The following is a 144,179-nucleotide window of genomic DNA, read 5'->3' on the forward strand; positions in this document are numbered from 1 at the left end:
CTATAAAAATTTAGAAAGCAGACTGACAGGCAGTGTCTCACTATTTGATTTATATTTCTGAATTCTGTTCCATTTTCTCAGTGATGGTCAATTATTAGTACATAGATGCACTATTTAGATTTTTTTTTTTCAGTATTTTAAAGGGAACAAGCCAAGCCAAGACCTGGAGCACAAGAAAAGCTAAAATGATGGTGTTGAAGATAGAAAAAGCCTTTTCCACAATGAAAAAACTTTATGCACATTTCATGTACATTAAATTATATTACATTAAGGATGTCTCCACAAGTATTAACCAAGAAACATAAGCCAAATTTATGCTTGACAAACTTGAGTTTTCACAATTCCTTTTGACAATGAATAATTTTCCAAATCTAACTGTCGAGATTCCAAGTAACTGGAGACAGAACCTTTTTGTACTCCACGTAGATTATAAACCATTGGAATTGGTTGAGAAATGTAAATGTTACTGTGCTTTTTTTATCCAGAAAAACCACAGCTCTCTTGTTTACTTGGGGCAGTCTTGCCCGGATTAATATGGCAGACACACTGACGTATCATTGACGCATATGGCTAAGACAGCGCTCTCTTTTTTCCCTTCTTTTAAAAATTAAAGGTTCCTTATTAAGGTTCCTTGCCCTTCTGGACCACCATACAAATTGCTGTGTGCATTGTCCAATTTAATGCTGCTATTTTGAGACATCTGTTGGCAGTAATTCACTAACAAATGACACATGAAGTAAATAAGCACATTACCTTTCTGACTGTTTGCATGAAGTTACATCACAGCTGAAAGTAACAATAAATGTGACTAAATCACAGACAGGGGATGGGAATGCTAGCTAGTAAATACTAGTTCAATATTTTTGAATGAAATGAGTGCACTCAAAAAAAAATTATTTTCACCCTTCATAGATATAGCACATATGTTCACTTTATTGAAATAAATCTATATTGCAGATACACACATTTGTATTTAAAAAAGCAACACTCTGACTGAGACATTCCTTTGTTGACAACCACATTCCTTTGTTGACAGTTGATTTTTTTTCAGGATAATGCTGAAATTGTTAGAGATCCAACTAGATACTAAGCAAATTATATAACTAAGATATCCTTGGATATGTGGGCCAACTAAACAGTCGTAGAATCTGCTGCTGAAGAGTTGTGCACTAGTCACCGAATTCAATGGGTGATGGCAGGTTATTAGGTGATTAGCCGGTAAGCACACGCTTGCAGAAAAAAAAAAAAAAAAAAATCAACTGTCAACAAAGGAATGTGGCTGTCAACGAAGGAATGTCTCAGTCAGAGTGTTGCTTTTTTAAATACAAATGTGTGTATCTACAATATAGATTTATTTCAATAAAGTGAACATATGTGCCATATCTATGAAGGGCGAAAATAATTTTTTTTGAGTGCACTCATTTCATTCAAAAATATTGAACTAGTATTTATGTAATTGGCTAGCTAGTTAGCTATCACTGCAACATCTTAACATAGCTTTAAAATGCTGTGTTAAATGTAGTAATTCGAAGACAAGTATGCATTGTGTGGCATTGTGATCTAAGAAATATCCTTGCAAAGAAAATAATGTGAAGAAAATGTCAACCTAGTGTCAGGGCATAACATGGTGCAATGCAACTACATGTGTTTTCCACATGGGATCACATATTACTCACATAATTACATGTGAAATGTATGTGATTTTTCTGTAATGGAATTTAGACCCTGAAGTAAAAGTTTGAGACCAACATTTCTGTTGAAAAAGAAACGCTTTAACCATACATGAATGGCTAGTGTTGCCATTCATGCGTATTTTATGATAGATGTTTATATCAACTGTGTAGTTCCAGTTTGCTGTCCCTTTCCTCTATAGCCTCCTTTCAATTCAAACAAACAAGTTTGAATATGTAAAGCTAAAGACTTTACTTTCTGATGTGCCTACAAGACACCTCTTCAAGGTACCTCTACAAGGAAGAAATCTATGGGGTATAAGAAAAATAATAAAAATGTTTGCCAATTTTCATTTTCCCTGTGCTATTTCAAAGGTTATATAGTAAAAGTTTATATGTGCACGAACCAGTCCTCTAGGAGACATAAATGTAGCCCTCTAGTCTCTACACAGACAAAACCATGTCCCCGCCCTAAGATAACTAAATACACATTTGCCTGACACAGACATATGTTCCTATTTATAGAGCTGGTGTGGTACAACTTGGTATAACAGTTGTCTACTTCCTTTCCTAGCAGTTCAAGTGGGAGAGTTTGAAGGAGAAAGGCAACAGAAACAAGGTCAGGAAAAAGTGACATTTTCGTCTATCTTCCTAATATTTTTGGCATTTATCCACTCTTTTTGGAACTCTTCTATGGCATGTATGAGGAACTTCTGCAGTCTTCTCATTTTAAGGGGAACTACATTGACAAGACCTTGAAATTGGCAGATGAAACTTTTTTTTTTAATACCAATGGTAATTTACTGAGCATAAATATGGTGAACATCATGAATACTATCAATACATAGTCAAAGGTACTGAATATATTTTCTTTTTTAAAAGTGACATATATGACAATTTTACATATATTAAAATATAACTGTGAAGTTATTTGTAAGACCTTTTGGTAAAATTATTCATTTTTAGAGGCAAACGCAACTAAAAATCTGATCCCACACACAGTGTGGCAGGAAAGCACTGAAGGAGATTGGTAATTAAAGGGCATCTAAAAAAAGAGCTGGGCAGAGGGCGAGGTTGTGGAGTCATATGTGGAGGCAGAGTAACTCTGAGTCTACAAGAAGAGCTGTTTAAATCCATACAGACTGCACCAGGAGGATCTGCTCATGGATCCCTATGGAGGCCACTACCTGAACCGAGAGGCAGTGCTGTCTGTGCTGGGTATGGCTCGCATGTGCCAGCTGATATTGGGCTGCACCACCATGGCTTTGGTGACTCACAGCGCAGGCTACAGTGCCACCTATGGCACCTTCTGCATGTTTGTGTGGTGCTTCTGTTTCGCCATGACATTGATGATCTTCGTGCTTGATGTGGTTCGCCTGCATGGCTGCGTGCCCATCTCCTGGGACAATTTCACTGTGGCCTTTGCCATGCTCGCCACATTAATGTACATTACAGCTTCCGTTGTGTACCCTGTGTACTTCCTCAGCAGTGACTGCCCGGCTGAAGGCTGTGAAGTGCGCAACTACCGCATTGCTGTTACTGTGTGCTCCAGCATCTGTTCTCTTGCCTATGGTGCCGAGGTCCTCCTCACACGGGCCAAGCCAGGCCATGTGGTGGGCTACATGGCCACCATGTCAGGCCTGCTCAAGGTAGTTCAGGCCTTCATTGCTTGTATCATCTTTGGTGCTCTGGCAAACGACAGTGAGTACCATCGCCACATTCCCACGCAGTACTGTGTAGTGGTCTACAGTCTGTGCTTTGCCATCACAGTGGTGGTGGTGGTCCTGACTGTCTCAGGGAGGACGGTAATTTTGAGGCTGCCCTTTGACCGCTTTGTGATTACATACACCTTCCTGGCAGTCCTGCTGTACATGAGTGCTGCTGTGGTGTGGCCTGTCTTCAGTTTTGATAAAAAGTATGGCTCTCCTGGACGACCAGATGATTGTCCCCAGGGAAAATGCCCATGGGATAGCAAGCTGGTGGTGGCAGTATTCACCTTTGCCAACATGGTGCTCTACTTCATTGATCTACTGTACTCTCAGAGGATCCGATTTGTCTCACAGTCAGCAGCCTAAAATAGCATCTCTGCTTCTACTTGCTATGAAATAATGCATCTATTGGTGCTTATACAAATATAGCCACTAACAGTGAGTCATTTCATGTCTCTGAATTTTACACAAGAGATTTTATATATATATATAAGTTTTACTACATCCACTATCTGCACTTAAGTGTATCTCTATCTATCTATCTATCTATCTATCTATCTATCGATAATAAGCATATTTTATTTGAAATGTTTTCATGTACAAAATAATGATAATATTAACTCTGATGCACCCTCTTATGAGCGCAGTGACTGGTTATCCTGTTTGAATGAAGTGAACTCTATGACTCTCCTCTGATAGCTTCATTTTCATGTATGCCTTTCAGTTTTACTTGACTGATTTACATGACTGATTTAAGCCACAATCTTGGATTTATAAAGCCATGATTTGTTTTTTTTTAAATAAAATTCTATATCATATCCATTGTTGATCTCTGAAGCATCTGATTTTACCCTTTTGTTTATAAGCAAAGCATATTCAAGCCTGTTTTTCAAGCATGTAACCTGGTACTGGATGTAAGAGTTTGTTGTTGAATTCCCAAACTCCTTCCTCTCTACCAGGGCTTCCACTTTTTATATCTGTTATAACTGACTGTACATGAAATCTATTAAATGTACCTATTGTACTGCTAGTTAACAGTGTTTAAATGTGGAATAAAACAAAGTGATATGTTACCCATAAAGATGGTGTAATTTTATTTAAATTTCCCAAAATTCTTTTGTGGGTTTCACTAATTTAAATGAGTAAAGGTTTGGCAGGTTTAAGTAAACACATGCTTCATTAATAAATATATTAATAGATACATTATGCAGATAAATATATATGTAGATAAAGTATGTTTTATTAACAGATACAGTTCCAAAATTATTGTTGACCATTTCCAGCCTGAAAAAAAAAAAGTCTAAAAATAGGGTTAATAATATTTGGTTTATATATTTATACTAGATAAAGTTGAATATTTTCATATTTTCAAGTGCAATTCTGTTATTTTTCCAGCAGTATGTGAGAGTGTGTGTGTGTGATATAAATATATATATATATATATATATATATATATATATATATATATATATATATATATATATATATATATATATATATATATATATATATATATTATATCACACACACACACATACACATACACACACACAACACCAATCACACACACACCAATGGGTCACAGCCGCCAAAACAGCTGTGACCCATCGAGGCATGGACTCCAGAAGACATCAGAAAGTGTGCTGTGGTATTTGGCACCAAGATGTTTGCACGAAGCAGCAGCAAGTCCTGTAATTTGTGAGGCGAGGATGCAGCCCCATATGCAGCCCCATACGCAGCAATCTGCAATGCACTGTGTTCTGACACCTTTCTATCACAGACAGCATTAACTTTTTCAGCAATTTGTGCCACAGTAGCTCTTCTGTGGGTTCGGACCAGATGGGCTAGCCTTCGCTCCCCACGTGCATCAATGAGCCTTGGCGCCCATGACCCTGTCCCCGGTTCACTGGTTGTCCTTCCTTGGACCAAAGTTGTAAAGAGTGCTTATTAAGACTTCCTGTCAGCTCAAGCCACTCTGGTCATTCTCCTCTGATCTCTCTCAACAAGCCTGCCACTGCACAGCAGGCTCACGTCTCCGTGCTCAAACGCTAGTTAAAATAAACATCTACTGTGTTTTATACAAGTAAGACCTAGGTCTAAAACGATTAATAAAGGTGTTGGTGAATTAATTTCACAGGGGTTGAGTAGAGACAAAAAAATAAAATCATGATCATTTTCCTGATCTGTACATTTAAACTGAGAAGTGGGACATGCTCTTGCATTTTGGGTGGATCAAGACAAAAAGGATCGCAATGATGGTGCAAAATGTTATTTAATCATGCAATCTGCAATCTACCGTTAACCAATCTTGTAATATTAACAAGGTTTTCACAAAATACCTTTATTACAATTACACTGAAAATGATTATAATAACATTACAAAAAAAAAAAAAAAAAAAAAAACAGATACCTTTGTTTCTAAATATGGAGGAAAAGTAATAATGACTTTGCCTTATTTGAACATTATTATAAGTACAATTACTGTGCAAAATGTTATGTTATTTGACATGCATTGTATGTTATCTTAGCCCCCCATGAAAAAGCATTTGCATTGCCATAAAATTGTCAATGGACATCAGTGGGCAGCTTAAACTCCTTGAAGCAGTAGAAGGAAATGTCTCCATGGTCCACCACTGCAAATGTCACAGACACATCTCCACTTTGGAAGGACAGCTGCTTCAAGACATGCAAGTTTGGCACTGGACCATCAAAACTATGCAAAGAAGACGCAAAGGCTCAAGTCACTGTTGCAGAGTGAAACCTCAAACAACTCATTTTACAAGTCAAGAACAAAGGTTGCATAGTGCAAATGTCATGCACAGACACTAAACACGTTACATATGGTCAACTCCAGAATTATTGGTACATTACAGGTATAAATCAGTGACTGAGTGAACAACATGGCACCATTTACTCCCATTGGGCCTCATTTATATTTTTATGTAAATCAAAAAATTTTATGTTAATGTTTGCATAAGCCAAACTGAACTTTTTTGTAAAAAGATTCACAAAAGTTTTGGAAATGCTGATTTTCTTCATGGCATGTGCACAGTACAGCGGTTTTGCATTTGATGTTGTACACAAAACTCCATTAAAGGCAAAGCTCACGGCACTAAAATAACAAATAAACAGCAAAAAAGAGACTTTCTCAGAAATAAAAGTTAAAGCCATTTAGAGCCATCTATGCAAATAAAATATACATCATTTAACAGTGTAACAGTGTCTGAAAAGGTTAAAATCAAGAAAGAAGTTATGGAAAAGGTGAATTAGATGTAAATTAAGTGAGGTGAAAAGAAAATGGTGTGAAATGGAGGAGGTAAAAAAGATCTACACAATAGCAGGAAGCTGCTATTTTTAAATTATTTTAAGTGTCTCAGACAACATGCTGGATCTGAAGTTTTGCACAGCATTTGAAAAAGATGCCATTACAACTGGAAATTATTTATAAGCCAGCTTTCATCCTCTGAAAAAATATACCAGTCTTTAAATACCCTTTCTGTCATAAGTGTGACGAGTACAAAGTCTTCTGTCAGCAGAGGCATTTGTTTCTGGCTTACAGCTATGCGGACCAGCCTGTTCTCTCTTTATACAGCGGCATTTCTTTTGTCATAATTGAAAGACTAGTTTTATTTATCTTAATTTATGGGTTTGTGTTGGCTTGCTTACTTTATTTTTCATATTCTTTAATTAATACCAGTAATACCAAATGACTGGGTTTCACAAAATTTTCTGGGGGGTTTTTGTAGTCACTGACTTAGTGAACTAGCATGACGATGTGTTTTTGATAGAGACTACAAAGCACTTCTGTAAGTTGCTCTGGATAGGGGCATCTGCTAAATGCCGTAAGTGTAATAAAAATAAGCTAGACCTATTTAAACTTGACAGTGTAATACATATTTAAAAGTACAGTAATTCATGCAAATTATATGATTTGAAGTAAATCAGTCGAGGTTTACAATAGTTAGTTGTCTTAGGTGTAAATTTACACACACTCAGGGGTATGAGTAGGATATGAATGTTTTTCCGAAATGATGGTATTTTCATGAATACGAAATTTCTTGTGTAAATGCTCATACGAACAATTTCAGGGATAAATCCAATTGCACTGAGCGGCCACTGAGCGGCCACTGAGCGGTTTGAAGCCTTTTTTTGGCCCATCCGTTTGCGCAGTAGGTCAAAACTAGGGGCAGAGTCTATACATTAGAGACCTCGGAGCCAGAGCATGCACAGTCTATATGGCTGGTTGGACAGTGGGTCCACCTTCCGCCCACAGATATTGGTTGTGATATTGGCTTGAAACTATTAGTGGGCACATTGAGGGCTATTACTGGAAGTGCAACTTAAGATGTCGCATCAGACACCATCTCAAAGTGCAGCATTATGTACAGCATTATTTATTAATTAATACAGTCAGGTCCATAAATATTTGGCCACTGATAAAGTTAGTGTTATTTCACCTATCACAGAATTTTGGAGTTGAAATTAAATAATGAATATGAGCTCCAATTGCAGACCTTCAGCTTCAGCTGAAGGTTTTTACACAATATGGCCAAAAGTTTGTCAACACCTGGCAATCAGGCCCATATGTGAGCCTTCCACAAACTGTTGCCATAAAGTATACAATTGTACACAATTGTATAGTACACAATTGTATAGGATGTATTTGAATGCTATAACATTTCAGTTTCACTTTATAGGAACTAGGGGGCCTAACTAGTTTTTTATTACCAAAATTTACATGTTGGGTAGGGCAATGGGCAAATCCCCACAGCCATGTTCTAAAATCTAGAGGAAAGCCTTCCCAGAAGAGTGGAAGTTATTACAGTGCCTATAAAAAGTATTCACCCCCTTGGATGTTTTACCCTTTTACTGATTTTATGAGCCTTCCACAAACTGTTGCCATAAAGTATACAATTGTACACAATTGTATAGTACACAATTGTATAGGATGTATTTGAATGCTATAACATTTCAGTTTCACTTTATAGGAACTAGGGGGCCTAACTAGTTTTTTATTACCAAAATTTACATGCTGGGTAGGGCAATGGGCAAATCCCCACAGCCATGTTCTAAAATCTAGAGGAAAGCCTTCCCAGAAGAGTGGAAGTTATTACAGTGCCTATAAAAAGTATTCACCCCCTTGGATGTTTTACCCTTTTACTGATTTTATATATCAATCATGGTCAATATAATTTGGCTTTTTTGACAAAAAAAAATTACAGAAAAAACTCTTTAATATCAAAGTGAAAACAAGTTTCTACAAAGTAATGTCAATTAAATAAAAATATGTGATGTGAAATAAGTGATTGCATAAATATTCACCCCCTTCAAGTCAGTATTTAGTAGATGTACCTTTGGCTGCAATCACAGCACTGAGTCTGTGTGGATAGGTCTCAATCAGACTTGCACATCTGGACATCAATAAAAGGGTAAAATCAATAAAAGGGTAAAACATCCAAGGGGCTGAATACTTTTTATACTTTTTTTTTGTAATTTTTTTTTTTTTTGGCAAAAAAGCCAAATTACATTGACCATGATTGATTTATAAAATCAATAAAAGGGTAAAACATCCAAGGGGCTGAATACTTTTTATAGGCACAGCAAAGGGAGGACTTAATCTGGAAAGGAATATTCAAAGAGCACATATGGGTGTGATGGTCAGGTATCCACAAACTTTTGGCCATATAGTTTACATACAACTCGAGTGAACAGTGTAGGAATTACAGCACAAGAGGTCCCCGCTTTTAAATCACCAAAAATAATTGGACAAACTAACACTCAAATTAAATTTTCATGTTAATCCTTGCAGCCAATGACTGCCTAAAGACTGGAACCCACAGACATCACTAGACGCTGTTTTTTGTCCCTTGTGATGCTCTGCCAGGCCTTTACTGCAGCTGTCTTCAGTTCCTGATTGTTCTTGAGCATTTTGCCTTCAGCAAGGGAAATGCATGCTCAGTCGTATTCAGGTAAGATGACTGACTTGACCATTGAAGAACATTGAATTTTTTGCCTTAAAAAAGTCTTGGGTTGCTTTCAAAGTATGCTTAGGGTCATTGTCCATCTTCACTATGAATCAGCTTCCAATGGGTTTTTGAAGCATTTGCCTGAATCTGAGCATATAATATAGCCCGAGACACTTCAGAATTCATCCTACTACTTTTGTTAGCAGTAACATCATTAATAAATACAAGGGAACCAGTTCTACTGGCAACCATACATACCCACGCCTTAAGATGAGGTGGTATGATTTGGATCATGAGCAGATCCTTCCCTTCTCCATACTCATCTCTTCCTATCATTCTTGTATAAGCTAATCTTTGTCTCTCTCAATTCAATTAAATTTTATTAGTATAGCACTTTTAACAATGGATATTGTCACAAAGCAGCTTTACAGAAATAAATACATTCAGGATATACATTTTAAATGTATGAATTTATCCCTAATGAGCAAGCCAGAGGCAACGATGGCAAAGAAAAAACTCCCTGAGACAATATGAGGAAGAAACCTTGAGACAACTGTCCATAGGATGTTATTCCAGGCTTTTTTGATGACTTTGGCCAATTCTATTCTGGTCTTCATTGTTTTGAGGCTTACCAAAAGGTTTATATCTTGTGGTAAACTCTCTGTATTTACTCTGGTGAAGTCTTCTCTTGACTGACTGCCTAAAGACTGGACCTTGACACAGATATACCTACCTTCTGAAGGGCGTGCTTGATCTGGCCAAATATTGTGAAGGTTTTTGTTTTTTTTCTAAACTAGGCATGGAAATTCTTGTGTCATTCTCCAAAGTTGTTTTCCATGGTCGTCCAGGCCTTTTGGTGTTCCTTAGCTCGCCAGTCCATTCTTTTCTTTTAAGAATGTACCAAAAATATTTGATTTGGCCACACCTAATGCCCGTGAAGCAAGCCATAATGAGTCTGAAAAATCAAAACAAATGCATCAGATAACACATAAAAATGTGTTATCTGATGCATTTGTTTTGATTTTTCAGACTCATTATGGCTTGCTTCACGGGCACTGACAGCTCTTTTGACTTCATATTGAGAGTTAACAGCAACAGATTCAAAATGAAAAATGCCAAACTTGAAATAAACTCTAGACCTTTTATCTGAAGGAATAACACACACCTGGCTACAGAATTAGCTGAGCAGCCAATTGTCCTATTATTTTCGGTCCCTTAAAAAGGGGGCCCACCGTTTACCCAATTTGGTTGTAAATATGCTCAAATTATAGCTGAAAGTCTGCACTTTGAGGTCATATTCATTATTTAATTCACTCCATTCCAATATACTGTGGTAGACATCTAAAATAACAACTCTGTCAATGACCAAATTTTTATGGACCTGACTGTATGTAAAATGATAAATTGTTGTTGTATAATCTGCTCAAGTATATTGATTATACCATTGTCACAGCCCTGAGTCATGACTGACTGAGCTACTATTTGCTTGCTAGTTGACATTGGCTAATCCATCACGTTTATCAAAGCAATGTTAGTATAAGTTGTTAACGTAATGTGCCAACTGAAAAAAGCAGTCACAATTTGAACTCAAAACAACATACTTTTTGAGGTAAAAAAAAAATCGCTCTCCATGATTTTCAGATAGCTGTGACACCTGCAGCAAGTTACCCATCTCAATAGAGAAGTGGACTCTTATGCTCTGTTCCTTCTATTACTGGAATACATTTAAAAAGGAGAGACTGGCTAATCATACCAAGTTACTTCAAGTGTTAGCTAAGGTCAAACAGTCAATTGGTATGAAATTGCTATGAAATTTGCCTGCCTTGGTTTATGCCATTAAATCCACCTGATACCCCGATGGAATAAAACCAAGTCAAGAACACTCTCGAAGAGGTAGGCATATCGTTGCCCAAGTCTACAAGATGCAAAACACTGGTAACACTCAAGAACAAAAAGGCCAGATTAGAATTTGCTTAAAAAAAATAAATAAATAAATAAAAACCTTGGGGAAAAAAAGCCTGACCTGTTCTGATGCAAGATTAACTTGTACCAAAATGATGGGAAGAGAAGAGAATGGAGAAAGAAAGGAAGGGTTCATGATCCAAAGCATACCACATTGTCTGTAAAATATGGAGGCAGTATTATGGCATGGTCATGTATGGCTGCCAGTGGAACTGAGTCACTGGTGTTTATTGATGATGTGACTTCCGATAGAAGTAGCAGGATGAATTCTGAAGTGTCTAGAGCTATACTTTCTGCTCAGATTCAGTCAAATTCTGCAAAACTGATAGGACAGCGCTTCACAGTACAGATGGATAATGACCCAAAACATATCATGAAAACAACCCAAGAGTTTGGAAATAGAATGTTCTTAAATGGCCTATCACTGGTACCTCAACCCAATTGAGCATGGTTTTCACTTACTGAAGGCAGAAAGACCCACAAACAAGCAGCAACTGAAGGCAGCTGCAGTAAAGGCCTGGCAAAGCATCTCAAGAAAGGAAACTCAGCATTTGGTGATGGACCTGACTGTACATCATATATACAGCATAGTGAAATTCTTTTCTTCACATATCCTAGCTTGTTAGAAAGTTGTGGTCAGAGCACAGGGTCAGCCATAGTACAGTGCCCCTGGGGCAGAGAGAGTTAAGGGCCTTGCTCAAGGGCCCAACAATGGTAGCTTGGCAGCCTTAACCACCACTGCCCTCTCTTGTTCAGCTCGGCTGAACAATAGACAGATAGATTAGAACTGATTCAATGCAATTTCTTATGGCATATTGCACACAAAAGGGCGCTCGCTGAGATGCAGGGAGAGTTTTTGTATAAAAACATGAACATTGCTGATGTTACTCTTCGGTTATCTGGTGGATAACACAGTAAGTGCATCAAGCCACTCTTATTCCAATTTTTAACTCATTCATTCAAAAACTGGGACCGATTAACTGGAGCTAGAGTTCTATAAATACACCCCGGCTATTTAAAGGCCTATTCACTTGGAACCCTTCCTTTGAAATTTACCAGAAACAAAGCTTTCAAGCTCTAGGCTACCTATAACACTTTTATATCATTTTCACCAAAATATCTACTCATTTACAACATTTAATACCATTTCTAATATGTATTACTATGATTCATGCTTTGCTGATTTGTGTGCTCAATATATGTTATTTTACTGAACCAATTTTGTGTTTGCTGTCTCTCAGATCTAAACTGAAGCCAAGCTACTATTCCAGAACTCTGAACCTTCAGATCATTTTTATAAATTTTTAATTAATACTTCAGTTATAATAATTGATTTATGGTCATTGATATAAAAAAAAAATAAAAATAAAACTTCATAATGTAATTATCGTTAATCATTTTACTAATGACTAAAGCTCGGAATATTAATATGCAAAGACCTTTATGAGACTGATTTGCATAGAGAAATAGTATTTATTTTATACATCTTTGCTTATGTCAGTGATGAATACCAATTCTGGAGTTGAATGTACAATTAATAGAACAGAGGTATTCAAACTGGGGAAAGAATTGCAGGTTGTGAAGATTCAGTTGGAAAATACCAAAATATAAATATCTAAATCACTGTATCAGACCTTCCAAACTTTGCACATTTTGCATAGGCATTTTAACATTGGAGTATTGGAATGCAAAAATACACCCAAAGAGCAGTCTTCTTTTTCCATTAAAACTGCAGATGAGCCAATCAACCTACGAATCTGGATTGACTGACAGTTGTGTAGGTGTTTTGAACTCTGATATTAAGTGACACCCCTTGAAATCGCTTGCTTTCTGTTAAGGTAAATGGAGAACCTTTTGAGTTCATTAATGTGAAATAAAATGTATAAATTTGTTTGATGTAACATTATACTAATTTAATGTTAGTTAACATATAAACTATATTTATTAGGGATGCCACCAAAAAATATCAGGAAAAATTGGTACAAATTGTGCTTTCAGTTTTTTAAGATAAAAAAAAAAAAAAGACTGAAAAAAAGGAATACTTAAGATCTCAAAAAACTGGGAAGTGGGCCACATGGTAAAAAGGTCTGAACACCTGTGCAACAGAATATTTTTGATAATATTGTGTCTGTGTTTACCTGCAAACACACAAGCGGGTATAGGGCTTTCCTGGGTAACTCTTCTTAAACTCAGTGTCAGGCTGGTAAACGTTAAAATTGATCCTCCACTGGTCTGAGCCGGGTAACCTAAGGGGGAAGAGGCTAAAGTGATATACCAAATAGTGCAGTTCCAACACCCGAGGCAAAACAGCACACCACTGTCTGGCTTCACGTACGAGTTTTCTATAGTAAAATACAACTGAATTAGACAAAAACATAATATAAGTAAATGATTATCGTCATGTACCTGGAGTTAGCTACAAGCAAATCATAAGACTGAATAATGTTGACTTGCTCCAGCAGCTCACCTACACAAAGAAGAATTGAGAAGAAAAACAATGCAGGAAAAACATGTTCATTAAAAACCAGAAATGGCCAGAAATGGTCAATGCTCAGATATCCATTGCATCGTAGTTTACCTGTGATATGATGCAAAGTAATATTGCTTGCCAGCATTTCTTCTCTACAGTGGAATCCCCAAATTGACATAACTTATTAATAAGCTATCTACAGCTAACTTATTAGCTTACTATAACTTATTAATAAGCTACTTCATATATGCACAGGCTATAGGTTCTGTAAATACAATTCTGCATGAACACCTATATATGAAATAAAGCTGGTTAGAAACCAGTGAATTCTCTCTCTGTCTCACGTTTTTAATTTCTGACTGCCTGCTCTCACCTGCAAGATACAAAAGACCCCATGCCCACAACTTTTTTTGTTGGATCCAGTGGGATTTCCAATGCACGCTAATCCCTACCATATTCATGTGCTATTTGACTATTTTGATATGAATCTGTCAAATTACTGCATATACTTATGAGATAATATAAAGCTGTAGAGATGATATAAAAAGTTTTATTAAAACTATAGCTACAGAGTCCTCCTCATACAGTGGTCCTGTAATCTAAGTATACATTTTGGTCTGATCTGATTGGGGCTTTAATATTACTGTCATTTCAACTCAAACACTCACGATGTGAACTACACTTTCCGGGCTGAGAAAGAGGCATAACCTCCTGTTCCCTGAGGTATATGAGACGTTTGTTGTGCTGCTGGCTTCTCCTTTTCTTCACCAGATCTAAATACTCGACCCAGTTCCTGCACCGACGCACACCTTGGTCATCATTAATGTTGCATCTTTGTCGGTGTTGCTCCCTCTGCTGCTTTTGCTTGGACCGATATTCCTCCTTCAAATTTATATTTCTGTGCCAGTGAGCCATGTGGCACTCAGGTACTTGCAGAGCACCAGGTAGCAAGCTGGGATTGGGAGGGGGCAGGCAAGCACAGTTGCCACTAAGTGAACCCAGGTCTGGGAAAAAGATGCAGCTGAAGTCCCAGGACCGTACTGAAGTCTGGAATGAATCAGGCTGGGGTTGGCTTGATATATTTGTCCACCAGGTCCTCCCTGGAGCTCTGTCTAATTCTGGATCAGACTTTAATATCTCATCCTGAAAGGCTTGTTGTGTTTGTAGTTGGCCTGGATCTTCCATGCTGCTGTATGGGACACTGGTCTTAATTTCACCTTCATGCTGTCCTGCAGATTCCTCTGGAGATGCAGTACTTTTCTTATTACATGGTCTAAACAAGAGCAGAATCAGAATGTGTGAAGAGATATACAAGTGGAACCTAAGAGTACCACAACCAAATAAAAAGCTTATTTTGAAATTAACCTCAAGCACCTGAACCAGCCCATTTCATACTTCATACCCATATGATTTGGACAATCCTATTCAACTGATAACTGCATTAAGTCTGTGACCCAGATCGTGGGTACCTTTCAGATTAATTTAAGGCTTTTTGACTTTCAGTGTTATCCACAGTAAATGAAATACATGCTCAGTGGAGTTCAAGTCAGATGATTGATTTGTCAATAAAATTCTTGTCTTCCACTGGCAAAACTGTGTAAGATTTTAGGTAGACAAAACTATAAGCACAACTTCCCAAAAGCTCTTAAAATATCAAGCAAACCAGATGGTGGATAAGAGAATGCGTGACCAAGGACATTACAGAGCAGACTTTGGCAAAAGGGTTTCTACCTAAAACTGGGACTCTGGCTCCATTTCCTCTTCGGCTGCCTGCTTGGTCTGTTGGTGGTTAGGTGCAGATTCAGTTGTTGTTTACATAAAGATGGCAATCTATTACAAAGGAAAGACACTTTTAGGAAACTGACAGACAGACATCACATGTCTGGATGGAAAAATATATATGTATAGTTACATACAGATATATGTAGAGTTACCTAGTATCAAATCGGTTTACTACATATCCCAGTCTCTTTAAATGACCAAACACCTATTGAGTGGAAAAGAGCCATGGTTCAGAAAAGAAATGCAAGTCTTTTGTAAGTATTGGTACAATAAATTCATCTTTTATTTTTTTTCTATGGAATATAGTCACTTTCTGGAAAAATGGAGGAACTACTCATTGGAGGGTAGTGGTCACCCCAGATAGGCATAGCAATTGTTTTCCCCAGTTTTGGACTACAGACTATAGTGAGCTATAGACTGGACTGTTTTCCTGGACTACAGAGGACTAGGGTAGTGGTCACCCCAGACAAGCATTGCTTTTTTTTTTTTTTTTTTTTTTTTTTTGGTCTATACAACTGGGCATAGATGTCTAGTAAGTAACTAAGTAGTTTATTTATAAAGTACATTTACAACAACCAAAGTTGAAAAGTGCTGTGCATAGGTAAGATAATATAAAACCTGGTTATGAGCCTAAAACTTATGCATAAGAAATGCACTGAACATAATGAAAATACAAAAGACACTGAACATAAATAATGATAAAAGGAGAAATATATTAAGAAATATATCAATATAAAAAGCCACTATGAAAAGTATGTTTTTAGTCTTGATTTAAATACCATAATAGAAGGTGCATATCTTATGTCCAGTGGGAAGCTGTTCTACAACCTCAGAGTGGCCACTGCAGAGGCACAACCTTCAGCTGAGATCATGGAAGAGCAAATAATAACTGATTTGAAGATATGAGAGAGCTGAGAACTGAGTGAGCTGTATTTTGCATTGTAAGTGATTGACAAAAGCCTTGCTGATCCCTAGATACAGAGAATTACAATGGTCTAAATAAGATGAGAAAAGCATGTATAGCTTTTTCTAAGTCTTGAAAAGACAGGAATGGCTTGATTTGAGAAATCATTCTAAGGTTGATAAAAACTACTTACAACAGAGTTGATTTGCTAATCAAATCTGAGGTCGAATAAGATTCGAGATTCTTCACCGATGGTCTAACATATTGTGCCAGTACTCCAAAATTATTTGACTGAATGTTTATAGCTTTGGATGGGCTAAAGAGAATGAGTTCTGATTTGCTCTCATTTAGTTGAAGAAAATAAGCCATTGTTAGCCATTGAGGTCTTAATATCCTCAATGCACTTGCTGAGACGATGAGGCCAACCATATTCAATGAGGATATCGTGGCATAATGTCAAACGTGGCACTGAGGTCTAACAAAAATAGGAAAGCATAATTACCAGAATAGACAGCAAATATTAAGTCATTGGTGACCTTAAATAAGGCAGTCTCTGTGCTTTGGACAGCTTTAAAACCAGATTGGAAAGTTTCAAAAATATAATTTCTCTTCAAATGTAACCATATTTGGAAGAGAACTACTTTTTCCAGAACCTCGGGTTAAGACTGTGTTTTGAAGAGGGGCTGCACTACCACATATTTGAAAGTGGTAGGCACAGTGCGATTCATTAAGCAGATGTTTTCGATGGATAAAACACTTGGGCCTGTAATCACAAATGTCTCTTTTAGGAGGGATAATAAGAAGGGGTAATATCCTGAGGAGTCATAGTGGGCTTCATTTGGGAAATAATATCTTAAAATAGAAAGGGAAATAGGATGGAACTGGTTAGAACTGTAAAGCACTCTGGGTCAGCTGAGAGGCCATTAGGAGTAGTAAAATGCAGCGTGATGTTCTCAATTTTACCTATAAAATAGTATTGAGTTAATTGTATTAAATAAAGCATTATGGCTATTTTGGCAATAATATCTGAGAAATAAATTTCTCTGGTCATTTTCATAGCTTTCTGGAAGCAAGATTTTTAAAATTTCATAAGATATTTGGAGTTTGTCTTTGTTCCATTTTACGCTCTGCTTTCCTGCACTCTTGCCCAAGCATCCGTGCACTGTCATTCATCCATGGCTGGGACTTGAACCTAGCTTATCTGGTTTTAAAGGGAGCAATGTAGTCAAGAATAGTGGAACAAGATGAATGAATAATAGTGACTAAACCTTTTGCACTCAACTGATGTGGTGCAGCTACAATAGGCCTCGCTTGAGGACTCTTTAGACATGCATAAGAAAAATGAGGAACAGTGAGGGAATTGAAAGACTTACAGCAATATGCAGGAATTTTAAGACCGATCATTTTACATTAAATGTGACCGGCCTATAATCAGAAAAGCATGCAACTTCAATCTGAATATTTTCAATAGAAAGTCCAAATAACAGAATGCAATCAAGAGTATGACACAGCTGCTGAGTAGGTTCTAGTAGACTAAAATAGAGAAGATGACTTACCGACCATAATTTCAGTGGGACAAGAGATCCCCCAGAACCAATAGTCTATCAGAAGTAGGTATAATTACAGATAGAAAATCTGAAAACTCATTAAGAAAATTATTGCTTGCTTTAGGAAGTCTGTACCAAAGAGCACAAAAGAGAAGGTAAACGAAAGCTAGTTTTAATAACTATGTCTTGAAACTACAGCACATTTCAGAGAATAGATTCTATATTACCTAAGAGTAAGTAATAGTAAGAAGCTAATTAAAAAAAATGATTTTATAAGAATCATAAAACTAAAATTAAATATAGTCAAAACAACCAAGCAAGGAGGGTGTGAGGGGAAGCTCCAAAATATTTCTGGCACAAACGTAAAGGTTCCTTCTCAAGTATTTAAAAGGTCAGACTAAAAGTGTGTAACCTTGGAGTTAATAACATTTATGATGCTTCTAAAAACATCTGTGTATGCATGTTTCATAGTTTGATTATGAATAATGGTTTATGGAACATGTTTTGGAACATCATCTTCATCTTAAATTGCACCCTACTGATCTTCTTATGCTCAGGCAGAACAACATAATACTCTTCCACTCTCTCTGGATTGGATTTGACAAAGTATGCATACACTGAAACTGTGGAGCTTTTTATTTACTCTTTATTTGTATCAACCAACTGATTATTCTTATATAGTCTGTGCCCTTGATAGAGTCAGTGATTCACATCAAACATTTTTCACCTTGTCACAGCTATAAAGGCTGTGTGCATCAAAAACAGAGTGTTTCATTTACCATGCCATATCAGAAGCACAGAGAAAAAAGAAAAATAAATACAGCACCGCTCTTCCTCAGGCCTGTCTTTCATCTCCTCAATTCCCTAATAACCCCAGTGTGTCACATGCATTTTCAAAAAGATTACTCTGGGAAGACTGGAGAGAACTCAAAACTCCCAGGTGGTTGAATTAACTTCACTTGGCTGTCTGTACACTTTAAACCTACCCTGGAGAAGAAAAATTTTCTATTTTCACCTGATTTCATACTAATTCGTACTAATTCCCACACTTCTCTCTCACTGGATGAGCACATCTTGCAAATGCTATAAATGTAAATGTAAACAGGAAACACTATAAAAATTTCTGAAAGATTTATACAACTACAAATTATTACAGGCAAATTAGAATTTATAAATTTATTTATATCTACTTCATCCACACTGTATGGCCAAAAGTTTGTGGACACCTGACCATTACACCCATATGTGCTTGTTGAACATCCATTTCCACATATTTCCCCAGATTGAGGAATAATTCCAACAACAATAATTACATATTTTCTAACAGTTTGAGGAAGGCCCACATATGAGTGTGATGGTCAGGTGTCCACATACTTTGGTATGTTATATCCATATTTGCTAAAAATCAGGAAAGATTTGGCTGACCATAACCAAATATTTAATGCAACATGTTCATGCAGTCTGAGGAGGGTGTAGAGAGCCACTGCTCACTTATTAGGTTCAGGCAATCCTGAATCTTCCTTCTTTATGTGGGCAAAAACTTTCTTTTCAATTAATTTTCTTAATGCAAGGAGCTGTTGAAAAGTATAACCTACATGCTAAATAGTGTTTGGACCACAATTACTACTGTTCACTGCAATATTTTATTTCTTAATTCTTATTATTATGAATAGCCTCTGACCACTGACTCTATATTTATTTTCTCCATATGGCCTTCAATAACAAACACAATCTAAACAAACACAGTGATTTCAGAGCGTTATAACCTTCAGTGGCACCTTTTCTTTAAGCATCCAAAATGCTGCCTCTTCTTCGACAGACCTTTATTGAGTCTACAAATTAGTTTTGACTACTGATTTTAAGGCAAATTCTAAAGCCAAAAGGATAACAAAACACAACTCTCTTATGTGTGGTCTACCAATGCCAATAGAAGAATCCAAGTTTTGACTAGATGAAACACCAAATGTGAATTCCTACCAACCTGGTACTGAAGTAAAGTCACAGTTTCATCAGAAAGGAAACTTTCATAACCCTCCTGGATGGAGAGAGGTAGATCCCGGTAGAATACTTGCACATTGCCCTGTTATGTTTAATAAGTGATCAACATTCCATAACATGACATAAAAAGCATGAACTTACATCTGAGGAATTCTAAAGGACAGAATTGCATAAAGTGCTCAAAAATTATCTTAATGGCCAAAAATGTAGCAAGGTTGGAGGTCAGTTATAATCTAATCTGAAATTCCAGCTTGTCCTATCTGGCTTGTAGTTATTAGCAACATAATGAGTATGTGCTTACACTTTCCATGAGGTAAAGAGCCTCCTCTGGAAACAAGCACTGCTTTCCTTGATCAGAAAATCCCATTGTCTGCCAAAATTTTCCCTGCAACAGAACATTATAGTTTATAGATGCTGTCATTGCCATGCAGAAAAATAACTTGGCCTTAGCAGTTTTCCCCAATCATGTTAAATTAGTTTGTATTTTTCTAGCAACAAATGTGAAGAGTGAGTTACAAGATGCTGTCTCAATTAACAGAACAAAAGCATGAATTAACAGTTAACAAAATTAATTCTTCTTTGGTGGAACTCACTGCTGGAGACTGCAGCTTCACTAGCTTTTCCTCAGGGATCCAATCTGCATTCACAAGGTTCCCGCTACACATGAGGGAAAAGAATAAATCAACCAGGAATAAATGAGACAAATATCACAATTTTATATTTGGCTGTGCATTTGTGGAATAACAACACTGAGTATCAGTAATGCAGCTGGACCTAAACTGATTTAAACTCAGTTGTGAAATTGAGTCTATTGGTTTCTATCACCATGATCAAATTAAGTCAATTGGTTTTTGTCATTCCTCTACACAACCTGTACACATTGGAATAAAATTTCACTTCCCCAGGAACATGGTGCAACATATAATAAAGTAGCACTACACATAAGACTAAATACAGTAAAGTGCAAATACACAACATTGTTAAATGAGTGCAAACAATAAAATAAATACACAGCACAATAAATACAGAGGACTGTGTATGTCAACTAGACAGGACAACAGAACAGTGCTGAATGGAAAAACTAGTGCAACAATTATCTGTAAGCTGTTCACTGTGATCGCAGCAGTGGACTGTAGTAGCAGCAATGATCAGAGTCATAATTCCAAGTGTCCAATAGCAGCAGTTATAAAGTGTAGGTTTCAATAAGTCCAGGTGAGTGTTGGGTGAGTGTGTCAGCAGAGTGTCAAGTATTCTGATGGCCTCAGAGAAGAAGCTGTTGGAGTCTGGTGTTGGCAGTATGGATGCTCCAGTACCTTCTGCCAGAGGGTGAAAAGTCCATGAGAAGCGTGGGAGGGGTCGTTCATAATGGTGGCTTTGCAGATGCATGTTGAATGAGGCATCGATGGTGGGTAGAGAGAGACCCCAATGATTTTCTCAGCTGTCCTCACAATTAGCTGTAGGGCCTTGCAGTCCGAAACTGTGCAGTTCCCATGGTCCGAAGGCACTCTATTGTCTCTCTGTAGAAGATGATGAGGATGGGAGGGGGAGAGGTTAGCTCTCTGCAACCTCAGTAGGAAGTGGAGATGCTGCTGAGCCTTCTTGGCTAGACAGGTTGTGTTGAGAGCCCAGGAGAGGTCCTCAGAGATGTGCACCCCAAGAAACTTGGAACTGTGGACTCTCTCCATAGTTGTTCCATTGATGTGCAGTGGCAAGAGGCCCATTCGGGTCCTCCTGAAGTAAACATTCATCTCTTTTGACTTATTGACATCACGAGATAGATTGTTGTCTCAATACCACTCTGTGAGCTGTTCCACCTCCTCCCTGTATGCTGACTCATCATTTTTGCTGATGACACCCACAACTGTAGTATCATCAGTAAACTTGCTGTGATTGGAGCTGTACTTTGCAGCGCAGTTGTGATTCAGCAGCGTAAACAGTAGTGGACTGCCCTGGTGTGTGCCAGGGTTCAGTATGGTGGTGCTGGAGGTGGTGTTGCTGATCCTGACAGACTGAGGTCCAGGATCCATTTGCAAAGGGAGGTGGACAAACCCATCAGGCTCAGCTCTTCTATTAGCTGCTGTGGGATGATTGTGTTGAATACTGAACTGAAGTCTATGAACAGCATCCTCACATAATTGTCCTTTTTTGTGCAGGTGAATGGCAGCAGATATGGAGTCCTCTGATGAGTGGTTGGGATGGTAGGCACACTGGAATGGGTCCAGTGTGTTGGGAAGACTGTTCTTTATGTGTCTTATGACTAGCTACTCAAAGCTCTTCATGTTGATGGGTGTGAGTGCAACGGGCTGGAAGTCATTGATGCAGGTCACAGACACTTTCTTTGGCACAGTGATGGTGGTCATCTTGAAGCACACAGGGACAACTGCTTGGCTCAGGGAGATTTTGACTATGTCTGTTAGGACATCTGTAAACTGGTCAGCACCTTCCCTGAGCCCCGGCCAGGTATGTTGTCGGGACCAACAGCTTTCTGTGGGTTAACTCTGGACAGAGCTTTCCTGATGTCCGCTGCAGACAGGGAACTTGTTCAGGGGAATTTATGGTGGTCTTCCCTGTTGGCATGTTGCTCTGTGTATCAAACTGTGCATAGAATTATGCAGTTGTATCCACAAAAGTACAACAGACCTTAAATTCCACCTTACATTTGGCTCAATTGTTAAACTCATACAATTTAAGGATTTCTATAAACATACATAGAATTGTTCTACATACTGAATAAAACCGAGTAAACAGTAATGTTGCTCTGAAGCCCCTAAATTAGTTCTGGTGCAACCAGCTGCCATCAGAAGTCAGATAATTATTTGAACAGTATCCACCTGTGTGGAATTAAAGTGTTATGCGACCTCAATATAAATACACCTAAAAATTTTAACATCCCATGAAGCACCATTAAATCTATTATTTAAAAATGGAAAATTATATATTGCACCAGGGCTGGGTAATATACACCGATTAGCCATAACATTATGACCACCTACCTAATATTGTGTTTGTCCCCCTTTTGCTGCCAAAACAGCCCTGACCCATCGAGGCATGGAATCCACTAGATCCCTGAACGTGTGCTGTGGTATCTGGCACAAAGACGTTAACAGCAGATCCTTTAAGTCCTGTAAGTTGCAAGGTGGGGCCTCCATGGATCAGACTTGATGGCCAGCACACCCCACAGATGTTCGATTGGATTGAGATCTGGGAAATTCTGAGGTCAACACCTGAACTCTTTGTCATATTCCTCGACCAATTCCTGAACAATTTTTACAGTGTGGCAGGGCGCATTATCCTGCCAAAAGAGGTCACTTCCATTAGGGAATACCGTTGCCATGAAGGGGTGTACCTGGTCTGCAACAATGTTTAGGTAGGTGGTATGTGTCAAAATAGCATCCACATGAATGCCAGGTCCCAAAGTTTCCCAGCAGAACATTGCCCATAGCATCACACTGCCTCCGCCAGCTTGCGTTCTTCCCATAGTGCATGCTGGTGCCATCTCTTCCCCAGGTAAATGATGCACACGCACCCGGCCTTCCACATGATGTAAAAGAAAATGTGATTTATCGGACCAGGCCACCTTCATCCATTGCTCCAAGGTCTGATGGTCACCTGTTCATTGTAGGCACTTTTGTCAGTGGACCGAGGTCAGCATGGGCACTCTGACAGGCCTGTGGCTACACAGCCCCATACGCAGCAAGCTGCGATGCAATATGCATTCTGACACCTTTCTATCATAGCCAGCTTTAACTTTTCAGCAATTTGTGCTGCAATAGCTCTTCTGTGGGATCAGACCAGAAAGACTAGCCTTCACTCCCCACACGCATCAGTGAGCCTCGGGCGCCCATGACCCTGTCGTTAGTTCACCGGTTGTCCTTCCTTGGACCACTTTTGGCAGGTACTAACCATTGCATACCAGGAACACCCCACAAGGCCTGCCATTTTAAAGATGCTCTGACCCAGTCATCTAGCCATCACAATTTGGCCGTTGTCAAAGTCTCTCGAATCCTTACGCTTGCCCATTTTTCCTGTTTCCAACACATCAACTTCAAGAACTGACTGGTCACTTGCCGCCAAATATATCTCAACCCTTGACAGGTGCTATTGTAACGAGATAATCAATATTATTCACTTCACCTGTCAGTGGTCATAAGGTTATGGCTTATCGGTGTATATAATAATTACCACAATATTTCATTTTTAAAATATTGTCCTAATTTATACTATTGATTAACTCAAAATTAAAGAAATTGTGAAACAATAGTTTTTTCACAAACTATTGTGAAAATGACTGCATCCTTAAATTAACTGATGCAAACATGGATGATGTTTGGTTGGTTTGCAAGAAAGGCAATACATTGGCCATTCAGGGGTATTTTAGTTTTAAACCAAACGAAAGAAGAGAACAAGTGGATCCAACCAAAGCTATTTGGAGGCTTTACCAAAAAAAAAAAAAAAAAAAAAATGCCTGAGACTTCCAAAGATCAAATCTCCATTCCCATATCCAAGTACACCATCCTAGAGTTAAACCTAGCTTTGCAGCCATGTTGAAGCGTCGATGTTGAAGTCAGGACAGAATGGACATGAAAAGACTGGACCTGTAAGTCCTGAGAAACGTGCACCATCTGCATGCAGAGGATGGACACAGCAACACGGATGCAGAAGGTCCGAATGTGTATGTGCAGTAAGTTCGTATACTAATGACATTACCATTAACACTACTAAGCGACATTAAAATCTCGTTGTGGTCTAAGCCAAGCAGGAAGTAAAATTTCACCGTGCCATTTGCCAGAACCTATGAATCAGTAACAAAGGCAATAATCTAAAAAGAAGAAGCAGCCTTTATTTGTCACATATACATTACAGCACAGTAAAATTCTTTTCTTCACATATCCCAGCTTGTTAGGAAGTTGGGGTCAGAGTGCAGGGTCAGCCATGATACGGCGTCCCTGGAGCAGAGAAAGTTAACGGCCTTGCTCAACAGTGGCAGCTTGGCGGTGCTACGGCTTGAACTGCCCTAAAAACAAGAACAGTTAAGTTGCTTTTATAATATATTTATCTCTTCCACAATATTTCCTGTAACAACGTGACATTCCGTCCACATAACAAAATATTTTTGCAAAATAATGTGATGCTTTTTCTCATAATAACATGATGTTTTTCTTCATAATACCATGATATTTTCCACATAATAATATGCTTTTCATGTAATAACATGATATTTTGCTTGAAATAACATGTAATAATGTGATATTGATGGGATTTTTAAAATTTCATAGGTGGAAGCACAGAGCTTCCATTCTAACTCACAAATTTAGAATTTGTTTTATATGCATGCTTTTATAAATGAGAACCAAGGTTGTAACACTACAGAATTTAGAATAGTCCAAGGGGGAGGGTGGGCTGGGTTTTTAAATTTAGATAGTAAAACAGCTAAACATAATACATCAGGAGTTTTCAATATTAGGTAAAAATCAGCTATGTAAACCATTCACACTTTGGCTAAAAATCATAATAAATGTAAAAGGTCACTAGAATACATCTCTATCTGAAGGGCTTATAGAACTGTCCCAGAATATCTGAAACATGCTGTCCCACTTTTTGACTGTTTTAAAACTGGACCATGTAAAGTAGCTGATTTTTTATTTATTTATTTATTTTTTTTTATTTTTATTTTTTTTAATGAAACACAAAACAAATTTAACCAAATTAATATTTGTTTTATTGTACATCATACACACCAATTATGAATACTGTTTTCTGATAGAATTATTCTTAAGACAATTCTTTGACAAACTTGTCATTCACAATCAGTGCATTCCAAAACTCTGAGGCCTTCTTGTTTCGTTGATCCTACAACCTCACTGTGAAATTGACCCAGAAACTGATCAAAAGGCAATTCTAAAATGTACACAAGAGGAATAAAAGAACAAGTAGATAGGAAGCACATGGAAGTACATGGAAGTCTTTTTTTTATTGAACCATGTGAATAGACTAAAAGATCAACAAATAATTTTGCTCTTTACTCCTCCTGTCCTTGTTAACATAGCTTGCTTCTTAGCACCGCCCTCTATGATTGGAAGTGCGAATGTGTGGAGCTGTAATTGAAGAACTAAACAGCACCTTTTAAGCCTTGTTTTTGGTCTGGGAACTTCCCTTTTGCATTTTGCCCCAGCCTCCTCTGTGATATTATATCCATGAAATCATGTGATTTTGATCACACTGCATCACTACTAAGAGTTATTAATAATGTCTAGTAGGGTGACCTCAGGTGGGACACTTAGTGATGAATTATACTGGCTATTGTATTATATGTACGTATGCACAACATGGCTGTCATGCACATCCAGTCATTTGGAGCATCGCTTGTTCACATCCTCAGAAATTAAGGCTACTGAAATTAATAGTACTGCATGGGTCAATACCAGTGAAAATAGTGGTGGCAGCATAGCACCATGTTACAGTGTCCGCAACTGACTCAGCAAAGTGTTTTTCAAATCGCATCCATATGTACTATTCGACACAGTTATTGAGTACTAACAATAACAAGTTTTCCTAATACGGTTAGTGTTTGAAATTTAAAAACATCTTATTACATTCAAAACTACAAAAGGTCTGTTTTATGTACCAGCCTTCTAGATTTCTAAATAAAAAACATTTGAAAGTAAGGTCAGAGTTTTCGATTTGAGATGCAGCTCAGGACTACAAAGTGACAGGGATGTTTTGGCTCTGATGGGCCATCTAGGTTATGTCATTTTTAATCTTCCAGATATAAAAAACACAAGAGTATGCATACAATGCCGCTTACATTGCTGCTGCTTCTGCGCACACACACATGCACTAAATACATACTGGCCGTTATGGGACACCTAAGCTTTATTTATATTTATAATAGCAATGTGTGGCAGGAGGGGCAAGGTTTTCCGAAGGTTGTAACAGGGACAAAGGTGAGGGTTAATTAATGAGTGGGTTTAAATGACTGCCCTCATGTTGGTATAAGGGCACCTAGTCACAAACTGCTTTCATCAGTCAACAGCAATTTCATTCCATAGCCTAAAAGAACAAGTCCTTTTTATTCCCTAACCCACATAGCTCAGAGGAGAGACGCTACAATGACATGTACTCTCTCATGTGTTCAGTTGTAGACCACAACAATGGCCTGTCTAAAGGGCGATGGTGTTGTCTGGATGTTACAGGTGGGAGACTGCTACACCAACTAGAAAAACTCTGCCAAATTGTGAAGGCATGTGCTGTGCAACACAACATGGCACAGCAGAATGGGCTCCCCCTCCTCATCTCCTCTGACTGACAAATTGATTAACCAATTCACATCTCTACATGTAAGACTGCATGTCTACATGTAAGATGTCATGCTTCGATTGTGAATAGCTGATTCAATAATTGATTCATATTTGCAGGTGATAACCAGGCTGGAGAAGAGACTGATTCAGCTGCATACATTTTCAAGAAGATTGAGATTTATAAAGCAGAACTGCATGCAGATGTGTACACAAGGTTTTACAGATCTGAATTTTTTGTTCACTCCATTTCCCAATGTTTGTGCACAAGCACAAAAAGTTTTATAAAGGAAGCCCCTGGTTTCTAACCTTTCTAGCCAGTGGGTGAGCTATGCTTTTTTAAAAAAAAAAAAAAAAGAAAAAAAGTGCACTTGGGTCTCGTCGTCTTCTTGCAGCTTTGCGAACTGTTACAATTTGCTATTGTAAATAAGTGCCCCATAAGTGGGACCCTGTGGTCACCCTACTAGACATTTTAAATGAAATGGATTACTGAAAACCTGTAGACATTTAGAACCTATGATAAAACATGACTGTTTGCAGGTTTTCTTGTGTTAAACACACAAACTATGAGTACTGTGTCACTCACACTCGCTCCACTCGTTCCTCTGTCACAAGCATCCAGTGCTCGTCAAGGGTCTTCTGCAGACATGCTATTTGCTGCACAGAGTCATTTGGTAAAAACTCTTTTTGTCCCCTCACAGGAATCTTATGATTTTGGCTCCGTCTTTGAAATAGTTCTGGTGAACTGTAAGGGAAAGCATGGGACAGTAAGTAATAAACAAACAAACAAATAAATAAATGGCTACAAAGACTTTGGGTATACTAACAAAAAAGAATTTATACTCCAACAAATCACAAATGTAACCCACCAATGTAAATAAAAAAAAAAATAAAAAATTCTGAGTTTGCAAGACCTAGTGTGTTTCAGATACAGTTTACATATATTTTGGTGATGGATATGACACATATTCCATGTAAAGACTATTTATTTCTGTTCTCATCAACGGCACTGACCCTAACTGCACGCTCAATTCAATTCCATTTTATTTGTATAGCACTTTTAACAATTGACATTGTCCCAAAGCAGCTTTACAGAAATATATAAATTTGTACATAAATTTTAAATTTATAAATCCCTAAATTCCCTAAAAAAATCCGTAAAAATAAATATCCCTAAATTTAAACAATTTTGCCTTCTGCAAGCTGTGCAGTAAAAGTTATATCAGACAAGTTATTGTGTGTGTATGTACAGATAAAGAGAGAGCAAGAGAGGGTGCTGGCTAGTATGCTATTGGCTTGTGCAATGCAGGAGAAGCTTGTTTTTTTAAAAGCAAACTTTTTTCTTCTTTTTTCCAAGGAGGGAGTGGGGTCTTGATTAAGATTAAATATAAGGACACCTTATGTACTACAAGCTGTATTTTATGACAAATAGCCAACTTTACTTTGCAGTCTGTTGAAATTATTGTTCAAATATGCAGACATATCAAACCGAGAACCTCATACTGAACAATAAGATACACTGTATTGTTTCAGTCTTAGACAAAACCATTGTAAATGGTCATCGCTACCTCATTGTTGATTACACATCAAATTACTAGTGACAATATTATTGGTTTTAATGTTTTTGTTAACATTGTTTCAGCCTCGTTTATGTTCATAAAACTCACAGAACAACATACAATTCTGGTTATTCTCTACTTACTGCTGGTGGCTGTTTCTATAATGTTTACATGGATTTTCTGATCTGAAAAATCAAAATTCTTCTCCTTTAAGAAGCCCTCACCTTAACTAACTAACATGGCAGTCTCACTCATTTGTGTTAATTAGAACTTACATGCACAGTGAATGAGAAGAACTCCAGCAGAAACGAAGTGGAATAAGGTGGTAAGCTAGCTGGTAAACATTTGGATAGGTGTTCTCAATAGTAAAAGCAGTAAAAGTAAAAGCACCCAAAAAGCATCCATCCCACAATGTCCTGCGGTTTGCTATCATGAACCCTAGCACCATCTTATGGGCCACTCCATTACTCTATTAGTGCAAGGGGCAAGGGAAGAGGCAACACTCAGGAGCAGAACCTTCCCATAAATCAATGTGATCTGCCCGAATTTCATTTGCGCACAAAACATGTAAGCCTGAGCAAATAATAAAATACTTTGAATGAATTACATAAGATTTGATTTCCTTTCAGGGTTTATTTAGCAAGCTACTCTGATTAACCAAATTTCAGAACAACTGGACTTTCGGTTTCTGAGAAACAGCTTTTTCAAATCAACTCTGTCCCCTTTCCAATGCTTCTGCTCCAAATCTTGCATATCACCTCAGAATCCTTTGCCACTTTGAACAGTGCTCCCCCAGTGGCCAATTTGAGTGAGATTGCATCTGATAGTGGTGTGTTAATTTTCAAAACTACCATTCAAGTTTTGTGACAATAGCTCAATGTTAACATGTCAAATGTCTGCTGAAATCTGATTGGCCGATGACAGCAACATTTTTTAAGTAATTAAAACCTTGTCCTCAGAACCTTGTCCTATACTGTATACACCTTTCAGGTTTCATCTGGATTTATGAAAACACATTTATGATTTAAAGAAAAAGAATTTTGAACATACAACTTGCAGTTCTCGAGATATAGGAGAAAACGTAAATGCTTGCGGCATAGCACCACCATCAGGCTGATGATGGTCCCTTTACTTTGCTCAGTAACAGTGGGAATTCTGCACTATTTGACAAAGTTTGGTGTTTCTACGACTTACAGTTTGGACTGCCCATCGTGTTTTAGCAAAGAATCAGAATAATTGTAAGAAAAAGAAAAATCATAATTCCAATAGGGTTACAAGCACTTCATGCTTGGACCCCTAATAAAACATCACATAAATCAGATAACGATATAGTGTTGCCTGTTGCACTAATAATAATAATAATAATAATAATAATAAGAAGAAGAAGAAGAAGAAGAAGAAGAAACTATACAGTGCCAGTAGGGTTCCTATGCAACTTCTGTGCTTGACCCCCTAATAAGTGTATGTATGGAGGTTGAATGAATGAATCTAAGGGTAGTTGATATAGCCTTCAAATAAGATATTCGGAATATTTTTTTGTTAAGGGTATTCTGAAAGAATATGGAAAAAAGCTTTATAGGGAATATGAAATTTTTTTTTTTTTTTATTCAATTAATGTAGTGCAGCCAACCATAACAAAATATGACTTCAATAATTTGCTTTTGTATGATGTGCAAGCTACAAAACGCTCCAGGTACACTATACAGCGAAAAGTATGTGGACACCTGACCAATCACACCCTAGATTCTAGACAATTGTGTGCTTCTAACTTTGTGGGAATAGTTTGGGGAAGGCCCACAAATTGGTGTTGAATGTCAGGTGTCCACATACTTTTGGCCATATAGTGTATGTATGTGCGAGTTCGCTTGGTTTGCTGGAGCATGAGCTGAACTGGTCAAGTTGGTTGGCTTTGTTTGTAGTTGTAATTTTTTTTCTTCAGCTTCCTTAAATAAAGTGATTAATAAATGTTTGAGATTTTTAATTATCGTACCGCTTTCTGATATCTTCCTTGTCTGATATGCATTAGTATTGGTACTTCATAAATTCCTACCGTCTATTAGCACTTATAAATTTGGCCTTTTTTTTCAGCGGAAAATGTTTTAAACAATAAAATTAACATTAAGAAAGCATCCTGATCATCCTGTACACTGGAATAATCTTCTGCCCTGCCAGAATCTCACAACAACATTATAAAGCCTGTTGTGTTTGCACCCTCAACAAAACTGAATGGCAGAAAATTTTTTGGTTCATTCACATACAATGGATATAAAATTCTACACTCCTCTGATAAAATAGCATGTTTTTGATGATGAAACCAAGATAAATCAGAACTTTTTCCACCCTCAATGTGAAATTACAACATTAAAATTATGTGAAAAACAATCAAACGTTTTTAGGGAAAAAAGGAAAAATAAAAAACTTACAGTAACACACCCCTAAACTAATACTTTGTTAAAGCACCTTTTGATTATATTACACCACTCAGTCTTTTTGGAGTCTTTCAGCGTGGCACATCTTGACTTGGCAATATTTTCCCACTCTTTCTTGCAAAAACATTCTAGATTAGAATTTAAATTGTAAGATTGTAAGGGCATCGCCTGTGCACAGCCTGCTTCAGGTCACTCCATAGATTTTTAGTTGGATTCAGATCTGGGCTCTGGCTAGGTCATTCAAAAAACATTGATCTTTTGGTTAAGCCATTCCTTTGTTGATTTGGATGTATGCTTTGTTTCACTGTCGTGCTGAAAGGTGAAATTCCTTTTCATCTTCAGCTTACCAGCAGACACCTGAAAGGTTTGCACTAAAATCGACTGGTATTTGTAGCTATTCATGATTCTCTCCACCTTGATAAAAGCCCCAGTTCTGGCTGAAGAAAAGCAGCCCTAAAGCATGATGCTTCAACCACCATGCTGCACCGTAGGTATGGTGTTCTTTTTGGTGATTTTTTTTTTTTTTTTTGCACCAAACATACCTTTTGGAATTGGTTTCATCAGACCAGAACACATTTTTCCACATGGTTTGTGGTCATTTAGTTGAGCTTGGATTTTTTTTGTGAGAAGGGGCTTCCGTCTAGCCACCCTACTCCATAGCCCAGACATGTGAGTGAATGTTGTCACATGCAGAGAGTAATCAGTACATGTCAGATATTCCTGCAGCTCCTTTAATGCTGCCGTACGTCTCTTGGCAGCCTCAATGGTAAGTTTTTGTCTTGTCCTTTTAAAGATTTTCGAGGGATGTCCTGTTCTTGGTAATATTTACTGTGGTGCTCCATTTTCTCTTTTTGTTGATGATGGCCTTTATGGTGTTCCATGGTACATCTAATGTTTCAGAAATTCTTTTATACCGCTCTCCAGATTGATACCATTCAACAAGTGAGATACCATGAATGCTTTGTAAGCTCTTTGTGGACCATGGCTTCAACAGTTGGAGGAAACCAAGAGGACGTGAAGAAAATCTTACAGAATCTTTTTTCACTTAAATTTTGAGAGTGGAAAAAGGTCTGACATGATTTATCTTGGTTTCATTTTTTCTACATCACAAAAACCTGCCATTTTAAAAGGGGTGTGCCACCTGCACCACCCATTTGAATACCGGCATGTTTTGGACAGTGGGAGGAAACTGGAAAACCTAGGGAACAGTTGCGCATACACGAGAACATGCACAGAAACTCCACAAAATGACTAACCCAAGCTCAGGATTAAACACCTAGAGCTGCAAGGTAGCAATGCTACCTGTTATGCCACTGCACCGCCCTTGCACATGTGGTACCAAGTCCAAATTCAACATTTGACATTTTGGAAAAAATAAGTAGGCAACATAGATAAAACTGTTAAGAGGGAGCTTTGTACGTGCCTGCAGCTTACTAGCTTTGGTGAAACAACCTCCATGAATAGATTTTAAAACCACTTTCACCCCTATTTCATTGTATATGCAGACTCAGTGTTTGCCGGTTTGAAAGAAACTACCCTTGTGATATTCTGCGGAATAGTAATAAACATTTCTCAATTGACACTGCTCACATTTTTAACCTGAAATATCAGCTAAAATCACAAATTTACTAATGTAAAAAAAATGTAAACACATGACAGTATGCAAGACCACATAAAGTGCAAATTAACAACAGCGTTAGATGAGTGCAGGACAAAAGATAAACAGAAAAATATGGGTAGAACAATAAATGCACAGAAAATTGGCTGTAAACTAAACTACTGAATAGTGTAGGAGCACAAAGTATTGCAGCAATATTGGCAGCAAGACGTGTTCCATAAACGTAGTGTCTGACGCAGCTTTGTAGAGTGCAGGTGTGCAATGTTTTGGAGTCATACTGGGTTAGGTATTTGACTAGCCAAGGTGAGAGTTGAGAGGCAACAGTGCATTGAGTAATCTGACTGCCTCAGGGAAGAAACTGAGGAATCTTCTGGTTCATCTCCTCACTGTATGCTGACTCGTTGTTACTGATGAAGTTCGCAACTGTAGTGTCATCAGCAAACTTGATGATGTGATTTGAGCTGTACTTTGTAGCACAGTGATGTTTCAGCAGGGTAAACAGCAGTGGACTGAGCACACAGCCCTGGGGAGTGCCGGTGTTCAGTGTGGTGGTAGTGGAGGTGGTGTTGCCGATCCTGATGGCCTGCAGTCTCCCTGTCAAAAAGTCCAGGATCCAGTTGCAAAGGGAGGTGGTCAAACCTAGCAGGCTCAGCTTTCTTGTGTCAAATGCTGTACTGAAGTCTATGAATAGCATCCTTACAAAATTGTCCTTTTTGTCCAGGTGAGTCAGAGAAAGGTGGATGTTAGCAGATATGGCATTCTCTTTTGAGTGGTTAGGACAGTAGGCGTACTTAGTAGACAGTAGCTGGATCCAGTATATTTGGAAGACTGCTCTTTATGCATTTCATGACTAGCTGCTCGACTAGTACAACAGGCTGGTAGTCATTCAGGCAGGACAAAGAAGATTTCTTTGGCACAGGGATGATAGTGGTCGCCGTCCCTGGTCGCACACAGGGACGACTGATTGGCTCAGGGAAATCTTGCTGTAAGTCTGTAAGGACAAGACGTCTATAAGCTGATCAGCACATTCCCTGAGTAGCCGGCCAGGTATGTTGTCAGGAGCAGCAGCATTGAGCTATCCTGTAGAAACTTATGTACCTAAACTATTAAAGTGCTATTATTGCCGAAGATTTGGACATCTAGCACAAGTCTGTAAAGAAAAAAAAAACAAAAAAACAGATGTACTATGTGTGGGTAAGAACAGGATTATGGAAACTGACGTAGCTGTAACTGTAGTTGTGGAGGAACCTAAAGTGTAGCTTATGGGGGTGTGAAGTGATTAGGTTGGATAAAGATCAGAATGGCAAACAAAACACCACATGCAGGTTTCCCACTCTTAAAAACTTCATTTTCCAGGTCACAGCTAGTGTGATCAACAGGCATCACATCCCTTACTAATATGTTCCACTCTGTAGAAGTTTGATTTAAAAGACATGCAGTCTATAGCTACAGCTTATCTATTAAATCAGCCTTTGGATGACGACAGATTGATTAAAGCCTAATATATTAAAAAACTAAGCATTAAGATCTTCAGTAAGATCTTAAGTTCACTTCATTAACAACCAACCTACAATTTACATGGACACTGAGAAAGTCATCATTTTAGATTTTTGTTCACAACATAAAAATTAGCAGCAAAAAGCATCTGGCACCTTCTTTACTTAAAATTGAACATAAAAAGGCTTAAAGTGACAAAAACAACAACATATCATCTGTGACCACAACTCACAATTGTTGCACTAAAAATGAATTTCAGCACAGTCTCTTAACACTCTCTTACAGATTTCCCAAAGCTTTTTCCAAGAGTTGCTAAATGTTCCTTTTACTCTGTAACACTTTTGCAATAAGCATTTAATTTGCAGTAATGTGAAGTCCTGTCATATAATTCCCCTTTAGCGAACACTGCACCTTCCATCCCGCAGTGCGGATTTCAGCACAAATGTGCCTCCTTGTCTTTTGTTTTGATTGATCCGGCTTTGGGGATGATGTAGTTACTCCACCTTCTGGCTTTGGGGATGATATCATCACTCTGCCTCCTGACTCTTGCAAGGCTGCCGTCCCTCCGCCTCCTGCCGTCCCTCGGCGTCCCTGTTCTACCTGCTGAATCCAGAGATTGGCTCTGCCTTGGCTCTGCCATGGCTGTTGCTGATCTCCCCACCACCGGGAATGTGGTTTCCCCCCTCTGGCCCTGCCAATGATGCTGCTCTGCCTCCCTATTCTGCTGAGGACATCATTCTTCCTGTGCAAAGCCTGCCTGGGGAACCCTGGCAGCTAATGGATGCTCTTTGACTATACTGTAGGATACTGTAAGATAATGCCACTTTTTGGAAGTTTCTCATGGTTGTTAAAGCATTCCTGCACTGCAGGCCACACTTCTATTGCTAGCTCAGCAATCAAGTCATCCACCCATTGGCCGCAGAACTTAAGGGGAAATGTTGCTGTTTTGGTAACCTCAATGAATCTATCACAATTGGCAGGTGAGTTATGGAATAACTGCCAAAGACTTCTTAGTACATTTATCTTCCATGCACAATATGAGCCAGAGCTTCCCAGGTTAACAATTCTTGGTGCATCGGGGTCAGCTTGGTTTTTGTCCTCTTAAAGCATCCTAAGAAACTTCCAATTCACCATGGGGCCATCCACTGATATCTGTAGGAACCTCTTAGGATCAAGGGGTGGCAGGATTTACCTAATGTTCTCAAAAAGCTTCTCTGCTTGAAAGTCCCATGATCTTACAATCAAAATATTGCACAGCTACCGTCCCCTCACATTCACTCCAGTGCCGCACAACATCCAACTCCTCTTTCTCTGTCATTTTATTTAAGCAGTCAAAGGACACTGCATAGCGCTGTACATTTCATGTCATTGATCAGCTGTTCTTTGAAATATAGAAACAAACCAAAATAGACAAGCAGATTTTGTTGCATCACATAAAAATGTTAGGCAATCTTACTGTCTGGGAGCATCTGACAGAATATCTGAAAAGATATCAGAGCTGGAGTTAGAATAGTGACATGACCATCTTTGATGACCTTGCAAATCTCTGCTTCTACACTGTAAAAAAAAAAATTGCAGTTTTACAGAATTTTTACTGTTAATTTTTACAGATTTTTCCTGTATTTTTGAAATACACAGAATATTATTAATTTTACAAAAATATACTGTGAATTTACATGTCTAAGGTAAAATACCACAGAAAGTGGTATTTTTTAACTGAATTAAAAAAACGGAAATTTTATGGTTAAAGAATTTTTTTTTCCCCCACACTAAAGGACTGTTAAAATACATTTTAAATGTACCAGAATTTCACAAATAGTTATTTTTTATTTAACAGATAAAATGTTAAATTCTAGTTGTATACTGGGAATACATTTTAAAATAAGATACAATTAGTGACAATTAACAATAAAAAAAAAATAATGGTTCTATCATTTTACATAGATTTGCTTCGTATTTGACAGGCATCTTGTATTATTATATGTAGATGTTTTCACAACAAAACGTTGAATAAATGTGGGTCTTATTAGTGTATAATGTCTAATCTAACATTCCTGGATGCTTAGGAATCTTGAAATGTATGCATTGCTTTCTATCTACATTAACCATAATCATTTAAATATGGATGAAATACAGTTTATGTAGGACATGGATGCATCAAAATAAACGCAATCTGAAAATCTGAACATTATTTAATATACTTTCTGTCAGGTGACATAGTTCCTATCACAGCAAAACCACCTATCAGAGCCACCTGACAGAGGTCAAAAACCGTGGATTATCAGGAGCTCTGTCCTAAACTCAGGTTTGAACAATAACGGTAGCGCTCGGGAGGAGGAGTTTTTGATGGAAAGCGCGGGCGATGGGAATAACTACATGGGACGCGGGAAAGAAGTAACGGGACATTACTTACATTAGTTTTCTAGTTATATACCGCTGTGACTTTTAAGTTTCTTCAGCCTGGCAAAGGCACTAAATCTTTTATTTCATGTTGTATTGTATATAGTAAGCAAGTGTTAGATAACTATAAGCTGTTTTTCCAATTCAGCTGCCTACAATTGATAGTGTTTAATATTCATATTTTCTTGGATATTTGCAGATTTTCTTAATTAACATGTACCAAGCACTGACCTAAACTTGTCTTTTTCTCTGCAGATAAGTTGTGTGAGTTGTTAAGGGGTAAGCTCAAATGGTGAGTCTTGTGCTATAGTTAAAGATGTTCAAAGATTACTCCTGTCATAGTTGTGGTGTTTCTGTGAAAACCCTAAAAGGTTATGTGCATCATCAAGAGCCACACAGAAATGAGGCACATTATCAGTTTGTATGTTGTATACCAGGTTGCAAGTCTCACTTCAGAAATTACAATACTTTTAAGTGTCATATTTTCCGCCATCATCGGCAGTCATCTTCTGTGTCACAGTGTGAACCGCTGCAGGCACCCTTTATGTGTGATCTTCCTAACTGTCAGAAACAGCTGATTGATCTTAAAGATCTTTTGTTTCACCAGAAATCTCATATTTCAAAAAGAGAGGAGATTCATTGCCCATTCAAAAACTGTGATAACACTTTTTCAGTGAAAACATCTTTTACATCCCACCTATCTAGGAAGCACAAACACACTACATCTCTGCATATCTCTAGTGCATACTATGCTTCAGTTCCTAGCGAGTCTCAGTCCTGTATTGGTGAAAGCCTGTCAGATGAAGCAGCAGTTGATGATGGACCTGAGGAGGATATATTGGACCCTGCACAAAAGAAAAGTTTATATATGAGAAATCTATGCATGTTTTACATGAAGCTGCAGGTGAAGCACCTTCTCCCTTCCTCCACAGTACAGTTAATTGTAGAAGAAATTAATAGTCTCATTGGAGTGTGCCAGCAGTACACAAAAAAATCAACTGAAATTATCTCTTCAAGCAAAAACTGAACTATCTGAGACAGATATTGAAGATATTTTGAAGAATTTAGATGAAATTCATGCATCCTGTAGCTCTACCCTTTCCACAGAGTACAAGAGAAACCATTATTTTGAGGAAAAATTTCCCTTTGCGCATCCACTGTCCATTTTTTGGGGGGTTGATGAAAACAGAAATGAGCAATATGCTCAGTATATTTCCATAAAAGATACATTAAAAGCTCTGCTGAATGATCCTGCTGTGTGGAAAGAATGTTGTATATATGGGAATGAGAGTACACATCCTATTTTAAACGATGTGTGTGATGGATCAGTATTCAAATCCAATCCTCTCTTTACAGAGCCAGGTGTCACCTTAAAGGTAATACTTTATCAAGATGCATTTGAGGTGGTTAATCCCCTTGGCTCTGCAAAGAAAAAAAACACAAAATGCTTGGGGTCTACTTCACTCTAGCAAGCTTTGATCCTTTTCATCAATCCACTGTTGACAACTTGCAGCTTTTGCTTTTGTGCAGAGAAGCTGGCCATGAGAAAGTGTTCTCTCCAGTGGTATCAGATCTTAAAGAACTGGAGACAAATGGACTGAATGCACATGGAAACATTGTGAAGGCAACAGTCTTTTGCATTTCAGGCGATAATTTGGGTTTGCATAATATTGGTGGGTTCACAGAAAACTTTAGTACATGTCACTATTTCTGCCACTATTGCCATATAACTAGAAGTGAGCTAGACAATTTGGAACACCAGGCTCCAATCCGCACAGTGCAAGACTACAAGGACACTGTTCAAGAGGTGCAAAGTGGTGATGCACGTGAAGCCAGAGGTTTGAAATTTAATGCTGTCTTTAATTCTCTGGCATTTTTTCATGTCTGCCAGCCAGGCCTCCCACCCTGTATTGGCCATGATTTGTTTGAGGGTGTAGTGGCATCTGACTTTGCCATTTACCTCAACTACTTTGTCAAGGTGAAGAAATTCTTCACATATTCACAACTAAATCGTAGGATCAGGCAGTTTAGTTACCAAGGATCTGACCATAATTCTACACCCTCAGAAGTTTCTGAAAAGGGTGTAAAACTAGGTGGCCAAGCAACAGAAAACTGGTGTCTGCTGAGGCTTCTACCTGTTATAAATCGGTGAAAAGATCACAGATACAGAGAACCAGGTATGGCAGCTGAGTGTCCAACTGAAAGAGGTAGTGGAATTGATTTGTGCCCCTAAAATATCAGTACCTCAGGTTGCTCAATGTTCAGATCTGTGACTATCTAGAGGGAAGGAAAGAGTTGTTTCCGACACACAAACTGAAACCAAAGCATCATTACCTCACTCATTACCCTGCATTGATACTGAAATTTGGCCCACTAATGCAGATATGGACAATGCGGTTCGAAAGCAAGCATTCATACTTCAAAAGATGTGTGTGAAGAACACAAAATTTCAAAAATGTATGTCAAACACTCGCCAGAATGAAGCATGTGTACTTCATTAATACACCTCATGATGTGTCATATTTGCCAGAGTTTGGTCTATATGAAGTGAAAGAGGCAAGGCTGAGCATGAAGTACAGAAAAGCAGAACTCAATATGGATTATTATCCATTAGCTGTGTACAAGCTTTTTGGAACAAGAGTCATTTCACTGAAACATAGCATTGTTGACACACAGTAAATGGAAAGAAAGTAAAGATCATTCCAGACTATACACCTCTGTCAGAATACTAGTACCCCTTTTTAACAAGACACACTAGGTTAAATACATAAGGAGCTATTGAGATTGTACAAAGATTCGACCTTTTGACTCCACCCCAACACAATCTCAAAAGTAAAGCTCAACACTGCATAAACTTGGTAAGTAAACTGCAGCAAATACACCAATGTATGAGCAATATCAGTGAGGGTTAGACTTCCCCAGAGATCTGGAAATATAACACTGGTTTATGATAATAAAATTTATAGCATTTACCTTAAAATTACCACTAATAGTCACTTACAGTTATACATAAAAACAATGATGTGAGAAACTAAACTGTCGGTCTCATCTCTCCTGTATAGTCATGGATCGAGGGAGTGCTCTTGCTTCTTTTATTAAATCAACTCTTCCAAAACTAACTGAACTTGAGCCTTTGCTTGAGGTTCTTCAGGAATTAGGAGTCCAGGAACTAGAGGACTTGAACTACATCCAAGAGAGTGACGACCTTCATGTCCTAAAGCCAGTGGAAGTGAGGAGACTTCTTTCACACTTCAAAACCACAAGTATGTGTTTAAAATTGTACATAATGGAACTTTATGTTCATATTAAGAACAAAAGCATAGTAAGACATGGTACGAAGCTATAGTAAGAAGCTATATGGTTTTGCTGTAGAAAAATATAATACATGACATAAGTCAAATATTGTGTGTCATTTATTAAGGCCAAAGAGATGTGTTAGACAGTCTTCCCAGAAACCAGCTGTCCTCAGATACAGCCTGTGACCGTCCTCAGACAAAACCATGACAAAATGTCCCTTTCTGGTGAGTACACCAGAATGCATCTACTTCAGTTTTTGCACTGATAATTAGTGTTAAGTTAATTTAATGGTAAATTAAATGGTCTCCAGGTTGGCCCGCAAATTAGAAATTATGAACATACACTAGCTGTTAACATGAACAAAATGTATGTCATCCCCCGCAACATCTTTGATCAATGAAAATTCACATCTGAATTTGCAGCCTAATTTTTTTTTTTTTTTTTTTTTTTTTCCTTCTGCAACCCTTCAGGTGGCTACAACTCTTCAAGTTCAAACTCGCCAATATGAACATCTAGTTTCAGTATGGATTTCACACCTTCTCAACTGTATAACGACAGCTGGCATTTCAGATTTGAAATTCCTTGGAAGAAGATGCCATCTGCCATCATCAGAAAGCTGGAAACAGGGAAGCGACCAACAAAAAGTGAGAGACTTCAAATAATTCGACTGATTGTGAAATTGTGAAATCTTAACAATATGCCCAACACCTGGGAAGAAACACATAAGTGAGATTGCAAGAAAGACGGTAAAGGCTTATCCTGTGGCATTCAGAGATGTCATTGAAGGTGAAATTGTAGGCAGTGAGTATGATTCAATCACAAAACAAACGATGAGCAGAGTGGATAACTTGAGGAGAGGAACCACTTCACTTTTCTTGAAAAGACAAGCTACTGGCACCAGTGAAGGGGAGGAGAAGACTAGACACCTATGGATGTATAAACTGGCATCCAGTGCAGCTACCACGTGATGAAACACCTGAATCTCAAAAAGATGCACAAGAACAGTTAAAGAAAATGTACAAAGAAAGATGCCATGACATCAAGGCATTGAGAATATGATGAGGGCCACCTTCTTCACTCAGAGAAAAGACATTATCAGTGGAATTGAGATGTCTGATTTGACAAAGGAATGGCCATATTTATTTGAGACAGTTGGCATGAGGACACATTTTAAAGAGCTTACAGGCCTGGACATTGATGACATAGCCATAGCAAATAAATGTGCCAGAGCTGTTTCATACCTCAAGTCTAGTGACAAGACAGGGAAGATGGAAACCATCTTCAGAGAAATGGAAATATCAAGCAAAAATATTGCAGATGTAAATGCTGCTGGGTTCCTTCAACTACTTCTCAAGCATTTCAATGAGGACGAAGATCAGATGTTTTATAAGGTGGATCAAACATCTCTGCCATCTGAAGTGAACTGTGCTGAACTTCCAAGTACGCCATGCATAGTTGTGTGTGGTACGTTTGAATTAGCATTCTGCCTAGTCAAAATGCAGTTTGCTGGATTATTCCAGCATTTTTAATGTTGCTGTGGTACAAATCTATGTTGGTGTTAACAACATTACTTGCATCTGCATACTTGGTAAAATCCATTTTAAACATTGCTCACTAAGCAAAGTTACTTGTTGGTAATTATCTAGCATGGTAATGTTAATTGTGCTACCTGTTGTATTTTTTTGGTTGTCACGTGAGGTTATTTGTTTGTTCATAGAAGTTGGTGAGAACCACACAGTTATTATTGAGGTCCTTATAAATAAATAAAAATATAGAATTGAAGGAGGGTATACTTTCTTTTTTCCATGACTGTATCTCAAAAAGTATGTCCTTTTAAGATATCCATAATTTTTGTAGCTATCTTAATAGGATATTTTATGGGTAGTAATTCAAATTCGAGATAACTCCACTTCTGTTTTGACCAGTCATCCTGTTCAAAACATCAATTTTTATTTTTAGCAATTTTATTTTGACAAGTCATTTATTTAAAAATGAAAAAATATAATTGGGATATCTTTAATGGAGATATCATGTTTCATACAGTCAAAATTAAATTGCAGCTACTGTATCTTTAATTGGAATGGCATAGCAAAGTGTACCAGTCAATATGCAGTTTTAAATATGTGTTTTGAATAGTCATAAAGGAATTACAGATACCTATAGCTAATATGATTCTGGTCAGGATAATAAATATAAAAAGGCCTTGCCATATGACCAAGAGTCTTTTTATATTTGAATAATTGTAATCATATAGCCGGAGCTTCATTCTGCAGGTTGGTAGTGGTCCATCTTACAATTGTCTAAAACATCAGATATTCTGATCTTATGGAAAGCTCTAACAAAAATCCTTTCATTCAACCATCCATAATTACATTTCAGATATCTTAAGATGCCTTTTGATGAGTCAAAATTACAATGTGACCAGTCAGAATAATATGAAACATCATATACGGTATATACAGTGTATACCTTTAAGGGTTCATTTTATGGAGGGGCTCACCGAAATTTGTCAGAGTTGAGATAAGGTGAATGGGAACCAAAAGGGGATCCTCTGCATGGAATTCCATGCACAGATATGAAAACTAGATCTCATTTTATGATGTCTTGGTCGTTGGTGCTTAGCTTATTCAAAAAACTGAAACTGCGAACAAATGTTCATCTCTAAAGCCTAAACGACTTTAGTTAGCTACCGGTCACAGAAGATGTAGAATTTGTTTCATAATTTTTGATGAAAACTCACGCCTCCTCAACACACTGTTTATTCAGTCATTTATTTTGCTAGAATATCTTTTTATTTATTTATTTATTTATTTTTTAAAACTAAACTATGATTGACAAGTACTGTACACTAACATGCTTATAATGGCATCCTCAGCCTACACAAAAGCAGTCCATTTGAAATGCCCTTACCCTGAAATCCCATTTGCTCTGAACATAGCCTTTTTACTGGTTGTTATCCATTTCTACAATGTACAGTTCGCTCTAAAGGTACAAGGTGGAAATAAGGGGTCTTTCAGATGGAGAGGAAAACTCGCATGCCCCCATTTATTTACAAGGTGATCTCATTCTTAAGAAACTGTCCCCTGCATGGGCACATGCATATCATTTTGATAATGCAATCTGCCCCACGTAATGACCAGTTGGCATTATCTATCTGATGTTTACTTCGATTTCAAAGATCAACTGAAACTCGGGAACAACTCTTGCAAGTTTAAGGAGCTACACTTTATAATATAAAGTGTTACTCACCAAGCACTTCGCAATTATCTAACCAGCCAATTGTGTGGCAGCAGTGCAATGCATAAAATCATGCCGATATAGGCCAACAGCTTTAGGCAATGTTCACATCAATTATAAGAATGGGGGAAAATGATTGCTGGTGCCAGACGAGCTGGTTTGATTACTGCTGATCTCCTGGGTTTTCCCCCCCACACACAACAGTCTCTAGAGTTTATTCAGAATTTGGTGCCAACAGCATGACTCCATGGACCAGACCTGCCTTGTGTTGACAGTCCAGGCTGGTAGAGGTGGTGTAATGGTGTGGAGATTGTTTTCTTGGCACACTTTGGGCTTGTTAATACCAATCAATCATTGCTTGAATGCCACACTCTATTTGCGTATTATTGATGACCATGTGCATCCCTTCATGGCCACAATTTACCCATCTTCTAATGGCTACTTCCAGCATGATAATGCACCATGTCACAAAGCAAGTCATCTCAAACTGGTTTCATGAATATGACAATGAGCTCAATGAACACCTTTGGGATGTTGCAGAATAGGAAATTTGCAGCATGAAAGCGCACCTGAAAAATCTGCAACGATTGTGTGATGTCAGCATGGACCAGAATCTCAAAGGAATTTTTCCAACATCACGTGGAATCCATGCCACAAAGAACTGAAGCTGTTTTGAGAGCAGAATGAGGCCCTACCCAGTATTAGCATAGTGTTTCTAATAAAGTATTCAGTGAGTGTATTGTCTATGTATACTTGAAATACCAAGATCAAAATACCTCAGCTTGAGGTACAGCAGAAAATAACAGCAATATGGTAAATCCACTTCAAATCACCAGATTTTAAAATATGTTCCAGACTGACCATCATTTGCTTCATACTTTCTGGAAATAATATCACTATTCCCAATAAATAGTATGCAAAATTTCAGGCTTGTAATACGTGCATACGATTCTGAGATATAGAGGCTTTAAAAACCGGCTGTGGCCCTGTAAAAACAAGTGCTACAGAAAAAGTTACAAAGTTCCAGAAGTCATTACTTTTGAACTATTCACACAAGATGCATGAAATTTTCAAGGATTGTTGTCTAACATAAGATGCCTTTAACATCTTTGGCCCTCTATCTCCACACTAAAGCACATCACATCTTTGAAATTTTATATCTATTACTCAGGTCATAGTTCTAGTTGTTTGTCTGAAAAACAACACTTTCTGAGGTGTCAAATGAAAAATCATTTCGTGCCTATATTTCAAATGCATATTGCCCATGTATGATGAGGTCTACCATAAAAAGTATTATACCACTTAAAAGAGCATGTTTTAATCAGCAAATTCACAAAATATGACTTGGTAGTTGGTACTATGAAGGCAAACTATATTAAGGTATCAGATATGCCATGTATTGCTACAATACTACTAACAATACTATACTGTTTTAAAGCATATATTATATATACAAAAGTCTGAGACCAAACTGAAAATTTTTATTTAAAGGTGGACATAAACAGGATATTTTAGAGTTTTGAAATATTAGAATTATTTAAAGAAAGCTAATGTTCAGTATCTTGAATATTTAATATTCAAGATTCTATACTATTTCTATGTCCCTATTTAAATGTACACAAATTTATGATGTTGACCATGTTATCTGCTTTGTACAAAAAGTCAGATTTTCCTCATGCCTAATCTCTTCTATTGAAGCGCAGGTTCATATGACATGCTGATGGAATTGAGCTAAAATGGATCATAAGGTTTTGCACAAACTTGTGGAGTTCATGCCAGCTCAAGATCAAGACAACAGGGCTCAGCAGTTTGTTTGTCTTTGCTGCAAACACCTGATGCTCCACTGGAGAAATGCTCACTTGTACTGAAAACTATCACAAATTGGATTATGTAAAAAATCTCAATAGGTATGCTTATTCATAATCAGTTGTACATGTAAAGTGTGTATTTTCACCAATTATTGGATTATATATATTGATTTTGCAGGACTTTCAGAATCGTAACTTTTAGCAATTTCAGATGACTTAATGAGCCGACACACATTCATTACAGGTCCAGTTGATTATGGATTTATAAACAGAATGTGTTAATAAAAGTAGAATCAGGAGTGATTGTTATCCTATTATATGCAAACAGACACTGCCAAAGAGGCCAAGAGTGGGAAAATGGATTTATGTGGATTAAAAAGCAGACTGGGATAAAATGTAAATAATATGTCAGCAATAAGCAGAAGGTATATGTATATGATTGAGGTAATAATGAGTATAGTTTTAAAGGCAGCAAAAAGGTAAGGGAAATAAAAAGGTAGTGCCTTGGTGGACAGAGGACACATGGTGCAATAAAGCAAAATCTAGGAAATCTTACATTAATTCCAATTTCACAAAATTACAAATTATGTTCTTCCACACAAGTACAAAATAGGGGATCTAGATTTATGTTTCTATAGCTAGACACTAATCTAATCTGTGAAATTGCATTATATGGAAGATAAGATATGGTATCGTCCATATAATGCCATTTCACAGATTAGTTGAAAATTTCACATTAGACTTGTAGTGTGTTGAGACTTGTGAGGACTTCATCATAGACCTGAAATCAAGTGGTCTCCATCATGTGTTTCTAACTAGACACATTTCTATAATCTAACTGTAACCAAATTTAACAGATTAGCTAAATGTTTGACATGTTCAAATGCACATAAATTGTATTTCTTTAACACAGGGATGAAGTGGCCAAATCAACGATTTGGTACATTCTTAAAAAGAAGGAATGTACTGGGGAGCTCAGCAACACCAAAAGGCCTGGAAGACCACAGAAGACATCTAAAGGGGATGATCACAGCATTTTTTCTTTGGCGAAGAAAAACCCCGCAAGTCAAGAACACTCTTGAGAAGGTAGGCATGTCATTGTCCAAGTCTACAGTCAAGAAGCACCTTCATGAATGTAAAGAAAGAGGGTTTACCCCCAGATGCAAACCTCTGATAACACTCAAGAACAGAAAGGCCAGATTAGACTCTGCTTAAAAATAAATAAATAAATAAATAAAATAAATAAAAAAAGAAAGAAAGAAATTCTAAAAAAGTCTGCCCATTTCTGGAACAAAATTCTTTGGGTTCCAGACTTTAGGCAGTCATTGACTGCAAAGGATTTGCATCCAAGTATTAAAAATAATCCTTATATTTATAATTATGTTAGTTTGTCCAATTACCTTTGAGCCTGTGAAAATGGACGGACAAGGTTAAAAAAATGGCCATAATTCCTAAATGGTTAATGCAATATTTTTTAAACCTCTCGAAATAAAGCTGAAAGTCTATACTTCAATCACATCTTGATTGCTTCATTTGAATTCCATTGTGGTGGTGTACAGAGGTAAAATTACGTAAATTATCACTATCCAAATACTTATGGACACGACCGTAATTGTCACCCCAGCTCTGGGCCCCAAGAAATGTAAAAACCATCAACATGAATGCAAGAAATGCTGCAAATACAGTTGCAAAGCACATGTCATTGTGAGTACACATACACAAAAATGAGACTAAACGACTTTGTTAGGTTAGGAAATTAAATGTTGATTTTATTTATTTTTTCACTCAGGCGCTGATCATTTTGTCTCATAATGATACTGAATCTTAAATGGGTAATACTTAAAAAGCAAGTATCATGGCTAAACTTTGACATAGCAGTCTAGCCTATCAGTCTTTGATAATCACTCAAGGTCTCTGGTCTACAGTACCCCAAATAAAACATAGGCTGCTTATTTTACTCAAAAACGAGTGGAATAATTTCATGTAAGTGAGGCCATTTAATAAAGGAATGTAAACCTTGTGCTAATGACTAAAAAACTGGTTGCTTAAAATGTGGAATACAATAACAGGTGATAAATATTTATTTCAAAATGCTTTATAAACAGGGGCCCGACTCTGACCGAAATTTTTTTTTACCGAAAACACCAAAGATGGAAATCTGCCAAGAACACAATAGTAAAAAACGAAATAAACTGACTTGCTAACAGTTACTGAGCCCACGTGCTTGTACATATTTGTATGAAATATGCATTTATCGCATTTGGCAAGGTTCAAGTGTGAGAAAAATACTCTAAATCGTTACAACAAAACAGTTATTTAGCCCGCTTACCTCAGTAATTCATTACTAAAATATATCTGAACAGGTTCCGGTTGAATATCGTTCGCAGCCATCTTCTCGAATTTGCGTCACCTACTATCCGTACTCAATAGGATACGAGATTATAATTAGTTTGTCCCAAATCGTAGTATATTGACAAGAGTACCCGGATGGTCTACTACTTCCGGTAGATTTTCGAAGTGTGGATCCGTGGACCCTTTTTCAGCTAATATTGCCCACAACTCCTTGCGCGAGGGAGGAGGAGTTTTTGTGACGCTTTGTTTCGCCGAATTCAACGACGCATTATAGAGAGGTGTAAATGAAATGTGGAAAAATAATCTAGAGAATGGTTAATTAAATGAAATAGTATAAATTATATAAGGAATAATGAATGAAGAAAAGCTGAAATGCAACGAGATTATTTACAGTAACAAACTGCGTAACTAGGCAACAACGTTCTCTTCCGTTACATGACGTGTTACTATGTCCCAGTACTTGCATACTCTTTTGCTACACACTCAAAAGTATGTACTTTTCTTCACAAAAAGAGTACATATTTTTAGTGCATAGTATAAGTAGGTGAATTGAGGCGCAATTCTTTCTCAAACCCCTGAGTCCTGGGTGCATCCCAATTCCGGTTCCGGTTGAATATCTTTCGCAGACATGTTCGCAAACTCTCTCAACCCCTGGGTCCTAGTGCCAAGTCTAAGTCCCGTTATAATTGTGAAGCGTTCCCACAGGAGGGCAGCATAATACCAGAATTTGCCTGTCGAGATGTGGAAATCGCAGATTCCCAGCCCCGGTCTTGGATTACCTCCCTGTCCCTCACATTTTAGTGTTTTCTCTGCTCAAACACACCGACCTCAACTCAGGAAGGGCTGTTTAGCTTATTAGTTGAATCAAGTGATCCAAGTGTTGGGAGAAGGGAAAATATGGAAGCAAAAAGTGATAAAACGATTTTAAATAAATAAATAAATAAATAAATAGGTCAATTAATACATAATAATGAAATATATTGCGTTGAAAACCACACATCTGTATTTACTTATTTCGAACAAGCCGATTATAACGTGGCACACCTTGCTAACTCGATAAGCCAGACATATTTCCGTCCATTTCGGTTCCACAAATTAGACTAAACTAAATCTAACTAAAATCTTAAATCCCACTGAGGTACTATGGCAGCATATGCTTTTAGACAAACTTGCTAGGTGTTAGATTTGAAGCTTAGTTTAGCTTGTTGAATTCTATTGGCCAAACCTTGTGCTTTCGTATTCCTGCTGGGCCGAAACAGTACTCCGAAACAATTGTTCCAGCATAGTGCACACTGAAGAAGGGGGTCAGTCATATTTAAGAGAAAATATAATGTATAGTTTACATAAACATATTAGTTTATAATCCAATGTGATTTCATTGCTAATAGTGAAATTAATTTATACAAATATCTAATCTACTAGTCTAGCATCTATATGGGTAAGGAACAAAACCTGAACAGAGAACAAATTATAAGATCAACAAGTGAATGAATGAATGAATGAATGAATAAACAAAACAAAACAAAACAAAACAAAACAAAAATTATAGTCTGGGCTATGTGTGGTGTGCGTGAGAGAGAGAGAGAGTTCATGAGCGCATCACTGTTTGGTCAACTCTTCCCTTTTTTATGGCAGGCATCGATGTACCATGCTGCTAGTGAAATGCAGTCTCTTTTTCTCCAAGCAGATACTGAAGTTGTGTGTCATTCTCCAGCTTTCTGAAGTCGAGACAAATAATTTCAAATTTGGGATAGAACTGTTTTCGATTTTGTTCATAGGACAGGTAGTTAAGAAGTTTAGCTCTGTCTCTACCACTCCTTGGCTACAGTACAAGCATAACCTGCTCTCTCTGGGCAGCTAGCTCTGCCTGTGCTTGCCTCTCTCTATAGCCAGGCCGTGGCTGCTGAGTCTGTACCTCGTCATATTCTTCCTGAGCTTGTTGTCTCTGATTGTGCTCAGGTATTCTGCTGTTGTACACCGATGAGCCATAACATTATGACCACTGACAGGTGAAGTGAATAATATTGATTATCTCGTTACAATAGCACCTGTCAAGGGTTGAGATATTCATATTCATCTTCTTCTTCTTCTTCTTCTTCTTCTGGATTTTAATGGCTGTTGGCAAATCAACTTAAAAGGTGCATTCCCGCCACCTACTGGAAAGGAGTGTGGCGCGCATGATGGTTGTGAAGGAAAGCGAGAAATAATAATAATAACAACAATAATAATAATAATAATAATAATAATAAATAATTAACTAGATTCTATTAATCAATCCTGTTTCTTTTAGATAAATGAATAATTCATAATAAATTACTGATTTCTTTGGCCCATCTTCTAACAGAACCTGGAGTGATAAAGTATTTATTCCCAAAGAGCTTAATGCTTGCATTAATCGTAATCTTGCTCTTTCATATGCCTCATATACTATGAGTATGTGTTCTGTTGTTTCTACTTGACCACACTTATCACAGTTTCCTGTTTCATGCTTCCCGATTCTATACAGAGATTGATTTAATGAACAATGCCCAATACGCATTCTGGAAATTAATACGTCCTCTTTCCTGTTCCCAAACTTTCTTCTTGCTAACCCAACTTTTTCTTGAACACAATATAAATGTCTACCTTTTATACCACTATCCCACTCCTTTTGCCATATCTTCTTTATTTCATTTGCAATTTTACCTTTTACTTCTGCTTTACTTAATGCTACTTTAACGTCGATGTGTAAATGTTTCAAAGCCTGTTTAGCTAGATGGTCTGCCTCTTCATTTCCTTTCACTCCTATGTGAGATGGCACCCACAAGAAATTTACTATTAGCCTATATTGTCTTATTCTAAATAAACATCACTTCATAAACCATATCTTGTCTTGTTAGAGATATACCACTTAACAAACTGGTAAGAGCTGAAAGGGAATCAGAACATACCACTGATTTTGTTGGTTGGATTTCTTCTAACCACTGAAGTGCTAAAAGTAAACTGCTGCAGCCGTTATTCCGGAGTCTGGATCCTTTGAACCGTCTGTATATATTTGTACTGCATTATAGTACTATTGATCAATGAATTGTTGCACTATTGAACTTTCTAACTTACTTGAATCCTTATTTTGCTTGTCTTCATGAAACTGTAGATCAACTGAAGACATAGGGAGTAGCCAAGGAGGTATTACTGACATAGCTACAGTAGGGGCAATATTGATGTTACCTAAACCCATATCCTGAGCCTCCTTATTGGCATTCCATCCGAAGCTTGTTATTTTTCTAAACTCATATTCCCAACAATCTTTCAATACTTTCTTAATTGGATGACAATCCAAATGTCCTTTTATATTAATCCAATACCTCATCTTTAATTTTAGCCTTCGGAGTTCTTGCAGCATTTCACCCATCTCTACTTGTATTGCTGTTATTGGAGATGATCTAAATGCTCCACAGCATATTCTCAGTGCTTGTGACTGAATTGCTTCAATTTTTAAGTTGTGTATTGGATGCAGAACTGTACACCATACTACCATAATCTATAGCTGCTCTTATCAGTGCACAATATATACTTTTAAGAGAATGACGGCAAGCTCCCCATTCAACTCCTGCCAGGCACCTCATCACATTTATTGCCTTTTTACATTTATCTTCTGACTTTTGGATATGGGTTCTAAAATTTAAATTTGAATCCATCCACATTCCCAAAAATTTGACTACTGATACTTGTTCTAATTTCTGTCCATACATTTTAGTATTTATCATCAGATTGACTCTTCTTTTTGAAAACAGATCACCTGAGTCTTTGCTACAGAGAAACGAAAACCCCACTCATTGGCCCAGGTTTCTACTCTATTCACTGCAGACTGTATACACTTTTCCACGTGCTCTACATTGCACCCCCTCTTCCACAGCACCCCGTCATCTGCATATAAAGATCTCCCTATATCCATTTCTATATGTTTGAAAATATCATTAATCATTAAATTAAACAGAATAAGACTACAAGCACTTCCTTGAGGTGTTCCATTCTCTACTGTATATATCTGAGACAGTGCTGAACCCACTCTCACTTATATGGTTCTTTTAAACAAAAAATTCATAATCCAGTTATACATTCTTCCTTTAATTCCCATTCCCTCTAATTTAATTAAAAGTCCCTCTTTCCACATCATGTCGTACGCTTTTTCTACAACAAAAAATACTCCTACTAACACCTCTTTATTTACTTGAGCCTTTCTTATTTCAGGTTCCAAACAGATTACCGAGTCCATTGTGCTGCGTCCTTTCCGGAAACCACTTTGATCAGGAGAAAAAAGTTTTTCTTTCTCTATTACATATGCCAATCTGCTCATAACCATAAGTTCCATCAGCTTGCACATATTAGACATTAACGCTATGGGTCTGTAATTAGTTAGTTGCGTATGATCCTTGCCTGGCTTTGCAATTGGCACTATGACCCCATGTTTACACTCAGCTGGTAACTTCCCTGACTGCCATACCTTATTGAAGAGACTCAGAATAACATTCAATGATGTTTCTGATAGATGTTTTACCATCTCATAACAGATATCATCTCTGCCCAGAGAAACCCCTACTAGCGCTTTCTTCAATTCATATAAGGTAAACTCATAACAACCTCTTTTCCCTACTTACCACCACCATTTCCTTTATACCTATCTCTACGAACTGTGATATAACCTTGTATTACAAAATTTAGCTGAGGTTTGAGCCATGTTTCTTGTACACAAATAATATCCAGGCTATTTTCATGACTTGAAATAAATTTCTTAAATTCTTGACCATTAGCAATTAAACCTCTTGCATTCCACTGCAAGATAATTATTACCATTATGAACCACCACATGATGTCTGACTGTTTACTGTCTGACTGTTTACTGTTTGCATCTTTAGCCTTTTGTTTATCATATCAACTGAAACACTCTCTAACTCCAAATACTTTACTGCAGCTTTGATAATGATTTTAATACTCTCAGTTCTGCTTTCACTTTAAGCAGAGCAATTCACCACTTCTCTATAAAAGCCACAAATGACACTTTGTAGATAATCATTTCATTCTTTTTCCCTTGTCCTTCCAGCGTTGTGTTTATTTGTGGCGCTATACTGCTAGTTTCCACTACCTTATGAGTTTCTTTTACTTTCTTCAAAGCCTCAGCATACGACATTCCTTCAGCCACTCTGACATACTGAACTTTCACTGCGTTTTTCCTCACTATACATCTTCCATATCCTGCACTGTGATCTCCTCCACAATTACAACACTTAGGGTTTACACCTTGCCCACATTTTCCATACTCATGTTCACCTCCACATCGTGCACATCTCTGTTTGAATCTGCACACTGCTGCTACATGACCGTATTTTTGGCATTTTATAACATCTTAGCGGTGGGGGAACATATGGTCTGACATTGCAACTCACAAATCCTAAATAAACTCTCTCAGGCAATCTATTCTCGTCAAAATTGATCACTACTGAGAGGCTGTCAGTCTTTTCATTATTCCTAATACACTTAAGCCTTGTGGCATCATTCACTGCTGCTCTAGTTATATTACTTTTAATATTCTCACCTGGGACATCAGTTGGAATCCCTGTTATGACACCCCTGATCCAATTCTTTCTTTCTGGAATTGAGCATTCAACTTTATATCCGATGAGAGTTTTAATTTCCAGTGCCCTTTTTTGTTGCCTACTATCTTTGCAAAACAGCATTAATTTGCCATCCCTCAGTGTTTTAATGCTTTCAATCGTCCCTATAGCTTCTTTAATTGTTTTTGTCAGTTTCAAAGGGTTAATGGCAGTAACGGAGTTTGTAACAAATTTCAGCAGTACCTTATATTCCTCTTTCCTCCTTCTTGCCTGTTGTTTTCCCTTTTCACTGTCTGATTCTGATACTTGTCCCCGACTTCTTTTCCAATTTCGTACTTTTTTCCATTCGTTACTAGCATTGCCGCCACTATCTGAATTAACCATCTCATCCTCCATTTCCGGATCACTTCCGGAATCTATGCCACTTCCTACCGTCAGCACTCCAGTCACAATCCAGCTGTCACCAACCGCTCCCTAGCAGGACCAGGGTTGAGATATATTAGGCAGCAAGTGACCAGTCGGTTCTTGAAGTTGATGTGTTGGAAACAGGAAAAATGGGCAAGCGTAAGGATTAGAGAGACTTTGACAATGGCCAAATTGTGGTGGCTAGATGACTGGGTCACAACATCGTTAAAATGGCAGGCCTTGTGGGGTGTTCCGGTATGCAGTGGTTAGTACCTACCAAAAGTGGTCCAAGGAAGGACAACCGGTAAACTAGCGACAGGGTCATGGGCGCCCGAGGCTCACTGATGCGCATGGGGAGTGAAGGCTAGTCCGTCTGGTCTGATCCCACAGAAGAGCTATTGTAGCACAAATTGCTGAAAAGTTAAAGCTGGCTATGATAGAAAGGTGTCAGAACGCACAGTGCATTGCAGCTTGCTGCGTATGGGGCTGTGTAGCCACAGACCTGTCAGAGTGCCCATGCTGACCTCTGTCCACTGCCAAAAGTGCCTACAGGTGAGCATCAGAACTGGACCACGGACCAATGGATGAAGGTGGCCTGGTCCGATAAATCACATTTTCTTTTACATCATGTGGAAGGCCGGGTGCGTGTGCATCATTTACCTGGGAAAGAGATGGCACTAGCAGGCACTATGGGAAGCACGCAAGCTGGCGGAGGCAGTGTGATGCTCTGGGCGATGTTCTTCTGGGAAACCTTGGGTCCTGGCATTCATGTGGATGCTATTTTGACACATACCTCCTACCTAAACATTGTTGCAGACCAGATACACCCCTTCATGGCATGGTATTCCCTAATGGAAGTGACCTCTTTCGGCAGGATAATGCGCCCTGCCACACTATAAAAATTGTTCAGGAATGGTTTGAGGAAAATGACAAAGAGTTCAAGGTGCTGACTTGGCCTCCAAATTCCCCAGATCTCAATCCAATCGAACATCTGTGGGGTGTGCTGGCCATCAAGTCCGATCCATGGAGGCCCCACCTCGCAACTTACAGGACTTAAAGGATCTGCTGTTAACGTCTTTGTGCCAGATACCACAGCACACCTTCAGGGATCTAGTGGAGTCTATGCCTCGATGGGTCAGGGCTGTTTTGGCAGCAAAAGGGGGACCAACACAATATTAGGCAGGTGGTCATAATGTTATGGCTGATCGGTGTATATTCTCTGTTTAGGGCCAAATAACATTGTAGTCTACTTTGTTGTTTCAGTCCAATAAGACAGATAGTTTTCTTTTTGTGCATTAATCATTTGGTTGGGCCAGATTCTGTGGATCAGGGTGTCAGTGTCCTGGGGCTCATTATTGTTAGTTGTGTTAGTTGTATTAGTCAGATTAGTTTGTTTGTGGAGCTTCAGGACCAGCTGAGTGAGGAGGCTTCTTTCAAAATTCATTTCATGGTGTTTCAGGGCTTTAAAATGATAATAGTCACTCAATTTTAGATGTTTCCAAAATTTGATGGCTCTTTTCTCAATGTGGATTAATAGAGGGTATTGTTATGGGGCTAGGCAATAAGATGTTCAAAAGTGTCGCACAGGCCCCGCTTGCCCGGGAGGACAATATATATGGTGTGAAAGGAGCCAAGTGCGGAGACGGATCAAAAGACTCCACCTAAAACGCAGCCGCCCAGAGGGACACGAACCGGAGAGGTTGTGAACCCCAAGCCGTAACGTTACCTGCGGAAAAACACAACTCAAAATTGGCCTTCCTTCTGGCCGAACTTAAAGGCACCAAATGAGACAAAAAACAATCTCTAACTTCAGATGGCTGAATCTTTATCTGGGAGTGAGGATTCTCAGTCTGTCCTCCTCTTTAGTTTTGTGCCTACTTCCTCTTTAATCCTGAGCTCCCTTTTCTTTCTTTCCCTCAATAATTTATCTCCCTTTCCTTTTCTTTCTAAACCTAAATATTTTATTTTATTTCTTTTCTTTTCTTTTTCTTTTCTTTTTTACATATCAAAATCACCGATCAGAGCGTGGCACTGCTCTGTTACCTGGCACAGATCGCACACGGAGTGAGGGAGAGGACCCCAAACTTCACTGCCATATAGTGCAATTGATTCTATAACTGTCTGGAATATTTTGAGCCAGATTCTAATTGGCATTTGATATTGGATAAACTTTTTAATGGCATAGAAAGCCCTTCTTGCTTTCTCTTTCAGTTCATTCACAGCCAAGTTGAGGTTTCCATTTGCACTGAATTTCAGCCCGAGGTATGTAGAGTTTGTGGCACGATCAATATTGGTCATACCAAGGATGAAATTATATCTCTTTCCCTGATATCTGGGTCTTTTGTGAAATATTACAGCTTTTTTTTTACTCAAGTTTATAGTCAGGGCCCAGGTCTGACAGAATGTGTGCAGGATGTCTAGGTTCTGCTGTGTTCTGTTGGAGACAGCAGGACCAGATCATCTGCATAGAGGAGGAACTTTATAGTGGAGTCCTATAGTGTGAGGCCAGGTGCTGCTGATTGTTCTAGTAGTTTTCCCAATTCATTAATGTATATATTGAAGAGAGTTGGTGATAGTGGGCAGCCCTGCCTTACAACTCGCCCTGGAGTGAAGAATTCAGTTTGTTTATTTCCAATTGTTTGATTACATTGTTTTAATGATGTTGTATGTTTTGCCCCATTCCAATTTCTGTAAGTTTAAACAGTAGACCTTAGTGCCAAATTGAAACAAAGCAAGCAAATATTTTGGTTTTGTTATGGTTGATGTATTTGTCAATCAGGATATGCAGTGTAAAGATATGTTCTGTAATTTGGTAAGAATCCAATCTGACTTTTGCTTAAGACTTTTGCTTAAGACATTGTGCTCGGTAAGGAAGTGTATCAGTCTTGTGTTGATGATGCTGCAAACAACTTCCCCAGTTTACTACTTACACAGATGCCTTTGTAATTGTTTGGATCTAATTTGTCTCCAATTTTGAATATGGGCATTATGAGTCCTTTATTCCAGGTGTCAGGGAAATAACCAACACTCAAAATGAAGTTGAACAGTTTTAGTAAGGCCAATTTGTGATCTGTATTCTTGAGCACTTCATTGAGGATGCCATCTGGTCCACTTGCTTTTCTGGTTTGCAGGGCCTGTATTTTATCAATCAGTTCTTTTTCTGTAATGGGGTGGTCTGATGGGTTTTGGTGTTTACCAATTGTATATTCCATATTGATCATTTTTTCATATATTTGGCTTTGTTCTGGGTTCATTTTTATTTTGCTGTAAAGTTGCTCAAAGTGATTTTTCCAGGTGTCTCCATTTTGTATGGTAGTTTGTTCATGTTGTTTTTTATTCAGAAAATTCCAATTTTCCCAGAAATGGTTATAATTTACAGATTCTTCAATAGTTTTAGCTGATTTTGGAAGTACTGTTCTCTCTTTTTTCTGAGTGTATTTTTGTGCTGTTTAAGTTCTTCACAATATTGATGGCGCAAATCTGTATTGTTTGGTTGTTGGTGTTTTTTATTTGATAATTGTCTTAATTTTTTCCTCATAGTTTTACAGTCTAAATCAAACCATTTTTCATTCTCTTGTTTGGCCTTATGTATTTTCTTAGAGGTTTTGAGGTTAGAATAGAATATAGAATAGAACAGAATATGCCTTTATTGTCATTGTCACAGGTACAACGAAATTTAAACCCTTTATGATAATGTTGATAATTTTACACCATCCTCATTGTGAGGATAAAAGCTGCATAGGAAGTTGTCTATAAGTGAACATACTTTTGGGTGACCAATTGCTGTCACATATTTTTCTGTGCTCTTTTGGGCCCATCTGTAGTTTTCTCTAATGTTATACAGCTTACTGGGCTGTGAATGCATACTAATATTTTGTGTCCTTTTGAGATACACAGTAATTTGGCTGTGATCTGATAGGGGTGTTAGTGGTTTGATTGTGAATGCTTTGAAAGAGAATGGATATCATGATAATCATGTAATCAACTGTTCATGATCATGTAATCAACTGTTGAGCAACCATGAAATGAACTACAGGTGTACCTTCCAAGAGAGTCTCCTCTCACCCTACCATTGACAAGATACAGACCAAGTCTTCAACAGAGCTCAATCAGAAGCTTCCCATTTTTATTTACATGGTCATCAGAGTTATTCCTTGGGATGTTTACTATATTTTGTGGGAAGCTTTGTCCAAAGATGTAGTTATTTCCATTATCTGTGGTGTAGTAAGGTAGGGGTCCTGTTCTAGCATTTAGATCCCCACAGATTAACACACTTCCTTGGGCCTTGAAGTGGTTAATTTGACTATGGAGAGTCTAAAAGATGTCTTCATTACAGTATGGAGATTCAGAGGGAGGAATATAAAGGGCACATAAGAAAATATCCTTTGTTGTTTGGCTAAGGTGTTTGTTGACTTTGAGCCAGATGTGAGATTCTTCTTTTTTAATTATTTGGATGTATTTATCAATTTCTAGATTGTGCCAGATTATGATGCCCCCTGAATCTCTCCCACATGTAATTCTTTCATGTTTTCTAGAGGATATAGATATTTCATGGTAACCTGAGGGACAAAGAGTGACTTCATCAGTTCTGCGCCATGTTTCTTGTAATATTCTAATGTCCATATCTGTTTTTTTTTTTTAATTCTAGGGTTTGGGTTTTATATCCAAAACTGGATGAATAGATACCTTGTATGTTCCACATTGTGATAGTTAATGATTTCATTTGGTCAAGAAGTTTAACAAATTTAACAATCTTAACAGTGCTCTAGAGTAATACAAACCCAGTTCTAATCGATGTATATATATGTAGGCTGATGGTGGTAGAGTGCAGGGTGTGGAGGTCCAGGCTGTGAGCGTTGGGGTCCAGGATGCAGGTGCAGGGGGCAGGATGCGGGTGGCGAAGCCCATGGCGGGGGCACGGGGACAGAGTGAGCTGGCAATACGGTGCAGGCCATTGGGTGGGGGCTGTAGTGTAAAGCTCAGCTGAGTATGGAGAGACGATGCGTTGTCGTGATGCTGGGAGAAAGTGCCTCCCTAGCTGAGGGGTGGTGGTTGCTCTGACACTCTTTGGGGGGCTGCCAGGGGTTCGGCCCAGGGCAACATCTTTAAGAGTTTTAGCAAACACATGGACACTGTCTTTATGGAGGTGGATGTGGTCATGGAGGTGGTGAAGATCTAGTGTGGGATGGCATGCCAGGTGAATGTTTGGCATTCCAGCACATCCACGTGAGATGTCTGTGTTCACTCTTTGTATGGTGGATGGAAGTCTTTTCTAGGTAGTATAGTGGAGATAACTATTTTTGAATTTGGGAAGGTTTGTGATTATGCCACTCGCTCTTGTTGTGCCCTCAGGTTATTTGTCCCCACATGGATGATGTGGCTGGGTTCACCCAGATTTTCCTTGCTCAGTTGTTGTAGGGCACTATCTGTTTTTGGGCACCAGAGTTTTAATGGTTTGTGATTAGGAAAGAGCTGTTTTTCATTGATGAACCTGCCATTTGAATCGATTAAGATGAAAACTTCTGCATTCTGGGGCACATTTTCTTGCTCTTGGGGGCACTCGGGGGCCTCTGTCTGTGTTGTAAATGGTGTAAAAACTCGTGTGTGATTAATGAAAGAAGAAGTCAGTGCAAACATGAAACAAATCACTGGGTTGAAGGAAACAATTGAGTTTATGGAGAAATTTACCTTAATCGATGCATGGAGGTAATCTCACCCATTACAAGAATCTTTAACATGGAGTACTGATTCATTGAGTGATTACTGGCTTACTTCTAATGATTTAGAAACTATTATCACTGATATAACACCATCCCCATTTTTGGACCACAAGGCTATCTCTATAAGTATTCCTTTTAAATCTTCAGCAAATTTAAACAGAAAATCTGCACACTGGAAACTGAATAATTCAATTCTTCAACATAATGAGATCGTCACCAGTATAGAAAAGCTGATCTTGTCCTACTGCAATAAAGCGAAAATAGATAACAATTACTGTAGCAATTGGGAGTTTTTTAAATTTGACATTGGAATATTTTTTGGAGAAAAATCAATGAGAATAAAATTATAGTTAAATTTCCACTTTATTATCTAAAAAAGAAGAACTATCAGAATTGGAAAAAAGCAAAACTTGCTAAAAAAGCAACTTCAGTTAAAGGATATATACAAACGAAAGGCTAAAGAGCCTTTATAAGATCTCGAAGAAAATGGATTGAAGAGGGTGAACAGAGCTCTGTCTACTTTTTCAGAGTTGAGAGGCAACAAGCCAAAAATAACATACTGAGCAGCTGTTGATATTGTTGAGGACCCCAGAATCATTTCCAGTTTTTGCTCTGAGTTTTATAGTAATGTGTACACTTCAAATTTTTGTCAATAATAACTTCTGAGTTCTTTTAGTTTTTGCCCAATGTGAAGCAGCTTAGCATTGAGGACTGTAATATATGTGAGGCCCCTCGTAGACTACAAGAAATTATTGTTGCCGTAAACGATCTGAAAAGTAATAAGTCTCCAAAAACGGATGGGTTAACGGGTTAACAGTAAAGCATTCAGCAAGAATTTAGCTCCCTTTTTTGATTGAAGTATATACAGAGTGTCTTGAAAGAGCTTTACTTCCTCCTACTCTGTGTCAAGGGCTTATAACTCTAATTCAACAAATAAAGACCCCTCTTAATTGATAGTTGGTGGCCAATTACATTGTTGAATAACAATTATAAAATAATTGTTCTGGTTTTGACAAAAAGACAGAAACGTGTTTTGAATAATCTAATTGATGAATGTCAATGATTGTTTTATTCTCTTCTTGGACTATTATAAAACCTTTGGTTTTTGGAACATGAATTTCTGTTATAAACATTGGGATTCGGGGACCTTTTTTTTTTATTATTTTTTTTTTTTATTAAAGATCTGTTAAAATTCTTTTTACCAATGGTAATCGTTCTTTCTGGTAGTAGAGACTCTTCAGTCATATTCTAGTTGGAGACTCTTCAGCCCTATTGCAAAGCCTTAGGTCTTCACCTTAATATCTAGGTGCCACTTAAATTTTCTCCCAATTATCCAAAAGACACGCAAGCTACTGAATCGTTGGTTGCAAAGAGATTCATCACTTAAAGGCAAAGTTCTGCTCACTAAACCAGAAGGCATTTCTTGTTTATCATGTTCTGTTCAGGGTTAACAAACACACCTGTAATTAACTGACAGAACATTGACAAAATTCTTATGGAAAAATAAAGTTCATTATATTAAGAAATCAGTACTCTTAAACTCATGATAAAAATGGTCCAAATTTTATTGACTTTAGCTCTCTGAACAATAACCTTAAAATAAACTGGCATAGACAGTGTCTTTGAAATCCATCATCTGTCTGGAATATAATTCCTTGTTATGTCTTCTCTTGTCTGGTGGTTTAGATTTTCTTTTAATGTGCAGTTATAAAATTGAAAAACTTCTGATCAAACTCTCTAAATTTTAACAGCAAGAACTCACTGCTTAGAGCCTTATCTACAATGACAGTTTTTCTTCCCAAAGATTCTTTATTTGGAATAACTGCAAAGTCAGTTATTTAATTATGAAGGGGTTTTATCTGAGTTTGCAGACTTTATCTCAAAATACAAAATACCTATTACATTAAAAGAATGTAACATGGTTACCAGCCCTATAACTGCTTGTGTAGGCATGCTTTTTAAAAATAGTAACTATACGCCATCACTATCTGTCTGTCCTCCCAGATCTGAAAATACCACAGTTGGCTCCATTTGCTTTTCCATTTTAAAGTCTAATAAATATAAATTTAGATCTTTATTTTTAAAAGAAAATCTCTCTACTCCCTCTGTTATTTTTTACTGGAACAATCTCTTTAATAATATAAACTGGTCTTTAGTTTGGTCCCTGCCTCAAAAATTCCTCCTTACAAACAACGTTAAGGAAATTTCATATAAAATAATTAAGAGTTTATCCTACCAAATGGTTTTACAAAAATTCAGCAGTGATATTGAAATAAAATGCTCTTTTTGTAAAGTTGGGAAACAAACCCAGGCCGCAGCAGTGAGAACGCCGTGGCCTAACCACTAGTCCTCCAGGGACCCTCTCTTGACAGTGACCTACCATCCACAAATCTGTCTCTTGAAACTCATGCAAAAAGTGGAGATGATGAGACTTTTTAAAATAACTTGGCTCTTTTTTTATCTGAAGTTGCAGGCCAAAATGCAAAGTACAATACAGTTAATAATTCAGGAATTTCAGGCAGTTCATGTTCACGGAATGCATGCTATGCTTGGTAAACTGCAAGAAAAGCTGGCATCATCAGATATACCACAATCAGACATTGACAAGCTAATTCATGAATTGTCAAATTACGATTTAATAACTGTCACGAGAAGGAGTAGATACGGATGCAAAAGCAGATACAGAAGTGTTTATTAAATAATCCAGGCAGACAATCCAGAAGGGCACTTCAGAATCGTAAACCATAAACAGGCAATGGTCAGGCGATGAACAAACAGACTAAACTAGGCAAAGCACAAAACACAGTATCAATGGGCAGAAAAGAGGTCAAACCAGGGAAAGCAAACACAAGATATTCAAGGCTTGGTATCAACAGAACACAAGCTAACTGAGCGTATACTTCGCAAAGAGTGTAATGAATGGAAGTACATAAGTAGTGTGCTTGTGAGTGTGAGACTGATTGAAACCAAGTGTGATGTGTTAGAAGCTGGGCGATTGCGGGCGGGGGAAACGTGTGTGTTCTGGGTAGTGAAGTCAGGCAGCCACGTTTGTAGGCCACGGTGTTTGCTGGGAAGTTGAGTCCATGGGTGGCTGTGACATGACATTAACTATGTACAAAGAAGGTGTTTTGAGGTCAAACAAAAGAAGAAAGACATTTTTCAAGCAGAATTTCAACTTTGTAGAACCAAAACAAATATACCTAGGCACTGACACAGCTGGTAGGGAACGGTTTTGTCAGTATGTGCCAATTAAAAAGACACATTCCTATTTAGTCAGCCAGCAGCGAGAGAACACAACAGAAAAGAGAAGATCTTTTCCAACCCAGTTGCTGATCTTAAGGATTTAGAGGTTACTGGCTTCCAGCCTAGAGATGGCAGTGTCCTCTGGGGACAATCTTGGGTCACACTGTATAAGAAGTGTTTCAGAAAAGTTTAGCAGCAGCAAGCATTTCTGTTGGTACTGTCTAATTGACAGAGGCACATTTTGCCAACAACATCTAACTCTTGGCCTAAAAAGAACAGAGAGAAATTATGCAGAGAGTGTTGATCTGCTCACCACCACTGATCAATCTATGGTAGAAGGCATCAAATTCAATTCAGTTTTCAATTCCCTCAGATACTTCCATGTGTGTGGTGGGCTCTCCTCATGTTTAGGCCATGATCTATTTGAAAGGAGAGTGGCAAATGGCTTGGCAATTTACATTAAACATCTGGTTACAGTTGAAAAGCACTTCACCTAAAATGAATTGAATAGAGCCATTACACAGTTTAAGCATTTAGGAAGTGACAGTCAATATACACCACGTGTGGTCAGAGCAGATGGCCAAACAACTTGGAGGTTCTGCTGCATAGACGTGGTGTCTCTTGAGACTCTTACCACTTTATGTGGTAAGGGGAGCAAAATTAAAAACCCCATGGACAGTGAGATGTGGCAATTAAGCCTTAAACTGAAGGAACTGATAGAGTTGGTATGTGCTCCCAAAATTAGCCATAATGAGATTGCCTACCTTAAGTTTCTAATGGAAGAATACATCTATTTGAGAAGCATTATGTTCCCTGTTGTGGCTCTGAAGGCCAAACATCATTACTTGTTGAACTATGCAGACCTCATTTTTTGCTTCGGACCCTTAATCCGTTTGTGGACCCTCAGGTTCGAAAGCAAACATTCATATTTCAAGGACGCTGCAAGGAAACCGCATAATTTTGCACACCTCTGTAAAACACTGGCAGAAATGCATGGGTTGCTTCAGTCTTATCTATGTTGTGGACAGTTATTTCCTCCAAAAATTCACTCTGTCCCTGAAGTGCTTGAACACAACGAGCAGTTGTACAATACAGAAATACAAAATGCAATAAGGACAGCTAACTGTGTAACTCAGAGTACTTCAGAGGTATCAGGTGTAGTTTATAAAGGAACAAATTATAACAAGGGCCGGTGTAACCTAGGTGTAGATAGCCATAAATTAACATATAGTGATTACATAAGAAAAATATTGAGCAGAATTTCATCATTTAAGAAAAAAATCATAGTAGTGATTAAAAGCAACCTTAAACTAGATAAAAAGGGAAAAAAACAGTATTTCATCAGATGGTAAATTATTTGTCAGTTTGGTTTAATAGTTCTGTTACTTTAAGGAATTGCATATCTGTTAGCCAATCGGAAAGCTGCTAATGTTTTTTTTTTTTTTTTAAGAAAAAGAAGCGGCCGACAGAGCTGAGAAAAAACGAGAGATGAAGGGTTGCATGGCGTGTTAAATCCTTGAGCAAATTGAAAGAAAGAAACATAGAGTATTGCTGATAATTATTTTGTGTTTTGAAGTGTTTTATTTAGCGTTCTGTCTATGTTGATAGATTTTGAACATTTTCTTGTTAAGCTGACTAATTTTCCGGGAAGAATCGCGAACTGCTGAAGCCCATGCGTCGAGCACATGGACGTGGATGTTCGATGGCGAGCCACCCGCTTGAAGAACCTAGACCGTGAGTTACATTGGGAGAAATCTTCTGCTTATTGAGAGCGTGGACTCTGAACAGTAAGCCGATTGCTTACCGACTTTCGTTGAGCTGACAGTGAATCTCCGCATCGCGGTAAGCGTGTCCTCACCTAAACTGAATTTTCCCTTGGATCATGTGAACACTGTATGGAGTGCCTGGCGCTGTCGCTAGCAAGGCTACCGTGTACTCCCTGCTAACGGACTGATTGAATAGAACCTTAAAATTTTGATGATTGTGACTTCATTCACTACAATGTTGTATGTTACATGTTGAATTATTGAATTGTGACTGGATTTGATATTGCATTTTGAAGTGTTACTTTCCAGCCGTATTGATGTCGAGATGTTGACTATAGCTCAAGGGTTGAGGTTGAAATAGCCTAAAATTTGCCAGTAAGAAAGTAGCCTAATACTAATTTCATGATTCTAAAGTAGGCCTATGTTGATTTAAAAGAGAAATAAACAGGTAAACCAAAATAGCTTAATATTTAAAAGTAGGAACTAAATAAAAACCTGCAATAGATAAGATTTGAAGTTAAAATTGAGCTCAGATAACAATTAGACATTATAACCAAATAGGTTAAGTGGATGGGATAATAAGAAATTCATATTTGTTTTCTTTATAAAAAAGGGGGAAAGGTTTGAACCGAAACTATGCATTTCCATGCAAAGGTTTGTGTATTTTATGTTATGTTGTGTGAATGTCTATCTGGTACCAAATTATAGTTACCCCTACCCCTGAGTAATTCTTTTGATAAACAAGCTGGCATTTAAACTTATTCTTGGTCTGTGGTGTTTCTTGTTTATTTAGCCATTAGTAACTGCTCTTCCTTCGAACCTAGTACTGGTCCAACAAACTTATATGTAGTATGTGCTACACCATGTTGTAGTTGTAGCCCACAACAACTCTGGCTATATATTTGGGAAGATTATGCTGATACTCATCTCTCAAACTGAAGTCTACTTTGTTGTTGAGCTGTACGAGTCTGTGCTTTTGTCTGACATCGGAGTTCACTCTCTACACAAGTCAGAGCAGAAGTATGTGTGTGTTAATGCTCTTGAATTACTATCCACTTCCATTATATAAAGTGGCACACCTCTCTGTGGTGTCATTACATCACTCAATGTGTTCTTATCTGCAGCCACAGAAGCTATTAAAATTCTCCCAGAATTGGATGTTAACAAGCTTCAAACTTTTGTCAATCATCTTACTTTTGTGGTGGGTGTGGAGAAGATACAGGACCTTTCGCTGGTAGAAGTGACTGATCTTCAGGACTTCTTATTGCCCACACAATGTTGAAAACTAATAAAGGAATTCAAACAAAGAGGTAAGACTTCTTCCCCATTATTCACTCTACATTATGTTGTTCCAAATGTGTATGCTGTTAATTATTCTTTAGAACGCATAAAACATGCAAAAAAAACACCTTTTCTAAAACATACAAAACTTTTTTATATATCACTGGGGGTCAAATCCTGCTCCTTGAGGGCCCTCTCGCTGCAGAGCTTAGCTTCGACCCTAATCAAACACACCTGATTCAGCTAATCAAGATGCAGAATTACTTGAAAATTTTCAGCCATGTGTGTTAGAGCAAGGTTGGAATTAATCTGTGCTGGATGGTGGCCCTACAGGAACAGGTTTTGACACCCTTGCCATATATAGTGACCATGGGCTGTCAAGCTCCAAGAGAGTACATAAAAAGCACCAAATATTCCCTACATCATGTGTGAAATATTCCAAGTCTTCCGAAACCATTTAATAGCTTTGTGTAATGAACAGACTGAAATTTAAGTGAATCATCACTTATAATATTCATCACTACTGCAGCTTCCCAATCAAATTAGGTTTGAGATCATGATGTTTGGTAATAAGACATTTGAGAACTAATAACATTTGAGGTTACTGACATCCAGCGTGTGACAGTCATCATATTTCATTTAAAAGCTGGGGAAGGTTATTTGTGAATATATAGTTAATAACTTGAATTTTAGTCTATTTCTCATACAAACTATCATATAGTTTCAGTAAACTTGGAATATAGCACAGTGAGTTGTATGGACTACTTACATGGTGCTATAATAATGCTGTTTGTTTTTTGATGCTTGATAGCCTGTGGTCACTATTAACATAAATTTCTTTTCCAAGATTTTTGAGTGCAAAAAAAAGTAGCATATGAGTTTGAAATGGCACGAGAGTGAGTGACAGGCTTTTTATATTGCAGAGATGGTAGTAACATTAGGAAAATGCCATCGAAACAATAGACCTTGTGATACATTCTTTAGCCTGTTGCATTAATATTACCTTTATATGGGGAGAGACAGTGTTACCTACATGATTCAGTTTTTGTAGGTGGTGAAGGGCCGTCTCTCCTTGCAGTGTGGATGGTTCCTGTGTCACCTCTAACCATTTTGTCATCCTTCATGCAGTTCAGCTTCTCTCTCCCTGTCACCTTATTAAATAAATGTATAAGCTGGACATACTAATGCTTAAGGGGAAGGTTCATCAATAAAAAAGTCAATTACTCACACTCAAAATAGCAATGTTTGGCAGCATGTTATAGGAATAGTGTAAATGATTGGTTTCTCACTGTATGTCTAATTCTGTTTTTTTTTCTTTTCAAAGTATACAGAGGACAAGGGGATGAAACACCCAGTGAGATCACACTCATTCTATTACCACTACCTGAGTCCATTCCTGAACAGCCATATCCAATTACAATTGGAGACATTTCTGAGGAAGGGAAACAGCTTGGAAATGGTTTCAGTTCCCTAAAAAAACAATTAAAAACTAGGGTAGAACATGTGAATTGAGACAATGTGGCACACAGGATTCGTCAGCCTAGAAACACATTAACAGAGATAACAGTACAGTTGCACAGCGAACAAGATTAGATCTTAAGTGGACAGTTATGCATCAATTGGCAAACTACATCTTTGCCTGATGGAGAGAAAACAGATTCACTTGAAATGTAGACGAAAGTTGCAGCAGGGATTTTTCAGTCTGGTGGTCCAAAGGCTGTAGAGTTGCATAATGTCGATGACCTAATGCCCCAGACTTATATTTACCAGCGCCACATGATTATCACATGCCCCCCTCCTACCATCAGTGAAATACAGCAGCAGTGGCCATTTCTGTTCACCATAAGAGGCCTCTGCAGGCACTTCAAAACCCTGACTGGTATTGATATCAGCAGTCACCTCGGCGAAGCCCTGATTAAAAAAAGCAAGAGGATTGCCAACTACTTCCAAAGACAGAGACTGAAGTGGAATGGAGAGATTCAATCTCTACTAAAAGAGATTGATGATGACACCAATGCAACAAATAATGACAAAACTGCCATTATCACCCATCCTGTTAATGATGAAATACTTCCAGAAAAAAGAAAACTCAGTATTCATCTTAGCAGATGCAAGTATTTTATTTTGTGTAACAGCAATACTAAAACTGTAAAGTTAACCCTTAACAATGATAAATACTCCATGTATTATACAATTTTTCTCTTTTGAAAATACACAAAAAAGGCTATAAATGGTCCACAAGCATTTCTACACCTTTAATCCCCATAAAGAAGCCATTTCAGCCTTTCAGCAATGATCATTTTAGAATAAATTGTATGTGCTCTTTTTCTTTCCCAGTAATGAATCAAGGGACTATGGTGGCTCTGTTTGTAATGTAAGAAGTTTTGTATATAACCTATGAGATTGAAGGAGCGCTGACATTACTCGTGCACTTGTTTTTGGGAACACAAAAGCTTTGTCTGTGGCCTGATAGAAGATATGGCTACTTGCAGACCATTTTCAATGTCAAGAAGTTGTTGTTGTTGTTGTTCTTTCAGCTGCTCCTGTTAGGCATTGCCACAGGGGATCATTGGGCTGCGTATTTGATTTGGCTCTGTTTTTACACCGGATGCCCTTAGTGACGCAACCCTCCCCAATTTTATCCAAGCTTGGGACCAGCAGGGAGAGCACACTGTTGCACGCAAGCCCAGTGGCTGGGGTTGGCTCCCTGGCTGGGAATTGAACCCGGGCTGCAGCAGTGAGAGCGCTGTGGCCTAACCACTAATCCTCCAGGAATCTATCTTCAATGTCAAGAAGTGATTAGAATTTATTTTTCTTGTATGTAACAGCGGAAAAGTCTGTTTGCACAAATATGTAGATCCAAATAGAAGCAGTGCATCCACTGCCACATTGGATAACTCTCTGTATTCTTCTGCTACTGTAATCCAAAATTCAGGCAGTGTGGAATTGGAAGATAAAATTTTTAATGTTCAATCACTGGACAGCTCCAGCAAAGCATCTTCCAGATTTGTGGGGTGATGAGTTGTAGATTCAGTGAACGGTTGCCATATCCAGTTATACAGTTCTGGTTGTGTCTCTTTCGGGAAATAAATTTTTCCAAAAGGCTGCGGAGATGACCAGTGATGTGTACATTCAGGTTGCTGAGACTCAGTCCACTCTTCTCCAGATGTTCCTCGAGCTCAGGAAACATCTCCACATTACCTTATTCACCTCGCTCAGCCCATTTTTCCAGCTTTTTCATAAATGCATTAATTTTGCCATTCATTGTCAGGATGTTTATGTTTGGCCCTTGTATTTTCAGATTAAACATATTAAGCCTTTGCTCAATAAGCAGGTTTTGACAACCAATCTGGGTCTGTCAGGTGGTGGGTGAATTCTGAATCTTTCAACAATGAGTGCACTTCCTCATGCAGTTCATAAAGCCGGCTGAGTGCCTTCCCTCGCCATAACCATCAGACTTCGTATGAAACAGCAACACTTCATGCTGTGAGCTCAACTCATTGTAAAAGGTGGCTAGCAGTCTGCTGTTTACTGGATGAGATTTTATGTGATTTACTAGTTTGATTGCACATTTGAGAACACAGTTAAGCTCAGGATCAAGTGCTTTGCTAGCAAGAGACTTATGGTGTATGATGCAGTGTGTAAACTTAACATGAGGAGCCACTACTAAAACCTTTGCCTTGAGTCCCTTGTTTTTACCTACAATTGTACCTACACCATCAGTACATACACCAACACAATTATCCCATGAAAGTCCCATCTCTCTTATTTTAGTGTCCAGCTTGGTGAAAATGTCAAGTTCCCTCCAGCACTGAGTAGAAGAGCATATCCTCATGCAGTTTTCTGTCAAATGTGTAACTGATGAATGCCAGCAACTGAGGAGAATTAGACACATCGGTAGATTCGTCGATGTGTAATGCATGTTTCTTTCCATTCATCCTATCAGTCAATTGACTCTTAATATCTTTTGCCATATCATATGTACAGCGAGCTATCATGTCATTTGACAATGGGACAGTCATAAGCTCACTTGCTATTTTCTCACCATGCATGGCCCGACACATAGCCACAGCAGCAAGCATTATCAGGATTTCCCCAATTGTGTGTGGCTTTTTGGACTGTGCTATCAAGTATACTATCTCATAAGATGCCTCCAGAGCATTAGCAGAAATTTTGGTTTGCTGTGCGATTGTGCATTTTTGACACTGTAATTCTCAATTGTACTTCTCCTTTTGGCAAAAAAGTTTATAGGTTTTTCAACACAAGTAGGATGCTTTGTCTCCAGATGTCTTTAATTTTTTCAGTCTTCATACTTTCATGGACAAACACTTCCGAACAGGTTACACATTGGGGATGCTGTATGTCTCTGACAGTAGTGCAAGTGAATCCATACTTTGTGAATTCTTCTTGATATTTCCAATGTTTCCTATGTTGGTCAGGTGGGGTCTTACCCTTACATTTAGTAGAAGTACACAGTTCAGATGACTCAAGCGGACTGTCCACAATTTCCTCATAATTTTTAGACTTGCGAATTACAAATTTATCCATTTCTGCAGTTGTGGTTTCCACGTGCAGCTGCGCACTGTATGTAATAACTAGCAAGCCAGTCGCTGCACAGTGATGTCATATCTTAGAGTCACAAAATATTGTTCTGTACAAAATCAGTTCTGTCTTTGAAAATAAGAAAATATTTACTATAATAAATATTGAAAAAAGTTTATTTTTCAAATGGTCTGGCAACCCACTGAAATTTCATTTCGTGACCCCCAGTGTGAGAACCACTGATCTACTGTATGGGCCGCAGGCAGAACATATATTTCAGAACATATAAGTCATTCAACTTTGGACAAAGCTGTAACTTAGGATGTAACAGTGGCAAAGTTTGATGACTGTTTTGTGCCACTCTCATGTTTAGGAGGCTAACAAAACAGTGGAAAGCTACATAAGACACCTCTACGAGCTAGCTATGCATTGCAATTTGAGATACATGAAATTCATGATAGACTTGTGATTGGCATAACAGATAAGAGTCTTTCACAGAAAATGCAAATGCAGTGGATATGGCTAGACACTATGAGCTTGTTAAAGCACAAAATAGTCCAAGCACTGTTAAAGCTGCAGCTTTAATGGGAAGCATTGATGACGTAAAAGCAAAGCATACTTTCTGAAGGAGCAAACAGATACGGGGAGCTTAGTGAGAGAAAGGTCCATTTGATCAGAGGAGAAAAAAAAGATGCAGTAGATGTGGCCAGACACATTCCCAGGTACCCAGTTAGCGATAAGGAATGCAATAAATGCTACAAATTAGGCCACTTTGCTTCAGTATGCTTCACCAAGAGTGTCAGAGAAGGTAGTGAGGGATTGGATAGTTTGTTCCTTACGTCTGTGACTGGAAAAAACACACAGATAGCAGTACAGTCAATACAGTGGTGGCAGACAAGGAACCGCCATGACAAATGACGCTTGCTGTCATTTAAAATTGACTTGGAGCGGATATGTCTACCATGACGTGACCTACAAATGTCTACGCCAAAAGCCTAAAATTAAGCCACTGCTACAGAGTACTGGCCGGGAATTATTAACACAAGGACAGTTTATAGCTAGAACTCAAGTGAAAATAGGCAAGAAAACACTGGACTGCCACTTTAAAATTATAGTCGTAAAGTCAAGGGGAGACAATTTACTAAGCCAAGCAGTTGGAGCCCACCTAGGACTGATACAGTACATAGAGGAAGTGAGTGTTTATGGTGAGCTAGGACTTCTTAAAGGAGAACCTGTCAAAATAGAACTAAAAGAGAATGTACGGCTATATAGCATCACTACCCCTCCTCGCATACCAATTCCTCTCATGCCAAAAGTGGAGGAGGAACTGAGACGGATGAAAAACCTAAGTATCATTGAGAGAGTTACAGAGCTTCATACACTGTGTTTTTAATGGTTGTTTGTTATTAATTGATGTTCATTATTGTAGTTACAATTTGTAATGCTGCTGGAATGTTTATTTTATACTATTTAAATGGACTGTTATATTTACTATTACATATGGTTAACCAATAAGTTAAATGTTCAGTATGTGTTTAATGTGTCATTACATGAATTCATGTTTTTAATATGTTCATTCATTTATGTTCATTATTAGTAACTGTTACTATATATGGAAAAAAATATATACAGTATGTATATGAAAAGATACCAACAAAATATATTTATTGAATGAATGTTTGTCAAAACATTAACAATAACAACGATATTATGGTTATATATTACAGTAATCCATTTTTTTTACTGTCTAGGACAATTACAGCTTTTTACTGTATAATTATAAATAAAAAAATATATATATATATATATATTTTTTTTGTAACAGTAATATACTCCAGCCACCAATTACAGTAATTAGTAAATAACTGTAAACAGCCATTGCGGTAGCTTTCTGTACTGCAGTGTTGCCAGTATGTTACTGCAAAAAGCCTGGTAACATCTAACTGTATACATAATACAGTCCTCAGAGCAGGCTATGCAGGTAGTCGACAGGAATGACGGAGGAAAGCATGGGTACGCTGTTGTCAAAGGATGTTGTCTGGAGTTCTCTGGAGTGATAGTCCAACACCGATCCACTAGACTATTGGGGAATACAGACTCAAGTGCAGAGCAAAACAGGTAGTGTCCATAAGATTTATTAAAAGGTTCTAAAGGCCAACACAGAAAAAGCACCAAAAATAAGTATATAGCAGTAAAATAAGCATGAAGGCAAACAAATCCAAAGGGAAAATCCAAAAATCATAACACAGAGGCAGCCAGAGGTTCAGAAGATCAGGCAAATAAATCCAAAAGGAAAATCCAAAAATCGTTTGACCACTACATACCCAGAGTGGATTTTAAGCGGGAGCAGGCGGATGCGGAATAGAACCTAGCGGGAGCGGGATTAAAAAAAACAGTCCTGCACAGACCTCTAGTTCATAGGAACGAACCCCATTGTTTTGTTTCTCAAATATGTTGGCGCTGACTGCAAGCAGATATTTTGTACTTGCGTAGCTTTTAAAGCTCATTCCTATCGGGTTCACAATGTGCCTGCACCCTCTTTTACTGCTAGAGCCATTGTTACAGATTTTAAATGTGCCATTTCACTGTGTGAGCACCAATTTCACACAATGAAAGAACTTTTATCCCACTTAAAAGAGCATATATTTGAGTGGCGACCTGTGGCATGTCCAGTAACATGGTTGTAAAATACGTTCACTTTGAAATAATCATTTACTGCTCATATGTCCAGGGAACAAATCATGTTTGGTGGATAGCATAAGTTATAGGCAAACTATTTTTCAGTCTTCTGTTGTCATTGTATGTGAAGATGCTTCTCAGAGCTCAAATGATGCAACAGCAAATGAAACCGTTCTTAGAAATGTCTGTTTATTCTAACTAAAATTGCAAGGGCAGCTCCTTCTTCCAGCTTCAACAATACAGACAATTGTTGAAGAGATGAAAAATGAGCATGAGTTGGGACAGGATTGCACTTGAAGTAAACTACATTCACTTTTAAAAAAATAACACGTATCTAACAGATGATGCTATTGCTAAAGTCTATGATTGTGTGAAGAATTCAGATCTGTTCTCCATTTGTGTTAGGCATTATGTGTTCAAATACATAGATTCTAAAAAAGTATTAGGAAATGATGAAAATATGACACAGAGGTTTGCTTACTACATATATGTTATAAAAACATAATTCTTCCAGAATTATGGAAGAACTCACTGTCACAACAGTCTTGTGAAAGGGACTCTGATGATTTTGGTGACATAAGTGATGAACTTTAAGTCCAATCAGTTCTTTATTGAAAATCCAGGATGCTTGAAGCTAATTCTGTACCAGGATGCTTTTAAAATTGTCAATCCCTTAGGCTCTGCTAAGAAAAAAAACAAAAGTTTTTGAAGTCAATCTTTCTGTGGCAAATTTACCTGCTCATGTGCGATCCAATACTGATCACATGTCCCTTGTCTAATTGTGTGAAGAGAATGACCTAAAACAATTTGGAAGTGCTAAGGTTTACTCAGAGATGTTAGTGGGTTTTAAAGGTTTAGAGGAAAATGGAATAACTATGGGTGGTGAAACGGTCAAAAGAGCTCTGTATTGTATTGGTGATAATTTGGTTCACACAGCATTGTTGGGTTTATATATAAAAAGTTGGGCCTCATGCACAGCTATCACAAAACATAATCATCCAGATAACAACACACAGTATTAAGAATCAAGCATATGTAAACTTTTGAACTGGTTCATTTGTGTAAATTCAGTTATAATTTTGTCTTGTGGACTATATGTAAATATCTGCTATGCGAAATAGCTTATTCAGGGCAGTACTAAATAAAAAACAAAATGCAATTTTTATGATCCCTCTTATTTTTTAAAAAATTCTTAACATTTTGCAGATTCCGTAAGGTGTATGTAAACTTATGACCCCAACTGTATATACTTTAGTCGTTCTCAGTACTTTTGCATGTACTGTGTAATCATGTGAAGTGGGTATCAGAGTGATGATCCAAATATATGTGGTCCACAGCCCAGGCCTGAAAGTTATGAATCTGCTGTTGGTGATCTACAAACTGAAGACAGTCAAGACATCAAAGACATAAGGTAAACTCTGTTTTCAATACTCTGAAATCTTTTCATATTTGCCAGCCTGGTTTTCCAACTTGTTTAGGCCATAACATATTTGAGGGTGCCTTATCCTATGATATTGCACTGTACTTGAAGTATTTCATTAAGAAAAAGTAATGACTGATATATCTAATGAGTTCAGACATTTTAGCTCTTTTGGAATGTCCACCAAATGCATATTACTGGCAACACTTTCTTCAGGCAATTTTCCACCAAGGTTTTTTGTTTTGATGACATGTATAGCAAATCCATAAGGTACAATAAACGGCAACTACTTCTCCTCACTTTCAGTGTTACATACATGTAAATACTTCAGTGTGATGCATCTTTTGCCCAAAGCAGCAACAAACCTCTGCTTTTATCTCTTCTACATTCAGTAAACTGTTTTCTGAACAATAAACGATGACAGACACAGCATACAAATTCTGGGCCTCTATTATATTCTTGATGAAATTGATTAATAGTAATATCAGTGTCTTTCTGTCTTTCCTGCTGTTTTGCATAGGTTTCAGATCTTTTTTGTATTTTACTGGTACAAAAAATTTCATCATCATGTTATTTCATCTTGGAACTTTCACATAGTATTGCTTTTAAAGCCAGGTTTGTGCAATATTTATTCTTAGAATATTCATATACCCTTGCTTTAAAGGCATTATTGGTTTTATACTTGCTCTGAGAGTACTGCTGAGCACATCTCTAAAAAAGAACATTGCTGGAATACTTTGAAATCTTTGAACGTTGCCACTTTGACTGTCTTTCTGATATTGTCCTCTAATGTGTTGTGATTTTCTGCTTGTAATCACTGTCTTCATAACATTTCCTTTTAGAGTTCTCAACTTTTTTTGCCTGCATTCACTGTCTTTACAGTATTTTGATTTTAGGCTCTCTTTTTCTTCTGCCTGAAATCGCTCTTGCTGTGGCATCACTGACATTCTCTTTTACATTTGGAATATTTTGTACTCTGCTGTATCATTTAACTTCCTTTTTTGCAGGCAGTGCTTTATTCTCTCATCATCCACTTCCATTTTACATGCTTCTGCACAAACATTTTCTTGATTTTCTATGTTTAACACATGTAACAACCTCATAATAATTGCCATTGCAGTGCTTCAAATAGATTGAATTATCTGTAAAAAAAAAAAAAAAAAAATGTCCAGCAGGGACATGTGCACTCCATCTGTCATCATTAAAGGTCATCGCATTTATTTAAAAAAAAAAAAGTCAGCTGCAGCAAAAATGTCTATTTCAGTTTCATGAACCAGAATAATACATTTTAGACTGTATCAAATAATCTTCCACCGATCTGTACTCTTGTCTTAAGTATCACACATATTTAGGACCGTAGGCTTCAAGGTGTTTCACGACTGCATGTCTAATTCCCAGGTGTTTGTCTTTATTGCCACATATTGCATGTGCTATTGATCTAAACAGGCAAATACCATCTCCTTTGATGCACTTTGTTTTACAGGGCACTCCTAGAGAACACAACTTTGTACTTTGATCACTAATGTTTTTCACTAATGTAAACATGCACACAATGCATCCCAATCTACATATACTAAAAGTTTAAAACTGAATTAATGACATTCAGCATTCACAATGCTAATACCGCCTGTTGATTCATTGGCATATTTTGATTTGTTTGCTTTACATCTGCTGAATCATTCTGCTTTTGTCTCTTTCTCTTAGTTGAAACAAAAAAATTTTATTCCGCTTCACAAACTATCCCTGCTTACTCATGAGAAAGCATTTGTTGTTATTGTTAGAAACAAGACACTTATTTTTCTCATCTGTTCTTTCAGGTGAAACACGTTACACTGCTTTGTTGACACAGACTTTTCTCCACTGAGCTGTAAAGCTTACCAGACTGACAAGACACTGTACCAAAAACTGTTGGCTTACCAATTATTGTTGCTTTTACACCTGTTGACCTCAAATGGTATTCCATCTGCATTCAGTGTTTCAGCAAGATTAACTACATGATTATACAGTATGTGTATGCTATTGTAGTAAGCTACTATGTTTGTACACATACCTTGAGCACTCTGAGCATGAGAATCAACTATTGCAAATGCTGAACCCTCCTTTATGACAGAGAATATGGTATCTTTAATGTTTAACAAACATTCATCAAACTGCAGCAGAGCCCTCTGGAGTGCTTCATTTATAGAACATCCTGCAATGCTTCATCATAAACATCAAAACCAATACAACCAGTGTATGAATCACTATAGTTTACTGAAAATACTGTATTACAGAATGTGTGCACTGTTGGCAATCCTGCAGCAGAAAAATAATCATGCTGCGTTGGATCACTGATCTTCCCCTGTAATCACATATGCATGTACAGCTCATCTCCATGCAACAGAACAGCATCCAAGCCAGGTGTTGTCCATGTACGCACTTTCTTCAGCTTGCTCATCATTACTACAGAAACACTGTTGACTGTACATTGTAAGTTTCTATTGTAACCAAACCATCACCCTGATGGTAGGAGCCTTGTATTACTTTCTGTAGGAAATCAGTAGAGTAAGTGATATGCACAGACTTGCTAATAATTTAATTGCCAAGACATTTGATTGACTTATTTGCAGAGATAGAGCCACAGTATATGCCAGTTATGTCAGAGTTAGAGCCAGAGTTTAGACCAAATTGTTACACAAAGTTGTTATGCAAATGTTTTCACAAATTGTTTATATTGCACCTTTTGTTCAGGGGGAGGTTTAACCCCATTAGTCAGAGCCTTTTTTTTCAAGAGGAGGCATAACCTCATCAGTGACGTCAACAGATGGAGCAGCCACACTGTGGCGCTCAGCTGTTCATCTCTTGGCAGCCTGGATATGGTGAAAACCTTTTCCATGAGGCATCTAGAATTACAGACACAAAGAAAAACAGAAACATTTAGTCTACTGTTTACTATGTTTAATTTTAATCTGTCACCAAAAAACACATCTCATAACTAACAATACTATTACATCATGCTTGATTGCTGGTTTGCGAATGGAGGGCGGAGCCGGAGAACGTGAGTGGATTGCGCACCTGTGGGGAATTGTGCTAATGAATCTTCTGTGTTTCAGTGAGCTGTAGCGAGGAAAAAAAAAAGGGAGAGATGAGTGCCTCGAGAGAGAGAACCAACTAGCACAGAGCCGTGTGTGTGTGTGCATGTGTGTGTATTTATAAAATAAAATCGCTGAAAAGTGAAAGTAAAAGATAAAGAATAAAGCACCTTTTGAGCTGCTCCACGCCTGCCTCCAGCTTCCTCATTCCCTACTCAAACCTGGGAAGTGTTACACTGGTGCCTAAACCCGGGAAAACTGAGAAGGAGACGCTGTCATGGAGTCTTCACCGCTGGCTGAGATCATCATGTCCCTTGCCAACCTCCACCAGACCCAGCATCAGGCCCTCCTCCAGCTGTGCCACGAGCAGGAGCAGCACATCAAAGACCTGCTTGATGCCCAGGTAGTGGATCGGCAGATGCTCCAGGGCCTGGTCCAGCAAGTGAACATTCCAGCCGCCATAGCCACAGGACGACTAGGAAGTGTTTCAGTGCTCAGCATTGGCTGGGAAGGTGGTGCCGGTGCCACCATTTTTTTGATGATTTGAAATATGATATTTGTATGTGAGCTTGGTACACAGTTTTGCAAATCTTGGTCATTCCCCATTCAAATAGATAGGAGCAGTACTTGCATGACTGAAATAGCTGCCTGGGAGGCATTGCCAAAGTGACTGCAGAGTGGATGTACTGGCCTTAAAAAAAGAGCTCCCCCTAGTGCTCATGAGATATTGAAAAAGCATATTTTTACTTTTTGTAACGTTTATCCGATTTTTACCAAATTCGACTCACATCATCTTCGGTCCATGCCAGCAATAAGTTATGGATTTGTGTTCAGATCAAACTGAACTGTCTGTCATGTTGTGATGCTTGCTTAGCTCCTACTTTGCCTCTGTGGTGCTTGGCCCCATAATTGCTGCTTGCAGCTATATTTATTAGGGGCCAATCACTGAAGGTGCGTAGGCACCGATTGTAATTGTTAGTGTTCTTATTAGGGACCAAGCACCGAAGATACATAGGCACCTATTGTAATCGTTAGTATTAGGGGGCCAAGTAGGCACCCTATCGTTATTCTACCTTTTCTCCTTCTTTTTCTTCTTCTGGGTAGGGTGTCAATGGCAGCCCATAGAACCGTCTGGTAAAAAGTTGTGAAATGAGGCTGATTAGGGAGGGTCTAAGGAACATTTGGGCCAAGTGGTGCCAATATTGTAGCACTTTTTGGCCTAATTTGGAAGTACACTACCACTAAGTAAATTTTCTGCCATCTTGAATTTTGTCAAAAACTCTTTTTTTCACTACTCCTCCTACAAATTATGTCCCATCATCACCAAAATTGGCCGCACAAAAGTTATTAAAAGAATTTTGATTACACCAAACAGTTTGCCCGTAAAAGTCCAATGAATCTGGTGGTGACGCCGCCAAACAGCAAGTGAGGCTGTATCTCAGCAACGATTTAGTGCACTGACACAAAACTTGGTAGGTATCTTCAGGACCATGGGTCCTTCAGGGTATGCAACAAATTTCATGTCAGTGTTGCCCACTTGTCAGAAGTTGCAATAACATGCTAAATATGCTTATATCTGACTGTAACAACTTTTTTTTTTTTTTTTTCCTTATATCATTTGAAGAGTTTGTGCTAAATTCAGTTCTTTTTTTCCCTGCGGTATGCTGAAGTGACCGCACACCAAGATCTGAAATTCAAGTGTACTTCCTGTCGACCATCTTGGATTTTCTCAAAAACTGTTTTTTTGCTACTCCTCCTACAAATTTTGTCCAATTATCACCAAATTTGGCAAATGTCATCTTCAGAGTAAGCCTCATCAAAAGAATTTTGAATACTCCAAATGGATTGTCTATAATGTGCCAACAAATATGATGGCAAAGCCACCAACCAGGAAGTGAGGCTGTATCTCAGCAACAACTGTTCACACTGACACAAATCTTGGTAGGAATCTTCAGGACCATGACCTGAGGCTATGCAAAAATGCTGCTTGCAGCTTTAATTATTATTATTATTATTATTATTGCACCCTAAAACTGATCATCCAGACTAAACCATAAGGCCTAGAGATCTGAAACTTTGAGGATTGGTAGTACTCCAACAGTCTACAACAGTTTAGTTTAGTTTATTCATTTATAAAGCACATTTAAAAACAACTGAAGTTTAAACCAAAGTGCTGTACAAGTAGTATAAAGCAAATCTATACACAAAAAAACATTTAACAATACAAAATCCTGAAAGACAAATGGAAATTTTACAGGCTCAGACTAAATTAAAACATAAAGAATAAAAGTGAGTCTTCAAGGAGGATGATCTTATATGAAAATGAAGCCTATTCCAAAGCCTGGAAGCAGCCACTGAGAAAGCCCGGTCACCCTTGGTTTTGGAACGTGAACGTGGTACTGAAAGGAGTAATTGACTTGAGGGTTGAAGAGATCTTGGGGCAGTGTACAGACTAAGAAGATCACATATGTATGGTGGAGCAAGCCCATGCAAAGCTTTAAAAATATATAATAAAATTTTAAACTCAGTGTGGAAATTGACTGGCAGCAAGTGAAGTGAGGCAAGCACAGGAGTAATGTGCACATGCTTCCTAGTGCCAGTCAAAAGTCTGGCCACTGCATTTTGCACCATTTGCAGGTGACCTAGAGCAGTCTTAGGCAACCCCAAATAAAGGGAATTACAGTAGTCCAACCTTGATGTTATAAATGCGTGAATAACAGTTTCCAGATCCTGCTTAGATAGCATCTTCTTGATTTTAGCAATTGATCTCAACTGAAAGAAGCTGCTTTTGACAACAGCATTAAAAACACAATGCTTATCAAAACACAATGAAGGATCTAGAATAACACCAAGGTTTATGATGCAGTCACGCACATTGGAAGACAGCGTACCTAACTGATTAACAATACCAGTGGATGAGACTGGTGGACCAAAGATAATTATTTCAGTTTTATCACTGTTCAGCTGCAAAAAAATTCATGTCCATCCAGCATTTAATGTCACTGAGACATTCAAATAGATTTTGCACCGAGCAGCTGTCGTTTGTACTAACAGGAAAATAAAGCTGTGTGTCGTCAGCATAACAATGATATGATAAGTTGTGCTTCTGGATAATGTGGCCCAAGGGGAGCATATATAGAGCAAATACACTATATTACCAAAAGTATTCGGTCACCTGCCTTGACTCACATATGAACGTAAGTGCCATCCCATTCCTAACCCATAGGGTTCAATATGATGTCGGTCCACCTTTTGCAGCTATTACAGCTTCAACTCTTCTGGGAAGGCTGTCCACAAGGTTGAGGAGTGTGTTTATAGGAATTTTTGACCATTCTTCCAAAAGCGCATTGGTGAGGTCACACACTGATGTTGGTCGAGAAGGCCTGGCTCTCAGTCTCCGCTCTAATTCATCCCAAAGGTGTTCTATCGGGTTCAGGTCAGGACTCTGTGCAGGCCAGTCAAGTTCATCCACACCAGACTCTGTCATCCATGTCTTTATGGACCTTGCTTTGTGCACTGGTGCACAGTCATCTTGGAAGAGGAAGGGGCCCACTCCAAACTGTTCCCACAAGGTTGGGAGCATGGAATTGTCCAAAATGTTTTGGTATCCTGAAGCATTCAAAGTTCCTTTCACTGGAACTAAGGGGCCAAGCCCAACTCCTGAAAAACAACCCCACACCATAATTCCTCCTCCACCAAATTTCACACTCGGCACAATGCAGTCCGAAATGTACCGTTCTCCTGGCAACCTCCAAACCCAGACTCGTCCATCAGATTGCCAAAGCAAGATTGGAAAAGCGAGGAAATTTCACGCCTGGATTTGTTGCACAGGTGGCATCCTATGACAGTTCGACGCTGGAATTCACTGAGCTCCTGAGAGCGGCCCATTCTTTCACAAATGTTTGTAAAAACAGTCTGTATGCCTAAGTGCTTGATTTTATACACCTGTGGCCAGGCCAAGTGATTAGGACACCTGATTCTGATCATTTGGATGGGTGACCGAATACTTTTGGTAATATAGTGTGTGTGTAATATATATAATATAATATATTCAATACTAAAAAAAAAAAAACAAAAAAGGTTGATGCTAGTGTTTTCTGGTGCCCCTTGGGTACCCAAATTTACGGGTGCAGAGAGTGATTTAAAATATGGAGAGTGGAATGCAAGGGCTTTTAGAAGCCCAAGAAGTACCCAAAACAAAAAAGTTAAAATTATTATGGGTGCCCTGGGTGGGGATGCAAGGAGAGAAATAAGTGTTTTGGCTGAGGGAGATTGGGATAAATCCAGTAAGATTTTTTAATATTTGGATGTGTTCTATGCTGGCGAGATACCTCTTCCGGTCCTTAGATCGCATTTCTTCAGTTGTCTTAAAACGTCTTTTAAGACATTTGTGCTGCGATTGCGTGAACTGTATTGCAGGTTGCAGCGACGTAGCCCAGAACTGACCCTTGCTGAAGATCAGCTAAAGGAGCAGTTGCTGCTGGGGCTGGAGGATGGACCCTTCTTGAGAGCCCAGAAAACATATGCACGCCGAAACCCCAAAGGGACGTTCACAGACTTACATCAAGAGGCCTTATTGCTAGAAGCAGAATACAGCCAACCCAGGTATGAACTTGCTTGTGCTGCTGTTAGTGGTCCCTATGGGATTGACTCTTGCCCACCGGGGACTGATTGAAAAGCTGACTTAAAGTGAGAAATACTGGAGGAAGTTAAAGGACAGATGCGAGAATTGACACAGGAGGTAATGAAAGAGCTCAAATCGTCTAGTCCAGTTGCACAACCAAATTATGCCCAACCTAACTATGTACATCGGCAGCCACAAAACACTTCTAGGCGGCGAAGGGGACAGTCTTCCTCGAATATGTGGGACGCAGAGGGGAGGCCGATCTGCCGGCGGTGCCAACAGTCAGGACACATTGCGAGGTACTGTAAGGAGAATGTGCTGCCTAATGTGGATTTAAACTAGTTTGCCCCGCTGCATAGGTCCAGGAGGTGGGGCCAGTTATATCATCAGAGAATTTAAGGACCACTTCTCCTTTTAGTGGTAGTTGTCCAATGGTGAGTGCCATGATACAGGACATCGAGTGCACAGGACTTTTAGACACTGGCTCTCAAGTTACTTTGATGCAGGAGACTATGTTTAAAGAAAAGTTCCCACAGTACCAGTTGGGCCAAACCCCTGTTTTAACCTTGCAAATGGCCTTGAAATCCCCTATGTTGGATATGCTGTGTTGGATTTTAAAGTTGCTGGTGTCCAAATCCCAGCCAGAGGTGTTGTCATTGTGAAAGATGAATTTTCTACGAACTCTTTAATAATTGGTATGAATATAATTTCACAATGTTGGAGTGCTCTTTTTCAGAAGGAGGGGCAGTCTTCATCACTGCTGTTTCAGAATAACAGAGAACGACAAGTGAGGCAGCATATTATGGCAGTGTGTCAACGTATGTCAGCACATATACCAAAAGATGGTTCCCTGGGCTATGTATGGCTGGCTAGCAGGTGAGGAGTTCGTATTCCACCAAGGAGTGAAGTTATAGTCTGGGGACATGCTCTAATGGGCCTGCGACGGCGTGACTACTGTGGACTTGTGGAGCCGGTGTCTGAACAGCTTGTGGCTGCTGCATGAACCATTGCCAGGGTGAGAGATGGTAAAATTCCTGTGAGACTTTGTAACATACATCCTTACACTGTTTTTGTAGGCAAGTATCAGAAGCTTGGACAACTGTATGAAGTGAATAGCCCCGATATTTATGGATGCAGGGATCTTGGACTAATTATGAAGACTGATGGTATTGTGGACGTGTGTCTGGTTGAAGCCAGCCCTCTTGCAGAAGATGCAAGTTCTCCTGAGTTATGTCAGTTTTCTCAAAGATCTGATTTGACTACACAGCAGTGTCAAGATCTAGATGCACTCTTAAAAAAATTGTCTAATGTTTTTGCAGAGAAGGAGGATGATGTGGGATATACAGAAGTAGTACAGCATAGGATTCACAATGGAGATGTCCCTCCCATCCGTGAGAGATTTCGACCATTACCTCCCATGATGTATCAAGAAATGAAGACCTTGTTGACAGACATGTTGGACAAAGGGGTTATTTCCAAGAGCGTTAGCCCATGGGCAGCTCCAGTGGTGATGGTGAAGAAAAAGGATGGGAGTTGGCGATTCTGTGTCGATTATAGGAAATTGAACGCTGTCACCCACAAAGATGCTTCTCCTCTTCCTAGAATTGAAGAAACCTTGACCACCTTGAAGAGAGCTGAGTTTTTCAGCACTTTGGATCTAGCAAGTGGCTATTGGCAAGTGGGTGTTCACCCCGAGGATCGTCCTAAAACAGCTTTCACTACATCCCTGGGGTTATATGAATTCCAGCGTATGCCGTTTGGGCTGTGCAATGGTCCAGCCACCTTCCAGAGGTTAATGCAGTGCTGCCTGAGTGGCTATATAACTGATTTTTCCTTGGTGTATTTGGATAACATTATTGTGTATTCAGTTGATTTTGCAACCCACCTCAGTCATCTCGAACAGGTATTCCAGCGGCTATCCCAATACGGGTTAAAATTAAGACCTGATAAGTGCCGGCTCTTCCAACATCAGGTGAAGTTTCTTGGCCATGTGGTGGATAAGGCTGGCGTACGTCCTGACCCAGAAAAGACAGCAGCAGTCCGAGGGTGGCCTACCCCTACGACAGTTCGGGAGGTAAGGGCCTTTTGGGCTACTATAGACGTTTTATTTCCGGGTTTTCCAAGATAGCCCAACCTCTGAATACTCTCTTGGTGGGAATTCCTGTGGACAAGAAGTCTGGAGGCTACCGGATTGAGTGGACTGCTTCATGCCAGGCTGCTTTTGAAACCTTGAAGTCTTGTCTTATTGAAGTCCCTGTCCTGGCATATGATTTTTCTTTACCGTTTGTTCTGTATACAGATGCCAGCCATCAAGGTTTAGGTGCTGTCTTGTCACAAGTGCAAGATGGACGAGAACACATGATTGCTTATGCCAGCCGAAGCCTCCACTCTGCTGAGCGAAATGATGCAAACTATAGCTCCTTCAAGCTGGAGTTACTGGTGTTGAAATGGGCTGTAACCGAGAAATTCAAAGACTATTAGACCGGATCTTTACGGAGTTTACAGTGGTTACAGATAATAATCCTGTGGCTCACTTGCAAACAGCTAAGCTTGGGGCCGTAGAATAACGCTGGGTTGCCCAACTTGCCAGTTATGACTTTGTGGTGAAATATCGGGCTGGGCGGGAAAATGGGAATGCAGATAGTTTGTCCCGATTACCTGTGCCCCCAACAGAGTATAAACAGTCTGCCGAAGTTCAACACATTGATGCGAGTGGAGATGCTACTCCTCTCGGTGCCTTGGCGATTGATGAGTGGCGAGAGGCACAGCAAGGGGATAAAGATCTTCAGCTGGTGATGCGGTATGTGAGGTCTGCTAGTGTACAAACTGGCCTTAAGAGGAGAACATTGCCTCGGATTGTACAACAGTTACTTCACCATATGTCAAAACTTACAAAAATTGATGGAGTATTATACAAAAGAATGATCGATCCTAATATCCAGGAGTGCCAATTCCAGATTGTATGTCCAGCTGCCAAGCAAGAGGAGGTATGGAAGCGATATCATGAAGCATTGGCCCATGCAGGTATTGAACGCACGTTGACCAGAGTGCGGTATCACTTCTATTGGCCCAAGATGGAGGAGGTGGTGCGAGGGTTCCATTCTGGGAGTGTTGCCTGCAGCCTACAGAAGGAAAGGAATAGTCTTAAAGCCCCCTTGCATCCTATATTAGTGTCCTGTCCATTGGAAATAGTAGCTTTGGACTTTTTGTCCTTAGGTCAACCTAATGATACCTATCAAAATATATTAGTTATGGTAGATATGTTCACACATTATGCATGGGCGGTTCCAATGAAAGATCAAACTGCTCAGACTACAGTGAGGGCACTTTGGACTAATGTGGTACAGACGTTTGGTTGTTCCTTGTGTTTCCATTCAGATAGAGGGTCAAAATTTGAGTCAGAGTTAGTCCAGGAGTTCTGTCAGTTATATGGAACAACCAAGAGTCGAACTACCCCTTATCACCCTGCAGGTAGTGGTAGGGTAGAAAGGGTTAATCAGACGTTGTTGAGTTGATGCAGGCCTATAACAACATTGTACATAGTGCTACAGGTTTCGCTCCATCATATTTGATGTTTGGGTGGACAGTGAGGATTCCTGTAGATTTGGAATTGGGTGTAGTGGTTGGCCAGCAGAAGTGGGGTTTGAGAGGGTGGGTCCAAGATCATTAAGTTGGAATGGGCCTATGCTGTAGCTAAGAGTAAGATGGATCATGTTGCAGAGATAATGAAACAGACTTATGATTACAGGGTTAAGGATGTACCCCTTCTAACCGGTCAGCGAGTTTGGGTCAGAGATCGGAATAGGCAAGGTCGTGGAAAGTTGTGTGGCTTTTGGGACCCAGTGCCCCATGTGGTAGTTGGAACATTTGGGGAAACGGGCTTGGTGTATCGGGTAAGACCTGAAAAAGGTGGGAAGGAGAAGGTTTTACATCGTAATGCCCTCAAATTGTGCACCGCCTCTGAAACGGAAGTTAATGTAGACCTTAACCCCTCTAGTATTACACCTGCAGTTGCAGCCCAAGATTCTATACCTTATAGTGTTTGGGTTGCTCCAGTTCCTGAATCTGTAAATGTGGAGAATGACACTGTTAGATGATCTACACATACAAATTTTGGTCTGCGACCTATAAGATATAGAGATTGAATTGTGTAATTTATGGCTGGGACTGCTTACATTTTAGTGTGTGTGTGTGTGTGTGTGTGTGTGTGTGTGTGTGTGTGTGTGTGTGTGTGTGTGTGTCTGTGGGGGGGTGGGGGGGTTGATAAGGGGAAAATTAAATGTGTTCACTTGGATTGTTGTCTTTTTCTTTTGTGTGGATTGCTGTGTTTTTCTTCTTTTTCTTCGTTGTAAGCAGTATTCCAAGCCACACCCCTGTTTAAGTCAATTGAACTAACAATGAGATGGACGTTGATTAGAGCCGCGAATGTTCCCCTATAAAAAGGCAGTTGTGACTGGGACACGAGGTGGCAGCACCATGTGATCGCTACTGGAATTGGCCTAACAAGGGGCGAGTAAGAGAAGAGACTTGTTGCGCCTGCGCCGGCATCCCCTGTAGTGAGTGCTTCGCATGTGGTGAGATGGCTGATGGCTTTGTGAGTGTGCGACGCCTGTGAGCAGAGGAATCAACGGTTTGCGGAGCACTGTTGGACTAGCAGCACATTAGACGGGTGGATGACGGCTGTGAGAGTCTACTGCGGGTGCTGTGGAGACGAGAGTGAACACTGACATGATTCTTCGGCATGTGATTACATCCGACTGGATAGCAGGGTTGCTATCCGGTCACGCTGTGAGTACCATTGGTTTTGATCTAGTGGTGGCTTATAAATATTCCGTCAATCACCTGTAAAGGAAGCGAGCAAGTCTACAATCAGATTGGATGATTTTATTAAAGAGGTGACTTTTAAGTCGGCCAATATTTTTTGCTTGTTTTTTAGGATGTATTAGTTTTACCGAATAGATTGATAGTCTGTGTGGATAGTAAGTGGCGTGAGATTAGTACGTTGGATGCTGGCGGTTGTTTTTTCTATTTTCCAGCACTGCCACTCCTGCAGCTTTTTTTGGGGGACAGAGAGTACAGGGATGATGGCTGTGATTCCTGATGCCAGCTGAGTTTTAAATCTGGACTGCTTACTGAGTGTGGACTTTGGACTTGATTCTCTTTTTATCCTTTCCTGATTCATTGATTGTAATAAAGAACTGTTGTGCTTGAGTTTTTTGTTGGGTGTTGTCTTCCACTGTTCCATCCCCTGATAAAAAAACTGCATTAATGGTCTCAAGTTTATAGTCTAGGTGGCGTAGTCGGTTGTAAAGAGGCTTTTATTAACTTAATTTGGCGTTATCTCCCGCTGACACATATACCAATCTGCTCATAACCATATGCTCCATCAGCTTGCACATATTCGATGTTAATGCTATGGGTCTGTAATTTGTTGGCTGCGTATGATCCTTGCCTGGCTTTGCAATTGGCACTATGACCCCATGTTTCCAGTCAGCTGGTAACTTCCCTGACTCACATACCTTATTGAAGAGACTCAGAATGACATTCAATGATGTTTCTGATAGATGTTTTACCATCTCATAACAGATATCATCTCTGCCTGGAGAAGTCTGTTTAACCCCCTACTAGTGCTTTCTTTAATTCATATAAGGTAAACTCAAAATCCAACGTACACCCAGATGGCCCTTTTTCCCTCTGCAAATGGGGGTTCTTACTCAATTTCTCATCCTTATATCTCCTTAATTCATCTGATAGATTTGCATTACCGTGTACTTTAGCAAATGTTTCTGCTAGCATTTCTGCTTTTTCACTGTCTGATACTACTTATTTGTCTTTATACATTAGTACAGGCATGTTTCCACTTCTTTGTATTCCTCCCATCTTTCTCATCATATTCCATACTTCATTAATTTCAATATCTTCGCCAATATTATTGCAAAACTCTCTCAAGTAATTTCTCTTAGATGTCCGTATAACTCTCCTCAGTATGGCCTGTACTCTTTTATAATTAATAAAATCATTATAGTTAAAGGATCTTCTCATTTTTTTAAGTGCGCTCTCTTTCTCCTTACAATTGCCTCATTACACTCCTCATTCCACCACGGTACTGCTTTCCTCCTGCTACCTGTCTTCTTACCTATTACCTCTTCAGCTGTACTCTGAAGAACTTCACTAATTTTATTATTAAAATCTTCTACATTTTCTGTGAAACTACTAATATGTTCCATTTTATTTTGACATATTTTCTTATACTTATCCCAGTCAGCTGATTTAAACCTCCACCTTGGCATTTTTTCCACCACCGTTCGTGCTATATCTACCCCAATTTTACTGATAATGGAGAAAATGATCACTACCTATAGTACTTTGTTTTAATACTTTTCAATCACATTTTCCAGCTAAACTTTCAGAAACAAGTGTTAAGTCCAACATTGAGTATTTTCCCTGAGATACATCAATTCTTGTATAACTTCCATCGTTAATGCATACTAATCCTCCCCAGTCAAACATTTCTTCTACGATCCTTCCATTGTAGTCCGTATTTATACTCCCCCATAACATACTGTGAGCATTAAAATCACCACACCATATTACCTTCTGCTTACCATTTCCTCCTATATTTTCCAATGTATCCTTTCTTAAGCCATCACATGGATTATAGAAGTTTACTCTAACACTCCGAGATCTTTCCCAAACATCCACCACCACAACCTCTTGTTCCCTACTTATCTCAACTATTCTATATCCAATCTCTTGCTTAACAAAAGTTGCAACCCCACCACCATTTCCTTTATACCTATCTCTACGAACTGTGATATAACAAAATTTAGCTGAGGTTTGAGCCATGTTTCTTGTACACAAATAATATCCGGGCTATTTTCTTGACTTAAAATGAATTTCTTAAATTCTTGACCATTCGCAATTAAACTTCTTGCATTCCACTGCAAGATAATCATTACCATTATGAACCACCACATGATGTCTGACTGTTTACTGTCTGACTGTTTGCATCTTTAGCCTTTCGTTTATCATATCAACTGAAACACCCTCTAACTTTAAATACTTTTCTGCAGCTTTGATAATGATTTTAATACTCTCAGTCCTGCTTTCAGTTTGAGCAGAGCAATTCACCACTTCTGCTATAAAAGCTACAGATGACACTTTGTCCATAATCATTTCATTCTCTTTCCCTTGTCCTTCCAGCATTGTGTTTATTTGTGGCACTATACTGCTAGTTTCCACTACCTTATGAGTTTCTTTTACTTTCTTCAATGCCTCAGCATATGACATTCCTTCAGCCACTCTGACATTCTGAACTTTCACTGCATTTTTCCTCACTATACATCCTCCATATCCTGCACTGTGATCTCCTCCACAGTTGCAACACTTAGGGTTTACACCTTGCCCACATTTTCCGTACTCATGTTCACCTCCACATCGTGCACATCTCTGTTTGCCTCTGCACACTGCTGCTACATGACCGTATTTTTGGCATTTATAACATCTTAGCGGTGTGACATTGCAACTCACAAATCCTAAATAAACTCTCTCAGGCAATCTATTCTCATCAAAATTGATCACTACTGAGAGGCTGTCAGTCTTTTCATTATTCCTAATACACTTAAGCCTTGTGGCATCATTCACTGCTGCTCTAGTTATAATATTCTCACCTGGGACATCAGTTGGAATCCCTGTTATCACACCCCTGATCCAATTCTTTCTTTCTGGAATTGAGCATTCAACTTTATAACCGACGAGAGTTTTAATTTCCAGTGCCCTTTTTTGTTGCCTACTATCTTTGCAAAACAGCATTAATTTGCCATCCCTCAGTGTTTTAATGCTTTCAATCGTCCCTATAGCTTCTTTAATTGTTTTTGTTAGTTTCAAAGGGTTAATGGCATTAACAGAGCTTGAAACAAATTTCAGCATTACCTTATATTCCTATTTTCTCCTTCTAGCCTGTTTTCCCTTTTCACTGTCTGATTCTGATACTTGTCCCCGACTTCTTTTCCAATTTCTTACTTTTTTCCATTCATTACTAGCATTGCCACCACTATCTGAATAAACCATCTCTCCCTCCATTTCCGGATCACTTCCGGAGTCTACGCCACTTCCTACCATCAGCACTCCAGTCGTAATCCAGCTGTCACCCGCGCACCCCTCCTTCCTCTTGATCAAACAGTTAGGCTGTTATAAGTGAGGCTCCTCCCCTCAAATTCAAAAGGTCCAATGATGACACTATTTCAGTTACAGTCTAATTAGCCTAAACTTCACTTGAATATTTAAATGATCTTCAACATCATCATACAAACATTGGCATTAGCATCTTCTTTAACAAACTCTATTTTTCATCATGAAAACCAATGAGCATTTTAAAAGACATGCATCCCAGATAACATTCAAATAACATTCTCCACACTGTCAGTGAGTAAGCTCCTCCCCTCCCATGGATGGAATAAATATGGCTTCCTGTTTGTGGGCCGGCCCCTCCTACTAGGAAGCTCCGGAGAAAAAGGTAAGACAAAGAGAATCATCATTATGATAAACAAGCATTGTTTGTCTAATTTCCATTTACCTTTTCTTATTTACAGAGACCAAGACACCAAACTAACAAACATCAGTCACACTGGAATGTGCACCTTCTATGTGACTGAAAAAGGTGAAACGAAAACAATGAATAAAGTTATCTTGAACAAGACATTATGGTTCTTTAACTTACATGTTACATACACTCACTATGTCACACCCTGTTAAAATGGCAAGTTTTTTGTGATGAAAAAAATTAAACCAAGATAAATCATGTCAGAACTTTTCCCACTGTCATGAAACAAATAACCTGATTGCATAAGTGTGCACACACTTTTATAACTGGCAATGTGGCTGTGTTCAGAATGAACCAATCACATTCAATCTCAAGTTCAAAAGTAATTATCATACAGCTGTCATCAGTGAAATTATTCTGATTAACCCCAAATAAAGACCAGCTGTTTCTGTAGGATTTTCTTGACATCTTCTTGGTTTCATCTGAATACTGAAGCTATGATCTGCAAAGAGCTTACAAAGCCTGTATAGGGTCTTACTGTCAAAAGGAATTGATCAGGGGTTAAAAAAAAATTCCAAAACATTAGATATACCATGGAACACTGTGAAGTCCATCATCGACAAATGGAGAAAATGGAGCACCACAGTGATATCACCAAGAACAGGATGTCCCTCCAAAATTTACAAAAGGACAAGACAAAAACTTACTAAGGAGGCTGCCAAGAGACCAAAGGCAACATTGAACATTGAATATCTGACAAGTACTGATTACTCTCATGTGTCCAAATTTGCCTTAGGGGTGGCACTAATGGGCATGAGTGTTGTACATCAAAATTGCTGTAAAGGTAGCAGTGATTGTCCTCTATCTCTGTGCCAATTTTATAAAAAGTGTACAAAGTGTTCTATGGGCTGCCATAGACTCCCACAGGAAGTATAATAATAAATGTAGCAGCAAGCGGTGATCTCCGTGGTCCAAACATCAAAAAGAATTTTGAGTGTATGACCTAAGGTTCTCGAGATGTAGGACAAACCATTAATGCTTGCACTACAGTGGCAGCAATCGTAGCGCCATCTATTGTCCGATCTCCATTAAATTTTGCATGTTTCTTAAGAATCATATATATTGCATGTACTTACTTAATTTCATGCAGTGTTGAGTTTTTCTTTAGGAGTTATTGACTTTTGGGTACACTAAGCCACACCTATATTTGTAAATAACCCTGAAATGACTATCAAAATAAAAAAGTTCAACATTTTTTTTTTTATTAATTATTGACCTAGAAAGTCCAGAAAATTGTACTACACTGGTTCTGATTGAGTAAAACCCTAGGACTAGTTCACAAATGTGTTTTTTAAAATAATCTCAAATATTTAATGAACAATTTGATTGCCTTATGAACCACTGGTATCAAAGCTGTTCAGAATAAGGAGATCTAAAATATGATATGAAGACCATGTGCACATAGTATACAATAATTTAGACACGTACAATGTGATAGAATCTCCCGGTGGCAGGGAGTCAAACAGGCCCACCAAGTTTTTTTCTGATCGGCATTCATTAACCTTGTCTAATAGCTGATCAACAATTATTGGCCAATGACAGCCATGTTTTTCAAGATTCACAACTGTGCTCACAGACACTGATGGAACATTGGACAAAGACACTTCCTGCAAGATTTCAAGTCAATTGGACCAATGGTTCCATATTTAGCACACATTTCATATTTTGTTCTGTTATAATTCAATTCAAATCAATTTTATTTGTATAGCTCTTTTAACAATGGACATTGTCACAAAGCAGCTTTACAGAAATAAATACATTCGAATTAAATTAAACCAAAATAAATTGTAAATATGTGAATTTGTCCCTAAAGAGCAAGCCAGAAGCGACAGTGGCAAGGAAAAACTTCCTGAGACAATATGAGGAAGAAACCTGGAGAACCAGACTCAAAAGGGAGCCCATCCTCATCTGGGTGATAATGGATTGTGCAATTATATATAACTCCCTTCTACAACTGTGTACTGCATGCACAAATAGTGCAATTTTGCAACCAGTAAATGACCTGAGTGCAAAACTGCTCACAGCAACCGCAGCCCTAAAGCCACCACAGCAATCGCAGTCCCAAGCCATCACAGTACAACTCTCAATTTGAGATCCCCAAGCCATCTTCACGGCCCACAAGTGGCACCATCCCCAGCAATCCCAATGATCTTCAGGCTGCCCATGTGGGGCCACCCCCAGGAGCAGCAAGCGATCTCAACCGATGAGAACTCCAACCAGAAGTAGGGCATCAGGATGGATCAGGCAGGACAGGAGGACAGAAGGGGTCAGGATCACTGGTATCTCAAGAGTAGCATGTGTAGCATGTGTAGGGGTGACAGCATCCAAACGTCCCAGTTCACCACAACACTCTATGCCTGTGAACCCTCCAGACCTGCTCCTTTACCTAAGAAAAAACTATTCACAAAAGGCTTGACTAAACAAATATGGTTTTAGCCTAGACTTAAACACTGAGACTGTGTCTGAGGCCCAAACACTAATTGGAAGGCTGTTCCATAACTGTGGGGCTTTGTAAGAGATAACTCTATCCCCTGCTGTAGCCTTCACTATTCGAGGTACCAATAAATAGCCTGTTCCTTTTGATCAAAGTAGGCATGGCGGATCATAAAAGACCAAAACTTCTCTCAGGTACTGCAGTGCAAGACCATTCAGTGCTTAAGAGGTCAATAGAAGTATTTTATAATCAATACAAAATTTGTTTAGGAGCCAGTGCAGTGTGGATAAGATAGGGGTGATGTGGTTATATCTTCTGGTTCTAGTAAGGACCCTGACTGCTGCATTCTGGACTAACTGGAGCTTGTTTATTAATCTACTGGAACATCCAGACAGCAAGGCATTACAATAATCTAACCTAGAGGTAACAAAAGCATGAACTAGTTTTTCTGCATTGTGTAGTGACATTATATTTCTTATCTTAGCATTATTCCTGAGACGAAAGAAAGCTATCCTAGTAATATTATCTACATGAATTTCAAATGAAAGACTCGAATTAATCATCACACCAAGGTCTTTTACTGCTGCACATGAGGAAACAGAAATGCCATCCAGAGTTATTATGTAAACAGAAAGCTTACTTCTAGCTGCATGTGGTCCTAGAACTTCTGTCTTGTTAGAATTAAGTAAAAGAAAGTTAATAAGCATCCAGTGTCTAATGTCCTTTACACATTCCTCAACTTTATTAAGCTGGTGTCTCTCATCTGGCAAACATACAACTATGTGTCATCAGCATAACAATGGAAGCTATTACCTTGTTTACAAATAATTTTGCCTTAAACAGAGCCTTGTGGAACACCAAACTTTACCTTAGTATGCGCAGAAAAGTCACCATTTACATCTACAAACTGATAACAATCAGTCAAAAAAACTGAGCCAGGAGAAGGCCGTTCCCTTAACGCCTATGTTACGTTCTGGGGTATGTCCGCGTGCTTTTTGTGTTTTGTTCTCTCCCCTTTTCTCTCGCCCTCCCTCTCTTTCTCTCTCTGCAGAAATCGCCCCATTGGATAACGTTCCTGTCTGTCTCGATTATCCCCGCTGATGTCATCAGCCATGACAACCAATAAACCTCTGACTCCGCCTATTTAAAACCCGCAGCCATTCGTTCATGGAGAAGTCGTTGTTGTCCTGGTCGTTAAAAACTAAAACCCTATTGTACCTCTTTTTGTTCTGTGTTGAGTTACACTGCCTTACTGTGTTTGTTCTCGTATGTCAATTGTTCCATGTTTCCCCGCTTTGTTCTAGTCACTTGTTTGTATAGTTAATTTGTTGTTCGTTACCCTGGTTGTGACTCTGTTAGTGTTGGGGAAAAGGGGACAGGTAAGTACGTCACGTGACATACATGGTGCAGCACGCAGGAGGTCCGTTTTATTTGTATTAGACACACTAGGTTAGGAGTGAGCACCACCCTCTGTACTTTTGGTTTGGCTAGATAGAATAGGTAGTTAGAGCATCCTGGACGCTGAAGATTTATTTTCTATCTTTTGTTGTAGTTAGGTTAGAGGGTTTAAAAATAGGTAGACTTGTTTTGTTTTGTTCATTTCTTTGCTTTGGTGCTGCTCGCATCCCTTTTTCCCCTTTGGTGTCTTGTTAAGTGTTATTGTAAATAGTTTGTAAATATTACCACTCTCACCTGGCACTACACACTTTACCACTTGTATATAGATAAATAAATCACTTGGATTGACTTGCACTACTGGTTACTGGTCCTTGGCTACCCACACACAACTCATATTTTTAATAATCAAATAAATGTTATTCCCCACCTACCCCTAGGCTAATTGGGGTTGTAACAGCCTACAACATTTTCTAGTCGATCGAGGAGAATAGCATGATCAATTGTATCAAATGCTGAACTAAGGTTAAGCAACAGCACCACCACATGGCCAAGCTCCACCATCTTCTGCATGTGACCTCAGATTGAACCCATACATAAATGTGCCAAGTTTGGTGAAAATATCTCATTTCATGCCATCGTGGTGATGATGTCAACTTTTTTGATAATTATTGATCTAAGGAGTCCGAACAATTGTCCTGCACTGGTTTTATTTTGGTTGAGCAAAAAACCTTGGACTAGTTCGTGAAAGTATGTTTTTTAAGTAATCGCAAATATTGAATGAACAATTTGACTGACTCCAATGATTCTTGAGGCAAAGTTGTTCAGAATGAGGAGCTCCATCAAAAGGTATGAATTACGTGTTTTTATGTGAAATATTGTGGTATATAAAACCATTTATGAGCATGTAAAACTTGATAGTGATAGTTTGATTAGTTTCAAATTTCTCACAGACCTCTGGAGCCAAGAGTCAAGCACCAAGTCCACCAAGTTTCATTCTGATCGGCCTTTGGTAACCATGTCTAATAGCTGCTGAAAATTATTTGGCCATTGGCAGACATCTTTTTCAAGATATGTGACTGTCCTCATAAATACTGATTGGACCTTTGACAAAAACATAGCATGCAAATTTTCAAGTCATTTGGACCAATGGTTCTGTAATTAGAACCAATTTCATGTTTTTTCCTGTTATAGCACCACCAACTGGTCACAGTCAGTAATTTTTTTATGTGTCCTCAGATTGGGTCCATATAGAAGTTTGTCGATTTTGTTGAATATATCTCATTCTGTTCCAGAGTTATAGCCACGCCCACTTCAAATGTTTTGACATGCCATCATGAGGTTAAATTAAAAGTTCAACATTTTTTGATAATTATTGGTAATGGGACTCCAGAGAATCTTTCTGCACTGGTTTCATTCCAATCAGACGAAGGGCCTCTGTCTAATTCGTGAAAGTATTTTTTGCAAAAAACCCAAAATGGTGGAAATTAAATCAGGGATATATGTTTTGTTCATTGTGATTCCAATTATATAAGTCACTTGAGTCTGTGACTAACGGTTCAAAAGTTATGGCCATTTTTGTAAATCTTTTTTTGCACTGTTCTCTTTGTACTTGAATACTTTCAACATTTTTTATACATTTCAGTCTGGTTTTAGAGAACTCCACGGTACCAAATCTACTTTGTTAAAGGTTACCAACGATATTTTACTCTCTCTTGACTCTGGCTCCTGCTGTCTTTTAATCCTGCTTGATCTAAGTGCAGCTTTTGACACAGCAGACCATGAGATCCTTTTGAAAAGACTGAATCATGTCGTTGGGTTTCAGAGATCTGTGTTGAAGTGGTTTGCTTCTTATCTTAAGGGGAGAACCTTTTCAGTTAATATAGGAAATTGTTTCTCACCTCATGCACAAATATCTTATGGTGTTCCCCAGGGTTCCATTCTGGGACCTCTTCTACACTATATTACCAAAAGTATTCGGTCACCCATCCAAATGATCAGAATCAGGTGTCCTAATCACTTGGCCTGGCCACAGGTGTATAAAATCAAGCACTTAGGCATACAGACTGTTTTTACAAACATTTGTGAAAGAATGGGCCGCTCTCAGGAGCTCAGTGAATTCCAGCGTCGAACTGTCATAGGATGCCACCTGTGCAACAAATGCAGGCGTGAAATTTCCTCGCTTTTCCAATCTTGCTTTGGCAATCTGATGGACGAGTCTGGGTTTGGAGGTTGCCAGGAGAACGGTACATTTCGGACTGCATTGTGCTGAGTGTGAAATTTGGTGGAGGAGGAATTATGGTGTGGGGTTGTTTTTCAGGAGTTGGGCTTGGCCCCTTAGTTCCAGTGAAAGGAACTTTGAATGCTTCAGGATACCAAAACATTTTGGACAATTCCATGCTCCCAACCTTGTGGGAACAGTTTGGAGCGGGCCCCTTCCTCTTCCAAGATGACTGTGCACCAGTGCATAAAGCAAGGTCCATAAAGACATGGATGACAGAGTCTGGTGTGGATGAACTTGACTGGCCTGCACAGAGTCCTGACCTGAACCCGATAGAACACCTCTGGGATGAATTAGAGCGGAGACTGAGAGCCAGGCCTTCCCGACCAACATCAGTGTGTGACCTCACCAATGCGTTTTTGGAAGAATGGTCAAAAATTCCTATAAACACACTCCTCAACCTTGTGGACAGCCTTCCCAGAAGAGTTGAAGCTGTACATTTATGGCATTTGGCAGACGCCCTTATCCAGAGCGACTTACAATAGTGCTTTGAAGTCTATCAAAAATACATTCTGATATTGGCTCGGTAGGTCACAAACTAGGAATACCATCAGTCCAAAACTCTGTTGGGGAGGTGCTAGAGGATCGGAGGGAGCGTGGTGGCGCTCGAGGTGTGATAAGTGCTTTGAGATAAGTGGGTGCTGGTCCGTTTTTGGCTTTGTAGGCGAGTATCAGTGTTTTAAATCTGATGCGGGCAGCTACAGGAAGCCAGTGGAGGGAGTGCAGCAATGGGGTGGTGTGGGAAAATTTAGGAAGGTTGAAAACCAGTCGTGCAGCTGCATTCTGGATCAGTTGCAGAGGACGAATGGCGCTCAGAGGCAGACCTGCCAGGAGTGAGTTGCAGTAGTCTAGTCTTGAAATGACTAGGGACTGAACAAGCACCTGTGTGGCCTGTGAGGAAAGAAATGGACGAATTCTTCTGATGTTATAAAGGAGAAATCGACATGAGCGTGTTAGATTAGCAATGTGAGAGGAGAAGGACAGTTGATTGTCCATGGTTACCCCTAGGTTGCGTGCGGTAACCGAAGGCGAGATCAGAGAATTGTCTAGGGAAATTGCAAGATCCTGAGATGGGGATGAATCACATGGGATGAACAGCAGTTCAGTTTTGGTGGGATTAAGTTTCAGCTGGTGAGTTGTCATCCATGATGAGATGTCAGCCAGACAAGCTGATATCCGAGCAGAAACATGAGAGTCTGAGGGAGGGAAGGAGAGGATGAGTTGAGTGTCATCTGCATAGCAGTGGTATGAAAACCCTTGTGAGGATATGACCGCACCAAGAGATCGGGTATAGAGGGAGAACAGGAGAGGACCAAGTACTGAGCCTTGTGGAACACCAGTGGAGAGTCTGCGAGGAGCAGATGTGGATCCCCTCCATGTCACCTGATATGACCGATCTTCCAGGTAGGAAGCAAACCATTGCCATGCTGCACCACGAATTCCTAGGCTCATGAGGGTGGATAGGAGAGTCTTGTGGTTCACCGTGTCAAACGCTGCTGAAAGGTCAAGGAGGATGAGAACTGAAGCCAGTTTGGCTGATCTAGTGGCATGTAGCTGCTCAGTGACGGCCAAAAGGGCAGTCTCTGTGGAGTGTGCCGGTTTAAAGCCAGACTGATTGGGATCTTGGAGGTTGTTCTGTGAGAGATAGCAGGACAGCTGATTATAGACAGTCCGTTCAAGGGTTTTAGAAAGAAAAGAGAGAAGTGATACCGGTCGGTAGTTGCTGATGACAGAGGGATCTAGAGTGGGTTTCTTCAGGATGGGAATAACTCTTGCTCTCTTGAATGAAGTTGGTACATGACCAGATGTTATGGAGCCATTGATGATAGTGGTGATGAAGGGGAGGAGGTCTTGAGAGATGGTCTGGAGCATTGTCGAAGGGATTGGATCCAATGGGCAGGTGGTAGGATTGCAGGATAAGATGATTTGCAGGATCTCTTCTGTTGTTAGTTTAGAAAACTGTGTCAGTGAATGAGAAGGAGAATCCTCAGTGTGTAGTGTAGGAGCAGGAGTAGAAGTGAATGTCTGACAGATTTTTCCAATCTTCTCATCATAAAATGTAATAGCTGCAAAAGGTGGACTGACATCATATATATATATATATATATATATATATATATATATATATATATATATATATATATATATAATTTTTTTTTTCTGTTAAGTGCTGTTCCACCGTTCCGCACCCCAGATCCTGCCGACTATGCCAAATTTATGTCAGCAGGAGATGACACCAAATTAAGTTAATAAAAGCTTCTTTACAACCGACTAAGCCACCTAGACTATAAACTTGAGACCCCAGGAACTCACCATTAATGCAGGTTCGTTATCAGGGGATGGAACAGTGGAAAACAACACCCAACAAAAAACTCAAGCACAACAGTTCTTTATTACAATCAATGAATCAGGAAAGGATAAAAAGAGAATCAAGTCCAAAGTCCGCACTCAGTAAGCAGTCCAGATTTAAAACAGTCTCAGCTGGCATCAGGAATCACAGCCATCATCCCTGTACTCTCTGTCCCCCAAAAAAAGCTGCAGGAGTGGCAGTGCTGGAAAATAGAAAAAACAACCGCCAACATCCAATGTACTAATCTCATGGCACTTACTATCCACACAGATTATCGATCTATCCGGTAAAACTAATACATCCTAAAAAACAAGCAAAAAATATTGGCCGACTTAAAAGTCACCTCTTTAATAAAATCATCCAATCTGATTGTAGACTTGCTCGCTTCCTTTACAGGTGATTGACGGAATATTTATAGGCCAGTGCTAGATCAAAACCAATGGTACTCACAGCGTGACCGGATAGCAACCCTGCTATCCAGTCGGATGTAATCACGTGCCAAAGAATCATGTCAGTGTTCACTCTCGTCTCCACAGCACCCGCAGTAGACTCTCACAGCCGTCATCTACACGCCTCACATGCTGCTAGTCCAACAGTGCTCCGCAAACCACTGATTCCTCTGCTCACAGGCGTCGCACACTCACACAGCCATCAGCCGTCTCACCACATGTCCCAGTCACAACTGCCTTTTTATAGGGGAACATTTGCGGCTCTAATCAACGTCCATCTCATTGTTAGTTCAGTTGACTTAAATAGGGGTGTGACTTGGAATACTGCTTACAAAGAAAAAAAAAAAGAGAAGAAAAAACACAGCAATCCACACAAAAGAAAAAGACAACAATCCAAGTGAACTCATGCATAAATATATAAAAAATATTATGCAACACATTTAATTTTCCCCTTATCACATATGTAATAGAGAAAGAAAAACTTTTTTCTCCTTATCAAAGTGGTTTCCGGAAAGGACGCAGAACATTGGACTCAGTAATCTGTTTGGAAGCCTAGATAAGAAAGGCTCAAATAAATAAAGAAGTGTTGGTAGGAGTATTATTTGATGTAGAAAAAGCATATGGCATGATGTGGAAAGTGGGACTTTTAATTAAATTAGAGGGAATGGGAATTAAAGGAAGAATGTATAACTGGATTATGAATTTTTTGTTTAAAAGAACCATACAAGTGAGAGTGGGTTCAGCACTGTCTCAGATATATACAGTAGAGAATGGAACACCTCAAGGAAGTGTTAGCAGTCCTATCCTGTTTAATTCAATGATTAATGATATTTTCGAACATATAGAAATGGGCATAGGGAGATCATTATGTGCAGATGACGGGGCGCTGTGGAAGAGGGGGCGCAATGTAGAGCACGTGGAAAAGTGTATACAGCATGCAGTGAATAGAGTAGAAACCTGGGCCAACGAGTGGGGTTTTCGTTTCTCTGTAGCAAAGACTCAGGTGAACTGTTTTTCAAAAAGGAGAGTCAATCCAATGATAAATACTAAAATGTATGGACAGAAATTAGAACAAGTATCAGTAGTCAGATTTTTGGGAATGTGGATGGATTCAAAATTAAATTTTAGAACGCATATCCAAAAATTAGAAGATAAATGTAAAAAGGGCAATAAATGTGATGAGGTGCCTGTCAGGAGTTCAATGGGGAGCTTGCTGTCATTCTCTTAAAAGTATATATTGTGCACTGATAAGAGCAGCTATAGATTATGGCATTATGGTGTACAGTTCTGCATCCAATACACAACTGTTAAAAATTGAGGCAATTCAGTCACAAGCACTGAGAATATGCTGTGGAGCATTTAGATCATCTCCAATAACAGCAATACAAGTAGAGATGGGTGAAATGCTGCAAGAACCCGAAGGCTAAAATTAAAGATGAGGTATTGGATTAATATAAAAGGACATTTGGATTGTCCAATCATCCAGTTAAGAAAGTATTGAAAGATTGCTGGTAATATGAGTTTAGAAAAATATCAAGCTTCAGATGGAATGCCAATAAGGAGGCTCAGGATAAGGGTTTAGGTAACATCAATATTGCCCCTACTGTAGCTATGTCAGTAATACCCCATTGGCTATTCCCTATGCCTTCAGTTGATCTACAGTTACATGATGAAAAGAAAAATAAGGATTCATGTAAGTTAGAAAGTTCAATAGTGCAACAATTCATTGATCAAAAATGCTATAATGCAGTACAAATATATACAGACGGTTCAAAGGATCCAGACTCCGGAATAACGGCTGCAGCAGTTTACATACCCCACTTCAAAATTAAAATAACAAAAAGAATTTCTGATTCCCTTTCAGCTCTTACCAGTTTGTTAAGTCACTGACAAGACAAGATGTGATAAATGAAGTGATGCAGTGTTTATTTAGAATAAGACAATATGGGCTAATAGTAAATTCTTGTGAGTGCCATCTCACTTAGGAGTGAAACGAAACAAAGAGGCAGACCATCTAGCTAAACAGGCTTTGAATCATTTACAAATCGATGTTAAAGTAGCATTAAGTAAAGCAGAAGTAAAAGGAAAAATTGCAAATGAAATAAATGGCAAAAGGAGTGGGATAGTGGTATAAAGGTAGACATTTATATTGCATTCAAGGAAAAGTTGGGTCAGAAAGAAGAAAGTTTGGGAACAGGAAAGAGGACGTATTAATTTCCAGAATGTGTATTGGGCATTGTTTGTTAAATCAATCTCTGTATAGAATCGGGAAGCATGAAACAGGAAACTGTGATAAGTGTGGTCAAGTAGAAACAATAGAACACATACTCATAGAATGTGAGGCATATGAAAGAGCAAGATTACGATTAATGCAAGCATTAGGCTCTTTGGGAACAAATAATTTATCACTCCAGGTTCTGTTAGAAGATGGGCCAAAGAAATCAGTAATTTATTATGAATTATTCATTTATCTAAAAGAAACAGGATTGATTAATAGAATCTAGTTAATTATTATTACTATTATTATTATTATTATTATTATTATTATTTCTCGCTTTCCTTCACAACCATCATGCGCGCCACACTCCTTCCTTTTCAGTAGGTGGCAGAAATGCACCTTTTAAGTTGATTTGCCAACCGCCATTAAAATGGGGGGGGGGGGGGGGGGGACGGGACGGGACGGGACTCTGAGTCTTAGTTGTAGTAGTAGCCAATGCTTTCTTTGTCAGTATGTGAAGTGCTAATTCTTTGTGTAAGTTTTCTTTTGGTTTTGTTTTTTTTTTTCTTTTTTTTTTGGAATCACAATGGACGACTTCTGTTCCATTGCTTGGTGCATGCAAGAAGACAATTAAAGCAACCTCAAGAGACTTCAGAGTTTTGTGCTTGTTTTTGCTGCCTACTTTGCCACTGCTAAGAATGCCCTCACTACAAATGGTGTCAGAAGTGGGATTGGACATCTCTGTGGGATAACAACGGGCGGTAGACAAGGACAACTGGAAGGATCAGGATGGCTGCCAAAGGGCATGCTGGGCCTCAGCAAGTTACCAGGGCTCACCCAGTGCTGTTTTCAGAGGAGGAGGAGGATACGGTGGATGCTGTAAATGCTGATGAAATGGAATTGGGCGCTGCTGCATGTGAGGAGGCTATTTTAGACTCGTTTTCTCATGCTGTAAATGTTCAAGATGTGGACACTGAACCTGTGGTATGACCTAAAACTGTGAAAGTCAGTACCCCTCGAGATAAAGCAGACCACATTGTGCTGGGACAAGACTTTTTGATTGAAATGAGACAATTTATGCAGCAACAACAAAGAAATGAAAAAATTTAGTTTGAAGAGTTGCATAACTTAAAGGCCACCATTCTCCCAAAGCCCAAGAGTGAATGGGGATTTGAAGAACAGACAAGTCAACACACCCAACATCTCCTGCCTTCACCAAGGACTTTTTTACAACCATTGTGTAGGGTTACATCACCTGCGCTCCTGCACCTCCAGTTCACCCAGTGGACAGTCTACAAGCAACAAGTCAAGCGCAGACTCTCCCATTTTGCTGATATCACGAACCACAAATTCCTGAATTTGTAGAGGGAGAAGATGTGGAGAGTTTTTTTGTTCATTTTGAACATATTGAAAGAACTTGGGGATGGCCAATGGATGAGTGGGCTGCTCGAGTGGTCACCTTGCTGAAGGGCAAGGCCTTGGAGGCATATGCTACGATGGATGAGCAGAGGGCTGGTGACTACGAGGACATCAAGGCGGCAGTACTGGCCAAGTACAATGTGATGGAGGAGGCTCATCGCCAGTGGTTCAGAAGCCTCACAGTACCGTCCAGGGAGACTGTGAGAGAGATCTACAGTCATTTCAAAGGCCTGTACAAGAGGTGGATGCGACCAGTGACAAAGACCAAAGATCAAATCGGGGAGACCACCTGGAACAATACTTGCGGATGCCTCACCCAGACGTAAGGGTTTAGGTCAAAGAAAATAAGCCTCAGACTGGTGAGGAAGCGGCAAGATTGGCAGAGAGGTACGTGGCTGCACATCAGGAACCACCAAGGACTAATAAAGGTACTGTGGGCAAGGGTAAAAGGTAGTCCAGTGATAGCACTGCAGGGCTAGCGGGGAAAAAGTCTACTGTTGCTGTGCGGCCCTTGATCTGTTTTTACTGCCAGCAAACTGGGCATAAGGCCTCTTTTTGCCCCCTGAGAAAACCTAAGGTAACCAATATGTGTTATGTTTCCAGAGATGATTGGTCATGTGAAGTGTTGACCCACGGTGAAAAACATAGACATACCAGTAACTGTAAATGGTCAACCTGCCCATGCACTTGTATACACGGGAAGTACCCAAACATCAGTGAAGTCTCATTTGTTGACTGGTGTAATGTTGAATTATGGAGAAACAATATGTTTGGGATGTGTACATAGGGAAGAAAAGATTTACCCAACTGTTGATATAACTATAGTTGTGGATGACCAAGCATATTTACTGAGGGTGGGGGTGGTTGACAAATTAGCCTACGATGTCGTGCTAGGTGAAGATTTTCCATTTTTAATTGAACTTGTCAATGCAATTCCCACAACTTGTGCAGTGGTTACCTGATCACAGAGCAAAGGTTTGCAGCCCCTCCCTAATGCTCATGTAGATTTGTTTGATTCTGGTGGGAAGATTAAGAAGAGCAAAAGAGTGCAAAGGCAAGAAAAACATAGGGGTAAAGATAAGGCCCAGGATAACATACCAAATTTCCCTGGTCCTGAGTCCGATCTAATCGAATCTCACTGGTGGGTCCCTGACAATTTTAGGGAATTGCAGAGCTCAGATGCTATTTTACAACCTCTGTTTCAAAAAATTTGTGAGGTTGATGGTAAAACTGTGGGAGTACCAAAATTTGGTGGGGAGCGGTACATTCTAAAAGACAATCTTTTGTAAATGGCAGACACAGAAAATCCCAGATTGGTTGTTCCCAGTAAACTCCATGAGATGATCTTACATTTAGGTCATAATATACCTTGGTCAGGGCAAAGCAGCCAACGATTCTATTGGCCTAAATTGTATCAGGATGTACAAGAGTATTGCAGGACCTGTTCTGAATGCCAGATGGTAGCTCCTGTTCGCAAAGCAGACAGAAGTTACCTACAGCCATTACCTATTATTGGTACCCCTTTTGATCACATAGGCATGGACATAATTGGGTCCTTAGTAAAGAGTAGCTCAGGTAACCAGTTTTCATTGGTAATCTGCAATTATGCAACTAGATACCCTGAAGTCTACCCTCTGCGATCTATACAGGTTAAAAACATAGTGAGGTGCTTGATTGATTTAATTTCAAGGGTGGGAGTACCTTCTGAAATTATCACTGATCGGGGAACCAATTTCATGGCCAAACTGATGAAGTTACTGTGTAAGCAACTGGAAATTAAGGGTACCAGGACAACACCATTTCACCCCCAAACTGATGGTTTAGTAGAATGTTTTAATGGTACCCTGAAAAACATGCTGAAAAAATTTGTGGATGAAACTGGTAGAGATTGGGATAAATGGATTCCTTTTCTTTTGTTTGCATACCGAGAAGTTCCCCAATGTTCAACTGGATTTTCTCCATTTGAGTTGTTGTATGGCAGGCAAGTTCGAGGCCCCCTGGACATGCTCAAAGAGGGATGGACAGCAGAGGAGCCAGCCCAGTGCAGTGTTGCATCCTATATATTGCAGATGAGGGACAAACTGGAGAAATGAAAACCTCAAGAAAACCTGCAAGTGGCCCAAAAGAAACAGAAGGTATGGTACAACAAACATGCCAGAGGAAAAGATTTACAACCTAGGCAAAAAGTACTTGTACTGTTACCTTCAGGTACTTGCAAGCTGCTAGCCAAGGTACATCAGTCTTTTACATCGCTATTCCAAGAAAGACCAGGACTGACTAAAGTTATCACCCGTAATATCATCTTGAAAGATCCTACCCCAATCTGACAGAAACCCTATAGAGTCCCTGAAAAGATGATAGAGAAACTGAAGACTGAGGTTAAGATGATGTTGGAAATAGTAGAACCCTCTCAGAGTGAATGGTCAAGCTTAATAGTGTATCCTGCTTTGATTCATACCCAATGCCCCGCATAGACGAACTAATTGAAAGATTGGGTAAAGCACATTATATGACCACCCTCGACTTATGTAAAGGGTTTTGGCAAGTGCCCCTTGAACCCTCCTGCAGGCCATACACCGTAATTCCTTTTGGGTTACATGGAGCCCCAGCAACCTTTCAGATGGATGGGGTACTTGCTGGGTGTGATTGATATGCGGCAGCATATCTGGTTGATGTGGTGATTTATAGTCAGACATGGCAGGAACACCTAGATCATCTTTGTGATGTCCTACAAAGGCTTTGAAAAGCTGGACTCACTATTAATTCCACTAAATGTTCATGGGCCCAAACAGGGGTGAAGTATTTGGGATACCTCCTTGGCCATGGACAAATTAAAGCACAAGTGGAAAAGCTTAAAGCCATTCAAAATATCCCAAGGCCACAAACCAAAAAACAAGTGAGATCATTTTTGGGTTTAATTGGGTGGTATCGTAGATTTATTCCACATTTTTCATCTCTGGCTACCCCATTAACTGATCTGACTAAAAAAAGTCCTTCCAAGTTTCAATGGACAAGGGAGTGTGAAGGAGCTTTTATAACACTTAAAGATCTGTTATGTCAAGAACCAATTCTGCAGAGTCCTGATTTCTCTAAGAGGTTTCTTGTGCAGGTGGATGCCTCAGATGTTGGACTAGAGGAGCTGTTCTGGCACAAGGAGAGTTTGGGAGCGAGCAACCAGTGTTGTTCCTGAGCAGAAAACTCTGAGAGAAAGAGAGAAGGTATTCAACTGTGGAAAATGAAGGCCTTGCCATTAAGTGGGCTGTGGATTCTCTCCGATACTATCTACTCCAAAGGGAATTCACCTTGCAAAAGTGGATGCAATCAATGCAGAATAATAACTCTAGAATACTGCACTGGTGCCTGGCTCTGCAACCATATAAGTTTACCAGAAAAGTCTTATTGCCGATTACCTATCTTGTTTACCTGACTAATACCATCCAGAGGGGGTAAAAGGGAGAAATGTGACAGTAAGTGTATGTAACGTGTAAGTTAAAGAACCATACCACAATGTCTTGTTCAAGATAACTTTATTCATTGTTTTCATTTCACCTTTTTCAGTCACATGGAAGGTGCACATTCCAGTGTGACTGACGTTTGTTAGTTTGGTGTCTTGGTCTCTGTAAATAAGAAAAGGTAAATGGAAATTAGATAAACAATGCTTGTTTGATAATGATGATTCTCTTTGTCTTACCTTTTTCTCTGGAGCTTCCTAGTAGGAGAGGCCGGCCCACAAACAGGAAGCCACATTTATTCCATCCATGGGAGGGGAGGAGCTTACTCACTGAGAGTGTGGAGAATGTTATTTGAATGTTATCTGGGATGCATGTCTTTTAAAATGCTCATTGGTTTTCATGATGAAAACTAGAGTTTGTTAAAGAAGATGCTGATGTCAGTGTTTGTATGATGATGGTGAAGATTATTTAAATATTCAAGTGAAGTTTAGGCTAATTAGACTGTAACTGAAATAGTGTTATCATTGGACTGTTTGAATTTGAGGGGAGGAGCCTCACTTATAAAAGCCTTAACTGTTTGGTCAAGAGGAAGGAGGGGGACAAAAGTCTTAGTTGGACTAGTAGCCAATGCTTTCTTTGTCAGTATGTGAAGTGCAAATTCTTTGTGTAAGTTTTCTTTAGGTTTTGTTTTGTTTGTACTTTTTTTTTTTTTTTTTCCTATTTTGTTTGGAATCACATTGGATGACTTCTGTTCCATTGCTTGGTGCATGCCTGAGAGGACAATTAAAGCAACCTCAAGAGACTTCAGAGTTTTGTGCTTGTTTTTGCTGCCTACTTTGCCACTGCTAAGAACGGCCTCACTACACAGGGGTGTTGTGAATTTTTTACATTTTAAGCTTCAGGTTCATTATAATGTCTGTGTTTTACAAGCTATCTCTTGTGTCATGTAAAGAAATGTACTATGCTGTTTCAGAGCATGTATGGTTTTAGGGCAAGTTGCATATTCTCTATGTTACATAAGTGGAGTTATTGGAGCTTCACTGTTTTCATTCACTTGCAGCATTCATATATACAGGATAAAATTAGCAACAAAGTAAGTTTGAATCAAGACTTTGTTGTTAGTAATACAGATTGCTTCAATATATCACTGTTTATTCCTGGCATCAAGTATGCAATGTTGTTGGTGTTTAGTGATCTGTATGAGTATTATTTCATCATGTTTAATGAGCGGATTAGAATCACTAGCACTAGCACACTGCTCATAATGCTAATGTTTGCAATGTTTAGTTTATTTGAGGTTTAATATTCTTTTGTATGATAATACACTCCACAGTTTATCATTGCAGTCTTGAATTAATGATACAGTATAATTTCCATATCCTATTTATTTCTGTATTATTGAGGCTGTATTGGCTGTATTATTGAGACTGTAATTTACTGTTGAGTTTATGACTGTATTCAGACAATCTGTATTAATTTCTGTTTATTATTATTATTATTATTATTATTTATTTCTGTTTATTATTATTTCTCTTAGACACACATGTTATGTGTATATGGTTGAACCCTGCACAAATAGTTTAAAACTTGGCACATTTGCCTTGCACCTCCAGGGCTGGGGGCTTGATTCCTGCCAAACTCCCATGTGTGGAGTTTGCATGTTCTCCCCATGCTTAAGGGGTTTCCTCCCCGAGTCCAAAGACATGCTCTGTAAGCTTATAGGGATCTCTAAATTGCCTGTAGTGCATGAACGTGAGTGTGTGTGTGTGATTGTGCCTTGTGATGGGTTGGCAAGGTGTCCCCCACCTTGTGCCCTGAGTACCCGGGGATAGGCTCCAGGCTCCCTGTGACACTAGACATAAGCCGTACAGAAAATGGAAGGATAGAAGTTGCCGAACATAGCTCAGCAATGTTGTGACAGATTTTGACCAAATTTTGTAGATGAGTAAATGACTTTGTTCCTATGAGCTCCAAGAAATTTTGTCTAAATCCCCTCTAGGTGGTGCTATAATTCACAGATTAGTAAAATTGCTCATAAATTTTGAACCACTTAATCTGCAATCATGTTTCTTCTTTCTCTTTATTCTTTGGAAGGTGCCAAGAGTTTGACATGTAATGAATTTGTGATCTGCTAAACACAAAGTTGGCCATGTTAAAATTAAAATTAAATTAAAAAAACTGTTTTTCTTCTATTACAAACTTTGTCCAATCATTGCCAAACAGGATGTGAGGGCATATCTCGGGAATGCTTTTACACATTGACACCAAACTTCTCACATAATATTTAGCAACCTGATCTGAAGTTAAGAAAAAAGACTTCATTTTCAACTTGGGAGGGCTACAGATATCTGAGGTGATATCTCAGCAATGGCTTCAAAGTTTTTATACCACCTTGGGAGCAAGTGCTGATGGTTCCAAACGTTTCTAAAAAGTGGGGACAGTAAAAGGTTGGCTCCCTTAATCACTGCTTGCAGCTATATTAGGATTTCTGATAGTAATCGCTGCATTGCACACAAATCACTATTAGAGCCTGTATTTGCATGAATCACACTATATTAAAAGGAAGTCAATGCATAGCATTGGTGTTCAGGTAGACTATTAGTTTACACACTTCTTGCATTATCTAGTAGTAACAAAGTGGGCTTTAACAGAACATGAATATAGATCCCCTTAACACCTTCACAAATTCAGATCCAATAGGCCAATCCAATTCAGTTTTCAAATATACAAGAAAAAAAACAATTTGCATCTCCTACCGTTAAATGCCTCCTACTCTATTACTAAGCTATATGAACAAAACAGATGCAGTAGTATGCTCTGGCCCCATCCCAATGCGGCGTGGCTATGTAGCTTACAGCAGGTTATGGTCGCTGAACTGCTGGATGTCAAGGTGGTGCTCTGAAAAAATTTGGGCTTTATAGCTAATTGGAGCAATTTTGAGGGCAAGGCTGGCCTGTTAGGGCAGGATGGTATCCATCCCACTTGGGAAGGTGGTGCTTTCATTTCTTGCAGCATAGCACATAGTCTCAGAAAAGGCCGTTAATCGGTGACAATCCAGAGCCAAGGCCAGGGAGCAGACAAGCAGGCTAAACCAACTGTCTGCTAGCCCTGAGTCATCACTTAGGTTCCACTATATTGAGACTGTGTCTGTTCCCCGAGCTAAACCAAAATGTAGAAAAACTCAGAAGGTTTTTTGTAGTAACCTAATAAACATAAAATTAAATCATACTGAATGCACAGCCAGCACTTTTCATCTGAAGCTAGGACTGTTAAATATTAGATCTCTTACATCTAAAGTGCTTATTGTTAATGAAACTATTACCGATCAGGAGTTTAACAGAAATGTGGATTAAACGAAATGAGTATGAAGCATTAAATGAAGCTAGTCCTCCCAGATACAGTTATACACATCAGCCCCGTCTAACTGGCAGAGAAATAGGTGTTGCAGTTATTTATAATGATAATCTGGGCATCACACAAAAACGTAGTCATAATTTCAATGTGTTTGAAGTTCTTTACATTAACATAACATATGTAGCCACAAAAAATAAGTCTACCCAGTCAATTCCACTAATTATTATTTACAAATCCCCAGGGCCATATTCTGAATTCCTTTGTGAATTTGTGGATTTTATCTATAACCTGGTTGGTTCTTTAGACAAGCATTATTGATGGAGACTTTAATATTAATTTTGATAACTCAATTTGTTTTGTAACTCTATGTTGTGTGAGGTGACGATGTTGTTTTATGTAGCACCTAGGTTCTAGAGAAATGTTGTCTCATTTCACTGTGTACTGCGTCAGCTATATATAGTTGAAATGACAATAAAAGCCTCTTGACTTTACTTGACTTGACTTGACTTGATAATCAGGAAGACCCTCTGAGAACAGGGGTTGTGTCCATTCTAATTTCAGTAGGGGTTAATCAGAACTTAATAGGACTCATAATGGTGGTCACAATCTTGAGCTAATACTTACATTCAGATTAAATATAGAAAATATAGTCACATTTCCACAGTCTGAAGCTATCTCAGATCATTACCTCATCTTGTTTAAAATGTTTCTTATTCAAAATATATGTACCTTACCATGTACATTCACGTCATCTGCACAGAGTTTTATCAATAATCTCCCAGAGTTATCAGTTATGAATGATAACCGTCTGACACCACAGAACTTGATCAGGCTACTGGATCCTTGGAGTCAACTTTCTGCTACACTTAATGTAGCAGATAATGTAGCTCCACTTATAAACAAAAATAATTAGAGAGAAAAAACCAGCACCCTGGCTCTTAGTGCTGCTAGAGCAACATATCTCTCCATATCTCTCCAACATATCTCAACATATCTCTCCATTTTTATGTCAATAGACATGACATAAAAATAATCCTAGATTCTTATTTAATACTGTTGCAAAATTAACTAGGAATAAGACCACCACAGAAACATGCACACCATCAATATGTAGCAGCAACGCCTTCATGAATTTTGTTAATGACAAAATTGAAAATATCATGCAAAAAATTCAGACTATAAATTTAAAACCAGACAATTTGATAACTCTGTAGATAATAATAATATAATCATAACTGATCAGTGATGAGAAAGTTTTAGTCCCCTTCAAGAGACCGAACTAATTTCACAAATTTCCTCATCAAAATCAACTTGTATACTAGATCCCTTACTTACATGTTTCTTCAAACAGATAATTCCAGAACCAATCAAACCTCTTCTAAAAATAATCAATTCTTCTTTTAGCTTTGGCTATGTACCTAAATGTTTTAAACTAAAAAACTAAAAAACCTGATCTCGACCCCTGTCAGCTGTGGACCAATATCAAACCTCCCCTTTCTCTAGAATCTCCAAGATTCTAGAAAAGGTTGTAGCACAGCACTTATGCTCATACCTGCATAGGAATAACATTCATGAAATCTATCAGTCAGGATTTAGGCTTCATCATAGCAAAGAGACAGCGCTCGTAAAAGTGCTGGTAAATGACCTACTACAGGCCTCTGATCAGGGTTGTGCAGCTTTTGAAACCACTGATCATACGATTCTCCTTGATAGATGAGAAAATGTTGTTGGTGTTAAGGGAATGGCCCTTTCCTGGCTCAGGTCTTATCTGACTGATCGTTATCAGTTTGTAGACGTAAATGGTGACTTCTCTACGTATACTAAGGTAAAGTTTGGTTCTGTTTTAGGCCCACAGCTTTTTCCTTTATATAATGCTACTCCTGAGTAAAATTGTCCATAAACATGGTATTAATTTCCACTGTTATGCTGACGACACACAGCTGTATGTTCCAGCAAAGCCAGATGAGAGACACAAGCTGAGGAATGTGTAAAGGACTGTCAACGGTGCTCTGTGCACTGCATGTCCTGAATGTAGGCTGCTAGTGAGCGGAATGGGGATGGCTGCCTCTTCCCAGGCCTTCCGGGCCACGTCCAACAGTCCCAGAGGCCGCCGTCCAAAAAGCAGTTCAAATGGGGTGAAGCCAGTCAAAACCTGGGGCGTTTCCTGGATGGCAAAGAGAACATAGGAGAGGAGAAGGTCCCAGTTCCTCCCTTTTTTGCCTACCACCCACTTCAGCATCCTCTTCAAGGTTTGGTTGACCTGCTCTACCATCCCGTCAGTCTGGGGGTGGTAGACGGACGTCCTCAGGTGCTTAACCTGCAACTACTGATGCAGATCTACCATTATTCTGACTCGGCTGAAGAGGAGGAGGAGCTCTCGGGTGATGTTCCGGGAGGTGGCCTTTCGTAGAGGTACTGCCTCTGGGTATCGGGTGGCGTAGTCCATGATGGCCAGGATGTATTTGTGTCCATGGGCAGGTTTTGGGAGCGGCCCTACCAGGTCCATGCCTACTCACTCGAATGGGACAATGGGACAACGGGATCAACGGAGCAGGAGCGGATTGCTGGGGGGCCGTGTATTGACATTGGGGGCACCTTTGGCAGAAGGCTTTCACTTCGTCCTCCATCCTGGGCCAGAGAAAATGACCCCGTAGTTTCTCTATCGTGTTGTGGGCCCCCAGATGGCCCCCCAGAGGGTGCGAGTGTGCCACGTCCATAAGGCCTAGGGTTCGGGTACGGGGCACCACCAGCACGTCGCCGGGCTCGCCTCGCCGCACTGTGTGAGAGTACAGGAGCCCCCCTCGTACTAAGAAGTAGGAGGCCAGTAGTCGCTGGTCTGGGTCTTGTTGCACCCCTTCGATCACTTGCACCTGGCTCCAACAGTGTTCCAGCTGCTCACCTTCCTTCTGCTCCTGTCTGAAATTCCCCTGCCGGGCAACCTGTGAAGATACAGAGGACATATGATTAGTGGGGGGAAGGTCCTCACCACAGAGGTTGCCCTGGTGTCTCCGTGGCGTTGGGCCATGAAGGCCTGCCGGACCCTCGGCCACCTGGCTTTTTGGCGCTTTTCGTGGACCGCTTACATGTGGTCAATGCAGTGGAGAACCCTGGCCAATCTCGTGAGCAGGAGGGGTACGGGGCGCTCGGGTACGAGTCCCACTAGGATGGGCCATTCCTTGGCAGCGCTCTGAATTTGGAGCCGAGCAGCTGGAATTTGTCGGGCGTCCCCGTGAACACAGGTCACTGTCAGTGTTCCTTCTTCTGGCTGGCTTTTAGGCGGGCTAGGGTGAAGGTGCTTCCTGTGTCCAACAGGGTGGAGATAGGATTGTAGGTGTGCAGGGTGGGGGTGCCGTGTGCAAGGCACAGCCGGTGAGCCAGGGTTTTGCTGCCTTAATAGTTGGGGCGGCGGGGTCCGGCTCGGTAGGCATGGGCTCGTCTTGGGGTGTCCCGTAGACAGGGCGGTGAGGTGGCCTCCTGTCCCTGTGATACGGCGGGACGGGACGGTGGGTGGGAACCATTTTGGGGTACTCTCGCCGCTCTCCCCTGCCGATCTCTATGGTAGCGAGGGCCCTGTCGAGCACCTGCAGCATCTTTCGGGGGTTTTGGGAGTCACTCATACCCACGGCATTCTTCAGGTCATACGCCCATCGGTGAAACTCTGCTGCCACAGAGTTTCAGAAGGTGAGGATCTCGGCCTTAAGCTGGGCGTAGTCGGCAGCCTCCGCTGGGTCCATCGCATGGTAGACCAGCTGGGCTTCCCCCAAGAGGTAAAGGACCAGGATGAGGGCCCAATCTTCAGAGCCCTCTCAGAGCGCTGCGTGCGCAAATGAGTGTAGGTAGGCTTCCACATTATCATCACTCCCACATCATCTTAGCCAGGAGGCTCATGTCCGCATTCTCCACCAGTGTCATGCATGCTTTGTGGGAGGTAGTGAGGAGGTACCACAAGAGAGAGAGAGTTAAGGAGAAAATCATGGGGTTTTATTTGGAATCTTCACAAACAAGGTGCAGGTTATGTGGAAATAATGGAGGTGCAACAGTGCTCTGTGCGCTGAGTGAGGTGAGGTGACGGCGGAGGCTGGCGATGTGAGCAGCAGGGTCCGCGCGACAGCAGCCACGGGCCCCCAGAGAGCTCTGAACACAGCAGGCAGACGAGTAGGATTAGTGGCAGTTCCTCGCGGTGTCATCTTTCTCGTCGTCTGCAAGGAGAAGAAACAGAAACAGCACCGTTTTGTGGGGCCTAAGCCCAAAACTCTCTACCTGTCGTCTGCAGCCGTCTCCGTTTATACTCTATAGAATTCATTTCCGCGAGGCCAGCAGTGCCTCATTACTCTGCCTCCGGCAGCCACGCGCTCTCTCGATGTTCAAAACATTCAAGGTGCTGAACTGGTGCTGTCCTTTCAGCAACGCGGCAGCAGTAGTGCAAGGAGCGATTGTTGGTTGTCTGGTGCAGGCTGCCGGCCCGTCGTCACAAGGACATTAGACACTGGATGCTTATTAACTTCCTTCTACTTTATTCTGACAAGAAGTACTTGTACTAGGACCACATGCAGCTACATATAGCTTTCTGATTGCATAGACTCTGGATGGCATTTCTGTTTCATCATGTGCTGCAGTAAAAGACCTTGGTGTGATTATTGACTCCAGTCATTCATTTGAAGCTCATGTAGATACTATTACTAGAATAGCCTTATTTCATCATAGAAATATCGCTAAGATAAGAAATATGTCACTACACGATGCAAAAAAAACAGTTAATGCTTTTGTTACCTCTAGGTTGGATTATTGTAATACCTTACTGTCTGGATGTTCCAGTAGTTGCATAAAATACTACTGTTGACCTGTAAAGCACAGATACAGTGGATATAAAAAGTCTACACACCCCTGTTAAAATGCCAGGCTTCTGCGATGTAAAAAAATGAGACCAAGATAAATAATTTCAGAACTTTTTCCATCTTTAATGTGACCTATAACCTGTACAACTCAATTAAAAAACAAACTGAAATCTTTTAGGTTGGGCAAGTAAAAATAAAAAAAACAAAATAATGTAGTTGCATAAGTGTGCACACCCTTAAACTAATACTTTGTTGAAGCACCTTTTGATTTTATTACAGCACTCAGTCTTTTTTGGTATGAGTCTATCAGCATGACACATCTTGGCTTGGCAATATTCGCCCACTCTTCATTGCAAAAACGCTCCAAATCTGTCATATTGCGAGGGCATCTCCTCAGTGCACGGCCCTCTTCAGATCACCCAACAGATTTTCAATCGGATTCAGGTCTGGGCTCTGGCTGGGCCATTCCAAAACTTTAATCTTCTTCTGGTGAAGCCATTATTTTGTTGATTTGGATGTATGCTTTGTTCTTCTTCATCTTCATCTTTCTAGCAGAAGCCTGAAGGTTTTGTGCCAATATTGACTGGTATTTGGAACTGTTCATAATTTCCTCCACCTTGACCAAGGCCCCAGTTCCAGCTGAAGAAAAACAGCCCCAAAGCATGATCCTGCCACCACCATGCTTCACTGTGGGTATGGTGTTCTTCTGGTGATGTGCAGTTTTCTTTTTGCACCAGACATACTTTTTGGAATTATGGCCAAAAAGTTCAACCTTGGTTTCATCAGACCATAACACATTTTCTCACATGCTTTTGGGAGACTTAAAAAAATATGTTTTTGCAAAATTTAGCTGGGCTTAGATGTTTTTATTTGTAAGAAAAGGCTTCTGTCTTGCCACCCTACTCCATAGCCCAGACATATGAAGAATATGGGAGATGTACTACACAGCCAGTACTTGCCAGAAATTCCTGCAGCTCCTTTAATGTTGCCGTAGGCCTCTTGGAAGCCTCCCTGACCAGTTTTCTTCTCGTCTTTTCATCAATTTTGGAGGGACGTCCAGTTCTTGGTAATGTCGCTGTTGCGACACATTTTCTCCACTTGATGATGGTCTTCACTGTGTTCCATGGTATATCTAATGCCTTGGAAATTCTTTTGTACCCTTCTCCTGACTGATACCTTTTAATAATCATATCCCTCTGATGCTGTGGAAGCACTCTGTGGACCATGGCTTTTGCTGTAGGATGTGACTAAGAAAATGTCAGGAAAAGCCTACTAGAACAGCTGAAATTTATTTGGGGTTAATCAGAGGCACTTTAAATGATGGCAGATGTGTACTGACTGCTATTTAACATGAGTTTGAATGTGATTGCTTAATTCTGAACACAGCCACATCACCAGTTATAAGAGGGTGTGCACACGTATGCAACCACATTATTTTGTTTTTTTATTTTTACTCAGCCCCCCTAAAAGATTTCAGGTTGTTTTTCAGATGAGTTGTACAGGTTATAGGTCACATTAAAGGTGGAAAAAGTACTGAAATTATTTATCTTGGTCTCATTTCTTTACATCACCAGAAACCTGGCATTTTAATAGGGGTGTGTAGACTTTTTATATCCACTTGTGTCCATTTGCTCAGGGACTGTAGGTCTTGTGCCACAGTACCTGAGCAAATTTTGGTCTTTTATGATCCGCCAAGCCTACTTCGATCAAAAGGTGCAGGCTACTTGTTGGTACCTCAAATAGTGAAGGCTATAGCAAGGGGCAGAGCTTTCTTTTACAAAGCCCCACAATTAAGGAACAGCCTTCCAATTAGTGTTCAAGACTCAGACACAGTCTCAGTGTTTAAGTCTAGGCTGAAAACATTTTTTTAGACAAACCTTTTGTGAATAGTTTTTTTCTTAGGTAAAGAAGCAGATCTGCAGGGTTCATGGGCATAGAATGTTGTGTTGAACTGGGATGTTTGGATGCTGTCACCCTACTCTCATGCGTTCACTGAGATTGGTTGATTGCTTGCACTCTGCACAAAATGTCACATAATGGTTAAAGAATATGTACAATGTAAATCTGTAAAGCTGCTTTGTGACAATGTCCATTGTTAAAAGTGCTATACAAATAAAACACTGCGAAGGCAATTGTGATTTTCAGATTAGTAAAGGAAATCTGTCCTTTATCGATCATGTTATTTCTTTAGCGGGAGTCTGCAGCGGCAGTGTGGGGGGAAAGAGCCAATTATAATATGGCATACCTGATACCTATTTGTGGGTATTCTCTCTCTATCTGAGATTGTGTGTGTTGTGTCACAGTGACCTGAAAGATGACATAGGCTATAGTGTACACTGAAAAAATTATTCATTGGGTCACATGCCAGCTACTTGGAGCTAGCCCACTCGTCTGGAGCTGTACTGCCTGTTTGGAACTGGCTCTCTCACACTGTACCTGAGGGCTGAGAAGCAGAGAGATGAGCTGCTGCATCTGATCCACAGAAGGAGCAGAAACACTACAGTGTATTATTACCCATAATAATTATATTAGTGTAATAATCAGTTTATTTTGTTTACAAAGACACTATAAAAGCACCAGTACAATAATAAATAATTAAAATGATTTACGAAATACAGTTACACAGAACATTAAACTACAGAAGAACAAGCTTATATTCAGCAACACAACAAAGTGAGCCTTCAGGTTCCTTTATTATTATTATTATTATTATTATTATTATTATTATCATTATTAATTTTATTCCTTTAAAAACACACACACACAGTTAACACACTTCTCTGAGATCAGTTATAGTAGACATGAAGAGAAAATCTTTCAGGGGAGCTCAGGATATAGTTTCAGAATTACTTGCATAAATTCATTAAACATTTCTTACACAATAATGCAATTTTAACATGATTATTATTTATATGCCAACAGGATGAGTTGAGGCTAGGTTCAACAGTCACCATGCCAAGGCCAGAAGTGTCATTAAACACACACATTTTTCATGCTCAGAGCCCTCTGTCTCTTCTTGAAGCCTCTGGAGATCTGACTGCTATTTGCCCCCAGGGTGGCTGCTACATTTTTTTTTGTATATCATATAGCAGCCTAATACAGGATGTATAATAAATTAAATATCTCTAAAATTATTTGAACACAGTACACTAAATAAAGTAGTCCAACTACAACAGAAAATCCTCAGTTATGTGACTTTTTTGATGCTCTACTATTGTATGTATTCAGCATGTTAATTTTGAATATAGGACCAAATTAAGTAACATTTTATACTATTTATGTATTTTTTTTAACTAGATGTTCTTACACATTTACTTTGTCATATATTGTCTGACATGCTGCTTCTCAGGCTTTGTTAATTGCTTAGGTGTTGCTTTTATTTGCAGTAATGTTTTGTACTCATCATATAATTTAATTGGTTGTTGTTCAGCTGGAGAGAAAAAAGCGACTCTCTCATTTGCTGCCACATCATTTTATCTTTATGTGACCCCTAGTGCTGCTTATATATCATGTGCATGCGCATGAACCTCCATCATCCAATTCCGGCCTGAATCATGCTGCCTTCATGAAAATAATGCTGCCTTCATGTGCTATCAGAATTATCCTACTTTCCACTTCTGAAGTTGTAAGATTTAAGAATCAAAATTTTATTTGCCTCATACACAGTTATATATAGTATATAACTCACATTGAAATGAAAGCCTGGCCTACTCCTCTATAGACTGTGCATTTAAATATTAAATTAAAAATCAGAAATGAATAAGACATTAGAAATAATAATAAAAAAATAATAAGATAATAGAAATATATGTACAGGAATGTGCAAGAAGGGATGTACAAAAAGCAAGGAATATGCAAAAATGGATGTACAAAATATGCATTATGTGTACAAAATATGTGAGTATGTTACATGTAATACAAAGTGCAAAGTGCAGTGTGTGGAGATTCAATGGAGTGCAGAGTGACTGTAGAGTCTTAATGGAGGCTTAAGGGATCTGTATGATGGACATATCCGTGTTGAGGAGTCTGATGGCCTGAAGGAAGAAGTTCCTCTTGAGCCTCTCAGTTTCAGCCTTCAGACTACGGAAGTGCTTGCCTGATTGCAACAGGCTGACATTTACCGGGGTTAGTGGATTCCTATTGATTTTAGCAGCTCTTGTACTGCATCACCTGGTGTAGATGTCATACAGAGAGGGGACGGCAGACCCGGAGATGCGCTCAGCTAAGCACACTACCCTCTGTAGGGCTTTGCGGTCCTGGGTTGAGCAATTTCCTTATCATGTTGAGATGCACTGAGTCCAGTACACTACGAGTTAATTATGAGTATGTCACATTCGCATGCTTTGTTGTCAGAAAGAACATGAAACATGGATGACACCAGGTTCATTCATACATAGTTCTTTTTTCTTTTACTTTTTTTGACACCATAACACACATTACTCAGTTAGCTAGCTTCCTGACAACAATGGAATTTTGGTCAAATACAAGCTATTTTCATTGTGTGAAAATGTACAACATGCATAGAATGGTTGCTGATATACATAAATGAATACGACCAAAATGGCAAGCGCTAACAATTAGCTGCATTTAGAAAAATGAACAAAACCTGTCATTCAGCAGAGAAACTGTACTCTCTTCTGCCATGTTGAAAGTTTAGGACCCCTCCCATCTCGGGAATGTTCAGGTATCTGAGTTTTCCAGTCGCAACTATGACCTGAGGGGTCATTCATGTGCAACTTCCTAGTGGGAAACTCGTATTTACAATAAATCCGAGCATATGAAGGCAGCATAACTTCCACCTGAACTTTGTTGATGGAAGCCCTGAACCTAGATTGATCTGTTACTCTAAATCAGGGATGTGTGGGTGCAGGTCCACACCTGATAGTCCATTGAAACACAGGATGAACTCATTAATCAGGTGGAATCGGGTGTGGTTCCTGTTAGGTTGGAATGAAAACCTGCATCCACACCTTTGCAGATCTGATTGGACACCCCTGTGCTAAGTCAAGCGAGGCTATTTCAAATAAGCCCTGCCTTTATTACCATGCTTCATGGAATACATACCCCCCCCCCCAGGCTTGAGCCCCCACGTTTGTTGGTGTCTTATGACTGCTGGTGATGCTGTTGTGCTTGGCTCCACAACAGTCCAAAATCATCTGCTTTGAGCCTTTTTCAACTGCAAGTAAATATTCTGATGTGACCTCATATTGTTTTTTTTTTCTTTGAAAGACATGTTGCTTGTATTATTAGAGATATCAGGTGATGGATAGAAGCCCAACCACAGCCACAATGAAATAAGCAGCTTCCCCCATTGGCCCAGGTACCCCAACTTCCTCACTGAAGTCAACAAAAAAACACAATTACAAGAAGCCAGAGAGCTTCCCAGTTGCTCCTCCTAACCATAGTAACAGTTACCTTGCTCTGATGCTAGTGTCATTTGGCCAGCATGTAGGCCAGGACTGTCAAACTCAGCTTTTTGCAGTACACAGATTTGCAAAGATTTTTGCTACTGGACATGCTACACATAATAAATTATTTATTTTTAATGTATGGGTTCATGGATTTTACAATGTGACATTGTCATATGATAGCAACATAGTAGTTTATCTATGATTTTCCATGTTGTATTTATCTTTATTTTAAACCATAACTCTAGAGTTGTATGGAGGGCTTTTCTTAGTATGTGACTCTCTTTTTTCTTTTTCTCTTTCTACTGTGTCTACTGTGTCCTTGGTGGTAATTTGTTGAACTGGAAAAGGAAAAGTTTAGGCAGCATCTGTGAGGCCAAATTGTAAAGAATATATACTGATGAATGCTGGGGTAAAATATATTTTAGACATGTATGTTATAGACTATTTTTAAAGGGGGAAAAAAAGCCTTGGGTACAAATGTCTTAGTGGGGAGAATTAATTCTTTGAATTCTGGTATAGTTACACTATAGTTAGACAATATAATTATAGTCAGTTCTTCTGTCAAGAGTCTTCTGCAAACGGAGCTGTCAGCAGCAAGGCCATTAGCAAACAAAGTCACACAAAGAACAATCTTATGGTCACGGTGTCCAGGGGAGATTCAGTTTACTGGACAAATGAGTGTACTTCCGGTCATATGTTAAACGCTACTGCTGTGGAAAAAAAGCACTAAAATTTTGGGCTATACAAGAAAGACACTGTAAAATAAAATAATTAACATTTAGTTAATGTTTTTGCATACCGGTTAGCTATTTAACATTTAAATAAACATAAATAAACATAAATAAAAATTGTCAGCAGGTGAATATTTTTATCAGACAGTGTGTCAGGCAGGATCTGAATTTGCTGGTCATGCAGAGTTTTTACTGGCCAAATACCAGCTAACGGAAACCCTGATATATAAAAGATCTTTTAAATTACATGTGCAATACTAGCCTATGGGGAACTAGGATGTTTTTGATCCCTATGAAGTGCGTACATTCAACAATTCACTTGTGCTCTTAGATCTGTTAATACAAAGTGAATAAAGTGAAAAATACACAATTGACTATGGCAACACTCTGCTCAGTGTGAAGTCACAATATTCCACCCTTATTACAGTTCCATTGTTCTAGAATGTTCTAGCGTATTCACTGAATGAGTCATTTTGCTGTTTGCATGTAGTGGAGGTGGTGATTGGAGGATATACCCCTCCTTTCTTTTTCTCTTTCTACTGTGTCTAGCCTTTAAGGTCTGGCTTGTTTGCATTCCTCCCAGTTAATAAGTGTTTGTCTGATCCCTTGCAGGGGCTAAAGATCACCCCACAGAAACAGAATGGGCACTTCTACTCCTTACTGTATAAGAAGGAACAAGAACAATGTTAGGCTGATAAACATCATAAATTTCATGGATCTCCAGTTCACCTATTAACTATAATAATTACTTAGGTGCCACCACAGATTACATACACCACGGTGGGTGTCAGGTGACCCCTCTTCATGCTAATGCACACATGCATATAAACTCTCAGGATTTGACAGTATGAGCAGTGTATGAGCAATGTCACAATCTCTCCTAGGATCCATGAAATATTCAATCGAAATTTTATTTATTCAAACACACTTACGCATTGTGACCATGTGATAAGACGATCATTCCTAGAGTGAGTATGCATCTTAAACATTCATAACAATTCACAAACTCTTTCTTTGATTGATTCTGTGCTCTGGTGACCACAGGATTATAATGCTCCTGACATAGTTTCCAGGCTATCCACCACCAGCCCTGGACAGACAGCAAGAAGCCTGTGGGGAAGAAAAATATAAAAGTCTCTGTTTCACTTCATCCTCTGTCTTTTCCAGTCAAGTGTTGTAACAGGAGTGCCAGGCACAACGCAGGTCCAGTGCTAGGGATGGAGTCCTGAGAATGGCTACTGCTGTGTTAGAATTAGGAAGAGAAAGCTCTGGCTGGCCTGCTCTATGAGGGGGTCCCACTTTAGATCTAGTGTTTGGGCCTTTTGTGGGGTTTTTGTCACCCCAGCTGCTCACCTATTGAAAGGAGAGCCTAAGATATGTAAAGTAGCATCATTTTGTAGAATTCACTCTGCTGGGAAACAAACAATGAAATAAAGAAATTAATTTAAACTTTTATAGTGAGCAGAAGCCTAAGTGCTTGTTTATTGGAGGGCATTTTAAATAAAGTGCTAAAATGGCCCTAATATGGGCAGCTTTTATATTTATTTATTTAATTATTTACTTTTTATTGATGCCTAGTGACATACTGCAAGGGGTTTGGCTTACCTCCCGCCCAGCATTGCTAAGCAGGTCTGGACTTGCCTATTCAAAGTAGAGACATGGCCAAAAGGATTACACATGGCAAAGCTTGAACCTGGCTGTCATGGACGTTGTTGTGTTTCTTTTTCTTTATCTCCATGTAATTCTCACCCTCTTTCCACTATTAGGGGCAGTCTGCTGTGTCCTCTCTTTCAAAAGTCCAAAGATCAGTTAGTTGAATGCTCCTCTTCAAATGTTTGTCCAAAACATTTGAAACAGTGCCATCGTATGTGAACATTCAGGCCTGCTGTACCTGTCCACAGAGGCCTTATAATTGTACCATTTTTTTTAACCTAAGGAAAATATGGTCATATCAACATTTATATTCTGTTTTTTTTGTAACTGGTCCTTGTCTAGTTTAGCTGTTACTGATGAGGTGATACTGTGGTCTGTTCATGAAATGCTGATGAGATGCTTACAGGTGCTATTTGCTCACAGGTGGCACCCCCTGCTTCTCAAAAACAGTTTTTATTCATATTTTAGGAACGTGATGCAAGTAGCCCTGTTCCTCCTGAAACCACAGCCAATATTATATCTTCACTTTTAGATTATAGAACCCATTTACTACCATAAAGAATATAATAGGAAAAATAGAATTACATGTAGTGACAGCTTATCACTCCAAGACATGATGATCCCTCTTAACTGGCTAAGGTGGTAAACAGTTTTGTCATGGCAATCTTTTGCCATTTCATTCCCCTCTGCTTCTCAAACACCTACAAAAGAGAGTCACAGCTTTGTGTAATGAATAAGAGGCCTCCCACAGTTTCACTAGGCATTGTTCTGTCTGCACTTGCTCACTGTGTGTATTGCCCACTAAGTTGGTGATGGATGTCAGATTACCCTGATACTAGTGTCTCACTCACAAAGAGGCACTGGCTCAGAGAACACACACCATAAACCCACCACCAGCAACTCTGCATACAATGACTAACTGCTCTTGTTTGACATCCACTTTTCAGATGCATCTGTGTCTGTAAGGTGAAGATATTGAGTTTTACTTAAATATATTTGGCTGTTTTTGCTTATCGGCAACATAAGCGACAACACTGGCAACAATTTGAAGAAACCACTATGAAGAATCCCTTTAGAGGGCACAGTGAGATCATCTGTAATCACAGATGGAGCACAGACCTTCAATAAGAAGACTGCAGATATGCAAATAACTCTTCTTTCAGTGCCATCATACCATTTAGAAAAGTATCTTATATAAATGGAGAAGTAAGAAAGTTTCTCCTGTGTCTTATGAATTCACTCAAACACTCCTTGATGTTTTAGCAGATCACTTTGGCCAAATAAGTGTCATTTAAAAACTCTGCACAATCACCGTGATAAATCTTGGGTAACACCAGGCTCTTTTTTTTCTGTTTTGCAGCAACTGTTATGGGCCCTCTCCCATTTTGCATCCAGTCTTCATGACAATGGCACCCACAGTTACCCAGGAGACAGGCCTTTATATGAGGGGCATGTGCTGAAAAAAGATGTTTTCTACCTCTCTCTTGTCCAGTTTTCCCCCTTTTCAGCCTTTTTTTTTCTGGAAAAAGGGGGTAAGTTGAGCTTGGAGATGAATCCTGAACCTGTGGGAGCTTGTGCGCTCCGCTTTTGGTACATATTTCCAGGAATAGCATTGGAGATGTGGTGGCAACAGTGGAAAATCTATCCTGAAAACACAGCTACTAGCTGTGATACAAAGTTGTGTTTGACCCTCATAATAAATGTCTGGCTACCTGACCATTTAATCTTACCTGTCAATGTATGTGAATTTGCTATGGTTAACATTTCATCAGGGAGCTCTCCTTACGGGCAGCCTTCAGCAGTGTTGGACAATAATGCTTGCATCAGGTTACTCTGGCCTCTCATTTAACCAAGCCTCAACATTACAATTACCAACCATGCATTCCACCTGGAAAGACTCTTCCAGCATGGATTGGTCATTCCTATGTAAATAAGTAGATAAAGCATTAGTGTTAAGTGAACATTTACAGTGTTAATATAATCTTTGATGAAGACGGTTAGACCAAACATTACAAGTTTTAATTCAGCAGGGAAAATGATCTTAACTATTAATAATAAAATGAATAATAATTCACCGTCTGCCCTAGTTATCAGCAGCAAAATCATTGAACTTGTTACACTCAAAAATGTAGCAGAAGAAATGCATTTTGATTTCAGTTTTGCTTTGTCTTTAATCATCCTAGGGAAAGGGGTGAATGATTTTGGGCCACCTTCATTGTACTAAGGGACATGCGTCTACTAACAATTATGATAAAATATCATTTTATTAGGTACTAAATGGTATTGAATGCGTAAGTCACTATTGAATTGAGTGGTGGTTGTAGACATGATAGTAGCCAATGCACTGTTCAGCCAATTATGTATGAGGGAGTGGAACACTTATCCCCATCAGTCTCCCCATGGCTACACTAATGGGATGAAGGCCTGGAACTTTAGGAGATGTGAGAAAAACACTCACACACCATACTCTAAACCAGCAGAAAGACGCACCTTCAAAATTAGATTGACTGGAACACTCTTAACCAGCACAAGCCCATATAATTATCCTCACTAAGAGTGTCAAGCTGTATTGGTATTTAATTATAATACACTGAAGGGGAATATCAATATTTCATTCAAATTTCATTCTAAACCAGAATGCATATTTTTGAAGCAAAGTAACATATAACAATATTTGTATCTTTAGCTGAGTTGCACATTTTTTAAAATAAAGAATTAAACAATACCCAGGAAATAAAATTTGACCAACTCATTGCTGCTCTTCAGTGCAATGTACTGTATTGTAGAGATTTAAAAATGCAATAAGATTTATAAAATGTTATAATGTTATACTATACCTGATAACATAAAAAGATTAAATAGATTTACCAGTGAAAATAATTGATTAGCATGCTATGATAACACTCGATATACAGCACGATAATAATTAATGAGAAAATTTTTAATCAAAAGATTTTAAAAGCTGTAAAAAGAAAAAGAAAAGTTGAATTACAACCAGCTGTGTCTGGCATTTTCTTTTTAAACATTATAAATTATTCAATGTATCCTTTCTTAATCACATTTAAGGGTGCCATTCTAATACATATTATTGTTTTTGTACAATTTAATTGTTAGTATATGAGCTGAAAATACTGCATCCACCTTTTCTCTTGTAATGTGAATGAAAACCGTTTCAGTATATGAAATCTCATATAGCTAGGAGTCCAGTATTATCATTGTGGTATATGTTTATTTGCATGTTTTAGTTTGTTCCTTCAAAGCAGTTACCTCAATTGCAATAAATGATTACATTGACATCTTCTTGTAATTTGTAGATGCTACAAATAAGTATTTATTGCTTGATTTTAATTGCAGTTAGTTAAAATGAACATCTAGACTGTAAACAAAAAACTGAGGATCTAATTTTTGCCACAGTTTCCTTCTGTAATTTCATTGTTGTTCAGTTCTGGTTTCACTGTCCAGTCATGAAGAATTTGATTTTAAAGATTTTGAAGAACCTATGTTGTGGCAGTTTTTGATCAGTGGCTTTTAGGTAGATCACTTTCCAAATATAAAAAAACAATACAAATTGATTAAAATAAAAAATGGACATGATAAAGAACTAAAGTTTTGTACTTTTTGGGATAAAACTGCCCTAAACCTCTCCACTCCTCATATATTTCAATGATACTGAGATACTGATGAACTCTTCAGAGAAGAGATCCAATTTTACTGTCAATATCATCGCTGAGTGAGTCTCCCAGATCAAAGAGTTGATTGATGTTAATAGTAGACGTACAAAGAAAATCAGGATGGTTCCCCTCTTCTTCCTCTGTCCAAGGACTCCGTAAAAATTCTGTGGCTAAAAATGTCTCCTCGTCAAAGTCTACATTACTGTCCTTTTGTGTTTCTATTAGCATGCTACTCTCTGCATTACTGACTGAGGCCTCCAGGGAGCTAACATGAATGCTATGTACCATGAGGTCCTGATCTTGTGTTATTGGGCTCATAGGACCGCCCTCATTCAGGCTCAAATCCCCATTCAGTGCCGAATTTAGCAAAGCATCCCAGTCAAAATTACCCTTAAAAGATCCCAGAATCTTTGGTTCCTCCATGGCCAGCAGTGGGGAGCTAGAGCGGCACAAAGCTTTGGCACCTCCAGCCCGGTAGCTATATGGCTGTTTTCTTTTGCGGCCTTTTACTGTGCTCCAGCGATCAGATGAATTGGTTTCTACTAGGCGAGGATCCCAGTTCTGGTCAACTCCAATGACTTCCTCAAATTCTTCTAAGAGCTGCTGTGACTCAGGACTAACATGGAGAACACCTGTGACATTTGTTGTTGTCATAACTGGCTGTGAAATCATTCTGAGTTGATTTTTAAGAACTGGGTTAATCTGTACTGGAGGCATCCTTCGCTTCTTATAAGCCCCAGTCAGGAGACGTTCAGCATATTCCGGGTCAATCTTCCAGAAACCACCCTTTCCTGGCTCGTCTTTCTGCCTTGGAACTTTTATGAAGCATTTATTCAGTGAGAGATTGTGCCGGATGGAATTCTGAAATAATTTATTTGGAGAGAAGACAAAACCACAATAGCAACTTTCATTAATCACTTCACGAAATTCAGGCTTTTCCTTGATTATGTTTCTTTTTAGCAAAGCAGAAAGTACACTATTGGGAATGCATGCACTATACAAGTTCTCTGCTCATTCTCTATTTTAATCAACACCATCATGGACTGAAAAACTACCACAAAGAACTTATATTTAAATGAAGCACTGACCCTTTGATCTTAGTTAAACATTATATGTTAATGTTTTGGGTTAGAGTGGCTAAAAACTGAGGAAATGTCTGGTCAATCCTCAGAAAGCTAGAGGGTTAATTAATCATTCACCAACAAGTGTTTTTTATTTCTCAAAAAACCCCACATTTACTTAGTACATCTGGTGACTAAATTGACTGAATTTCTTACCCTTTGTATAGAATCAGTCTATACAGCACCCTATGCTTTGCTTCAATGCCACTGTATTTGTATGGGTCCTTGGTTCACATGAAAGTCATTGTGCTCAGCAGAGGTTTGTTTCTATCCAACAAACAAAGGGTCTTATATGGATGCTATTATAATTGCTCTTTCTATATATACTACTATAGCAATATACTCAAATTTAGGTCTGTCAAGTTTGTGGATACACTTTCCCCATTTAGCTTTTTGAAGAGTCAACTAAAATGGAAACAAAGTGGTCACTATCATCAACTATAGGTGACCAGGATAACTTACCTGCCAGGTGGGTTCAGCATGGCGGAAGTAGCAGAAGTTGTCAGTGATCCATTTATAGATACAGGAGAGTGTGATTTTGCTTTTCTTGCTTGCCTGCATAGCCATGCAAATGAGGGTGGCATATGAGTATGGTGGCTTGACATGAGGGTTTGTCTTGTAGTCAACCTCATCTGGGCAGTGTCCATGTGCAACCAAGCTGGGCAGAGTGCACAGGGCAGGAACTGCTGTTGCTGTGGGCTTACCAGGGGTCAGTGGCATGCCTATGGAGGCAAGGTCACCTGCTAGAGGAGATGCAGGGGCTTCTCCACTCAGCTGCTTCTCAAAGAGGTTGCTCTGATGTTGGTTAGTAGAAATCACTTGTTGCCTTCCACTGGCACTAAGGATAGAGAACTCTTGCAACCACTGCAGACTGGTCAGGCTGTCATCCAGGTTGTCAGAATTGCTGTTGTTGAAATCACTGCTCTCGATTAGGTCTTCGGCCTTTGTAGCAGGACTGACTACTTCCTCCTCCAACCCCACTGAGCCCTTGGGCCGCGAATCTGTACAGCTCAATGACAGCATGTCCCTCTGTCACCTTTCAATGCACTTCTCCAACGGTGACCTGCACACAAAACACTCACATGCCCATCTAGTCCACAGCCAGTTTCAATTATGCATGGGGCAAACATTAACAAGAACATATCAAAGTAGCTCAATTAAACATATAAGCCTGAAGTTGTAAGCATCTTTCTGTAAAATTTGATGTAAGAATGAAATGTAGTCAACTATGATCAAGCCAGCCTTAAGGCTCCCCTAAATTACATGGCTGACTGAAGGTCATAGAATTTCCCTGAACAGTCACAGCTGCCTGTGTAGGCTGTCTGAGAAAGTCTTCCAATAGGAAAATCTTCCAGCAACATAAGTATTTCCATATACCACACTGACCTAAGGCACTTAGACTTAAACACAGTTAAGCACACCACACAGTGAGCGCTTTTATGTTTAATCGTTTCATGTGTTAAAAGCATAAGCTATGTATATATATATATATATATATATATATATATATATATATATATATATATATATATATATAATCTACTTAATTAAAGAAAAAGAAAAACGCACCTGTTTTTATGAAAATAAAATAACTGGAGAACACATCCAAAAAGGCACGATATGTCGTTTATATCCTTATTAGAACTGGCGTGAAGTCACGTTAACTGTTGATTGCGAAGCCGAAGTTGAAAGATTGGGTGGTTAGCGTTGATGCGCGCGTCTCCGGTACAAGGGGATATGAATGCGCGCGCAGCTTTAGCAAAACCTGCGCGCTCACGGACGGTGGGGGGGTCTCCATTTACTACCTGCTGCAAGAGGTTTGTCCAGCAACTATAGCAACGCTACACCCCCTTGTAAACAGCTTCCCGTGTTTCTATTGGCTCGGAAGTTGCTATAGAGCTTAGTTTTATCACTCCCTCAAACACAGGTTCGCTCGTCACGCAAGTGAATTCGCTCTGGCTGACAAAATAGTGGGCGGGGCAGAGGCAACGAGGATGAAATGTTTTTCCCCCCTCTCTATTAAATATACGCGGCTCGTCTGTTGAGGAACGTTCCATTCAACTCTCCAGCCATGCTAAACAGTTTTTCAAGTACCAGTCTATTTTTCCCCTCTACTCTTTTATTCGTATCTCAAACTACCAATATGTTAATTCCTTCACAAACATCTTACTGATACGTCTGGGGTGTGTTATAATAATATTAATCAGTTATTTTCCATTTCATCTGAATCGCTACTGGAGCTGTAATGACTAGACATGTGAAAGAAAAGAAGCATCCGACAGAACTTGGAGTACTCTGGCCTCTTGCTTTTTTTGCCAACCCCCCAGGAAATGCCCTGCAACACTTTTCCTCTAGATCCACGTTATCAATGCTTGTTCTGTGCCTCATTCTGATCCAGGGCAGGAGTGGGACTGATTGTCAGCCCAGGAATGTCATCTCAGTAGCCCATACATGTGGCCCCTACAGTCAGGTCCATAGGTATTTGGACAGTGACACAATTTTTGTAATTTTGCCTCTGTACACCACCACAATGGATTTGAAATGAAGCAATCAAGATGTGATTAAAATGTAGACTTTCAGCTTTAATTCAAGGGATTTAACAAAAATATTGCATTAAATGTATAGGAATTATAGCCATTTTGTACATAGTCCCTCCATTTTCACAGGCTCAAAATTAATTGGACAATTGACTGATAAGCAGTTTCATGGCCAGGTGTGGCCTATTTCCTTGTTATTTCATGACAATTTAAGGAGATAAATCATCTGGATTCCAAGCATTGGATTTGCATTTGGTAGGCATTCATGGAAATAGATTAGACTTTCATTTAAAAAAAAAAAAAAAAAACTCTAAAAAAAGCCAGACCAGTTCTGATGCAACATTAATCTGTACCAGAATGATGGGAAGAGAAAGGAAAAGAGAAGGAAAAGAAAGGCTCATGTTCCACATCATCTGTCATGTGGAGACAGTGTTATTGCACGGGCATGTATGGTTGCTAATGCAACTGGGTCACTGGTGTTTATTGATGATGTGACTGCTGATAGAAGTAGCAGGATGAATTCTGAAGTGTCTAGAGATATACTTTCTGTTCGTATATAGTCAAATGCTACAAAACTGATAGGACAGTGTTTCACAGTACAGATGGATAATGACCCAACCCAAGAGCTTCTTAAGACGAAGAAATGGAATGTTCTTAAATGGCCGAGTCAGTCACCTGACCTCAACTCAAGTGAGTATTGCTTTTCACTTACTGAAGACCAAACTGAACGCAGAAAGACCCACAAACAACCAGCAGTTGAAGGTTGCTTCAGTAAAGGCCTAGCAAAACATCTCAAGGGAGGAAACTCAGCATTGGTGATGTATGGGCTCCAGACTTCAGGCAGTCACTGACTGCAAAGGATTTACATCCAAGTATTAAAAATACTCCTAATATTTATGATTGTTAGTTTGTCTAATTACGTTTGAGCCTGTGAAAATGGAGTAACTCTGTATAAAAATGGCTATAAATCCTAAATGGATAATTCAGTATTTTTGTTAAATCCCTTGAATTAAAGCTGAAAGTCTACACTTCAATTACATATTGATTGATTCATTTCAAATCCATTGTGGTGGTGTACAGAGGCAAAATTATGAAAATTGTGTCACTGTCCAAATATTTATGTTTCTGACTATATGTGCAGTCCACACACTCACTTGGAATGACCACAATGCCAAATCCACAGTTTAAACTCTTTTGACTATTTATTTTCAAACATATTGTACAGTAGGCACCAACTACATAGCTATAGTCAAGCTATAAGCTTCTCATAATTTAAAGCATTAGAGTATCTACTGTGACTTTTTCTCTGTAGGTAATTTGGGTAGTACATCTTCCTCTAACACCTTTCTATTCTTTAATCTGGCCTTTTCCATTTCTCCTTTTCATTTTTTGCTGTCCATATTGATTAAAAGCTAAGAGAGCTCTCTGGTCTAACTGTAAACCTGTACATCTGTCATGTGACCAGCCTGGAATCAATCGGCCAATTAGGGATCTCTGAGAGCCTCTCTCATTGTCTCATTGCCTACTGTATGGGGAGGCAGGGGCATGATCGATAGGCTACCAGGTGTGTCTGTGTGCATTTGTGAGTATGTAAGTCAGAGTACAGCTGCCTACGCTGCAACAAGTAGTTCTATGTTATAAAGTCAACATTAACTTTATTGCTTCACCAACCAAAGGCCCACCGGGAATTCTCCTTGTTCTCCTGATTAGCCACTTCGGCATTAGTCTGATCACGTAGCCTAGACATAGCTTTTCCTAAACCAAAGGGGCTTATTATGACGACTGTTCATTGAAACAACTTAATTCAAGTGATTGTCAATTCGTAGTATGTATTTTACTTGCTTTGACCTTCATACTAATTGTATTTTATGCATAGCCTTTTTGAGCTTTGTGGTTTTTTTATTTTATATCACATACTGTACTTAAAATGACATTTCTGAAATATGCTGTATAGTTCATTCATTCATCTTCAGTAAGAACTGACCATTTTTGGGCAGTGGTTATCACCTACATTAAATGATTAATTTAAAGGAAAAAATATAGCCATCCATATGCATTTGAAGATGGATATGCCACCAGACTGCAGTGTCGAACCTGAGGATAAAATTTTTCAGTATGTTGGACTAAGCAAAGACTTGTATAAAATGAGGTGTCTCCCTTGCTTCCCTAGAAGGCATGAATTTGCCAATGAAAGCTAATTTGCTAATGTTAAATAGCCCTATTTAACTAAGCTGGACTGTTTTTTTTACTAGACAGCAAGTCAGATTCTAGCTAACAGTAAATATTTAAGTGTTAAATATAAATATTCTACTTCTGATTACTTATCAATCTACATAGCATTAGTCATGCCTATGATCAGAAACTTAGAGAGATTGAACAATATTTTCCAACTAAATGGCATACTGTAGGTACCTTAAAGTGAAAATCATCTACTAACAGTTTTAATTAAGTAATAAGTTCTTTTTCATGTAACACACATTTTACTTCTTACTACATGAATTTAAAAATAACGACCTTATTACATTCACTTGAGTACACTTTGCCTGAATATTTACACTTTTAATTGAGTAAGATTTTAACATGTTATTTAAATGTTAACTATTATTTCTCATATACCCTTTCCATCCCATCTCACAGCACCAAATGCAATGTTACATGCAGTCCTGGCCACAAAGGTTTTCATTGTGCCCCAGTGCAAAGATTACACTGAGCTCTGCAAAGTAGGTTCTAACCCAGATGCAGTGAACCCCCAACCTCTCTCATAAAAAAAAAAAAAAAAAAAAAAAAAAAAAAAAAAGTTAAACCACATGACAATAACAGTCTTATAATACAGCACACCTGTCAAGCCAGAAGAATAACGCATTGTCCCACTTTCTGGGGGCAATTGGGTAGGCTAAATGCAATGAACAGTAGAAACTATAACACCATACATTTTTATATTTTTCTTTTGTAGATCACATGTCTAATATCCCTGGCAGAAACAGTGCTTCCACACTGCCAAGGGTTAGATTTCTCTTTAAATATGTCTGCGCTGAACAGTGCAGGAGTGAAAAATTCAACAGTGATTTTAATAAATGTCCAATTATCAGTATCATTAACACTGTAAAGTGTTAGATTTGACACTTCATTGTTGACCTATTGAATCTTTTTTTCTGTCAAAATTTAAATTTTTTTTTCTCTTTTGGCCAAAAACAGAAAGTACAGTTTTTGACCCTTTATCGCTAACATTTTTCGGTGACCTCTCTAATAAATATAATTAATTGATTTTTAACTATATTTGTGTCTGTTATGCAAGTCGAACACAGTGGTTTATTTGATATTAATGAACTCAAAACAATCTCCATTTACCTTGACAGAAAGTGAGGGCTTATCAGGGCGTGTCAGTTTATACTGAAGAGTTAAAAAAGGCGTAAGCAATTGCCAGTCATTCCAGATACGTATGTTGTTTGGCTCATCTGCCATTTTTATTATTAAAAAAAAGACGTTGGCTCTTTTGGAGTTTTTTTTCCCTAATTCTAAGTCTATGCAAATTCCTACCCACTAGTTAGGTCTCCCGTATCATTCAACAGCTACCAACCAGGGAGAATGAAGGCTATCACATGCTTCCTCCAAGACACTTTAAGCCAGTTAACTACATCTTTTCAAACTGCTGCTAATGGGGCAGTGTAACGCCCTCTGAGAAAATCGCTATCTGCCCTGCATGCATGAGCTCGCAGACGGCTGCGGTTCAGTAATATCACTGTGATTAACATAGGAGAAAGAGAATGTCACAGATCCCACCCAGAAAGTATGACCAGTTTTGCTCTGTTGGACCCCTGGCCACAAATGGCTGTGGCATTGCCAGGATTTGGACTCATGACCTAAGAAAAAAGGAAAAAAGAAAAAAAGAAACACTTTTCTGCTGTGCTATTCATTGTATTTGACATTGGATAGGTTCAACAATCCGGACTTCATGTGAAAACTGTGATGAATTTACTGGTTGCACAATAGAACTATTTGTCCATTTAGTACACAGTTATAGAAGGGATTTATTTATAATTGCACTATCTATTAGCACCCAGATGAGGATGGGTTCCCTTTTGAGCATTGTACCTCTCAAGGTTTCTTCCTCATATCGTCTTTTTTCTTGCCACTGTCACCTCTGGCTTGCTCATTAGGGATAAATTCAAATACTTACAATTTATTTTGGTTTAATTTAATTTGAATGTATTTATTTCTGTAAAGTTGCTTTGTGACAATGTCCATTGTTAAAAGCGCTATACAAATAAAGTTGAATTGAAATTGAATTGTTTGCAATATCTCACTCAATGTTTTGGAGGATCTGGTATTTTTACTTAAAGATATTCCTGAGTCTTGATATTCCTATGGGCTAAATCACCATATGACTTTGGCTGTATGAAGAATGCTAAAACATTAGAAGTACATCCAAAGTCATCCTTTCGACCCTTTAGAGTCCAATAACCTCTTTCTCCGAAAGTGGAGCAGGGATTGGATGACATTGTTACTTCTTTGATTGAAAGAGGCACAATAGTCCCCTGTGAAGCTAGCCTGGTGAACAGCCCACTTCTTGCGATCATAAAATCTTACCTTTAACCTCTAATCAGTGGTGTGTTATGCCACAGGGTTTCTGTGATTCTCCACCTTTCCTTTCTCAAGAGCTACAAAGAAACTTAGAATCATTTCAGCCACCCAGGGCAACACTCTCATAAGTTGCATAGATGATCTGCTCCTTTGTTCTGAGAGCAGGGAACAATGTAAATTGAACACAAAAGTGCTGTTAATATTCTTAGCTGAAAATGGCCATAAATGTTCCAAATCTAAACTGCAGTTGGTTCAACCTAAAGTGAAATATCTGGGACATATCCTGACATCTAAAGGGTGACAGACTGACTCAGATAGGATTGCTTGCATCCTCAATTCTCCAAAGCCCACTACAAAGCGACAAGTGATGAGTTGGCACGACAAGTGATGGATTATTGACTTTGCGACAATTCCCCAGCCGTTATAAGACATTGCACATGGTCATAGTTTGGCACTGAATGACCATGTCCAATGGACAGCTGAGGCAGACTAAAAAATGGCAATTTCATCTGCTTCATGTCTTGATAACCCAGATTATGATAAGCCCTTTCAGCTTTTTTGTAAATGAAAATAATGGTTTCATGTATGCTGTATTGACACAAAAGCACATAGATACAAACAGGCTCATAGCATATTATTCACCCTCTGTGTGTGAGATCATAGTTTGCAGCTACGGCTGAAACCACCCTGTCCGAAGCCATCCTGTCCAGTTCTTTATCCAATGCTCATGTGTTAACACTTCAAAAAATCTTGTTTACTTTGGCCAATGTTACTATCCATCCTTGCAACACATTAAATACAGCCACTTTATTACCAAATGAGCTGTTTGACTGTTTTGGACATTATATCTAAACCATGTGCAGACTTAACTGATCAAACTGACCTGAATGCTAACATTTATCTGGACTGGTTGTCCTTGTGGCTAACAGATGGAACTCCTTCTACTGCATATGCGATTATTGATGATTTTGGTGCGGTTGAATCTTATAAACCCCCTTCACATTTGTCAGCACAAGCGGCTGAATTGTTTGCACTCACAAGAGTATGCATTCTGGCAGAGGGCCATTCTCTCACAGTTTATACTAATAGTGCTTATGCTTTCTCTGTTGCTCATGACTTAGGAACACTTTGGAAACACAGGTTTTTTGACATCCTTGGGTAAACCAATTGCTCATTCTACATTGATTGCTAACTTATTGGAAGCAATAACACTCTCATCTTCTATTTCTGTTTGCAAATGTAGGGCTCACACTAATGGCTCTGATCCTGTTTCTTTAGGCAACACCCATGCTGATTCAGTGGTGAAAGAAACAGAAATGCACTATTCCCACCCAGCTTTGCAGATGTTCTAGCCCACAGAACCTGAAAATATTAACTATGATGAATTGTCATTTACTAACCTTGACAATCTTGTTATATTACTGCAAAGTGCCACGATGAAAGAACTGCAATTTTGGAAACCTAACTGTGCTAAAGATCCCTCCACAGGAATATATATCAAAAGGGGGGTATGCTGGCAGCAGTAAACAGTAATTGGTTTGCCCCTTTGTTTTCAGAATTTGCAGACAAATTTTGCAAAACAAAATTAGATTTTTTTGTGTGATTTGTATTCGGCACAATTAGGTAAGACACTACAAGCAGAACAACTGGCCCATCCCACTCCAGATTTTCCATTTGAACATATTATTTTGGATTTCATTGAATTAACACCCTTTCAGAATTATCAATACTGTTTAACTGTGGTTAACTGTGAGCAAACTGTCTCTGTTTGCTCAGAGAATTCTTCCCTCATTTTGGTGTCCCCGAAAAGATTTCGTCAGATAATGGTGGACATTTTGAGACCATGACGTCATTGATGCACTTGCTGATGTAGCTGATCACCGGTGCTGTGTATTCCTCCAAATTGGTGAAGTTGCCTAGCTTAACATGTGCCAGTCAATGTGCTCAAAACAGTCCTGAAGAGCAGAGATGGCTCCTGCTGGCCAGGTTTTCACCTGCTTCAGAGCCGGTGGAGTGGTCCGTATGCTGGCATTAGCATAACAGAGATGTGGTCTGAGTAACTGAGATGGGGATGAGGCTCTATCTGGTACACGCTAGGGATGTTTGTGCAAACAAGATCTAGCACATTCGCCCCTCTCTTTGCTGATGGAACTTGGGGAGCACTAACTTGAGATTCTCATGGTTGAAATCTCCGGCGACAGTAATCAGTCCATCAGGGTGTGGATTCTGCAGTTCAGTAATAGCCTGAATATAAGGACAGTGGTGAATTTCCGTGGTAAATACAATGGTCTGCATCTAACAGTCACAAACTCCACCAGCGACAAGCAGTAACTAGAAACTAGCACCGAGTTCTTGCACCATTCTGTGTTGATGTAAACACACAAGCCACCACCATGAGCCTTATCACACAGAGTTGCATTTCTGCAAGCATGAAACAAGGAGAGCCCATCTTGCTGAATGTCTGAATCCGGTACTCTGTTGCTCTGTTGCTTTGTGAAAACAAAGACACAGCAGTCTCTAAACTCACACCACATAGTCTGCTGTAGTCGGATGTAGTCCAATTGTCCAGGGAGCAAACGTTGGAGAGCAGGATGGATGGAAGAGCTGGCCAGCTAGGGTTTGTTTTTAGCTTAGCACGGACCCCCGACATCTTGCCACACTTCCGCTTCCTCACACACAGCTTACAATGCCCCCTCCCCTGGCCACTGGCATCAGGCGATGCCGAGGACTGGTGGCCTAATCCCCACAGCAAGTCAACATCGTATAGCTTCTCCAATAGATCATCATGCAGATTGGTTGTTGGATGATTTCTGTACTTTAACGGTGTCTGGCCATGTCCGTGTGCCGTTAAAAGTCGGGCTAAGAATAAAAATAGCATCGTTTTGGATCTGGAACGGCCACTGCTATTGCCATGCCGCCATCTTGGATCAACAAGTGCTATTAAATAAGGCAGAACAATAAATACAATTACAATAAATAATACATAGTAAATCTAATAGTAAATATCCAGGTGTCTAGAAGTGGCAGTAATAAAGTGTTGCAGTGCCAGATGAATGACTACTGGCTGTTAAGTAGTCTGGTAGCTTGGAGATAAAAACTGTTCTTCAGTCTGATTGTCCATGATTGGATGCAACAGAAGAGTCTGCCAGACGCAAACAGATAATAAGCAGGGTGAGTGCAGTCCTTAATGACACTGCGGGCCTTCCTCAAACAACATGTTTTTAGTGAGATCTGCTGTTCTCACCACTCTCTGAAGAGTAGCAAAAGTTTGACATGATGTCAGAGGAAATGCCAAGCCTCTTAAGCCTCCACAGAAAGTAGAGACTCTGATGGGCTGCTTTCACTACTGTGTCTGTGAGGAGGTTCCAGGAGAGATCTTTGAAGTTTTAAATGAAGCGCACTAACTCAATAAGCCAGGCATATTTCCATCAGTTCTGGTTCCACAAACGAAGCTAATCGTAAACCAACAGTTAACATGCTCCGGTGCAGGTTTCTCCAAAAGCATATGTTATTATAGTAACTTAGCGGTACTATGACAACATATGCTTTTGGACAAACCTGCTCCATGTCATGATAGCTGTAAAGCTTAGCTACGCTTGAGGAATTCTATTGGCCAAGCCTTGCACTTCTGTAGTCACGTTGGGTGGAAACAGTACTCAGGAACAATTGTTCTGCCATAATGCACACTGAAAAAAGCGAATATGTGTTTGGTCAGATTTAAGAGAAAATATAATGTATATTTATATAAATCCACTTAGTTCATGCATATTTATATAATGTATATTTACATAAATATATTTAGTTTCTCATCAAAATGTGATTTTATTTGCTTATAGTAAAATTAATTTAAACAATATCTAATCTACTAGTTTCACTTATGTAGAAAAAAAATCAGTTGATGTAGTATCAACATGATCCAATTATAACTAGTATTAAATTAACATACCTTAACTGTATGCAGCCCAGGAGTGTAGTGGGTAGTGTTACCGCTCCACAGCTCCAGGTTCGAATGTGAGCTGGTGGTGGTTGGTTTTGTTCCAGAGCTTTGAAAATACATGATCAAATCATGTTGGACGCAACTCCATTCATTCAGGTGCAACCAATGTACACATTTGAATCAAGTAAATTTAATTAACATTTTCTTTCAGTGTTCGTAAGTGTCTATCAAAAATCCTCAGTTGTGTGACTGTCATAGTCTACTATTTGTACTTGGAGATCAAATAAGTATTATGTTAAATTTGACTATGGAACCAGTTTAAATTGTCTTTTACTGAGTATTATTTGTTTGTTTTGACTGTATGTTCTTACACATAGTCTATCATATATTTTCTGACATGCTGCTTCTCAAGCTTTGTTTATTGGCGAGTTGTTGGTTTTATTTGCAGTAATGTTTTATATTCATTTTATAATTTAATTACAAGTCATTTTAGAGCTAGAGTGAATAAAGCGGCTCTCTCCTATTTGTTGCTATACTGCTATATCTTCACATGACTGCTAGGACCACTTATATATCGTGTGCACGTGCATGATCCTCCACTGGACAATTCTGGCTTGAATTAGTGGAAGTGAGTTGCACCTGAACTTCATTGATGGAACTCACCGAGTCTGGATAGATGTGTTATGCTACATCAAGCGAGGCTATTTCAAATAATTCCCGCTTTTATTAGCTTGCTTCGTGGAAGGGTATTATGGGTAAATGTGGCACGCAAAGACTAAGAAACATGCTAGCGTGCAGTGCTCCCACAAGCTAGCAACGTGTTGTGAAGTGAATATCGGTATGAAGTGAATACCAGCAGTGCATTGATATGGATTTTACCATACCATGGATATTGTGATAAGCCCTAAAATGATGAATCAGACACAAGACAAATGTGCTTAAACAACTTAAACAAAAGAAATAAAAAAAAAACAAACTTGCAATAGTTAAAAACTACAATGGTTTACCAATACATTACAGCCCAAAGTCTCACTGATACTACTAATTAATAATAATAATAATAATAATAATAATAAAGTCTCTCTGGATAGGTTTTTTTTTTGTTACATGATGTAAATGTAAATAATATTGGGGCAAATTTACACACACACTAAAGCAAAAAATAGACTTCACATTCCCCACGTGTACGTGATGCTATTTGGTCTTCTTATTCATAAGAATAAATACAGCAACCATTAAAGGCTTAGCTTTTAGAAAATATTAGGATTATTGAAAGTAACAAACACAATATATGATTCATTTTCATTTTTTGATAACAGGTATTTTTTAGTTTATAAAATGTTTGTTTAATTTAATGACATCTGTTTTGATCTGCTTGAAGGACACAGTAGGGGAGCTGAGGGTGCCGCAACACCCCAAACTTTCAGGATTCCTATAATTGCAACTGCAGCAGCCGACTGAAGATACGTACGGGGGACATCCCATTTGTGTCAAAATCAGGTCCATCCAACAGGCTTCCTATGGGAAGTCTGTTGGATGTCCAGTAACTGGGTTTAGACCAGCATTGTAAAGTTCATCAGAAATGATGTAAAATTCTTGTGGTTGATTAATATAAATATTTGAGTAATAATTATTGTTTTTCAGATATGTTACTTATTCTTAACCGACTAATATGAATATTGTACATTGGACATATTAATTAGACCTTACTACGACCAACCACGTAAAAGCACTATTTTTTAAAAACTACTTACACAGCTGACAGAAAAATAAACTGTGCTTATTGGTGAAACATATCTTTATTGGGTAGTACTGGGTAGTCTGATGTGTCATGCATTGAACGTGCATGTTTTATTCAATCATGTGTCAAGGCTTTCAAACTTTTAAAACTTTAAAAAGGCTCGCATAATACTTCTCGTACTAAATATTTTAATAATCAGAAGACAGCAGGAAGGGAAGCATTTTTTTCTGCATTTTGTTGATTATTTAGTATTAGTCATGATGTGTATGTAGTGTTTTAGTCCAGTAAGCATAAAGAGTCGCTTGTTTCACAGATTGTAATAACAAGTCAAGGAGGACAAGCAAACAATGCCAGCATGTTATATTACAGGCAGCTACCCCTACACACTCCTGTTCTTCTTTTATAGGTACCAGCATATGGAGCCACAGCGCCTTCTCCTGGACAATAATTGCTTATACAGGAACAAACACATTACTTAAGCAAACACCACATTACTTAAGCAAAACTGTACATTCCAGACACAGTACTAGATCAGAATTTACAAGATCAACAATCATCCATATATAACAGTTACAATTCTTAACAGTAATACATGCACACATTTGAACAATGACAATACATTTTCTTTTTTAATTGCAAAGCAAATTAGTCCATTCACTCAAACTTGAGTACTGAGTGCAGGGTTTTTGAAAATCTCGGATGTGTTTTTGGATCATGTGTAGGAATGCAAATACACACCCTGTGTTCCTGTTTGAAGTCAGGAGTACGAGCTCTTCATCTAGAGTCTGTATAGGTTTTCATCTTCCTTTGTGAAAATGATACTTTCTGACTTAGCATACAAGCATCCTTGCGAGTAACAGAAAGTGGGAGAACGTTAAGATGAGTGTGCATTTTTCCACCACAAAGTAACTCAAAGGGGGACAGTCCAGTAGCAGAATGCAGAGTAGCACGGTAATCTTGAAGAAACTGTGTTACTGCTGATTTCCACGGCATCCCAGACAGAATAGCAGACTGAAAACATCTCTTAAGTACACAATGAAATCTCTCAATGGCTCCATTTGCAGCTGGATGGTACACTGAAGTATATATGTGTTGAATGCCTCTGTCTTTCAGAAACACAGCAAACACCACTGATCTGAACTGGCATCCATTTTCCGACACAATATAACGAAGATTTCCAAATTGACTGAAGACAGATGTCAGGAACATGATCACATTTTGGTTTGTAATGGAAGCACTCAATGTTACTTCAGGCCACTTGCTATGATAGTCAATCAGTGTCAACATGTAGTGACAGTCCCACACAGCGGTTTCAAATGGGCCTACAATGTCAATAGACAATTTTTCACATGGCATAGACGGAAAAGGTACAGATTTCACAGATTTCTGATGGTATCAGAAGACAAGCAATTTTGACAGCTCTTTATTTGTTCTTTGACCTTGTAGCCAATACCTGGCCACCAATAAAATTCACAAACGTGCTGTTTAGTGCACACAATTCCTTGATAACCTTTGTGTGCCAATAATTCCTTGATGACCTTTGTGTGCCGGATTCACTAAGATGCAACACAGCGAGACAGGAACAACAAGACGTAACCCTCTGAACACCTAGTCCATTTGTACACTCACTTCATCACATATCTGAAAATATGGGCACAATAAAAAAGTCCACAGCAGCTGAAGGAGGCCGTCCACAAACAATCTGTGCACATAAATGCACTCAACTCTGAACATGATGCAGAAGCAAACTCGGTTGGAGACAAAGCAGACATTTCAGAAAACAAGAATACCACAAACTCAGGATCAGTATCAGAAAAATCCTTGTCAGAAGCTGGCAAAGGTAGATGAGAAAGACAATCTGCCTTATAGTTTCGTGAACCAGAGCAGTAAGTCACATCATAGTTAAAGCATAGTAATCGTGCAGCCCAACACGCTATTTGCATTCCAGCGTGGTCCGTGCCTTTAGAAGAAAGAAGCACCGTTAAGGCCTGATGATCAGTACGCAGAAGAAATTTACGACCCCAAAGGTAGGTTCTCCATTTTTCAACAACCCAGACATATGCTAAGGCTTCTTTTTCAATTGTTGAATATTTGCGTTCAGCAGTTGATAGCGTCCTTGAAACAAATGCAACAAAGCATTCTGTATTGTCTTCATGAATTTAAGCAAGTACAACACCCAACCCATATTCAGATGCATCAGTTGAAACCACAGTGTTCAGGTTAATGCCAAGACACTGACTTATAAATGTTTCACAGTATCAAAACTTTTCTGATCCTCATCCGTCCAGATGAACTCAGTACCTTGTCTGATCCAAGCATGCAATGACTCTACTACTGTGACAAAATTTGGAATCAATTTGTTATACCATGATAACAATCCAAGAAGGGAACAGAGCTGGTGGACATCATTAGGAACTGGAGCATGAAGCATTGCACTGAGATGGTCCTCAACTTGGTAAATGCCTTATGCAGACACTGTATGACTCAGAAAGTGCAACCGGAATAGAATATGCCAGTTGCAATGGAAGTTAACTTGACCAGGCATATGAAGACAATTCAGTTGGACAATCATTATCACACCCCTACAAAAGTGACACCTGGGAACTGGTACAGGATGTTGGCAAAACTGTGGGCTAAACAATGCTAAACACTGTCATGTTTTTGGGAATGCACAGTTCTCGATTTTTACTGAAAGAGAAGCTATATCTGATAATGCAGTGGTGGGCAAACTACGGCCCACTGTTTAATCCGGCCCGTTGAGTATTTACAAAATTGTCCTAAAGACTGCATTCATTTTGCCTTTTTCCTGCAATACCCTGCGTTTCAGTTGATTCCACAGTTGATTCCATATGACTGGTCAAGTTGACTTCCATTGTAATTGGCAATGACGCCCAGTCATCATCTCTAATAATCATGTTTCCCTCCTTTTCACATTTCACTGTAATTCATTGTATTTTTGGGTTTAGCCTGGAGAAAATCTTTGTATAAGCTAGAAATAACTTTGTTACATGTCTTCAATTTGTATGCAGACAAAAATACTTAATAAATACATGGTGGCTTAGTAGTATGCACTGTTGCCTTGCACCTCTGGGCCCACCTCTAACTGTATGCATCACAAGGTGCTGTGTGATGATTTGTGTGAAAAAGGTAACATCTGTGCGTGTATATATAAATATATATAGCCTTTTTTAACCAAAAAACATCTAAGCCCAGGTAAAGTTTGCAAAAAATACATCCAATCTCCCAAAACCATGTGGAATAATGTGTTATAGTCTGATGAGACCAAAGCTTTTGGCCATAATACCAAAAGATATATTTGGTGCAAAACAAAACAAAACAAAACAGCACATCACCAAAAGAACACCATCACCATGGTGAAGCTTGGAGGGGTTTTCTTTAGCTGGAACTGGGGCTTTAATCAGGGTGGAGGGAATAATGAATAGCTCCAAATACCTGTCAATTTTGGTAAAAAAACAAACAAACAAAAAAAAAACCTTAAGGCTTCTGCTAAAACACTTAAGTGGAATTTCACCTTTCAGCCTGACGGTGACCTAAGGCACTCCTCCAAATGAACAAAAGAACTGCTGCATTAAAACAAGATCAAGGTTTTGGAATGGCCCTGCCATGATTTATCTTATCTTTCTTTTTTTTTTTTACATCACAAAAACCTGCCATTTTAACAGGGGTGTATAGAATTTTTATACCCATTGTTGTAGAATTATGCTCTAGCAGTGGTCCTGTGTTTTATAAGGTGCTTTCAGTTAGCATACACATTTTCTCCATAAAAATGCACTTCTTCTAGTTTATGACAGGTTTACAAAGCTATATTGTATACTTGTACGTGACCTGGGTTCGATTCCTGGCCAGCACATGACACTGCACTCCCAGTGTCTGTCCCAAGCCTGGATAAAATTGGGGAGGGCTGTGTCAGAAAGGGCATCCAGTGTAGAAAAATGTGCCAGTGATCTGCTGTGGCAACCCTTGACAGGCGCAGCCAAAAGAAGAACAACAACTAAGTAGTCTAACTCAGAGGGTCCTAAGCAAGCAGCTGTTTAGCAAGTTCAACATGAAAGTAAAAGGAAAAAGAAATAAAAGGGGACTAGGTGCCACCACTCCAAAGCAATGACGGGTGGCTTAACCTGTATTTCTCAAACTGGCACATCTA

The 144,179-nt window shown here is 39.0% G+C and overlaps 3 protein-coding genes and 1 pseudogene across 10 annotated transcripts; 2 read left to right on the forward strand and 2 right to left on the reverse strand.

Annotated features, from left to right (window-relative positions):
- Positions 1-2,235: 2,235 nt before the first annotated feature.
- LOC113528388 (myeloid-associated differentiation marker-like protein 2) lies at positions 2,236-4,478 on the forward strand. Its single transcript, XM_026916907.3, is given in 3 exon segments — positions 2,236-2,524; positions 2,637-2,783; positions 2,786-4,478. Coding segments are annotated over 2 exon segments (987 nt in total). The 5' UTR covers positions 2,236-2,524; positions 2,637-2,756; the 3' UTR covers positions 3,746-4,478.
- Positions 4,479-5,632: 1,154 nt separating this feature from the next.
- On the reverse strand, positions 5,633-65,542 carry tsen54 (TSEN54 tRNA splicing endonuclease subunit). 8 transcript variants are annotated; one of them, XM_053239063.1, is made up of 12 exons: positions 65,420-65,542; positions 27,890-28,048; positions 20,602-20,665; positions 20,310-20,393; positions 19,992-20,090; positions 18,020-18,064; positions 15,712-15,764; positions 15,509-15,607; positions 14,446-15,050; positions 13,714-13,774; positions 13,446-13,553; positions 5,633-6,092 (listed from the first exon to the last, which is right to left on the reverse strand). In XM_053239063.1, the coding sequence occupies exons 2-12, from the start codon at positions 27,919-27,921 to the stop codon at positions 5,945-5,947; spliced, it is 1,398 nt and encodes a 465-aa protein (XP_053095038.1). In that variant the 5' UTR covers positions 27,922-28,048; positions 65,420-65,542; the 3' UTR covers positions 5,633-5,944. The 8 variants fall into 8 exon arrangements, with proteins under 8 accessions (XP_053095038.1, XP_053095035.1, XP_053095033.1 ...); XM_053239060.1 differs by lacking the exon at positions 65,420-65,542 and adding an exon at positions 47,478-48,910 and having other exon boundaries at positions 14,587-15,050; XM_053239058.1 differs by lacking the exon at positions 65,420-65,542 and adding an exon at positions 47,478-48,900 and having other exon boundaries at positions 19,992-20,045.
- Positions 64,145-67,658, forward strand: LOC117598993 (uncharacterized; annotated as a pseudogene).
- Positions 67,659-125,244: 57,586 nt separating this feature from the next.
- Positions 125,245-129,127, reverse strand: foxj1a (forkhead box J1a). The gene is made up of 3 exons (XM_026916226.3): positions 128,788-129,127; positions 127,681-128,281; positions 125,245-126,958 (listed from the first exon to the last, which is right to left on the reverse strand). The coding sequence occupies exons 2-3, from the start codon at positions 128,239-128,241 to the stop codon at positions 126,116-126,118; spliced, it is 1,404 nt and encodes a 467-aa protein (XP_026772027.1). The 5' UTR covers positions 128,242-128,281; positions 128,788-129,127; the 3' UTR covers positions 125,245-126,115.
- Between the last annotated feature and the right edge of the window lie 15,052 nt (positions 129,128-144,179).

Source organism: Pangasianodon hypophthalmus, chromosome 13 (assembly GCF_027358585.1).
Source record: "Pangasianodon hypophthalmus isolate fPanHyp1 chromosome 13, fPanHyp1.pri, whole genome shotgun sequence".
Taxonomy (NCBI): Eukaryota; Metazoa; Chordata; class Actinopteri; order Siluriformes; family Pangasiidae; genus Pangasianodon; species Pangasianodon hypophthalmus.

Coding starts and splice junctions, on each gene's coding strand:
- tsen54 (XM_053239057.1), bottom strand. CDS start 47,539: ATGGCTGCGAACGATATTCAACCGGAACCTGTTCAGATATATTTTAGT. Junction 15,608..15,711: donor GTAAACCGATTTGATACTAG/GTAACTCTACAT, acceptor CCTTTGTAATAG/ATTGCCATCTTTATGTAAAC. Junction 6,093..13,445: donor ACCCGCTTGTGTGTTTGCAG/GTAAACACAGAC, acceptor TTCTTTGCATAG/TTTTGATGGTCCAGTGCCAA.
- foxj1a (XM_026916226.3), bottom strand. CDS start 128,241: ATGCTGTCATTGAGCTGTACAGATTCGCGGCCCAAGGGCTCAGTGGGG. Junction 126,959..127,680: donor ATGCTGAACCCACCTGGCAG/GTAAGTTATCCT, acceptor AAATTATTTCAG/AATTCCATCCGGCACAATCT.